This window comes from Neolamprologus brichardi, chromosome 10 (assembly GCF_056152115.1).
Source record: "Neolamprologus brichardi isolate AB-2024 chromosome 10, ASM5615211v1, whole genome shotgun sequence".
Classification (NCBI taxonomy): domain Eukaryota; kingdom Metazoa; phylum Chordata; class Actinopteri; order Cichliformes; family Cichlidae; genus Neolamprologus; species Neolamprologus brichardi.
The window spans coordinates 10555349-10677499 of NC_142113.1; the positions used below are offsets into that span (position 1 = coordinate 10555349).

Sequence of the window (122151 nt, forward strand, 5' to 3'; positions counted from 1 at the left end):
CACATCCCCTAGCAACTGGAATCCCCCTGGCAGGCACTAACTGTGGTGTCAACAAGCAGCTACTGATTGCCAGTTTGGTACAGATACTGATATAGTCAGCCCATAGCTAGGCTCTGCACAGGAGGAAAAATGTGGATGGAGACAGGCATTGAAATTGAGTCTCGCTGTAGGGGGGAGCCATTCTGAAATGAGCTCACCTATACAAAAAATATGCAAAATGAAAAGTGTGTCTCCTTTGTTCTTTGGATGTTACATGGCAATACATATTTTGCAAATGTAAAAAAAAAAAAAAGCCTATAATGCGCCCCTACATTACTTAAACATGTTTTAGTCATAAATGAAGACACATTCAAGGAGTTACATAAAAATAAGTGAACACAGAAATAACATTTTCACTTATTTATTTATGTGTTCCATGAACCTTTTATTAAAACTGTGGCTACATGTTATTTCAGTGGTTCCCAAACTTTTTTCGCTGGGCCCCCCTTTGTTTTACAAAGAAGTAGTTTAGTCAGAAAAATGTTTGCAATTGCGGTTTATTTCACACCTCAAACATTTAGTAAAGAATTAAGCAAAAACAACTAATCTGCAGGTAGTAAGAAAATAAACTGCTAACTAATTTACGCTACGTCCACACCTACACGGGTATTTTTGAAAACGCAGCTGTTTCGTCCACACGTAAACGGCGTTTAGAATCACTGAAAATGGAGATTTTTTAAAACTCATTTTTTGCGTTTACGTGTGGACGAGGAATACAGAGTTTATGTGCCTTTTTTCACGTCAGCTGTGCGCCACGTTATTGTTTACATGAGAGGAATTGCAGAATGGCAGATTGTCAGATTAACAGTATTTTGTCTCTATCTTCAGGTTTCACACTCTTACATATAAACACGCAGTTACTGTCCCTCTATTTAGAAAGGCAGAGGCATCACGGTGTGATTATTTTACATGTAGTTGTTTTTTTCCTGTGTAATAATATTCAACATTGCTATCAATACATTTTTCAAAAAAAAAAAATGCCTCTCTGTGCAAAATGGGTTTAAAAACATAAACAGCTGTGGGATACTGTTTGTCCGTGATTTGAACAGGGGGAACAAATCGTGGCAAGATCAGCCTGATGTTATTTGTATCCTGCTGTAACTTTACTGTAGAAAGAGCTAACATCTCCAAAATGTCAGGAGTAGTTAGTCATTACAAAAAGTGTTTGGGAACTAAAAATCAAGAATGTGGGATACTGTTTATCCGTGATTTGAACAGCCCAGCGCTGCTCCCGACGAAGGGAAAACCAATTCTGCAGGGGAGACCTACCTTGGCACTTGTGCAGGTGAAACCAAAGGGAAGATATGCTTCACTATATTTTCTAGTTTTTGGCTTAGAATGAAGTTGATTTGGAAATATATTCAGCTATGATTCATCTCCTGCTTTGCGTTTGTGTAGGCGCCCCATGCTAGCAGCATAGTTTTTTGGTTTTTTTCCCCCTTTTCATGCTGCGCCCCCCCTGCAATGGCTCTGTGCCCCCCCTAGGGGGCGGGCCCCGCACTTTGGGAAGGTCTGTCTTATTTGATGAGTACTAGTGGTACAATGATAGTTTTTTTTCATAAATAAAAAATACATCTTTGCTAAGCTCTGTCATGTGGCAGTGTGTATGTGCACTGTGTGATATAGCATTTGTTCACTTACAAGTCCTGGCAAGTCAACATCGCAAACCCTGTCTGTAAAAGATGTCTGTAAACCTGTTTGTTAACCAGTGTTGGGTACTGAGTTGTGTTGGGAACTCAGAAATTCTCCCTTCTCAATAGGAAGATGTAGGTAACACCAGACTGCAGATAAGCTGCATACAGAGCTGGACTGGGACAAAAAATCGGCCCGGGCCATTTTGACTAGAGACCGGTCCGCCATTATAGGAAAAATCCTTTGGATGAAAAGAAATACTGTTGTGACAGTGATGTACACTGTCTTGATGGTATATATGTATCAATCTATCAATCGTTTGTTGTAAGACTCAGATAATTATTTTTTAAAAGCTAGACATTTTAAATGAGAATAAGAAAGAAAAGTATATCTTTGTGCCCCCCTTTCGATGTTAATGCCCTACGTGGCCCCCTGGCAACACTTTGCTAGACCCGCCCCTGCACAGTTACCAGCTGTCAGCTACATAGAAAAGGATCCTGGTGTTATTTGTCTCTCAGAAACAGTTCATAACTTCCCTTCAATTCATTCATGTCACCTAAAAGGTAAACCTGTTTCTCCATCACCTGTTCAGCTCTGATGATTCAGTAAGGACATCTCCTGGTTTCATCTTCATGTTTCCCTCTCACCAGATAACCAAATCGATATCATGACCAGCAGCTTTACGGCTCCAGCAAACATCAGCTGATACTAGAAAGTAATATTAAATAAATTCTAACAACAGCTGATCAAACGTGCTGCTGTTGTTTAACGCGACATCCACTGGTTTCTTCTTTCTGGCACGAAGTGGGCGATAAACAAACAAGAGAGAAAAGCCAATCAGCTGATCATTGATCAGTTTCATGATTGAAGTAGAAACAGGAGAGGGAGGGAGAGAGAATGAGAGGAGAAGAGGCAGCTGTGCAGCAAAGACACAGAATAACTCCATCTTTGTGTCTTTTTCATTGTAGCTGAAGTCCGGGACAAACTGTGTTCCTTTTCACCTCAATAAGAAATGCCTAATATTTTTTCTGAATACGAGACGATTCCGTTGTTTAGGGGACAGTTGGCAACTCTAATAATTAACCTTATGAACAAAATAAAGTTCAACATCTGTAACATCATAGCACCCACCCAGGTGTATAGAAACCCCGTCATGCTAGCTAGCACGCAGTACGAAAAAGTCAGCATAACGAAAATAAACTCCAACTAAACTTGGTTTATATCTGACCCAGATAGACTGCAGGTCATAACTTCTTACCTGAAGTTCAGTTCACCTGACACTCGGACGGGCGGCCGCTTAGGGTCTCTCCTCTTGCCTCCACTTTCCCTCCTCCACCTGCTGGCCTCCACCACTTGCTAATGTTACTGAATCTGTGGAAGCTCCGCGATAGCCACCACACGAAGTAACGAATAACGAGCCTATCTAAATCCCAGTAACGAGTAACGCGTTCCTGATTTTGGCATAATAACTAGTTACGGTGCTCGTTACCACAATAATAACGTAGTTACTGTAACGCATTACTTAATAACACGTTAGTCCCAACACTGTTGTTAACCTACCCAGACATACGGTGTAGACACATACCTTTTTGCAAAGTTTGGGCCTTTTTTACTGACATTCCCATTTTTTAGTATTTAAGTCCTGAGTTCTATTATTTATTATTCTTTTACTCTTGCTTGTCTTAGGTTTCTTGCAGTGGTGTCTGGTGTCTGTGTGTGTCTATATGAAGAATAAACTATCTGGTACGCTTGCTCATCTAGATTTTTACGTACTTATGTATCAGTATCATCACTGGGATACAGTGACAATACTAGTAAAGGTCTTGAACAGTATATGTACACAGGATTTTGTTGTCTTTCGGTGAAAAAGGAGCCACTACCAGAACTAGACTAGATGAGACCATGCCATAAAAATGTTGAGTAAGCATCTGATATTATCCAAAAGTTCCAGGGATGCTTTATATTCAAAAGAAAATCTTTTCTTTTGTAGTATTTTTTATATATTTATCTTAGACCCAAAAATCAAAATTGGTCTAGTCAATCTAGAAAATTATAGAAAGAAATCTCAAAATTATTACAAAGATAAATACTGGTATTATTATATTATTATATAAAATTATGTTTGGCGATTAAAGTCAAACATAATTTTATAGGCTGTACTAACGTGTACGTTGATGTGGCTGGAAAACTATAAAGTGCTGCTGAGTACACTGGCAGTGATTGGGACGTAGGACATGGGTAAAATGCTCTAATGTGATTTAATGACCCAAAATTTGTCCAGCTGCCAAAGGAAAGGATGGTTGGCGGTGATTTGAAAGGAGCATGAGATTAGGCCACAGAAGTAATTTGGCTCAGAGGGACAAACGAAAGGGGAGATCTATGGATTCAGAAGAAGGATTGCATGTGCTCAGGTAAATGGTGTGACTTGCTAAAATAACGAGAAAAACAAAACGGTATGGGATTTATAGTGATTAAGAACAGAGAAGGAGGCAAGAAGGGATTTTGATTCAGCTTGGTTCTCTGATCTGAAAGGATGGAGTTGAGAAGCTAAATTAGTGGGAATGCAGCGTTACTGGGGACGGATAAAGACTTTGCAATTTTCTCAAGGTTGGGAACAAAGTAATGTTCTTATGGAAATAAATTGTTTGGAATATTATTTTAATTCAAGATGGTTAATAGAGAAAAACTGTATACGTAGCAACTGTAAAGCTTCTGTCAATGAGCCCAAGTTCCTATTTACACTACAAGACAGCAGTTTTTTTCTCTCTCAGCAGCTTGGGCAGAATACTTTCTCTGTGTTACTGCTGATCAACGAACAGGAAGGAATGATGCCAGAGTGAGAAAAGGGTCAGGAAGAGCTGTCACTGTTCCTGTCCGCCTGAGATACTGTGTCTACCACAGTCTTTCCTCTGGGACTGAGGTAACACGTCACCTCCACAGTTTGATCCCATGAGATGTCACACTTCCTCAAATTCACTGGTAAACCCCTGCAATCTCTTGCTTCCCTAAACACCGTACGCCTGTCTTATACTTAAAAACCCTTTGTTCGCTGTTCTATTTTGAGTTTTAAAGCTTTTACTGAATCTTGCAACACTTTAAATTCTTACCTTCATAATGCATGACCAGAATCACAATCTTTAGTATAGCTAAAAAAAATATAGACTCGGAAGTTAATGTCAAAATCCTGTTAAGTCAAATTTAATTTGCTTGCATTTTTCCCATATGCTTGTGTGGGTTAACTGTTAAACAAGCACATTATAAAGCTCGAGTTTCTGTGAAGAAGATACAGAGATCTGTATGTGTTATATAATCTTGAAAATATGTGCTGTAAACTTGTGAAGCATCTAAGAACTATATACAGTTGTTCTGAATAGACTTCTGTGTTCAAGATTTGTGGTTGTGATTTGCATTAAGTGTGAGAAATCTGAAAAAAAAAAAAATTAGAAAGGGGCAAATCATTTTATTTTTTTTTTTCATTTGATTGTGCAGCATAGCATTTGTACATTATTATGAGCTAGTGTCATATTTCCCATGACACTCAGGTATCATGAACCTTAGCCCCAGTTTATGAATAGGATGTGTTCTATGTTCTTACATGATTAAAAGGGGCAATTGATTTTCCCAGGGGCCACATGAAAAACTTGGACTGATGTGGAGGGTGGCAGCAATGAGCTTAAAAAGAGATAAATGAATACTGAGCAGAATTATGTTCAGCTTATTGGCATCATCCTCTAAACTAGTAGCAGTTTTTTAAGTAGCCCCTTTGGAAATTTAATTGCCCACCCATTATTTTGGGGGAATTTCCACTTAAGTAAAACCATTGGGTGTCATGATTTAAACATTAGGTTTCCATCTTTTTTACATTTTTTTTAAATAGTCCGTTACCCTATACCAGAATATGACATAATGATCCTAAATACATACATACTACTCTTTTCTTTTCTCTGGAGTTTTTTTTACTGTCTGACCTCATGCCAGTAAAGTTGCAAGGCCTTAGGCTTTTTGGGGGCTTACCTGGAAAGCGGGCAGCAAAAACCTGCAATCAAGTCAGACAGTTGCCAACAGCTTTCACTCTGTACATGACAAAAAAAAACCCACTGACATCCTGTTAGAGCTGGATGTTATCAGATCAATCTATCAGTTTGTGTGTGTTAATACATCCAGGCTTTAGGCAGACGGTGGCCTAGGAAAAATGATATTCTCTCTCTGCAGTATGCAAATTATATGCAGATTCTACGGAAATCATGCTCTTGTCAGCCCCTCAAGCCCTTTACCAATGCCAAAACAGTGACAGAGAGTTGAAACTGAAAAGCTCTGACACTGAAAAGAACCTGTCAGCACAGAAGAAAAAAGTCAGAGTGAAAAGACTGCCAAGAAGAAAAACTAAACCTGAAGTTGGGGCTTATAAAGTGCCCCATTTATTTATTTGTTTCGTCAGGTTAAATAAACTAATAATGATAACAATGATAACAAGTTCATGGTCAAAAAAATATAACTCATTTCCGATTTCTTCTTTGAACAATGATGATAATTATTATTTTCTTGTGTATTTATTCATTGTTTTGGGTGCCAGTTCCATGGGTGGCTGGTCAGACCAAATAGTTACATCTGAATTACAATTCTCCTGACAGATTTGGCAAAAATCATGTGAAACCGTGTGATCCCATAATTATGCACCCATATAGTTGCCTGGATACAAAGCTTGTCACTTTTACTCAAGGCAAAAGGTCCAACTCACAGATCTCTGCATCATATTTTCTCCCTAATTTTATTCGGATAGTTCTAACCAGAGGTGGTGATTCTTATCTCTACTGCTTTGACGCTCGCTGTCTGTCATGCTGTTCTCCCTTTTCAAAATAAACTACTCCTTAAAGATGTGTATTACATCTAGGGAGCAATGTCTTAAATGTCTTATCACATTTTTGTTTTTGTTTTTACCTAGCTCTTGTGAAATATATGAGCATTTGGACACCACTGTTACTTTTTCACTTAAGTATACAATCTGTAGGATTCCTGTAAAAAGCAGATTATACCCTAGATACAACCGCCCACCCCAACCTTTTTTTTGTTAGTACTGCATCTTATTTTCAGCTTCAGTATTTCTTCGCCAACAAGCCTTTTTTCAGTTCTGCTTTAACAAGCCAGATTTTATTTCTAGTGCACATTAGTAATTCTATAACGTGTAAATTAAGCCTACATAAACTCATTTTCTTCTCTCAGCCCTTTTTCTTTCACTGTTCATATAACTGTTCATATAACTATACTGTACTATACGAACACATGAATAGGTGAATTCTGTTGTAATACAGTGTAAAAGACCTCTGGTCCAGTGCCACGTCCTTCTTCTAACTAACAAAACGGACTTACTTATATCTAAAAAGTAAAGTTAGCTTGATGCACACCAGGGTCATACTTTGTGTTTTCACATTTGATAAGATACTGAAGCTTAATAATAATAATGTGTATGTGTTAGTCCCCGTAGGAAAATTACTCCTCTGCATTTAACCCTTTCAGCCAGTGAAGCAGTGGGCAGCCACCAATGCAGCGCCCGGGGAGCAGCGTGTAGGGACGGAACCTTGCTCAGGGGTGGAGTCGAACCCCCGACCTTCCGATCATGGGGCAACCACTATACCTACTGAGCTATCCCTGCCCTTGTGCAGTTCCTTGGTAATTCGTCAGGTCCTTCACACTTTTTTCAATGTAGCGTCAGTTTGTAAGACAACATGGGCTATAACTGATGTCATCCTTTGGCATTTGAGATGTCAGCATTAATCCTACTAGCATTAAATAGCCAATGCTAGTTTGTTATATCCTTCAATCTGACAGAACAGTTTGCTGGGCTTTCATTTGAGAAAATTGTTGTCTGTTACTATCTAAGACTGTCCATTTACCAAGATACCTGCCATGTACCTACTGATAAAATTAACCCTCTGGGGTCAACAGTATAATTGGCGTTTTTTGACTACCATTGATTTTGTCAGGTTTATATTGTTGGATTGTCATTTATGCTTAGAAATATATATTTATATATTCTTAGAAGTATGTAGTTGATTGCATATTGAAAGAATGTCTCATCCTAGGAGGTCTGTAACAACTCTGTGTAGCATGAAGAGGGGAGTGCGTTCACTCCTCTTCAGAGTGTTCTGGCATAGATCACACACCTCCTAGGAGAGGTTGTATCTTCTCTTGCTGATATATGGTATAGCAAACACACGTATATCTATTTGAGTGTAAGAGCCCTTTGTTTAGATGGACCGCTAGACTCCTGGCACCAGCTTTGGGGAGTCTTCACAGGTTCACATCTTGAACACACACACACACACACACATACCTACACAACACACAGACAAGGTACTCTTGGTTCATATGTATACCTATGTAAGACGTCATATGTTAATGAACCTATGCATATTCATGTAACCACAATAAAAGGAGCGCTACAGGGAACCTGGCTGAGAGTCTGACAGAGGTCAAGTGGGCAGAACGACACTTGGCTCCAGTTGGGTCTCCCTCATGCATGAGTAACACAGTACTTTGCCTACTTGTGTCTTGCTTTTGCTGTGTAGTAGAATTGTCTTGAACGTTCCAGCGAATAGGTTTATGCTACGAACCTATCAGATTTTACCTTTATATTTCACCTTTAAAAACTGTTTACCTTTGTTAAGTATCATTTTTGTCAGTACAACCTGGCTTTACAGTTATTTTTTTTCATTTTTATATACTTTATTAATTTGTCATTGATGTGTGTTATTCATTCTATTCCAGAATTGTTTTTGTTTAGTTGCTTGTTTGTTTTTTTATTTGTTTTTTGTTCTCTTCGACACTCGGCAGGGTAATAATTGGAAGCGAGTGATGTCTCATAAAAATATGCTTTTTCTACTGCCTTAATTCAATTCAATCCAATTTCAGTTCAGTTTTATTTGTATAGCACCAAATCATAGCAACATGTCATGAATGTCTATATCTGACATTGTTTAAAAAAAACAAACAAACATACTCTAGAAACATTTTACAGCAGCTCAGCCGTGGTGCATAATAAGCATTGCTAGTTATTCTTTAGCATAAATCATTCAGCCAAAACCGCCACTTGAGGACTCTCTATAATTCTTATAGAGTGTTTATCTTGTTAAAGCACTCTAAACTTACAAGTACAATCTCTTTAAACATCCATACACCAAATTTAAGTAATGTAAGTACTAGTGAGAAAGCAGTATCATAGCATAGAGAATTCAACAGCATCATGTTTTTGTACTGTAGGAAAACCATTGTGGTGTTGTAAAATTGCTACACAAGTATGCCTTTAGAGCACAGAAAACAGAAGCAAACAAACCAAACTGTAATCAACTTCAAATATTGTAGCTGGTGTAAGTGGGGTAATTTTCAGCACAGTAGAAGCAATCAGTATACCAATCAAGCAGCGTAAAAACACTTCAGAACATGCTTTTGAGAAAAATGCATATTCTTGACTGCCATTTCAAAAAATTGCTATACATGATGTAGTTGTGTTAAAGCTTAGTGGGCACAAATCCAGAAAAAGCATGCACCAAAAAAAATCTGTGCTGACTACTTTACCTGAGCTTTAAAGTCTGCCAGGCTAAATTGTCTCTTTAACCACATATTGCTGAATATGATTCTTTGTACACATTGATGCATTTTCTTCTTCTTGCTATGGCCTCTTTTTATAACTTAACCTTTTTCAAGATGAAAAATTACAGCAGTTTTTCCAAACTCCAATTCCAATTGTGGATAGTGAATACAAAAAACATTATGTGCTGTGGTGTTCAAAACATTTTGTGTCTCTTCAAATAATCACAGACTGACTTAATATTTTTGAAGTGGAAGTCAGTCATGGGGACTAAACCATGTATTGCAGCCTCCTTCTTCTTGTCACTGAAGACTGTTCTTTTATGGTTTTCTAAACATGTTTGGGGGTTATGATTGTGCATAAAGAATTTAACAGCAATCAACCAAATGCTATATTTTCAAGATGGCACTACCCAGTGGAGACAGGAATTTGCTCTGTATATCTGTCTGTTGCTTGACTATTTTTATGTAAACTACATTAATCACTTGAAGGCATTGAAGCTAGTGGTTTGTTTTGGCTAAGAACATGGAATCTTCATCCCCCCACCCCCCTTACAATGTATTTTATTCTTAAATGTTTGCTCCTTGGTTCACAAGCATCATCAGCTAGCCATCCTATCAGTATTAGACAGGGTATTACACACTGTTCCCTACTATGCTTCTGTGGCTTGGCTGATGTTCTGGACTCAGCAATGCACCAAGAGAATTCTCTCTATACTAAATCACCTGCACCAAGATTTCACACTAAACAAAATATGTCTGCATTATGATACTTACTTATAAATGTGTACCAATCTATCCACACGAGTACCGCACTTTTCTCTGACAGAATGCTACACGAACACCTCCCGATTCAGCAGTGTAAACAGTTGCACATGAAAAGCTTACAATGTATAAAAAATAAGTGGTGTACAATCCCATTATATGTCCACCAAGCTTCACTGTGGCATACGGATACTCATTATGGCTCCCTAAGACTTTGGCAGACAACCCGTCTTCTGTTAGAGTTAAATGTTTCAAGTTTTAATTCAGCACCTGCTCTCATTTATCTGCACACTGCTCTTCTGTTTTTGTGCATAGGTGAGCTGTTTGCCTTTCTTTCACACTGGATGAATGGCTTTTTGGCTGCAAGTGTTCCATAGAGGCACTTCTGACAAGGGTTCTCCTGGTTGTAGACTGTAGGGCGTACTGGCATCCCACTGATTTCTGCCAGTTCTAAGGTGACGGCACTGCTGGAAATCGTCCAAATTCAAAGGAAAGTCAGCTTGATGTGTCTGTCTTCCGATGCTCTCGGCTTCCGAGGCCGACCCCTGCATTTCCGGTTCTTAACCTTGCCCGTGTCTTTGTACTCATACAAGAGAGCCTAGGCAGTATATCTGGAAACAACTATCTCCTACACAATTTCTGTTTCTAAGACACCTTTGCTAAAGAAGGAGGAACAAGAGATGACCTCATTGCTCATAGTCCTGTAATATATGTAGATCAAAACTATTGCAAGTTAACTATTGTTTCCCCATTTTGAGCCTTTTTCTAGTTCTGCTAATGACTTAGTTTCAATAAACATATCACTGCACTGTTGAGTGGCTCCTGTTTAGTATATTTAAAAAAACAAAAAAAAACATTTGGGCATATTGCATGCCTTCAAATGCTTCAAGGCAGCAGAAGCAATTTGTGAACGACGCATTCATCACCTTTCAAGTTGCTATGGCAACTTGTTAGAAAACAGTTGCTTATTTTCACATCCTGCAGTTACAGAGCAAAAGGATAATTAATTTGAATCTTGTGTTTCTAGCCACATGGCAAATGTAAATTAAAAAAAAAACATTCTCTTTTAGCTCAGTTTTTAGTTTTCACTGTGGTCACTGAGGTAAATATAACTGCTGAACATGGAGTCAAATTGGTGGCCAGCTGTGCTAATTTGTTTTCATAATAATATATAAAGTAGTAGTAACTACTGCTTAAACATCATGTAGATATATCAAAAGGGGAGACTTTAGCGATAGATTGGGTTCTAAGAAGTATTTCCAGTGATCAAAAATGTAAAATGTACAGTTTCTTATTTACACACTAATGTGCACTATGCAGCACATATAAAAACATAGAAGATAAATGGAAGTGTGATACATCTAAAGTTCCTTAAACTGTATGAAAAGTTGCAATTTCATAAATGCAGGAAAATGTATCTCTATTATTATCAAATTCATATTATGTTATGAGTATTCACCTGAACAAGATAATTATCTTTCTCTAATAAATTCATTTTTAATGAAGTATATATAGTAGCATGCATACAATCACAGCTTATAGAAGCCCCCCCCCCAATATTCCTTAGACTTATTAGACACATGTAGCATTTTATCTACTATATCAGGTACTACTTAATAATTACTACGGCTTATTGTTGTTCTGAGATGAAGATTTAATCTGTCAAATACTGGAGTACTTAGTATCGATGTGACCAGGCAATACAATAATTATATAATTCTTACTATTTCTTGAAAGGATACCTTAAGTAGTACACAGCATAATGCATATAGTATAATAGACAACTATAATACAAGTCTTTTAATGATCTGATTAACCTGTCAGATACAGAAAAACACTATATTAACATAGCAATGTGTTTTTTTTAAGTGTAAGGTCAAAGAAGGCATTATGATCGCCAATGCTTCCCTCCAAAATTAAGGTATAAGCTTTGAGCATATTTGTAGACACACTTTTTTTTCTTTCTCTCCACTGCAGAGATTGTTTCTGAAAAACTCCAGTGTAAGACCTCATGCTTTCATATTCTCATGGGCTATAGTTAGCCCACATAGGAAACATACCATTTAGGGTAAACAGTTGTTCTACCAGCTGTATCCAATTCTTCTTCATAGCATAGCATACTCACAATTAAGCACACGTGGACAAAAATGTGATCTTCTCGGTTAAGAATTGCTCGTCTAATGAGGAAGTCATGAATAATACAGTACACAAGTAATAACGTAGTCATTATTAAGCACTAATGGCCTTTAGGAGCTGTTCCAGCACTGCAGCTAATGCTGACCATAAAGGCTCACTAACAGTCAGCCAAAGGCCTGACCTGCTTTCATTTCTCATTACAGTATGCCTTATTATATCCAAGTCTTTTTCCTTTTTTGTTATGATTGATGGGCATTTATATCACTGATATTCAGAGACAGTTTTTGACGCTTCATTGTCACCAGAAATACATGATAAATGATGTTCATTTGGTGACTGTTTTTCTAATCTTTCTTTTTAATCTTACATGATACAGACAAATCCACCCAACACACACAGAGCTGATAGATGCGTTCTGAATCACAGTGCTCTCTAAATAAAAAAAAGGGGTATTGTTTGACAAGCAGATCTTTTGATATTTAGCATCAATGAGATAGAATACAAGCTTTTAATATGTTTTGGGGTTTTTTTTAAATATGAAATTAAGACTTGGTCTTGGTATTTTTTTTCAAGCACTATGTAGAATTCTGAAGTGACTACTGATGACAAATGCAGTTTCTGACCTTTCAGATTGATATGCAACTTCACAGTATTCAGGTCTGCTGCCATGGATACTAGGTATGGCATCTAACCAGAGATCAATATAATTCAGCTTCCAGCGCCAGTCAGTCATTAATCTTAAAATCAAACACGACAAGTCATTTTAAAGCCTCAGAGTGACAGTATCCAATGAGGCATGGGCTAATGGTGCACAGATATGATGATAGTGAGAAAGCAGGCAGACATAATCATCCAACTTTCTTAAGCAAAAATTATTTACATTACAGGGGCTTTGGGTATAAATATCCAATGAAGACCATTTTCAATCCTAAAATTTACAATCTGTGGTCTGCAAGGGCATTTTTTTGTACTTTTTTGTCTTTTGCTCCTGTCAAATATAGCACCCAGGCACTACATTCCTCTTCAAACACTAGGATCCAGTTTCTTATTCCCTTCTTGGTGTGTTAGAGAAGTGGCAGATGCAAGTATTACTCCACTTTACACTCAGGTTAATTGGACTGTTCACAGACTATAGCATGGAAAAAGCAAAACAACAAGGCAAAACACATTTAATAAAATAATGCGCCTCGACAGCTTGTCTGCTTATCTCCAGAAATACATGCATGCATTTCAAAATATGGAGAAATTAGATAGGATATATTAGAATCTCACAAATGAGAATAATGAAGCTTTTAAAAATGTTTCTAGAGAAATGTTTGTCGATGCTGACAAATAAAAGCAGAGTCAAAAAGAAAACAAAAATAGATATAATCTGTATATTCTTTGGTTCTGCCGTGCGCATAACTATCCTCTGGGAGTTTAGAACTAGCTCTGAGCCTGGAGGCTTGCTATACAGCTCATCGCAGCTTATACTGAATACACACATCCACATCCTCACCAGAGCATGGCTCACAGTACAAGTGAGAAATGGAAACACAGTTAAACTTTATGATCACAGTTTATGACAATGGTGAAGCCAAACATTCTTTTTTAGAACAGGGTTTTGGTTGATTTGGTAATGTACTGCAGGATGGGACTATACTGACGCTGGGGAACATTAATTAGATAACTTTAAATGTGCTTTGTGTAATAGGGATCAATATTTCCTTGTTTGTATGGAGCTGTGTACCCAGTTTGGACGGCACAGTTGCTACATTTTCTTCCAGAAAAATATTTATGTAAAGCAAGGCTAAATTCTGATTTTGATCAAAAGAGACAGTTGGCGATCACCTCTACGGGAGACAGACTCTAAACACACAGGAAGAATGGTGAGAGCAATTTTTCCCTGTGCGTGTACTGTAAGAGCAGAATTGATATCTTGTTGATTGCTTGCTATCACAAGCAATCAACAAGACCGAACTTGCCTTCTTATTTCCCAATCTGGCTGTTCTTTTTTTTTTGTCTTACTTTTCCATTATTCTTTTCTTTTCTTTTTTTACACTTACTAATATTGCTCAGTTTAAGCCCTCTGAGGTTATAAGAGCATCTCACTCATGCTGTTCTATATTTGAGAGAGCTGTGTGAGCCCCTGTGCTCTTGGCATAGTTTTCTACACAAATGTAAACACCTGCATCACTGCTGTGTTCCCACTAATTAAAACTCTGTCTGTCTAATGAGAGCCATACCTGTCAGGCCCCTGCACACACTCAATAAATCACCCCCCTTCAGGCCTGGTTCATCCTACCATACGGAGAGGGAAGTGGGCATCTCAGATATATGCAACACGGATAGTCCCTTTTGCTATTCTTTGTTTGTTCTCAGCTTTGTCCATGAGAATGCACTGTCTTCTCGACTACATCACTGAGTCATAACATGGCCAGTGTAGAGTGGAAGCTCCAACTAAATCTTCTCTGTTGGTGGCTGTGGTTACTAAAAACATTTAGCTTAGACCGCAGACACAATGAGACAGCTCTTGTAAGCAACCTATAAAAGTCCACTTAAAGGGTAGAAGCTTAGACTTATGTAAACATATCTCCAGCAATTTCATTGATCAACGATAAATTAAAGAAAACAAAACAAAGAATGACCTTCACCTCTTTCTTCTTACAGCGCTACATGCAGTCCCTGTTAAGCTAAATTCAGGTCATCAATTCTCAAATGGTTTAACACTGAAAAGGAGAAAGTATTTTAGAGAGCACTGTGTGAACACAGCAGTGAAAATATGTTTAAATTAGAATAGAAACTCTTTCTATCTCAAAGTAAAATATCAAGAGATGTGGAATACAAAACACAATCGTAAATACACTAAATTCTGGACACTTTTATTTAAGGCAGAATTTTGTCATTAATCTTGACTTTACATTGCATTGTTTACCTTTCTGGAAGAATTTCCCTGGTTTATTTTCAGTAAACATTCATTGTATATTTTGTAGATTTGTGTAGATTTGTTTGTAATATGTATTATTTATATTTTATAGTCTCATTACCATTTCATTGTTGTGTAGCACAAACTAAGTTCCAGAGGTTGCCATCATTGCAAAGTACTTATTCATTCATTTTTTGTTACAAAATTTAGTATGGATGAATTCACTGGTGCAGCATAATGTCATCTGTGAAGGTGCTAAAGGGAACACAGTTAAATGTTAAGGTTTAGAATTATTAAAGTGTTTCATTTTTTATAAATTCTCAAGGTTTATAAATGAGTTTGCAACACAAGCTGCACCAAACAGAGGTTTTCTCACACTTCTTCCCAAATTAGCATTACAGTTGTCGCTAGTGGTGTGCGGATCGATCCTGAAATATTGATTCCTCCGATACCAATCATCTATGTTCTAGAATCGATTCTCACATTAAAATATCGATATTTTAGTAATTTAGAGTAAATTTGTAGTTTATCATTAACAGGAACACAGTGGAAAGAAACTATAACATTCGGATTGTCTACATTCAAAGGAACTACTTCCTCTTCTGCCTTTTATAGTCATGTGTGAAATACGGCTGTATAAATGTCTCGCAGCCCCTTGGTGTGCGCACTCACATCAATGGCATAATTGTCATGTGTGGACTTATTTTACCTCCACAAACAGCTGAGACGTGGTTTGCGATACATGTGGCAAAAAAGTGCTCCAAGAGTGAGGTGTTGTGGCCAGACTAGGGAGTAGGGATGGGTACCGGTATCCGGTGCCATGATGGCACCGGTTCTGACATAAACGGTAGTAACCAGACCGAAAAGCAGCCCACATTTCGGTGCTTTATTTCCCTGAGCTGTGATACACTTTAGATTCTAGCCAATCATTTTACGTTTCCGAGGATAGTAAGTGGGTCCAGGTACGTACGTTCTTTTAGAGCAGAGCTACAGATTAAAAATGCCCAAGGCGAAGCGGTCAAAAGTCTGGCTGTACTTCACAGCAAAATATGCAAACTCAGCAGCCTGCAACAAGTGCTTTAAGGTGATACTGTGATACTGTCAAAGGAGGTAACACCTCAAATCCGATGAAACACCTGGCGACGCATAGCGTTTTTTTTTAAAGCTGAGAAATGCGCCGTATTTGATAGCTTGCTGCGAGACCTCACACCGTGCACATCTACTGTGGGTGGGGTGCCTGTTATCGGACCCGGAGTTAGCAACATCCCCCAAAAACCCAAAGAGGAGAGTCCTGGCCCCTAGCCCTGCCAGTGTAGCAGAAATGATGACGGATGATGATGGCAGCAGCAGCCGTTCTTCTCTGCGTGAGTAGCTTAATGTTGTTCGTGTGTAATTCACGTTGAGTAGGCTAACCACGTTATTACATTAATGCATGTAAGGTGAACTAGCAAACATCATCATAGCTACATGCGGCTGTCTTCTTGTTTGATGGCAGATACTCCCTTCACCCTGGCCAAAAAGGCTAAAATGACCAAAGAAAAAGTGGAAAACAGCTAAACATGAGAGGTTTTTGGACAAAGTTTGTGTTTTTTCCATTGTTTAAGCACTGCTTCCAGCCAAGAGGGATACCATATATGCCTCAAAAGGCTAACATTGTTATCTTTTTACAAAAAAACAGCTGAACATGAGAGGTTTTTGGACCAATTTTGTGTCCTCCATTCTTTAAGCACCGGTTCAAGCACCGTTTAAACACCGGCACCGTTTCAAAAGTACCAGTTTGGCACCGGTATCGGATAAAACCTAAACGATACCCATCCCTACTAGGGAGACATTCAAAAGGGCTGTTGGGGGGAGGGGGGGAGAGATATATTTTACAGGGTTTATTTATCGGATAAAATACGTTAAATGTCACCGTTATTATTGGCCGGCCGGACACAGCGGGGGTGTCCAAATTCCGAGGCTGCTTCCACCTGAGGACCCGGCCTTCGCGGTCTAAAGAAAGCCGGGTAGTACGTCACTAGCTCCCTCGGTGGAGTAAAACTCTGCTGTCTGCTCCTTGCTATCTAAAATATAACCGGGCACTGACGTAAACTCTCGACCGTCTCACTCTTCTGTTTAATCATTTTCTGTTTGACGTTTATTCAGCTGTGTGAAAACCCCGGAGGAACCCTCCCGAGGGATTAATAAAGTTAAATTTAATTTAATCTAATTTAATAACTTTAATCTCAGCCAAACCAATTTACTCACGAACAAATAAAACACTGAAAAAGCCAAACAATAACATTTTTAAGTTATCAAAGTGACTTATATATCATGTTTAACCCGAGTAGCAAAAGACCGCGGGGATTTGAAGACGATGTGTCGGTCGGCTCAGATATTTGAAGTTTACACAGCTACATTCTCACCTGAAAATATGTTAAAAGTTTTTTTGCAACCCAGGAAGAGAAATAAGAGTAATATTAAAACTAAATCGCTGCCGCCATTGTTGTAAACTGGAATTGGCTGGGCCCCGCTATGAATTCTGCAATATGGTTTTTCAATTTTGTTGTCCTGGAAAATCGGGAGAAATTCGGGAGAATGGTGGCTCTGGGATATTTTCGGGAGGGGCACTGAAATTCGGTATTCTCCCGGAAAAATTGGGAGGGTTGGCATGTATGGTTGTGGCAACATCACTAACCTTGTCAAACACCTTAAAGTAAATCATATCACAGAATATGAGGAGCGTATGTTGAGGCGAACTGAAGAGAAGGACAGGGACAGGTGCTGCTAGGGCGAGACAGACGTCTCTCACGGAGTCATTTAGTGCTGCAGGCAGGCAAGGTGTTCAAATAGCGCACAACTTCAGTTTTTTTTTAATTTCTATATGATGAACTCTGCATTATTAAGTCATAAGAACAAGTAATCTGATGTCCTGTAATCATTATGATGCTATAATTTGAGATACAATAAATAAAATAAGTTTTTGTACAAAGTATCGGTATGGGATCAGTATCGTCGATACCACCCTGAATATTACTTGGTATCAGATCGGAAAGAAAATCAGTGGTATCGCACATCACTAGTTGTCACATACATGGCACATTTTTCACAACTGATAAATTAGTATTGACAGTGCTAATTTATATAAAAATGTCAACTGTTTGGCATAAGTGACATGAAATGTTTGCCATTTGGAAAAAATAGTTAATAGTGAGTATATTTTGGTTAGTTTTTTTATTATTATTATGGCTCTTCATGTATCAAAAATCTGTTCTCTAATAATCTTCTGTTTTTAATCTGTCAGTATTTAATCTATGTTATGTCATAGTGGATGGTGTTAAAGTGCGAGACACAGTCCTGGTAGATATCACAGAATCCGTTCTATAGGTATTTGTAACAACAGCTCAGAAATATTATGAAAACAAAGCAAACTTTAAAAAGTTTCATAATGAATTCTGGCAACAATTCTCCTCTAATTTTCTAATATTGAAGATATTTATTTTCTTATTCTTGTATAGGGGCTGTAACTATATTATGCAAAAGTCTTGAATCCATTCTAATTTCTTTGTGATTTGGTAAGAAAATGGGAGATAGGTGCAGTGATTATTGCATACAGTACAGGGGAAGAACAGAGTGTGTATAATTCTTTCATTCTTTTCATTTTCTTTCATTTCAACCTGTATATATTTCTAGCAATGTAGCACGTAGTCTAACACATTACTTTTCCTGATGAGTAATTAAGTAATGCAATAAATTATTTAGAAGAAAAATAACTAGTAATACTGATACTTTTTTGAGTAACAACCCATCAGTGGCCGTGAGTGTGGACAACATCATATCATAAAAGTAAAAGTTGTTTACCTGCTGAGAAGCAGTCTTTGCTAAATTTCTTCTAACAAGATGCTGCGTGTGTTTGTTGATAAATGCCAAAACTGCTCACTATTTTGCCTTTTAGATGTGTTTTGATGAATGATAGTGATAGATCTAAGATCCCAAGCAAACACATTGCATTTTCAGTAATTACTTCACAACAGAGGGGAATTCATGTTTGGGCAGTTAATACCTTGTACAGCCTTCACTAATATGATTTACACTAGAGCTGGGCCATATTATGCCGTTCACGGTAATACCGGTACAATGTTAGGCAACGATAAGAAAATTAAATATCGCGATAGAATATGGGTAAAACGCGCATGCGCAGTGCCTTTGTTTTCATACGCACGTGGCCGAAAATGGTGCAACTTCCGTGATGTGGAACTGGTTTGGTGTTTGTTCGTCAGATACCCACCAAAGCACTTTTTTTTTGTAGAACATGCAAGCGGCCGTTGTTATTGTCGTATTTGTCGGACTAAGGTGCTCGTAAATCTGGAAGTAATCTGGGTCCTAAACTCCGTCTCTTCAGGTCCCAAAGTCAAACGAACACTGCAGCATCACTGAGAGTTAAAAACTGTCTAAATTCTTTCACCTTTAATAAAACGATCAGCATTGCTGCTTTACCAGGTGTAACTATGAAGTTTAACATCCAGGCATCCATGAAAACAGAATTTATTACATTTAACGGAGTTAGAAGTTAGCAGGAAGTTAGCTCACTAGTTTTTGTTAGTTACCTAAGCATGATGTAGCATGTTCTGACTGAGAGATTTCTGAAAAAATTCAAACGTACAGCTCTGCTATCACTTCCAACATAAATGAAGAGAGAAAACTAAACAGCAGTGACGTTTGTAAGGTTATTGAAGTTGGGCTAGGTGGTATATAATGATGTGCTACGTGATCGCTAGCGACACAGCTATGTTAGCATAGCATAAACAGTGAAGCTGAAGGATGAACGTGAGGGTTCCTGGTGGTTAGAGATAAATGCAATTGTATGGCAGTATACTGTAAACGGACCAAACTTCAGTCAGGAGAACAACTGAGATAATCCATCCACAATATGAGGTTAGTCATTAATATACTGCAACAACATGGGAATAGAGCAGCTGTGATAGAATACAGCATTAATGAATCAATGGTATAGCAGTGGAGGAAGCAAGACGAATGAGTTGAATAAAGTTTGATTTATCTGACTGCTTTGTTTCGCTTAATGTGCCTTATAATCTCGTGCACCTTATGGTCCGAAAAATATGTATTGGACTTTTTTTTATTTGGCACACTGCAGTTTAATGTTGCAAAGCACCTCTTTTTAACTTCAGTGGATATTATACATGGTTATGCTCAGGATATGTCAGCCCATTTCTACTGGAAATGTTTTTTGGTTAAACTTTCAGCAAGAAATTTGCATTTGCACTGTTAACTTTTTATATAGCTTTAATGCACATAAAAACAGCTGCTTGTTTAAGTGAAAATAAATGGATTGGGGGGGAGGTTGCTCTAGTAAAGTTGTGGAGTTGTATTTTGTCTCGCATCAATTATATAGTCAGTTATATCGTTATCGCAAATTTTCAAATCTATATCGCTGACATGGTTGTGATCGTTGCTGATGAGAGGGTTCATTTATTTTTAAATGAGAGGAAGATGTTGTCACCAACCATGTGATCATTGCTGGTGGACATCCGACAGCTTTGAGAGCAGTGCCAGAGCTTTGGGTCCATCCTCTGGGTTGTTACTGAGTCCTGAATGTTGAACGTTAATTTAATACGACAGAATTAAACATAGAGCATTGGAGGTGAATGGAGTGAGTTGTAGCTTTTCAAAATATTAGTCTTGTTTTTGCATAGATGAGTCCTGCAGTCAAAAATGCAGAGTGCACCAAATCTTCAGTGTGTACGTGTTTTTCACAGAAAAACACACACAAAGCTTCCCAACATCACAAATCAACTTACATTATTTTTTTCTCACATATTGAACATAATATGTTGAAATACAGCTATTATTGTGCACGGATAGATCTGAAGAGTGTCAGATTAAAGTCCAAATCTGGCAATATTGCTATTCAGGTGTCGCTGGATGTAATTTCAGATTTTACAGAAACATAAGTAGTTTTACTGATGTCCTGTTTGTTGCCCGCAGCTGGCTGTTTATCAATTGTTTTCTTCCCTTTGACTTTAATAAATGTGTGGAGAATCACACCACATGCAGGAAAAATCATGTTAAGTGGGTATCTGCACATGTGGCACAGCACTACCAACTTTATTCATCATCAGACCTGGTGTTAATAATGTTCCGTGTTCATCTACATATCCAACAGGTCATCTGTTAGAAGCAAATTTCAGCCTTATACAGTTTGAAATGAAGCAGCTTTCCTCTGGATAAATTTTGTGCTTCATCTAAGCTCACAATTCATGCACAAATCAGCTCACCCCTCACTTTCTAGCACAGAATTTGAAGCATATACAGTAGATCCTTTTTCTGTTGTCTCTCCTTGGACTGCGTGTCATGTTGTTCCTCGAAGAAAAAAGGTGTAGACCTGTGATTACTCTGTATTATCTTTGTCACATTGCTAGTAACAAGCTGCGTCTGTGCGTAGCTCCCTATTCAGGTCTGTTTACTTGCAACCAGCTAATTTGCACTACTGTGGATCGCGGTGGTCATTGTAGAAATGAACTGATTGTGTTTGTGTTCATTATCCTTAGTATATTACCTTTGAACCCTCAACTTCCTTCAGTGCTTCATTCCGACTGTCCCCACACTGATTTTTCCCGCTTAGTAAATCTAGTTCTTAATGAGAAGCTGCAGCAGTAGGAATTTTCAGTTTATATTAGATGGAAAAGGCACCTTTTTTCACATAGTTGTGCGCATGCTGAAGAAGGAAACATGGATCAGTTTGCAATGTCGATGCGATGCAATGTTTTCTTTTAGTATAGGGTGTCTAGGCAGTGAGTCTTTTGAAATATGAGCAGCCTTTTTAAGGTCACAACAGGGCATCTCAATCTGATTTAAGTCTAGACTTTGAGTATGTATTTTGTTGTAGATGAGAGGTAGACTTAGTGCATTCAGATGATTGTCCTGCTGCATAACCTAAGTGTGCTTGAGCTTCAGGTCACAAATTGATGGCCAGACATTCTCTTTCAGGATTTACCAGGTCATGAAATAGCAAAGGAGCCCTAGACCGTAACACTAGCACCACTATGTTTGACTGTTGGCATATTGGCCTTTTTAAATTGGTGTGTTAATTTTATGACAGATGTTACTTGATGAAATGATGATCATTTTGGTGAGCAGTGTTTTTCACCTTGAAATTCCCATTGACGCCTTTTTTTAACCAGACCTTGACTGAGTCAAGTGAGGCCTGCAGTTCTTTAGATGTGTCACGGCTGGCGGGGTGAGCCGTGTGGTGTGGAGGAAACGGAGGACCCAAAATGCAGACAGCCGATATGATGACAAGAGTGAGGATTTAATTTACAGTGTACCAATAACAGAACTGAGGGCAGGACAGAACATAAACCTAAACTGAGTGAGCTAAATAACAAACCGGATCATACAAATGGGGTGGGAGGCAGAGAGACACAGACGAGGAACAGACACCATGAAACACAGACGAGCCGACAACGAACACAGACCGACACCCACTATAAATACACACACTAGGTAATCAGGAAATGGCACACAGGAGGGGACACAGCTGGAACTAATGGACATAACGAGACACAACCCTACAAAGTAAAACAGGAAACACACAGACTGTTTTACATAACAACACGGGGACATGAACAGAGCACCGAGGGAGACGCAGGTAGGGAAGATAAACACAACCAAACACCAACAACCAATACAAGATCAGAAATAAACTAGAAAGTGATAATCATCAACTGAAAGCGCTGGGTCACCGACCCAGGACCATGACAAGATGCTGTTCTGTATTTTGTTATGATGTCTTGCATGAGTCATTGATGTGCTCTTGGAATAATTTTGGTTGGCCAGCCACACAGGTAAAGGTTCATCACATTCTCTTTGTGGATAATGGCTCTCATTGTGGTTCGCTGGGGTCCTAGAAATGGCTTTGCAACCATTTCCAGACTAATAGATGTCAATAACATTTTTCTCACCTGTTCTTGAGTTTCTGTGGAAACTGACATTATATATTGCTTTTTGAGATATACATGTGTGTATATATATATATATATATATATATATATATATATATATATATATATATATATATATATTGCTTTTTTTTTTTTTAGATCTGAACGAAACATGTTCAAAGGTCAATACACAAACAGAAGTTAACGTCTAAAAAAAAGGCTTATTACAAATTGTGATCTTTTCATTTTCATATAAATTACGATGAATTCCTCATCCCCCTGCAGATTCTACATTTTCTGTTGCATGTCACTTGACCAGATACCAAAATACCTATGTTTTTTGGTGATTATCACCTGCTATATCAACATTACGGTATTACACGTAAACACAAAACCCAAGGTTTACAGAGTAGACTATGTAGCTTGTAAAGAAGAAGAATAAATATATATGCATCTATCATTGCTACATGTCTATATCATTCTGTTAAGTGTTTAGAAACAACCAAGGTTTTATTTTTGTTTTTCATCTGACTATATACAGTATTATACTGAATATATTAAGAATAAAAAGGAAAATTAACCAGAAATGTCTCATACATGAGCAAGTGAAAAAGTGCCAGAGGACACAACCTGAAGGAGCCTGAGTGACTTGGACACTAACACACAAATGCATGTGCTTTACACAAATGTATATATTTAGTATATTTATAGTTAGTTATTAAGCATATTGTGTTCTTATATATTGATCCATTTTTGTGTTATACTACCAACTATATGAGTTGTATTTGGATGCTTTAGGTGAGCTATTTTCAAGATGTTTCAGTTTTGAAGTATTATCCATTAATGACCTACGTCAAATCACCAAAGTCTAATCACAAGATTTTGTGCTGGTAAGATACTTCTAAAAACACAAGTATTTGCTTGGCTTGTTAGTAGTACTGAAAGAAAGTATTTAACATTCAATAAAACAACTTATTATTATTATTATTAGTAGTAGTAGTATTTAAATGGTATGCCAGTCTCAACTATCCAACAGCTGCCAACTTCAGTTTATTAAATGTAATGTGGCAAAATAAATTGTGAACCCATCTTGTACTTCTCATTGGATGAGGGGAAAATGCCCTCTGATGGGATGGGATGTATTTTTTTTCTTAATCCCTACTACCATCTACTTTACTGCTACACAACCACCATCTACACCTATCCCACCACAAGTCTTGTTAATGCAAACCACAACATAAAAAGGGGTATTTCTGTGTCTCTAGATAATAACAAAGACCAGATCATGATTACAGCAATATGCCTGTCAATCAGACAGTATGGTGTTTGGCCCAGATTGGGATTATAAAGCCTAAAGACCCCTGTAAGTAATGGGATACGACTCCACACAAGCATCTGTTAAGGATTATCGGGCTTTGGTCCAAGTGTATATTGAGTTAGGGACTTTGCTGGGACACATTTTTGGCAAAAAGATGCCTTATATGTCATGGGCCTGGGTCTGTGACCCAGGGATCATGTTTTATTTTTTTTAATTTAATGTATATTATGAGTTTTATTTGTCTTTCTTAATCATTTATGGTTGTGGTGTGATGTGCTCCTCGTTCCTCGTTTTCCTGTGTGTTGTTGTGTCAGTTTTGCTGCCCCACCAGGTCTGGAGAGTCCCTGCCTTGGAGCCAGCCACACCTGTGATAATAACTCACCTGTTGCTGATCTGCCTAATCAAGGGGCTCTACTTAAAAGAGCAGTGGAGCAGCAGTCGGCACGGGATTGTTAAACTAGAAATACAGTTAGTGGGGAGCTCGTGTTTTTAATACTTTCTTGTTGGAATGGTTAACGTGTTTAGTCGGCCAGTGGATGGGGCAGTACTCATTGTGGCATCTCTTGTTTCCAGGGTGATTACGGAAACGTGTGGAGGGAGCAGTACACAGTTGAACACAGGCACCGAGGAGGACGAAGCACAACCACGCATCACGGAGAGGAATCACGGCACGGGGAATTGGGAAAGCACACACTGTGGACTGTTGGCACTGTTTTCTGTGTAAATAAACTCACTTTCTCCATTCTAAAAGTCCAGCATTTGGGTTCTCCTTCAGCCAACCCTGACATTATAATTGCCAAAACATCCCTGGGTTGTTGATAAGAGCAATAGAAAAGTAGAGTAGAGAACTCTATCTAATCTAATTATTTATCAAGACAAGTATCCATTTGATCACTAGTGATTATAACTAGAGTAGCATGTATAAAAAGTAGGAATTGTTCTTTTTTGTTTTGTTTTTCAACAATAAGATCGTTATTACTTAAAATCATAAATCCTAAGCTTTTTGCTGATTGCTGCTAGCTCTTACTATCGCTATGCATTGTGGTTTGCAGTGGAATGATAAATGCTAGTGACAATTTTATAATGAGATTACAGCAGTCTCAATGCTTGTAAACATGCTGAGGTTCAGGTCCATGAGTCCTTCATGGCAGTTAATATTACAAAAATAGTCAGTAGATATACAGTATGGTGAACCACACCCATCTTTGAACTTGGCCTTGATTTTTAACTCAGCTACTACAGGTATTTTAACAACAATGAGTATTAAGAAGCCGTGTCAACACACATGTATATTCTATTTTTGAGGCTGGTGGAAATACTCTTTTTCATTTAATATTATTTTTGTTTAAGGTTTGGTTTAAGGCTTGCTTAGCTCTAAGCAACAAAATTATTTGAATACGTTTAAAAAAAAACAAATGAAAAAGGAAAGGGGTTGTGGAAAAAATATACCAGTTCTACATCAATAACTACAGCTTAAGAATACCAGCCTAGCAGAAAGTTTAGAGGCACATTTTACCATCTGCAACCTTGTCACATCTTATCAGCAGATCATTAAATTAAACCAATTTAAACTGGCATTTACATTTAATGGCACATTTGGTTAGTAAGTAAAAGTCTGAAACAAACATTCTACAGTCCAATAAGACATCCAGTAGTGTAGGGTTCAGGCATTTTGTTGGAATTATAGTCAGTGGTCTTTAATACTGACAATCAAGTTTTGTGTGCTTAATGTTTTTTCCTCAGAAAAAAGCTTACTCGGCACATATACATGCTCTATCTCTTTTAGAATTCCCAGGAGCACTACCATCTACAGCACTGCTACACTTCTGCTTCCAGGGAGCCTTCTCACAATGAATTGAACACATGTAAATTACATGTAAACACTAAAAAGGCAAAGAAGAGTGAGATAAAAGACATCTGTAGTGCAAATGCACCTCTTTTCTATAACCACATGTCTTTATTGATAAGAACTCTCTCTTTGCCTTCAGTCATGTAAAATAAATTTACATTTGAAAGCATACTTTCATATTCACCCTATTAATAAAGTGGCAAGACTCCCATCTGTAGATAAAGAGACAGTAGTTTGTTGGCCAACTAGTCATTAAATCACTAAAACCACCTACTTTGCTGTCAAAAGTCATGCAAGAGCTGCTTCCTTTAGCAACTATACAAGTAAATACGTTGTATAATGTAAAATACTGACAAACCTCAGGTCCAAGTAAAAATGAAAAAGTCTGCAAGAGGGATGCCAAAAAAATTATGGCGACTCTCTAAAGACATATCTCACTTGTTGTGCTAGCAATGTCATGAGTAAGAAACAATATATTGATAAATTCCACAGGGATTTATAGGCAGGTCTAGACCCTTCTCTCTACAGGACACTGCTATCATTTTTCAAAGCTGAAGTCATATATATATATATATATATATATATATATATATATATATATTAGTGTTGATCTACACATGTCTGTTGCTCCTACGGAGACACTCTCACAAATAAAATCAGGGTTTAGTAGCACAGTAAAGCAGCATGCTTATGAGAAATTAACAGTAATCTAATTACTACTTTTAATAACTTTTTTGCAATAGTAATCCCTTACTTTAATCGTTACTTGAAAAAGTAAGTGGATTACAATACAAAGTAACTGGATCACACGTTACTTTAACATTATTTGTATTTATATAAGTCACTAAGGATATTAAAACTCTGGAAAGGGATTATAAAATTGTTAGAATCCCTGCTACCTGTGTGCTGATTGTTTGTTTGTTTGTTTGTTGTTAGCAAAATTATAATAAAACAAAATAGAGACAAGCCAATATGGAAAACCAACATTTCACCCACTCTTATGATCCCTCACTAAGCGTCTTTGGGGACACACAGTTCCAAGTGTACTAGTGATTTCAAACTAAATAAGCATTACTACATCAATTACAACATATTTAAACTATACCAGAGTATTGACTGTGGTTGCAGCATCTTGGTCACACAAAAAACATGCTGTTCTGCACAGGATTTAAAAATGCAGTTTGATGTCAAAACTCCCAACTATCCCTTCTGAAAAACTTCAAATCTCCAGGTGATAAAAAGAAAAATTGACCTCAAGTTCAGTTTATTGAAAGAATTCCAAAACAAGTCAGGTGTAGATGAGTGGAGCGCTCTAACATCTCCACCTCAAGATCTATTGAATAGAAGCTCTCAGAAAAGCTTTTACTCCAGGTCAAAATGCAAGAATTAGTTGAGCTGGTTCTTGTGATTTTTTGTGATCTTTCAGGTGTCTGACCATTTAGGTATGTGGTTTGCTTTAAGCAACTGAAAAAAAGCCTCAATACCAAAAAATATAAAAGAAATTAAGTCTTTGGATAATGTTTAATTAGTGCCATCATTTTTTTTATTTTGTTGGTTGTGCAATTACACGAATACAGTGGAAGTAAATCTACAGTGGATGTTATAATCTACAGTAGAAAATCCACAAGTTCAGAGAGACTTTAAGACTTTAAGTAAAGGAGTGAAGACTGAGAAAATGAAAAAAAACTTTAGGAGTGGCTAAATCGACAATATGGTTCATTCTTAAAGAATAAGAAATGCAAAGGCCACCTCAGCAACAGCAGAAAACAACTTAAGTGGATGATGACAGAATTATTTTTTTTAAATACTTTTTTAAATAAAACCCATCACATCTAATCAAGGTGCAAATGACCGGTTAAACCAAGGGATAACAAAGATAAATTATAATCAAGAATTATGTAGAAAAAAAATACAAAATAGAAAGTAACGGCTGTAAAACATGGATGAGGCAAGGGCACGGTACAGGCATGATCGCAGCAAACACTTTCTGGCACACCTTCACCTACTTCCAAGGTGCATGGAGAGGATAAGAAACTAACAAACCAGGAACTCCAGCAACACTTAAAAGTAAAGAGGAACAACTTTATTAACTGACCAATGCGTTCAGGCTTCTGGCCCTCACCAGGGTCATGTGTTACTATTATACATCACTTCAAAGCAATTTGTGCTTAAATAAAGGACCAGAAATAGAGAAAAAAATTCAAATTAACCAATCACATCTTCATAGGCAAACCAGCTGACGTAAAACAGGTTGGTATGGGCATGTGCCAGTGAAACTGGGCCACCAATGTATATTTATGATATGACTGTTGACAAAGTATCAGGATGAATTCACAAGTGTACAGAGCTACGCACTCTGCTGAGAATCAGCCAAATGCTAAAAAAGTGTGATTCACAATATAAGTGGACAGTGTTAATAGTGTACACAGACAAAATATGTCCAAAGACAGATGTAACTTTGCAATAGTAGCTATTATACTATTATACTATATTGTACTTTGGTGGAAAAAAGGTGTCCTAGTCCAACTACCTTATTTTGTCATCAGTGTGTAATGGAGGCATTAAGATGCGACCCTAGTTTAGCCCATTTCAGAGGCTCCCAGCCTGTGAAGCTCCTAACAAAATAAATCCCACAGCACGTCTTTTAAGGAAGACATATAAACATATTCCAAATGGAGAAAGTGGATTGCTGATGATTGCCTGATGGGATGTTAACATCAGGTAGACAAGCAATTTATTGCGCCATGGAGATTTCATTGTGGACTTCACAAGACAGGAGATATACTGTTTGTTATTGCTTTAAGCTACAAAGCAAAGCTGCCAATGTCATTTTCTGCAACTGTACTTTGGAAAGACACAATGAATCAGTCATCGCTGTCCCTTAGCTCAATCCAAACTGTCACAGTCTATGAAAGAGTAAATGAGTTATGGGAACATAAGTAAGAGGAAGTATTGTGAAAGCAATCATTACTGGCCAAAGAATCATCTCTTGAAAAGAGCTTTAGAAGGCAGAACTGTGACGTGTTGCTTTGCTGTCTCAAATTTATAGAGATTAAAAATAAAGATTATATAACGCCCAAACACTTTCTAGTTCAATTCATCTGCAAAATCTAATGGGAGTGAACACGAAGGAGAGAGAGTTGTGGGTTTTTGCAGTGTTATTTAAATGGATAGAAAATGATTCCACAAAACAACTTAATCAGCCGTGAGCTCCTGCAACGTCATAAATGTCATATAAAATAAATAAATACATTTATGCAATCGTTTGTAAGCTTAGTGAGCTGATCATAATGAACATGTACAACATTTGGGAATTCGCAGATTTGCTGTGCACTGTATTCAACACTCTTGGTGGTTCTGTAAGTAAGGTGCTGATCCGAAACCTCAAGCACTTGTATCCTAACCTGCTAATCACAGGAATCGTGGTTAAAGAGAAGAATGGGCAATGAGCCGCAGGGAAAATTCCTCACCCCCTGGCAGTGCCCCATGGAAACGCCGCAAACGCTGTACGGATTCAAACGTATCAGGGATTATTAAGAGACCTGAGAACAAGGTCAAAGACTTGCAGAAGAACACAGAGCAAGTTAAACTTAACTTCCACTTCATCCCTGAGGCTCTGAAAATACTTAGGAGATAGTTGAGGCAGGCTCTGTTGAAAGCTCCCCCGCCGGCACGCAAAGCTTTACTTTTGATGTTAATTCCTTGAAAGCTGTTTCTTTAGCTGGGGATTAGTGCATGAAGAGCCAGGCTTACCATGCTCTGGCTAATAAAGATGAAACATCTAACACAGGTACTCGTACATACACTCGCTTGGGAACAGTGCCTATAAAGTTGCCTTAATTATAGAGAACTCACTTCGCTTCAGTAACTGTAAGAATAGGACGACATTTGTAGTTTGAAAATACTGTGGTATTAAATGCTGAAAAGCCGATGTATTCTTTGGACACAAGTCTTGAAGTAAAATAATGAGTATATAGGCACATCGCTTTCTCAGCTCATACGATCAAAGCTGCCTTCGTAGTATGCGCTCAGTCTCCCCAGATTAGGTCTCCTTACCAAAAGACTGACAATTATGAAGTGTGTCCATTACCGCTGCTGATTAGCCTCCGTGTCTGTTCGGGCTTGAGCGAATGTTGTAGCTAATGATTCTGTGGCAGCGTGCATAGAAAAGCGACACCACAATTCATCTGCCTGGCCAAAATCTCCATGATTAATAGATGTTTCACAAGAACATTCACCCCTTTGAATATTTGAAATGGTTCTCCCCATCACCGAGTCCTCTGCTTTGACAGTTTAAGAAGTAAATTAATCAGTCCCATCACCGCATCTATCCTGCTTTCAAGCACACTGAATGGGTTTTCTTTCATCGTTTACTTGGCTATTTTCCAATAATTAATATCAGGATGATTAATTCCAGTGGCCTTTATTTAGTAAATTGATAGGTATTATTTAACACCAGTGTCTACATATTAACAAAAGGACAATATAAGCTAATTACCTCAGTGAGTCACTAATACAAAACCAATGGTAACCTTAAATCAAATCCTATTATCACAGCTCAGTTTAGTGGAATTTCATTAGACCACATTGTTTTCCGACAGTCTAACTATATTTGCATTTTCTTCTTTTTTCTCATTCTCTGGTCATGGTCATCTCTGACATTTTTGTAATATTAAAAAAACCTTGTACAAGGTGTATTTTGATTATGGATGAATCTGTGACCCAGTTTGCTCAATGCATTAATATACTGTGGTCACGCTTGTCAGCTTGCATACAGTTATATCATACAGCAGGAAGGCACAATTATGTTAAAGTCAAAGAGGGCTGTAAGCGGGTGGTAAATCTTATCTATTTCATCTATAATGATATGACTGGAAAACATATTTGCCCCACTTATAATTTGCATAGCTAAAAAAATATGAAAACATCTGCATAAAATAATCCACGAAAAAAATGCTCTCTGAAATTCCTTCCAAGTTGTAAAGCCATTAATAAAATGATGCATTTTTGTGTTACATGATACCTAATTGCCCATCTGGCAAACATTTACTTAGAGTTTGATAGTTTGTGTTGTATTACTGGTTGTCACCGTCTTGCATATTGACCTGAACTTTGTCTCTAAGAAAAACAAATCCAACATAAGGCATCCTTTACAAGAATAATGAAGCACAGTAAGGAAAGGGGGATTCACGTAAATAAATACAGTCTATTTTCTGAGGACTCTAAAGAAAACATAAATCATTACCCTTCTATCACCATAAGTGGTTTCCGCAATGCAGTTCCACAGTGGAAGTCAGGTGCATTTTGCTGATTTCCATAATGCCCTGAATGAAATTTAATACTCAGCAACAGTCAATTTTGTGGCATCCTGTCTTTATGAGTAAAAACAAATAATTGTCTTAAAGCCTTACATTATATATGTGTTGCACACATATACTGTACAAGGAGTAGGTTTATTGGAGAGGGGGATAAAAAAAAGTCAAATAGTTAATGTGTGTGTGTATTTTTACCTATAGCACCTAAAGGGTGACATTTTGTCTGACATCTCAGAGCTTAGACCAAAATGTCATGCACTTGGGTATCAAGTACATATAAATACAAAAACTGAAACAGGAAAAGGGGCAAAAAGCTGTAGATTAAGTTCATAAGGAGGTTAAGGCAGTGTTTGGATACTGCATACTTTAAAATATTGCAAGTTATGTGGTGTGTGTGATTGGATAAATTAAAACGTCTGTCAAGGACCTCAATTTTTCCAGCTTCTCTCACATCCCAAGTAATATATTTGTGTGTTATTCTTACATTGAGACCCAGAATACAGTATTTTTAAATGCTTTGGTTCTTTTTCTTACAGAAGTAGTTTACAGCTGATATAATTTTGGGGATTTTGTAATCATTTTATTTTTCAATAGTTTAAAAGTCATTGCTATGAATTGCATCACATGAGAATTCAGTTGTTACACTCAAACAAAAAAAAGGAGAGAATTGCATTACCCGGTGATGTCATCAGATAGGTTGGGAGAGAGAGGCGCTATTCAAAGAGGAGGAATGAGCGTAGCTTGTGTTACTGAGACATGTCATCAGCACACAGGTAGTAGGGATTCTCCGTTTTTTTTTTTTATCTTAAGTCCAGTAAAATGTGCATCTATAAAAAGTCAAGCAAACTGTACCCCAGTACAGTGGTCTGTTTAATCTAAAATAAATAGGTAAAATAAATACAAACAAAGACAGGTTCTTGTAAGTGATTACTTGATTCAACTGACTGCTGAAATGTAAACAAACAATGTCCATGAAATAAAATATGAACATTTTAATATCAACAATTTTGTAGCTACAAGTTTATCCCACCTGCTTCCCAAGCAAGTGTAATAAACTAGATTAAAAGAAAATAGCTTCACAGATATTAATTGCCGAAAATCTTTAAGCGGTAAGATTGCTAAAGTGTTAGCAGTGTTATCAGCACGTTTACTGATGCTGTTTATGAACATAAACTATGTATAGTTTTGTTCTTTATTAAGTCGTTTTTAATAATGCTTACCAAAATGATTATGTGTGTGTTCAATATGTGGTTTAAAGAGACAGGAGAGTAAGTTAATTTAGCTGGCTTAATTAGAATGGAATTACTGTAAGAGACTTAAATAACATTATTGGACAAAATGAACTGCATCCGTTAACAGTGCTCGTTGATTGTACTGGAGCCCAGTGTCGTACCATGCATGCATTAGCTTTTATAAGGGCAGCTCCCACTCGCCAAAAGTATGGAGCTGTTTGAGGGCACACTTCAAAGCCTCAGGAGAAATCAAACATGTAAGGACCTGAGACGGATTTGTACCTGGCTATGAGAAACTACTATACAGTGGGGCAAAAAAGTATTTAGTCAGCCACCGATTGTGCAAGTTCCCCCACTTAAAATGATGACAGAGGTCAGTAATTTGCACCAGAGGTACACTTCAACTGTGAGAGACAGAATGTGAAAAAAAAATCCATGAATTCACATGGTAGGATTTGTAAAGAATTTATTCGTAAATCAGGGTGGAAAATAAGTATTTGGTCACCTCAAACAAGGAAAATCCCTGGCTCTCACAGACCTGTAACGTCTTCTGTAAGAAGCTTTTCTGTCCCCCACTCGTTACCTGTATGAATGGCACCTGTTTGACCTCATCATCTGTATAAAAGACACCTGTCCACAGCCTCAACCAGTCAGACTCCAAACTCCGCCATGGCCAAGACCAAAGAGCTTTCGAAGGACACCAGGAAAAGAATTGTAGACCTGCACCAGACTGGGAAGAGTGAATCTACAATAGGCAAGCAGCTTGGTGTGAAAAAATCAACTGTGGGAGCAATCATCAGAAAATGGAAGACATACAAGACCACTGATAATCTCCCTCGATCTGGGGCTCCACGCAAGATCTCATCCCGTGGGGTCAAAATGATCATGAGAACGGTGAGCAAAGATCCCAGAACCACACGGGGGGACCTGGTGAATGACCTGCAGAGAGCTGGGACCAAAGTAACAAAGGTCACCATCAGTAACACACTACAACGGCAGGGAATCAAATCCCGCAGTGCCAGACGTGTTCCGCTGCTGAAGCCAGTGCATGTCCAGGCCCGTCTGAAGTTTGCCAAAGAGCACATGGATGATACAGCAGAGGATTGGGAGAATGTCATGTGGTCAGATGAAACCAAAGTAGAACTTTTTGGTATAAACTCAACTCGTCGTGTTTGGAGGAAGAAGAATACTGAGTTGCATCCCAAGAACACCATACCTACTGTGAAGCATGGGGGTGGAAACATCATGCTATGGGGCTGTTTTTCTGCCAAGGGGACAGGACGACTGATCCGTGTTAAGGACAGAATGAATGGGGCCAAGTATCGTGAGATTTTGAGCCAAAACCTCCTTCCATCAGTGAGAACTTTGAAGATGAAACGAGGCTGGGTCTTCCAACATGTCTTCCAACATGACAATGATCCAACAAAGGAGTGGCTCCGTAAGAAGCATTTGAAAGTCCTGGAGTGGCCTAGCCAGTCTCCAGACCTCAACCCCATAGAAAATCTGTGGCGGGAGTTGAAAGTCCGTGTTGCTCGGCGACAGCCCCAAAACATCACTGCTCTTGAGAAGATCTGCATGGAGGAATGGGCCAAAATACCAGCTACTGTGTGTGCAAACCTGGTAAAGACCTATAGTAAACGTTTGACCTCTGTTATTGCCAACAAAGGTTATGTTACAAAGTATTGAGTTGTATTTTTGTTATTGACCAAATACTTATTTTCCACCCTGATTTACGAATAAATTCTTTACAAATCCTACCATGTGAATTCATGGATTTTTTTTTCACATTCTGTCTCTCACAGTTGAAGTGTACCTCTGGTGCAAATTACTGACCTCTGTCATCATTTTAAGTGGGGGAACTTGCACAATCGGTGGCTGACTAAATACTTTTTTGCCCCACTGTATCTATATGATTAATAATAAATATAACCTTTCAGTTTCCAAACCATGATAAGAGCCGTCCCTCACTCTTTCATGAACAACAATCCCACTTTTTAAATACACCTTACAAGCTGCATCACATAGATTATGAAGTTTAATGGTGGATACTTGATGATTTCCACCTCATGTAAAATTTGTAATGTGTTTTATTGTGTTATGGCTGCTGAAAAGTTATGATTGTACGATTGTGTTTTATAATGCTATACAAAGATTGCCTTCTTATTGCTGTGCATCTTGCTTTCTTGCAGTAAGCTGTTGTCCTATTGATGATAAGTTGCATTTAACAAATTGATATTTCATATGAGAAAGATCTGAGTGATAGTGTAAACTGTACTGTAACATTTCTTTATATGTGCTCTGCGTTGTATTACAAAATAACTATCCTGCAACATAACAATGATATGTGGTTGATGTATTAATAATAGATGTTTACATCAATGTGAGTTAACACTCTTTGTTTGAAAAGGAGACAACAGAAAGGCAGGGAGTAAAAGTGAGCTAACCCCCCTTACCGGCTTTAACACCGATGTCTCTGTCGTAGTGTCCAATCAGGGTAAGTGCTTTATATTGATTCAGCAGTCTGTTTCAGCCCTTGCTTTTGATTTCCCTTATTAGGTCAACAAAGACGGTGAGCCTATTATCAGCATGCTTCTTTTTGATAACTACCATTGGTTTCTTCTTTGGTTTTGATGCAGGTTGCTCTTAGAATGGACCATTGTGTGTGTTTGCAAGAAAAAGAAGCAGCGATTGCCTCTGCCTCTCCAAATGTGACATTTAGATCTGCACTTGATGTACGAAAGTATACTTTTTACTAATTCATCGTTGATATTTAGTTTAAAGTCCCCAAGTGCTGAAAACAGGATGAAATAAGAGTGAGTAATGTGGAATGAGAACTGCTACGGAGAAGTTGAATTATAATCTCATCAAGAGCCTGTAGATAATCCTCTATATGTCAGTTCATGAAAAATCGAACGCTCTGGGTTTCTAGTTTCTGTCACATCACAGAAACTTTTTTTTTTCTTTTTCACAACTTAAGATGTGTAATAGTTCCAGCATATAGCCATGACATATGAAGTGGTATTTTATAAACAACACATTCATTATGCACCAGTATGAATAACAGCAGATGCCACCATCAAACAAGTCTGTAAATGGGCGTACAGCCAGTAAATGCCATATAGTGCTTTCAGTAAACCTGGATAAGCTAATATTGCAAATATAAATCTACATATAAATACAATAATGGACATTATTGTTTCCAGAAAACATATTTATGACCAGTACATCTACTGGTCAAAAAAAAAAAATACTTGCTTGTGCTTGGGTGGTATTTGGGTTGTATATGCAAGCAGTATATTCAAAAACATGTATGTGTGCTTCTGTTTTTATTAACTACACAGAGATTTACTGTATTAATATAATGTGGAATCCAATGATACATCATTTCAGCTGGCCAAAACAAATAATTCTACATAGCTTTCGTCTGCTATAAGACGTTTACTGTTATTTAAATCAAATATGGCATGCAAAATACTGCGAACCTGCACTTAAACAACAGCATTTGAAATATTAATTTAACATTCATATAGCACATATAATTCTGCCTCTTATAGTCTAGTTTAGTATACATTTATACATTACAGCTATTGATCTTTTCAAGTACATTTCCTATTAGATTTAGCAAAGCATAGGCTGGTGTCTCTAGAATATAGTCTACTGCCAGGTGCACGTCCATGAAGTCTGTAGTGCACATGTTAGTGTTATGTACTTTTCTTTTCAACTGTGACAGAACAAAACCAAGCAGGCCTTGCTCAGCTCATTGTAAGATCTACATGGTGGCTGCTCAACTAACTCCTACAGTGTGCAGGGAAGTCACAGATTCTCACCTAGAACTTTTGCTCTAACAGCTCACAAATTCAGACTGTAATTGTTTGGCTCTCAGGTCATATCCAGCCAGCAAATTCTTATGCCAAGTCAAAGAATGCATTCAAAATAATTATGGGTGAATAAATGTGCTATTCTGTGAACAGTATTTATGATAACCTGCTAATAAGAAAATGACAGTAGCTACGCAAAACCTGAAAATCAAGGACTGCATATTTTAATATTTGTCACACTTCAATGTTTCAAACAAATTTCACTATTAAACCAAGATAACCCGAGTAAATAGAAAATGCAGTTCTTAAATGATGCACGATCATTTCATTTGTTATCCAAAAAGTAATTCACCCCTATTAACATGAAATAACAGTAATTAACCACGTGTTTTTGGAAAACTCGGTTCATTTTCATTAGACAAACCCAGACCTGATTACTCCCAGACTAATCAAGAAATCACTTAAACATAATATGTCTGGCAAAGTGAAGTAGGCGAAAGGATCTGAAAAGACATCATGCCACGATGTAAGTAACTGACAGCTATGAGTCTGTAAAAAGCTACAAACCCATTGCTAAGGCCTTGGTACTCCAGTGAACCACGGTGAGAGCTGTTATCCACAAATGGAGAAAACTTTAAAGAGTGGCGACCCTTCCCAGGAGTGGCTAGGCAACCCAGATTAATCTAATAACACATTAATGACTCATTCAGGTGGTCACAAACGAACCCAGAATAATGTCTAAAAAACTGCAGGCCTCACTTGTCACAGTTAAGGTCAGAGTCCATAATTTAACAATAAAAACAGGCTGGGCAAAAATGGCATCCATGGGAGAGTTCCAAGAAGAAAACCCTGCAAAAAGATTCTCACACATACTAACGAACATTTTGATGATCTCCAAGACTTTTGAAATTATTCTGAGGACTGACAAGAGAAAAGATGATCTGGTGCATTGCTGCTTCATACCCTGGACTATTTCCCATGTTTCATGGGACCATGAATTCTGCTCTCTACCAGAAAATCTAGAGACCGTCTGGCCATCATTTCATGGCCTGAAGCTTAAGTGTACATTTAAAACCTTTAATCAAAAAGTTTAACCTTTAATTAAACTTGAATATGTGGAATGGAATTCAAACTTCCTTTTCAGTAAGCCTAACCAAGCTGTTTTTAGTGTCAACAACTAACCAGTAAGTGAAAGTGAAAATAAAAAATGAAAAATTAAATGAAAATTAAATGAATCAATGAGAATTGTAAAATGCAAAACATACAGATCCAACTGGGATGCTGAAAAAGAAATAGTGTATTACTGTTTTTTTGTTGTTGTTGTTGTTGTTGTTTTTTGTTTTTTAAAGTGAAATCAAGCAATGCATTAGGAACTATGTAAAGCCTTTTCTATGACCAAAGCATTCAACGAGTTATGCTACAAGGCACACAGACCTCATGGGTCTTTAAAATGGGATCATTTCCCTCTGTAGCCAATATTTCATTTGCCTTTGTCACAGCTAAAGGTCAGCTAAAGGTTCAGTATCCCAAAAAGTTGATTCTGTTCATCTGGATGTTGCATTTTCAGTGGGAGCAATGTTTCATCACTCATCCAAGTGACTTCTTCAGTCTCAGCTGACAGCAGGTTCCCCCACTCTCATAAACAGTACATTTGCACAATGAGTGACACCACTGACTACCAATGGGCCGTGAGGTCAGTTTCATGATCATTAATATGCTAATTGTCATAACAGTGGCCATGAGTACTATTCACAGAGGTTTATTCAGTATATTCAGTTTTGAATATGATGAAACCGTGACTAAATTTCTTCATCAGTAGTACAACATTAAAATATGTGACTAGTAGTTAGTTTGGACAACATATGCATTACATAGTGCTCTGTATTTTCTACTTGGGAATGCTTCTTCCCTGCTGGCTTATTCATAATTCCACTTCACAAAGCTACATCATATGCTATATTATTACTAATCTAAGAAACAAGATGACACCAGAGCCTCTGCAACATCAGTTTTCATTCAATATATTCAGATGCACTCTGAAAAAAACAAAAAAAAAACAATGGCCATATAGCAGCCTTGCCTGCTTTGTAAGAAACCTCATAAAATACATTACTGTTAATATTAAAATAGTATACACAGTAGATAGTGATCTAATTTTCTACATTTGAAAGGTGCCTTACCTCAAGAATCACCACGTTACCTTTATTAATTTTGCTTGCTTATGCAATTATTATTGCCTTGGTAATTCCATGCTTTTACTTTAATATTACACCACTATTTCCAGATGTAATACAAAGTGTCATTGAAAACTTGTGAGGTTTGCAGGATTTAGACACTCACTGTCTTTCTGTACTCCCAGGCAAATCCCATGACAGTGCACGATTCTGCTTTTCATTTGAATAAACAATTTTTCATCACCAACATGGGACCAATCAGACACCTCCAGTATTGATGACAATACTGAGGAATGCTACAAATTACAGAAAAATGAACGAACAGGAATGTTACACATTAATGTATATTTGGGTCATTACTTTTGGGGGTATAATCAAGCATAGATTTTAATTGTGTAGTTCTGTTTTTCTATCTTTTTCTGCCAAGAGTCCCACAAGATTAACTCTAACTGAATATGATACACACCTGCCCAAAGAGGAATACCTATTACCATTTTTATTTCATCCATTCCGCTTAGAACAGACTATTTTTAAACAGAAAATGTTATAATCCCAGGCTAATTCCACGACAATGCAGGACTCAGCTCTTCGTGTGAATAAACAGTTTTTCATCACCAACATGGGACCAATCAGACACCTGTATGACATTACTGAGGAATGATGAGAATCGCAAAACAATGAAAGATCAGAACATCAGAAGATTGTGTATTTGCCAAACAAAAAGATTTCCACTACTTTTTGGATGTAATTAAGGTCATTTTTTAATTGTATAGTTCTATTTTTTCTCTCATAGTCTGCCATGAGTACCACAAGATGAACTAACTGACCACAGGAGAAGTACCAAATACCATACATTCCAAACAGATTATTTTGAAACAGAAAAAATGCTGGTCATTTCATGCTCTGAATTACTTTCATTGTTCATTTTATTTACAGTGCTTCAGTGTAGTAGCCAGCAAGCTCTATTCAAGCAGAAGCTTTTAGATGCTATAACAGGCAGCGCCACTGCTATACATGTCATAGCATCAAATTCTATTTCTAAAATTAATTTAATTCATGGTATAATGTTAGGATGGAATAGAAGTGTAAAAAGATCAACGAAGCCTTTGCCCGTCTTATTTGCCTGTAGCATTATTGCCTTAGAAATGTTCAATGAAAAACAATTCTGCTACTATCGTTTAAGCTTGCACCAAAATCTGAGCAGCTTTCCATTAAAAAAAGAAAGGCATATTTTTCTTTGTGACAAATAATGAGGATAAACATATCAGTACATATCCTGTCTTCGGATAAAGATCGGCAATCAAGACTATCCTGATATCCTCTGCAGTCTGCCATAGCTCCATTTCTTCTTGCTCTAGGGGAAAAGCTGCAGTGTGTCATCCAGCTGAGAGGGTCATTGCTTGCCAGTTGCTCTCCACTGAGCAGTCGCCTAATGCCAGAGCAAAGAGGAGGGCAGGGAGGATTGCCTCCGACACTGCCCACCCAGGCAATCAACTGTTGGAGGATTTGTGGGAGGTGGAATTAGTCCATCTCCACTGACTCTGCCTGCTGCTTCTACAGGCTCTTCCCAATACCTGTCCGCCTACTCAGCTAGCCTTCCAACCTGAACTACATCTCTCATCTGACTGCCTCCATGCAAACCCTACATTGTAAACGATCTTTCGCTGTTTATCCACCTAAAGCAGTCACCCTAGCACAATTGCCTCATATGAGTGTCACCTTTTGAGACGTTTTCTCTGCTGAATGTTTAGGGATCAAATTCAACATGCTCCGTTTCAAATGTCAGCTGTATTACATATTAAACTTTTTTTTTTTTGCATTTTTGTGGCCCTGTGGGTGTTTTTATCATCTTGTCTGATATACTCCCACCCACAGCTCTGTCAGATGAGCTCGAGTATCCCTTCAGTGACACCACCTGTCAAGTTCCAGTGTGTTCATTTGATTTGGTTTTAAATTGTGTGCTGGAGTATTTAGAGAGTGACATTACAAGAGTGACATTACAAGAGTGACATTACAAGAGTGACATTACAAGAGTGACGTCAGTGATATTATGCTGACTTTACACAGAATATGGTCCTTTATAATATAGTCCTTGAGATGATGCAGTAGTCAAAAGTGATATTACATTCCAGATGCAATCCTGATGACAGTTTTGCTCTGTGACATTTCCAATTAAGTGTACACATGAAATAGATTGTTAGGCTATGTATCTATGAGGGATGTTCTTATTAATGTGAGTAGAGCAGAAAATGTAATGTTCATCAAGGCTATAATGCAAAAAACATACTAGCCTGACATCCAGAAAGGCGTTGTGCCAAGTGTGCTGTGCAAATTAAATAGCAAAGTGGTGTAATTGAGTTATAGATTACAGGCTACACCTTAGGCAGTCACCATCTATAAATTTAGATATTAATCTATTCTACCATGTTTTGACACTGAGTAATTTCAGTTTATCAAATTTTCTTAGAAGAAACAGAAGAGGAAATAGAAATGTTTGAGTGAAGTTATATTTGAAATGTGATAAGAATTTATGACACTGTGTCTCTCAAAAGTAAAAACCACTGATTTAAGTTTGATCTCTATTAAGTTATAAGGTAATCTCTTAGGACATTTACCCCTACTTGTGATCCTATTACCCCGAGATGGCTCCCTGAACATCCTGTTTTCAACAACTCCCTTGTACTCTTGCCCAACATGGAATTCAAGTTTAAGGGTCAACATTTTGACAAAGTGGGTGAAATGTAGAATTTGTTACAAATACTGTATATTCCTGCAAGTGGTAAGAACAGGACTACCAAGGAATGATCCAAATGAGTGGTGAGTGAGTGGTGGAGACTAACTTGAAGTGTGCAATCTTTTGTTTTTTACAGGTGTGATCCCACTTGCGTTTTGATTACATCCCATAGATATACTTTGTACATACACTGTGTTTCACACTATGTTTTAAATAGGTAAATGGCACACATAATTATGGTTAATCGTTATTAAAGAATTGTATACTGACAAATGTCTGTTGCTAGAGGGCTTTTATTTATTTATTTTTGCCTTGTAACTTTCAGGCTTTTCACTCTGCTGAGAAATGACAAATAGAATGGCATGAGCACTAACAGGAACTGATACAATTAATTATTATTTGTCTCGAAATAAAAATGTGTTTGGCTTGTTTGAGAATTGTGATCGTCTGTTCAACAGTTGTCTAAATTGCCTATATTAAACAAGTCATCTTATGCCTATTAAAAAAAGAGAATTTAAATAGTTGCATGTCAACTATATTATTTTGCGCCGAATAAACAGTTCATTTTCATAAACAATTACTCAAAACAAGATTGCTGAATTCTAAGTCCATCTGTTTAACAAGATATATCAAATGATTATTTCCTGAAATGATTACTATGCATCAAATTCAGCTGGGAAAATAGTCTAGTGTTACAGCTTACTTATTTATTTTTACCAGATAGGTTTTAACGTATATTGCAAGCAGAAAAGTATACACTTGCTTTTGAATTTAAAGACACAAGGAGAAAGAAATTGTTTGTTTTAATTTTTTTTTCTCTAAAACTATTATTATGACTAGACCACATCCGACTGTTATTGTGGTCAAAAGTACTGGTTTAGAAATTTAAGGAAAAGGCTGTTAAAACTGAACACAATATCCATATTCCATGGGAAAAAGATTAGACAGATGCTGACCTCTACAGGTGTGTTGCTGCCTTGCATTGTTGATGAATATCGCTTCATATTGTGAGACTCCTAATGTTGCTTTCATCGAAACAAACTAGGATGCACTGACATTGCTTGCAACGCACAAAGCTCCTGTTACTAAGCAAAGTTTATAGGCATACATGACTGTATGCTCTGTATAGTTGTAGAAAGGGTAACAATAGCTCATTAAAGGGAACAAAATGATGAGCATGAGGTACTTTAAGAAATGCGGTCTTGCTGAGGCACTGATAGATAATGAAATGTCTCACTGGAGACAAAATGTAGTGGCAGAGCAACAGGGAGGCAGACAGCTAAACCAAATAACTGGGCAATCAGCCTCTACTGACAAACAGCCACAAGCCTGACTGAACTGGGAAAAATAGAGCAGTGGAGAAGACATGGCGGCAATGGAGCACAAAGTGGAGATGACAGCCTTTAGGACACAAGTGACAGCAATTGAGGGTAGACTGAGTACAACTGAGTGTCAGGCAGAAGGAAAAGCCATGCTGGTGCAACAAGCATTAATGGTGACTGGCACATGGTTTAAAAACAGACACAGGGGTCTCATTCAGAAGGTTCGCTTAGGCTGTAACTTGCTGCTTACCGGTCAGCTGGTCAGCTGTTTATAATGATGTTTTAAACCACTGACCTTTAAGTCTTATTTAGAATGGTAAAGTTAGCAGAGTTTCTTTGTACTGTTGCCAGTCCTCCACAGTGAGGAGAAGCCAAGTAAAGGAAATCATATGTGATTGCAAGAGTAGCACTCACCAGTTTTAATTTTAGAGACTAACATGTGACATTCTACAAGACCTAAATCAAATGGGGAATCTTCTGAGCAGAAAAGGCAATCAATCGAAGATTTATAATACAGGGTGGGCCATTTATATGGATACACCGTAATAAAATGGGAATGGTTGGTGATATTAAAGTCTTGTTTGTGGCACATTAGTATATGTGAGGGGGCAAACTCCTCAAGATGGGTGGTGACCATGGTGGCCATTTAAAAGTCGGCCATCTTGGATACAACTTTTGTTTTTTTCAACAGGAAGAGGGCCATGTGACACATCAAACTTATTGGTAATGTCACAAGCAAAACAATGGTGTGCTTGGTTTCAACGTAACTTTTTTTCTTTCATGAGTTATTTACAAGTTTCTCTTTGTTCACAGCCATTGACATGTTGAAGAGGTTAACACGTGAGGAGCGGATCGAAATTGTGTTGATATCTGGTGAACGCAGTAACCGGGTCATTGCAGCAGATTTCAATGCAAGACACCCCACGAGACCACCCATCTCCCGTGCTACAGTTAGCAAACTGCTTGCTAAGTTTCATGAAACTGGTTCAGTGCTGGATTTGTCAAAATGTGGACGCAAGAAAACTGTCACTAATGAAGAAACATCAGTGGCTGTCCTAGCTTCATTCAGCAAGAGCCCACAGCGTAGCACTCGCTGCATGTCACTGGAGAGTGGCATTAGTCGAACATCCCTTCGGCAGATATTAGCTACTCACAAATGGCACCCTTACAAACTCCAGCTACTGCAGCATCTCAACGAGGATGACCCAGATCGGCGCACAGAATTTGCAGAATGGGCGAAACAAAAATTGGAACAGGACCCTCAGTTCACGCAGAAGATTTTGTTCAGTGATGAGGCAAACTTTTATGTCAATGGTGAAGTTAACAAACAAAACCACCGCTATTGGTCTGACACTAACCCACATTGGATGGATCCCTCCAAGACTGTTGGAACAACAAAGTGATGGTTTGGTGTGGTATATGGGGTACAACGATAGTGGGTCCATTTTCATCAATGGAAACCTCAAGGCCACTGGATATTTGAAATTGCTACATGATGATGTGTTTCCCTCTGAGTCACTGAAGCTGGCACGTTTCCTGAGTTTTTCCAGCAAGATGGTGCACCACCACATTATGGGTGCCAGGTCCGAGCATTCCTAGATGAACAGTTTCCTGGAAAGTGGATTGGTCGTCGTGGGCCAGTTGAATGGCCCCCAAGGTCTCCTGATCTGACCCCCTTAGACTTTTATCTTTGGGGTCATCTGAAGGCAATTGTCTATGGTGTGAAGATGTGAGATGTGCAGCACCTGAAACTATGGATACTGGATGCCTGTGCTGGCATTTCTCCTGCGGTGTTGCTATCAGTGTGTGAAGAGTGGGAGAAGAGGGTTGCATTGACAATCGAACACAATGGGCAGCACATTGAACACATTTTATAAGTGGACAGAAACTTGTAAATAACTCATAAAAGAATAAAGTTACTTTGAAACCAAGCACACCACTGTTTTTCTTGTGACATTACCAATAAGTTTGATGTGTCACATGGCCCTCTTCCTATTGAAAAAACAAAAGTTGTATCCAAGATGGCCGACTTCTAAATGGCCACCATGGTCACCACCCATCTTGAAGAGTTTGCCCCCTCACATATACTAATGTGCCACAAACAGGACTTTAATATCACCAACCATTTCCATTTTATTACGTGGCCCACCCTGTAGTACTGCATAAACAATAATCAATTCAGAATTTTTTAATACATCTCATCAACTATCATCAAGCTTTTTATTTATTTTTTATTCTGTATGTTGGTGTTTTGATGGGACTTAACTGCTTTCCCAAACAACACCTTTTGTTTTTCACCCCACAAGTTTGTTAAAATTACTTTTGTTGTTTTATCCACATGCCTGTCTGCCTCCTGGGGCCTCCACTACAGTACAAAGCAAGTTCAAATTACCCAATATTGTTCCCTTATCTGGCTTCGCTTGCACCAACATTGGCAATCCTGCTAAGCAGTCACAGACATAGACAGGCCTACTAACAGCAGAGCTGAGCACTATATTTTAAAAATAAAGATCAAAATATTGGCTAAAGAAAAATAGAAGCTGAAAGCAACAGTACTGATAAAAGAAAAAGAGAAAGGCTTTGACAGGATTGTAGTATGATTATAGCTATACACTTAAATGTCCATAGAGAGATTTCACTTTTGTTACATTGTTCATAAATTGCTTTCATAGGTCTGAAAACCCAAGGTTAAGGTTACCTCGCTAAGCCCCTAATCCTGCATCATAGGACAAACCTCTGGTGTCTGCACTCTGGCTCGGTTTTGAAATAATAATGACAGCTCTTCCAGCATATCAGCAGCCTTTCTTACCAAATTCCCACACAACATCTCACTTTCTCAAATTGTAAAGTAAAAGCTACTATCTATTTGAACCAGTTCATTAGTTAATGGGGACCATTTGGTATTTGATCATACTGATTTTGCTTACTTGAGTGTTTTTACATTTTTTAATATATTTTATTTTGAAACCAAAGAAAGGAACAGAAGACGATATCAGGACAAAATAGTAACAAAATAATCATTTGGTATAAACATTAAAATGAGTGTGTGTTTTGTGTTTGTATGTGTGCATCATTCCTAAGCATGACTCTGTTCAGTCTAAAAGAGGATATTTGTGAAAGAGGAACAAAAAGTAAGAAAAAAACTAATGAAAAAATAGAAATAAAGCTAGATAAATAGTTAAGCGTGGTTGTGTACTTACAAAGATATAAGGAGATGTATTGGGAGTACTGGGGAAGGCACTGGCAAATTATCGATCAATCATGAGTTATGGACACGGGGGTGACTCAGGATGATGTCCTCATCGAGACCTGCTTTGGCGGTTCAATAGGACAGTGTCTGCCAGCTTTTTATGATGTTCAATACAGTGTACTTTTATCTGTTATTAAATTATGCAGTTTTAAATTGCCCCCAGACCCAACAGAAGGGAGCCTACTAAACGCTTTTCTCTTCTTCAAAGAAAAAAAAGAGTTAAAAAAAAACCATGTTTACTTTTGTTATGAATTGTATTTAAATTGTGCCACTTTGCAGCTGTGGTTCGCTACAAATGTGAACTTGAACTGTTCTTCTTGTAATGCTTTAAGATATGGTTTATCAGCTTGTTTTTTTCCTGTTGTATGAATATAGTATTTTTTATTTTTTTATCAGAGCTAGAGTGTCTCACAGAAAGCAATTTTCTTCAAAGCTTACAGATGTTTGCCCCTCTTATCATAAGTGCTAACTGGATCATTGATGAAATCAAGTGTCAAAACCACATTGTTTTGCTGATTGTCTGAGGTTGGCTTCCCAAGGCCTTGTTTAACATAAAAACACAAACAGAATACAAAAGATGATTTTTGACTCTTTCTTTATTTCATAGAGTTTAGCAGGTTAGAGGAGAGTGCTTACAGTGCAGGGTATAGAAGCAGCATTACACTTGCAAATGCTATGAACATGCTGTGTTAAGACATGATCAAAAATGATACTGAATGAACACGTGCAGCTTTAGCTATCTGGAAACAAAAGCATGCCATTAGTCTGAGATCTTTATTAAAAATACGTCCTCTGATCACTTCTGTAGCGATGATTCTAATCATATAAAGTTCATTTCAGTTATAGCAGTTATATTGCATAAGAATTAAGGCTTTATTGTAAATTTGTGTGTATTTTTGTTTGAGCACTCCAAGCTGCAACCCTGTATTGACTGTGAGCATGCTTATGTACTTTGAAGCACTATCATGAATGAGCATAAGTGGCAAATCATATTCAGAGACATGAAAGATTTATTGCCAGAGAAATGATAACACTCAGCAACACCAAAAGTAAGCTACGGAGAGAAAGAATTTAAAATAGGCATGCTCAGTAATTGTCAGATATATATAGATTATCTGCCATGAGAGGTGTGCATATTGCAGAGGGATAGCATAATAGGTTTGAGTTGATAAGAGGATGACAGAGAAGTGGTGTCAGTGAAACACAGACAGTTGAAAATCAGCTAAATCAATATTTATGTATGGTGTGCAAGCTATACTGGTACACCAAAATGGTGCATTTCCACTCAGGAATTAAATTAAATATATTAAAAAAAATTGTATTCATTTTTGACTAAAGAGCACTCTTCAATCAAGACTACTGTGATGAAACTAAACATAAAAAAAAATCATATTGTAATGTAGAATGAAAAGCATAATTTTCCATTTCCATTTTCATTTATTTTCCTAAAAATAAATAATGGGGGCAGCATGGACCATCTCTGCGTAATATCTTAATAACCTTCCACTCATTAGTGTGCTTGGATTACAGCTGCTCTGGAGGGTCAGCAGCACAAAATAGGTCATGCATGTGTGAAGCATTATGGCTTACATTTCATTATGTTTTCAGAAAAAAAAATATTCACATGTGGCAACTCGGGTACAGAATCTCAGTACACGTTTGAATAAAATTCACTGATATGCATGTGTAGGCCCATTACTGCGACTCGAGACGCAGACTGTGGAGAGGCAGGAGAGGAGTTAACCAGGGTGCCTGACCCGGTTTATCATAGATGAAATGTTAGCTTCTCTGGTTTTATCTCTAAAGTCGGATGCTTTTCCTCATTTTCTCTGTCCCCCTCGGGTCCTCAGGTGCTGCTGCATTTCAATGCCATAAATTTTGGTGTGAAGTTTGTGCTACAAAAAAAAAATAAAAAAATTTACAATCCAATTCTAAGTGAGTGTCTGGTTCTAATTCAGTGTATTTTCAACAAAACTCAATTTCAGCAACTTAGTCACCTGAGTGAACACCTTAACTGCAGTCCACTCAACATAAGGTCCAAAACATGACAAAATCCAGAGACTTTTAAACAGTGATTTCACACAGTGTGACATCACTCAATCTAGCAGCAATTACTACCCAGCTAAACTATTTTTCTGATAAAGGTTTTGAAATGCAGATCATACTGTGGGGCTAGAAGTAGTTAGCACTGTCAACTCACAGCAAGAAGGGCCTGAGTTTTAATCCTCCTCCAGTTTGGAATTGTTATGTTCTACCTGTTCTGCCCGGATACTCAAGCTGCCCAGCACAGTGCAAAGACATGCTTGTTAGGTTGACTGGTGATTCTATTCAATTCAATTCAATTTATTTATATAGCGCCAAATCACAACAAAAGTCGCCTCAAGGCGCTTCATAGATACAGAGAAAAACCCAACAATCATATGACCCCCTATGAGCAAGCACTTTGGCAACAGTGGGAAGGAAAAACTCCCTTTTAACAGGAAGAAACCTCCGGCAGAACCAGGCTCAGGGAGGGGCGGCCATCTGCTGCGACCGGTTGGGGTGAGAGAAGGAAGACAGGAAATCAGCTAAATCAATATTTATGTATGCATTCTAGATTCCAGTGAATGTGAGTGTACATATTTGTCTGACTCTATGTGTTGGCCCTGCAATAAACTGTGGGCCTGTCCTGGGTGAACCCCACTTCTTGCCCTATGACAACTGGTATAGCCTCCAGCCAATCCAAGATCCTGAATTGGATAACCAATTATGAAATATGGCTTGATGGGTGGATGGATCATGCTGCAGTCCTGACACCACCTCACAGATGTACATTAGAACTACAGATCAGAGGTTTGTCAGCATGCAGCTATTCTTCACTTGCTTTGAAATACGACTGTGTGTCAAGTCTACGGCTGAGCATTACTTACTAAACATTAGTATGAAAATAGGAAACATCAGGGCTAGGTTAAAGAGATTCAAACAGTAAAATTGTTTTTCTAAGCCAAGAGGGACTTTCTGAACATCAAAACATGGCTAAAGGTCTCTTTGTTTTTTCCTCGTCATTTCACTGGTAAATAATTCAGAAGCATTATATTTAAATTGATCTGACTAATTTGTTTACAGCAAGTTCCTGTTCTGTGGCACATGAAAGGCAGACCACAGGACAAAATAAAACAAAACAGAGAGAGGAGGAATGGAGAAGTATGCTGCAGCAGGATAATGAGCCCCAAAACACCTCAAAGTTTTGCAAGAACTACTAGAAGACCAAAGAGTACTGACAGATATGGATATTTCTCTACAGTCATCTAACCTCCACCCCTCTCAATATTCATGAATTGAGAGAGCAAAGCATTCTTGAAGTCACAAGAAATTTTTTTTGAAACTCTCGGATCGTGCTGACAGGAGGTTTCGCACAAACTTGTTCATGCGGCTCAAGTGCGTGCTGCTTGGCCCAATGCCACAATTGCCACAATTCCAGTGAGTAAATAACTAGTGAGAAAAGTTTTGTATACCATGACAGTGAAACAGTGAGCCAACAGGCATAGTTCCTGAAAGCAGCTTAATGGTATTCATTCATTTAATAATGAATAAAAATGAAAAAAATAAATAAAAATAAAAATTCCAGGAAAATTAAAAAGTATCTTTTCATCAAGCTTGAACACAACCATGTGGCAGCCTCTGGGACTTAAAAAAGGAAGTCAGTGCCAATGACCAGTTGAAGCTGACTTCAAAAGTCAGTCACTCCCCACAGACTCCTGTGCTAAAATTCCCAACTTGCCACATAATTTAGATGTTTACTTTGTGTTAATTTTTGGCCAAATCTCTTACAAAATCATTGATGCCTAAATCCAATGTTTACAGGTTACTGCAATAACACCATGTGACTCAAGCTCTGGGTTTTAAGAACAAAATACATGTGTGTTTTGCTAAAAAAAAAAAAAGAAAAAAAAAGTTAAAACTGAAAATGAAAATGAAATTTACTAAACCCCAAGCAGAAATACATAGACATACTGATTACTGGATAGACATGTCCAGTGTGAGGAAATGCCACTTTAGCTGGTTAGTATGATTGCAAATATGCTCGGTCCAGATTGTTGGCTGAACAAAACAAACAGGGAACAAAGATCTTGCGGCTTTTGCAACACATCCAAAGACACAATTAATATTTCACACAGTGTCTTTGAAGACAGTGTCATATGCCTATTATATATCATCAGTAATACAAAAATTTTCAGTCATAAGCTATGAGATCCTCATTTTCACCAGTGTCTTTTTTCACACATCCTGTTTCAAATTATTATAGTGACAAAATAAGAATGTCATTGACAACATTTTCAACAACCTACAGATACCAAGCTATCATGATAAATTAACAATGCAGGTCAAAGACGTTGAAGAAAAGTCCCAACTCCCGTCTCCAGTCTGATTATTCATCCCTGCTAGTTATGAATACAGCAAGAAAGGAGAAACTTCTCAAAATACTCTCTAACAGACTGTCCTATGAGTGAAGAATACTATTCTACACAGAGTGAGCAGTCTATGAGTTGAAGCATGCTTGTGAGCTGTAGCACAGAAACATCTGCTTGTTGGCGGGGGCAATTGTTTAGGCTGTCTGTATCCGGCAGTGACCTGAATTATTCCATAATCTCTGAGCCTGAATGGTTAAGACGAACGTTCTTCTTTAGAGGCAAAGGCATTTCCTGCTGTTGGTGTGTGTATGTTGATGTGTGATATATGTGATATGTGATGACTACAACTATTATTATTTACTGCAAAGTCAGAAAATGTTGTGACTTTGCAGTGGCAATAATAGACCTGTGTAGTCATTAGTAAAAGTTAGTAAGAAATATTAATAAACGGTCTAGTCATGGGTCACGTGTTTCATAGTTTTAGTCATCTGCAAATAAAATCTTAATGAAAAAATTAAGTTAGGAGGAGTCAGAATGGTGCGTGAACTATTTGAATCTAGCTGGAATTGCAGATCTGCATCCATTTTTTGCACCTTGCCATGTTTTTACTCTTGTTTGGTTTTAAGAGATATAGAAATAAGATGCTGAAAGAATACTAATTACTATAATATTATACTCAATCCATATATCGCCAAACAGTCCAATTCAGAGGTCCTTCTAGTATAGCTGGCTTTATATCCACTAATTGGATCATATGTTGACTTCTGATTTCTCATTTTTTCCAATGGAGGGTGTCCTATTAGTACAAGATTTCTTTTTGACTTGTTTTGTTTTGTTTTGTGTTTTTTTAGTTAGGGGAAATGCAAAATAAAGATAAAGCAAGACATAATGTTATCACGTAAAAAAAAACAACTGCTTTATTGGTCCAGGGAGGAAAGGGGTTTTATGTAAAACCTTGAGGAGACTTTAGACAGCACAGGCACAATGTGATTTTACTGCTGTGTTATGTTAAAAAAGTACCTGTCATTGTGCTAGTTTTATGATGAATAGTATGCTGATTCTTGCTGCACAGCAATTTCTGTAAAAATCGAATGAAGACAAAGGCCTTAACATCTAATTTCCTCTCCATTCTTTCATTAACTGATTTTTTTGTTACTCTGTGGGGTAAAGAACAACAGTTTTGCAGTGCAACAAAGACTTTAATAAAAAACACAATCAAACGCACGCATGAGGTAATATCCAAATGGATTTTTTCAAGACTGTTCAATTACTTTTAATGAAAATCTGTGTTTACAGATGGATTACACAAATTGAAGTAAACCCTCTTTTTTCTCCAGTAGTGCTTTTTCTTTTACTGGGTGCATTTGATGAACTCAAATCATCACTTACTTTCTTATCTACCCTATATGAATGTATGCACACTAGACTGGCATATTATTAGCAACCTTTTCCTGTGGAAATTTATGCTGTTCATAGCAATTTACAAACCATGCAATGTTTGTGTTTAGCACCCCTTCCCCATTCGGTGACTGTCCATGAAATAACAGGAACACAAGAGGGGGATCTAAACACTTTGTGGCAAGAAAAACAGGATAGGTAGCTATGAATGTTCCTTGGAACCATGACAGTCGATCATGTGAAAAGACATATTTGTCAGTTGGCTGTCGGCGTTTCATGCCAGGTGATGCGTAACATCTGCAATAGTTCTGTAAGGGGTTAAATGGAATTCAAAATGATTAGTTGAACTCAGAGCATGTTACATGATGAGCAGACCATTTAAGCAGAATGCAAAACACTGTTTCCAACGTTTTTCTGTTTTTTTAAAGGCAAAAGTAGGCTAACCTTTTCTAATCCTGCAGTTTTAAAGCTGAAAAGTGGTTAAAGACAAAGGGATTGATAGTCTACTTTAGCCCTTTAGTGAGGTGTGTGTGTGTGTGTGTGTGTGTGTGTGTGTGTGTGTGTGTGTGAGAGAGAGAGAGAGAGAGAGAGAGAGAGGAAGAGTCGGGGGTGACAGTAAGATAATCTCTTTTGTGTTTTTGATCCCTAAATGTGGTGGTTGTGTCCCCTTATCCCAGCTACTTAGTTTCTGCTATGCGTAAGTGATGCCATGTACTTAGGCTATGAAAAGCAGGTCAGTATGACCACTGAGAGAAAACCACATGTGCATCGCATGGATAGCCGTGGGATTATTCCTCACAAAATGTCTTAATTCCACTGTTCACTAATGATCCAGGGAAAATGCCCTCTAATCTCCATTCCATTAATTAAAAAGAGCATGAGCCAGTAGAAAACCTCACCATCTGCTGCAGTTTCATTCCTGCGGACAGATTGTGTTTTCAGTTTTAAACAGGGGAATGGGGATTTTTTTTTTCTTTTTTTCTGAGCAAATGGGTGAAGTAAGCATTGAGGTGGGTAGTAAACATAATGCAACTGCTCTATTTAAGTACTAATACACTGAAATATGCTCGGAAAAAGATGTTTTAAACAGTAACAGTGCCTGCCAGGGTACTTTGATGGGGTTTGCGCTTATTCATAACATTTTTACAGCTTACAGACTTTGCAAGGATATCGCAGTCAGAATGACATTAACCTTTCAAAACTTCATTGATGTTTTGCCATAAATGAATATATACTGATTGTTTTCCCTTTTATTTTCCTCTAACCTGACAAAGATTAAAACGAGATTCTTACACCGATGTTATTCTAATAAATCGTTATCACAGGCCCATTTTTTTATAAGATAACAAGTTTATGAGTTTCTACACGTGTTATTAATTTCTCAGTCATTTGTAGCAGGATCATTTTTGTTCCCTTTTTATTTCCTTATTCTGATATAGTAAAGGCATTTTTTTGAAAATCTGAAAGTAGTTTGATTACATTGCACAATTATAACTTTTTACCAGTTTTGTGAGTTAGCGTGACTACACTGCAGTAAGGTGTGCTTATGTCCGATTTCATTTCACTGTTATACTCTGTTATAAGAAATTGCATCTTGTACTTTTGACCTGCAGTCAAAGTCTAGAGACTGTGACATAAATTTGATCAGGCTAGTAGGCGAAAGATTATCCCACCAGATGTCGTTTCTCCTCTATTGGAACAGTGGGGCCAATAATAAACACAGACACAGTAATCTGAGGCAGGCGAGTAGCCCTTGCGCGTCCCTTTCTCTCTTCTCTTCTCTTTTCTCTCGGGCATGCAGTGGCTGTTCCAGTCCAGCCAGTGTCAAGTTTTATCCCGGCTGTATGTTGGACAGTTCAGATTCAATCATCTTTTATGAGTACACTACAGACATAGTCCTTGTGAGTTGCCGAATTGCTTCTGCCTACAGATGGACATACAGGGCGCGATGAAAAGACTGAGTGGGAAATGGCATGTAGTCTACTATTTGGCATTGTTCATGTATTTCTTGGATGCAGTCTCGGGACAGATACGTTACTCGATCCCAGAGGAACTAGAGCACGGAGCTTTTGTTGGCAATATTGCTGAAGACCTGGGTTTGGATTTGGATAAGCTCTCCGCGCGCAGATTCCGGATAGTCTCTGGCACTAAGAAGCAGTATGTGGAGGTAAATCTGGAAAATGGAGTTTTGTTCGTCAATGAAAGAATTGATCGCGAAGAACTGTGCGAGCAGAGTTTGTCCTGCTCTTTTCACTTGCAAGTGGTTATAGAAAACCCACTGGAACTCTACAGGGTAGAGATGGACATTTTGGACGTGAATGACAACTCCCCTAATTTCCCGTGGACCGAATTTAATCTGGACATATCAGAGTCATCTGCGCCAGGTTCCCGTTTCCCACTTGAGAGCGCACAAGACTTAGACGTGGGATCCAACTCCCTCCGCACCTACTTGTTAAGTGTAAACGAACACTTCTTCTTGGATATACAGACGCGCAGTGACGGCAGTAAATTTGCAGAGCTAGTTCTGCAAAACCCGCTGGACAGAGAGCAGCAGAGTGCGCATCAGATGGTGCTCACGGCCGTGGATGGAGGCGCACCGGAGAGATCAGGCACTGTGCAAATTGACATCACCGTTCTGGACGCAAACGATAACGCGCCTGTGTTTGATCAGTCGTTTTACAGAGTGAGGCTGGCCGAAAACGCGCCCAAAGGTACAGTTGTTATAAAACTTAACGCTTCCGATCTTGACGAGGGTTCCAACGCTGATATCACCTATTCATTCAGTGGCCACGCTCCCATCAAGGTGCGCCAGCTTTTCAGCGTGGATTCAGAAACGGGGGAGATCAAAGTCAAAGGAGTGATAGATTACGAAAAGACCAGGATGCATGAAATTTATGTCCAGGCTAAAGATAAAGGCCCATCTGCCGTAGCAGTTCACTGTAAAGTGCTGGTCAGCGTTTTGGATAAAAATGACAACCTCCCAGAGGTGATCTTAACATCTGTATCCACACCTGTGCAGGAGGACGCTCCTCCCGGGACGGTAATAGCCGTCATAAGCGTGATGGACAAAGACTCAGGTGAAAACGGGAATGTGGACTGCGAGATCCCCCATCACGTCCCATTTCAGCTCCACTCGTCATTTAAGAATTACTACACTTTGGTTACCTGCGATTTTTTGGATAGGGAGGCAGTCGCGGAGTACAACATCACTCTCACTGCCCGAGATATGGGTTCCCCTCCTTTATTCACCAGGAAAACAATTTTAGTGCAAGTGTCTGATGTGAACGACAACACGCCGAACTTTAAACAGCCTTCGTACACTGTGTATCTGACAGAGAATAACGCGCCGGGGGCGTCTATTTGTGCGGTGACTGCACTGGATCCCGATTCTGGTCAAAATGCGTACTTGTCATATTCAGTCCTAGAAGGTGACATACACGGAATGCCCGTGTCCACGTATGTGTCCGTAAACTCAGACAACGGTAACATTTACGCGCTGCGATCCTTTGATCACGAGCAACTCAAAAACTTTCCGATCACGGTTCAAGCTCAAGACGCGGGATTCCCGCCTCTGAGCAGCAACGTTACAGTGAACATCTTCATTTTGGACCAAAACGACAATGCACCTGTTATAGTTTCACATGTTCCGCAAAACGGCACTGCGCCCAGCGAAACTGTGCCCAGATCAGTTGACGCAGGCTATCTTGTTACCAAAATCAGCGCGGAGGACGCAGATGCGGGTCAGAACTCGAGGCTTTTCTATGAGATGCTCCAAGCAACAGACCCGAGTTTGTTCAGCATTGCTCTTTACACGGGTGAAATCAGGACGATACGCCAGTTAGTGGAGAAAGACCCCACGAGGCATAGACTGGTCATTCTGGTGAAGGACAATGGTCAGCCACCCCTCTCGGCCACAGTTTCCATCATTCTGTCAGTGGTTGACAGCCTGCCAGATTCCCCGCCCGATCTGGGTGACCTGTCACTAAGCCCACATCACAGCACCAACTTTACACTGTACTTAATCGTGTCTCTGGGCGCAGTGTCCTTCACATTTCTAGTGGCTATTATCGTCCTCGTTGCGGTGAGGGGACTGAAAGGCAGACCTTCCAACAAAGAGTCCAAGTTCCCCCCCATCAGCTGCTGCTGCTGCTGCTCTCGTTCAGAAATATCCACTACCACAGAAGTGTTCAAAAAGTCCAACTTAAATGTCCGCATGTCCACGGGCGCGTCAGAAGTAAACAGCAATGGCGCACTCCCCCAGGTCTATTGCTACAAAATGTGCCTGACACCGGAATCATCCAAAAGCGACTTCATGTTCCTAAAACCGTGCAGCCCGGTAATGTCAGTTCAGCAGAATAATGCCAAGAGCACAGACTACCTGACTTCTGGATGGAGCGCGCTGGACCACAATGAGCTGTCCAACAAAAGAGCAGCAACCCCAAACGAGGTAATGTGCTGAAATGAAGTGACTGAATAGACGAAGACAGTGCTTTTCCTTCTCTGTCTTACTATCCACTTTAAGGCATCACAAACTATATCCACTCTGTCATGTCTCATCCCAGCCCTCTTCCTGCCATGCTGCATTTTATAGGCCTTCTACAGGCATAACTTCCATAAAACATCTAATATGCTGGGAGAAGATGGAGCACAATCATTTACTTTACTTTACTGATGGTTTCCGAACACATGTATGCTAATCTGTAAAATCCTAAAGTCAGATTAGATGCTATTATGTATGCTGTGTACACGCATACACACACATATAGATACATTTACATATAAAGATACATACATACATATATTTTATACTTTACTACTTTATTTTATTCATCCTTTTTTTGTAATAAAACAAATGAGGTTGACTCTACACCTAGTAACTAATGAAATAGAAAATACAGCCTCAACCCTGTACCTTGTAGCATAAGCTACCCTGCTGTTTGGAAGATCACAGTGTGACAAGGTGTGTAACACTGGCATAAAAGGTGCTGCAGGGATAAAAGAGATACACGTTTTTATCAGCAACTTGAAGCTATCTTTTGATGTTAACACAACTCCTGGCGCATTTGTGCTCTAGTCAGCAGCATTAGTGTCTGCACCTCACATTAGCCACATATTCTCAGATTAAGCAGTAACTCCTTTATCAATTTTCAAAGCCTTACTTTTATGTTTGACAGTCGCAAAAGATATGTAAGACAGAAAAAAATGTGTCACAAGTTTAAAGCTTTAAACTGACTTTCTGTTGGCTTTCTCTTAACTTCAAACCTATCCACCGCTGACAGCCAACAAGACTACACCTACACAGCAGTGTTCTCCCTGAAGTTCTCACTGATATTCAAAGTTTCTTTATGTTTTAAACTGGCAGCTCAAGTATTCAAACAAGGACTGGACGTGGACCAACAACCAGCGCAACTCGGCATACAAGAGGTGAGTACATAGCTGACTCAGTTGGGCAAACACTCACACACACATTTGAATTTACACTTCTGTTATTTCTCTTATCTTTCCAGGTATAGCTCAGCAAATATGGAGGGCACGCTTTCACGCCAACCAAAATTTGACTCTGATGGGTTTTCCTGCTCTGTGGCACCACAGTACTGGACTTGGGGGAACCACATGAATGGTGGGTGGTAGATGTGCAATTTTGGCACATTATTGTTCTTGTAAACGAGGGTGGCGGTGTGGCTGGGATTTCTGTGCCTGAGGATTTAGTGCGACATTAAAAATGGGGAAACCAAAAGGGAGATAATACCAGGCCCCTAAACCGGGGGAATTTTAATGCATCAACATGAGGATTATAAGTCCCTGAAAGAAGTGTTATTTGCACAAAAAAAAATTAAGAAAATGCCTTTAAAACCGCCTTATTCAAATCAAAAAGACTGTATTTAAATATGAAGAAATAATCTCCAAAAGCAAATTTTAATGTATGCATATTTTTTCAGACTGCAAGATGCCTCTTCAAGAGCGAGCAGCTCCAAACTATTCATGGACTAACAAGTCCACACAGCCTCATCCTGAAACACCGGACTACCAGCACAACGTGTACATTCCGGGCACCACAACTGGATACAGCACTCTGAAGCTGGCACCAAGAGGAGAACTGGACGTATACAACACTTTCTCCACTTTTGGAAAGAAAAAGAAATTCATCTCAAACTATGAACACTCTTTTGACAAAGATGGCAGTCATATAAGTAATTCTATATTTAAGTAATCCAAAACGTCAGCGAGGACATGCCAAACACTTGTTGTCAATGTACTGGTCATGTGTCCGTAGCTTCTCTGTGTGTCAAAGTTGTGAATAAACTACTGTAACTGTGCTAGCAGTACTTTTCATAGGTTTCTATTAATAGCCAGCATTTAACAAATGTACTTTTAAGGTGGGATTTTTTTTCTAAAATATAAAACTACAACTGTTTTACTACGACAATAAAAGGTTTGTGCGACTAGTATCCTGCATGTCTTTATCCATTTACTGTCCATAATGCACAGGCAATGCAAAACAGTATGGAAATGTACCGAAAGAGAAGTCGAGAAAAGCAATGTAACATTTTTTTTTTAATTAAAGCAATTAATCTGTCAAATATAAATAAAAAAGAGGATTAAGTTGAAGAGTGTAAGCACTGAAGCTGTACATCTTACACTGAGGGATTTTGTTACAGGGAATAACATCACAGCTATAATATATTTCCTCTGTCTCGTGCGGTCGACCATCACACTAACACGTCACAGTGAATTGTTGGTGACATTTTGAAGGGCAATAACGCCAGTGAAGTGATGCGGATCCTGTAAAGTTATGGCAAAAGACTTACAGCTCCTGGACAGTAAATGGAAAGCATAAGAGCACATAATTCACTTATGGGTTGCATGTATTCATGATGTATTCATTATTAGTGGTTGGGCTTGTATATTAATGAGTGTTTACATAATTATTCTTAGTAGGAATTATTACTCTGTATATATGCTGTACAGAATAAATGAATAAACTTGAGACCAGCTCTAAAACTTCATTTGTTTTCGTTATGTTTTTTTTTTTTTTTTTTTTGGCGGGGGGGGGGGTCTCTTTCGACAAAGCTGCTACATTTTTATGGCTATGTGATGAACCGAAGTTAATTTTGGAAGTTAATGTGACTCAAAAGTGATGGTCACTTTCACCATGAATAACTACGCACATGGGGTAGCTCAGGTACAGCAGGTACCTACTAATCTGAAGGTTGGTGGTTTGAACCACGTCTGGTCCAGTGTGCATCCTGAATGTCTTTGGGGAAGATACTAACCCCAAGTTGCTCTCCAGTGCCTCAGTGGGGGTACGAATGTGTGTAAATGTTAGTGCACTATGGTGTAAGAGTGAAACAAATAGATGGGTTTTTTTGCTACCTATTAAAAGAGACCACTTCAATGTGGTCTTCCATTAAAACGCTTTTAGAAAATGGTGAGTAAAAATCTAATCTTCACATTAAATCAGTTGTTCTTTGCCAGCTCCTGACACTAATGCTGGGCTCCACTGGTTCCAGAGGTGAAGCATCCAGTCATATTTTAAAGATAAAACTATGATGTGTTTGGGCATATGGCTTTGAATGCCTTTTAACCTTTTTCATGAAGCTTTCCTCAGTAAAGACACGGCTTTTAAACTGCACTGTGGGAATTATCCACAGGATCCATTGTCTTTAACTGAGCTATTACAGGCTAGTGGGTTAATCATGGGCTAGGGCCTGACTGCCTCAGTGAACTGCTTCAAGCTGAGTGCCAAGGGCCATTTTGGACTCTGAAAATCAAGTCATGAGGATAAAAACCTGGAAAAAAAGAACATTTTACTCTGTTATACAGAGACTATTAGGAATTTAGAAAACAAGTCCAATTATGCCCGTAACAACATCCTGCCAGAAATTACAGATAACGAAGCCAAGATTTATCTTTGACTGTATCATAACCAAAAACAGCCGAGCTTAGCAGTCCCATGTGCTCTAAGCAGGGACAGACAGCATATGTCCAGCTTCTGCTCTGTGTAAAATCTATTGACAGCCAAATCTGTGCTGCTTTATTTTCCTTTATCTCCAGTGACTATTCCCCCCACCAATCCATAGCTCCCACATCTCTGGCCAAGTGCAGGAATTTCATCTAATCTCCACCAGAGGGCGCGTTTACTTCATACATCTCTGGTGTGTTTTGGTGTGTCTTAAATACGTTAATAATAATAAATATTAAATAGGTTCCTGTTTCTTTTAATTGGTAAGTTAGTTGTTATGTTTAATTTGTGGTTTGATATATATATGTCTGTTTTTTTTTTTTTTTTTTTGTTTTTTTGTTTTTTTTTCTGCCTGTCCCATTTGGTTCTTTAGCCGTCAGAATTGTTGTCTGAAGACCAACAAGGATACCCAATGGATTTATTTTGCCAAATGGATCATCATGGCATTGCCGTATTGGTCCATTTGATCGACCTTTGTTTTTATTATTTATTTTATTTTATTTTCAGTTGTTACAGACGGGACAGACATGAGTGAGGGATAGGAAAGGGAGAAAGAAAGAGGAAGGAAAAGAAAAACAGAAGGGGAGAGGGACAGTGAGAAAGGGGGGGGGGGGGGGGAATATCTCCGGGATCACCTGTTGAGAGAAAAAGAATAGAAAACAAGCAAAAAAAAACCAAAACAAAGCAACATACTATACACAACACCATCCCATTAATCTAGCTAAGTGTAAACAGCAGTAAATACTAAATATTGAATGTTGTTGTGCAGCACGCAGGACAGACAGCGCACAATGTGCTTTGAAGTAGCAGCCAAGAAAGGTGTGATTTAAGTCTACGAACAGTGAACACCTGTGTGCACACCTGTGTGGATCGGCGCGCTTGTATTCAAATGGTTTCCCCATGTAATGGTCTGCAAGAGGATGTAGAGAGCCATAGCCCTGTCCCCCAGGGTATGAAGCAGGCATGGAGGAGATCCAGGCCCCAGACATCCAGAGGCCCCAGACTGCAAGAGCCCAAGGAGGACCACCAGAGGGGCATCCGTGCCACCTTCATGGTAAGGGCTGAGGATCCCCAGACGAGGGGTCACCCAGTAGCCACCGGGCAGAAACTAGAGGGGGCTGCACCGGCGTGCCCGCCGGCTCTGCCGGCAGCCAGCTGTGCCAGAGTGAACCGAGCCGCAGGCACAGAGGCCGGAGGCCCGAGGGCCCTCCGCGCCCCGGAAGAGGCCTGACTGAGCAGCAGGCGCCAGGCCCCGCCAAGTAGCCACCGGGAGTGAGCTGGCACATGACCTGAGCGCCCAGCCCCGGACACCAAGAACCAACAATGCACCGACCCCTGAGGGCATCAGTCACCGGCAGGGAGTGTGGTGAGGGGAGATAGGCCTCCACACTTGGAGGGCCTGGGAGTTCCCAGAGAGGTGGAGTCTAAGACCCGACCTGACATATAGACACAGACAAACAGGCACACACAGACACAGACATGCATTCCCACCCTCATGCACGCATATACAAACACTCAGCACTCACCCAACGTAGGAATAAACGTAAATGGACATGTACACACAATCACACTCCCCAAACATACTCTATACCCCGGGTCCAGGTATCCTCGCCCCCAGAGGGGGAAACGGCACCCAGACCCAAGAGATGTTACCCTTCCCTCCGGGGTGGAGGCCAGCAGACCGCCCCAGGCTCCGCAGCAGCAGGGAGGCCAATCGGACAGCCAGCATCTCTTCCCAGCCCCCCCGCCCCGATGGCTAGCAGAGAACGGGGGTGTGTTAAGACCCCATACCCTCCTCCTCCCGCTCAAGTGTAGTGTTGCTGCGTGTTGCTCTAAAGTGTGTTTAAAACAAGGGAGAGCATGGTGCTGCTGCCAGAGAGCAGCAGGTGTTAGCACGGCCCCTCCCGAGAACCCTCAATGTCTACATGGATTTAAAATTGAGAGGTGGGCACCAGCGCCAGAGGTAGGTTTGAATACACAGACCGTCTACTGGACGCCGTTAACGTGCCCACCCTCAAGGCCCTATATATATATATATATATATATATATATATGTGTGTGTGTGTTATGAGAGTGTAAGTAATGTGGATGTCTAAGTTGTGAGATAAAATTGAGGCACAGGTGGCCAGAAGAGGACAGGGGGGGGGGGGGGGGGGGGGGGGGGGGAATGTCTCCCCTGCACCCTGGTGACACACCCACACCCCAAAGCCCTACCTGTGTGGGTGGGTGTGGTGGAGCGTCTATGTCTGTTCTAAGAGCACTGATTGAGTTGTCAGAAGACATCCTGCTAACCTGCATTTAGTGAATAAACTTGGTAGAAAACCTTGCAAGGTTTAGGAGTGGAATAAATTCATGTTAAGGCTGTTATTTCCTGTTACATACAAAATAACAAAAAAAAGAAGAAATTTCCTTAAAATTTCCTTAATATTTGAAATACATTTTTATGAAAGCCTAATAATATATTGATATAATATATTATATAATTATTGATCAGTGTAGTGTTCAATCTGTGTTAGATGTACATCTTTGGAAGTCAGCACTGATTCATTGATAGTGCAGCTTTTTAATTCAATTATGTAAAACAGACTCAAATGACATTTTTAATTTATGTTCCCTGAAGCACATCTCCTTTCATTTAAAAGTTTTACTACTATTTCCACTGTTTTTAAAAATGAAAACCTGAATTGTGTTATATTCTGAGAGGTTTATGCCTCATTGCTTTTGTTTTTAGGCAAGATCCTGAAAACAGAGTGAAACATCTGAAAACAGAAATCCAGTATATAAGGCAAAAACAGAGGTTGTACCACTCTGAGTTGGAAAGTTAATATTTGTTATGACTACCTTTATTCTTCAACATAGCCAGAAATTTCTTAAACAAGCTCTATTGTAATTTTTTAGGTAGTCTTCAGGACTGGTTGTCCAGTCTTCTTGAAAGCTCTTTTTTGGACGTGGGTAGTCTCTTGTTCTGTCCTCTGTCAAGGTGATTTCACACTGTTTGAAATTACTGAAAATTAACCTGTTGCCAATCACATGTTTCAGATAGTCAGATAGTATTTGCAGCAGGTCATTATTTGATGGTTCCTTTCTCCCTTCATATTTTGTCAGTTTTCACAAGTTCTCCAAGACCACTAATTGAAACACATCATCAAAGCATGACAGAATCTCTGTCATGGTTTACAGATGGCTACTGTTGTACATCTCCTTCTTACATATTGATGAGTATATAAACAATATAAATATAATTATACACACACACACACACACACACACACACACACACGTATATATATATATATATATATATATATATATATATATATATATATATATATATATTACAGTTTTTTCTGAATGCTTAAACCCTAACTGTGATTCTTATAGCACAATTTCTAAAATTATTAATACTTATAGCAAAAGCACAAACACTGCTTTGCACTCAGTTTGCCATTTTGTAACACACACTTTGCAAACCTGTAGCTACAATCCACTGCACAGCACTCTTTTTGCAGAACTGTAAACACAACTCACTGCTTTACACTCAATTTCCAAATGATCAATGCACTCCTAGCAAAACTATACACGTTTAAGGCCATTATTTACACTATTTTGCCAACTGTCTGGCACACTGTCACATGTGAAAACTTTTTTAGATAATTAATTCACTTTGCAATCAGCCTAAGCTCTATAATACAGGTAAGCTCTGTGTGTGGAGTACAATGGAGGGAGCAGGAAGAGTGAGAAGTAGAGGAGGCCGAGGAAGAGGACGTGGAGGTGAAGAAGTAGGAAGAAGAGGACGACAAGGACAAGGAGGAGCAAGAGGAGGATGAGGAGGGGGGAGAGGAAGGGTAAGAAGAGTAAGACATAGAATTGCTGATGACATCAGAGCTACAATAGTGGACCATGTAATCAACCGTGGAATGACCCTGAGGGAAGCTGGTCGACGGGTCCAGCCTAACTCAAGCCGTTACACTGTAGCAAGTATCATAAGGACATTTTGAAATGAGAATCAGTTAGTACAGTCACTTTGCACTAAGATTTGTAGCACTGCCATATGCCAATGAGAAACACAACAATACCATAGATGTAAAAATACTGAAATTGTTACTTTACAGAATTGCTAGATGACCAGATGCTGGGGGCAGAGGAAGCATGTTCACTGCAGACCAAGAAACCCATATAGTCAATATGGCAATTGCAAATAATCCTATACTTGGAAATAAACACTTGTGTTTGCTTTGATGTGTGTGAATAATAGTACTTGAAGTTTGGATCCCTCTATGCTTACAGATCTATGACAAAAGTATGAGCTCAAACTGACATAGCCTACCTTGTGCACAGAGAAAGCAAAAGCCAGATGTGTATTTTATTCATACCATCAGTGTGTAGTTGGTGCATTGTGTGCTTATTAATGTGATGGCTTGTGTTAACTGTTGGATACAAAAATACCATTTTTACAAAGGTGTGGAGAGTTAAGCAAGGATTATTCGCTTTTACAAGAAAACTACAATGTTTTGCTGATTGGGTGAAGAGTTTTCTTATTTGTGTGTAGAGTTTTGCAAAAATAGCCAATAGTTACAAAAAATGTGCTCAAGCCATCAGAAAAAACTGTAATTGAGGAGGATGCTTTTGTTATGTTTGAATGATTCATAGGTAGTGTTTAACAAACAAACAAAAAATGCTTAGGTACAAGGACTGCACTGAAAACGCAAAATGAAATGAAAAAAGTATCCAGTTACCATGGATATATACATAATTAAATAATACATTTAATGTGGATGGGAGGATGGGTAGGGATGGGTATCGAAAACCGGTTCTTGTTGAGAACCGGTTCCCAGTGTTTCAATTCCTTGGAATTGTTTGCCATTTTTGCAAACGATTCCCTTATCAATTCCAGTCGCCCCGAATGACGTCACCACGTTGCGGAGCGTCATTTACCTGGCAGGAAACACGGCGCCTAAGCGGCTCAAACGCTCAAAAGTTTGGTTTTGCTTTACGAGAATGGATGACAACAGGGCAACTTGCAATACTTGCAAAGTAGATATTTCATTTAAGGGAGGAAACACTACGAATATACAAAAGCATTTGCTCACAAAACACACGATGACCTTAAATGAATGTCGTGTTTTTAATTCCGCTCCGGACTCGTGAATCTCAACCCAGCAGCAGCGGTAACGTTTGCACGTCCTCTCCCGTTAATGCGGCAGGTAAATAATCAACTAACAGTGCATATTATGTTAGCGCGATCTGCCTTATTACAAAACCTGCCATTACTGTGCATTTAGGTGACCATGATGAGAGAGACAGACCGAGTCTGGCTCAGATGCTGGCAGTTCTCACTGCAGTCTACCTTTAGCGTCTCCTTTCAGGCCAGGATAGACGAATGTCACCGAGCAGTGACTAAGTTTGTGGTCAAAGGTTTGCACCCATTTGCCACAGCAGATGATTTTCGGTAAGTGAATGTGTTTAATTGTAGGCAGGGACATTACTGGATATTCTTGTGTAATTGCTACAGAATAATTGATGTTATACTTTGTTATTGCTACAGAAGAATATTTATTTTATTATTTTACATTTACAATTTTTTTTCCTGGGGACCCTGTGACACCCCATTGAAGAGCCGTAGGCTGTGGATCTCTTAAGATCTCACTGTTGGGTTTGTAAGGCCATGTTACTCCTAAATTTCTATCTTGTTCAAAGAGAAGATATAAAACAAAGTTCTAAGCTATTAGACCTTAGTGTTCTCCTTTTTTAAAAAGAGTCGATAAGAGAATCGATAAAGAATCGAATCGTTAAACAGAATCGAAAATGGAATCGGAATCGTGAAAATCTTATCAATACCCATCCCTAAGGATGGGGGTGGCACTTTTCAAAAAGAAATTAGGGTTGGTTCAAGATTTTTGCACAGTCCTGTAGTTGTAATCGTTCTAGTAAACGATTATACAAGCTGAAACAAACTGAATCAGTAAATCTCTGTTCCTAATTAAGGCTCAGATGGCGTATGTGGTGCTTCTTGTTACGCTTGGTGAGGAGCTTAATCTCTTCCTCCTCTTGAGTAAAAGGTTAAAATGAGTTAACGTGTGTCATAATTAATTAAAATGAATTAAAACGCAAAAACAGTGGGCTATGTGAAGCTGCTGCCCTGGCAATCGCGGTTATAAGTTGAGGAAAACAGCCAACAACAGAATGTATGTAATTAACTATATTTTACTTTCTGCACAGACTCAAAGTCAACTCATGGAAAGATTGAAAGAATTCATGATAGTAATAAAAACTTATAACAGTGTTTACATATATGGCACAGGAGCAAAGTGTTTGAGCAATTCTTTCAAATGCATTAAAGACAACATAGTGTGTGCTTTGCATGTACAGTGTTTTCTGTAATTTTCTGTGTTGTCACTGGATGGAGCCAAAGGAAAAGAGAGAGATTAAGCATCACCCTCATCTTGTCATCTGCCATGTCAACACAAAATGGTTTAAGCTTGCAGAAAAAGCTGACAAGTAAAAATATGACAGCTAGGAGAAATAATGAGAAGCACTGTATGCTGCATAGGCTGTATTAAAGGGAGAGACTGAAGCTTCTTTGCAGTAGCTTAGCTCAAAAGGAAAAGGAAATTTTTCATCACAGGATTAGTAGAAGACTCAGGCTGCATGAAGACATGGAGGTAAAAAAAAAAAAAGCTAAACTAAAGGGTGACGGGTTGCCTTCACTGACGCCTCATCAGTAAAGTTAGTAAAAAAAAAGAAGAAGAAGAAGAAGAAGAAGAAAGACTGCATCTCCAGTTTAAAATAACACTTTTAGATGGTTTTAAAATATACATGAAACAAAATGTGACCATTTAAAATGATTAAAGTTTTTATGACATTTTTTATATCCCTGGATTTTCAAGTTGGACTCTTTGTCCTTATTGCAAAGAATCTTCTGTTTTTTCCCTTCCTTTTGGAACTTTAACCTTTGACTGAAGCATTACCTCCATTTAGCATATTTTTTAAGAGCTTGACTCTTTTTGGCCATTAATAACAGAATAAACCTTTAAAAATCTTTATTGTTGCAAATGCAAGTTAGCTCAAGCAAACTGAAAAAGTTTGCATGGTCCTCTAGGGAGCAGTTTCACTGGAAATGCATGCATTAAGTGGTCAGAAGGATACTCTGTCATGTTTGAATGTTTCGTGGATCCAAATGATTGATTAAGTGATTAGCTTTTTTCACTCCAAGTGGCAGCAAAAAACAAAGTCCACAAAACCTTGGGGTGACAGCAGAGGGCTGTCTTCAGAGAACAGCCTGGAAAAGAATGCAAAGGGACAATGAACTAAAGCAAACTGAAAACAGACACAGGAGGAGAGGATATGCGAAACACCAGGGTAATGAGATACTGCTGAAACTAATCCAAGAAGACAAGAAACCAAACTGGGAACAAACACAAGCGACTGAAGCTGCCCAAATAAAACAGGATGTAACAAAATGAAGGCACACCTAACACAGAAACTGAGATTAAACCACAGACACATAGAACACAATAGGGCAGGAAAAGAGAAACAGTAACTATATTTAATGATTAAAAAAGTAATCATATCTAAAACTAAGAAAACCTGAAAATAGAATCAAAAGCAGAACACGAACAATGCACATGATGCACACTGATCCAAAGATCGTTTGTCCCTTACACATACATTGGAAAAAGAACTCTTGTAAGATGATGGATACTTTTTTTTTCAGAGCATCTGAAATTATTGTTTTGTGTTTTTTTTTCAAACTGTTTAATTCATTTAATTTGGCTCTGGAGAGTCTGTAACAGCTGCATGATTATCTTATCAGAGGCCATTCATGTGTGCTGGGAGCCAACAGAAAGTCAATTAGTTCAGCAAATGAGGTTCTTGGTTGCACATGTCCTAAATGAGAACTAATGTGCATGCTCACGGGCCCAAAAATGTGGAAGCAGATGTAAGTACCTCATGGAGGACCTTTGGTATGTGCACTGATAAGCAACTTTCATTCAAATGAATGAGGCGCTGTCCTGAACTGCAGTATCCACTTTTCCTCAGCTCACCCCAATTGAAGCCCCATTCTTCATTCAAAGTCACTTTATTGTGTTTTCTTGTTGTTATTTAGGTACTTACAAAAAAATGTTACATTTCATACATACTCTATCCATTTGGGCACTTTGGTACATTTTTCTTCTTCGTGTGGGTGCCTTAGGTTGCACTATATCATGTTTACCGCTGAGCACCTTTGAGGGTCATAAAAAGCATCTCCTTCATTTCTTTGTCAAGTAACAGTGAGAGCTACAGCAGATAAATTTGGCAACACCTCCATGACGTCCGTTTTTGACATCCATTCCTTTTCTTCTGCTTATCCACTTCAGAGGGGGCCTGGAGTCTATTCCAGCTGTCATAAGGTGAAAGATGGAGTACACCGGGGTACACCGATATACTGGACAGGTCACCAGTCTGACACGGGGCAAACACAGAGAAAGAGAGCAACAACATTCACACTCACATTGACGCTAAATTTTAGAATCACCAGTTAACCTAACCCCAGTAACTGCCAGTCCCTGACAGAACTCACGCAAACATAGGGACAACATGCTAACTCCACACAGAAAGGCATCACAGAGCGACGACGGTGATGAAATGAACATAATTTCAAAAATGAGACATAAAGGGATATGATTCTGTTAACTCTTCTGACTCAATTGATTATATTGTTTGACTTTCACAACAGGCAGCACGGTGGCATGGTGGTTAGCACTGTTGCTGCACAGCAAGAAGGTCCTGAGTTCAATTCCACCATCAGGCCGGGGTTTTTCTGTGTGGAGTTTGCATGTTCTCCCCATGTTTGCGTGGGTTCCCCCTGGGTACTCCAGCTTCCTCCCACTGTCCAAAGACATGCAGTTTGTGGGAATAGGTTAGTTGATTAATCATTATAAACCGCGAGTGTGAATGGTTATCTGTCTCTGTGTGTTAGCCCTGCGACAGACTGGTGTACCCCGACTCTTGCCCTATGACAGCTGGGATAGGCTCCTGCGACCCTGAAAAGGATAAGTGGAAGTGAATGAATGGATGGACTTTCATAACATCAGAGGACCAGAGATGAGCAAACACATGCTCACCAAATTTACGATTTTTCTAAAGCCTATGATATGCTCTTAATCAAATCCATAGCTCCCACATCTCTGGCCAAGTGCAGGGATTTCATCTATTTGCTATTATGCAAAGAATGAGTTAATTATCAAATATAAATTTTAAAAAATACATTAACCAGAACTAGTTATTATTGCTGTTGTTGTTTTTCTTCGTTTTTTTGTTTCTTAATTCAGTCAGCCATCTGTCAGCCTGCCATCCATTTCTTTTCTTTTTTTAAATTTTTTATCAATCATTCTTTTTTTTTTTTACTCTATTAGACAACACATGATGCAAGCTGTTGCATAAAATGCCAAAAATATTCTTTAAAAAACACAAAGAAAGAAAGAAGGGTTCCATATGGGCACCCTTTAATTTCACTGAGGAGACCTCGCCAGTCTGCTCAGGCCCTGCTCAGACGTTGCATACGCCCCTGCAGAGCAGAGCTGTGAGAGCCCCCCCTCTCCTCCTCCAGCGGCACTGTGCTGTAAATGGCCTGCTGCAGCTACAGCTACAAGTCGTGGAGGCAAGAATGACACCGGCGCTCCCCTACATCAAGACAACTTGAGCGTAAGAACGGATTTGTTTCATTAATTCCTTTAAAATAATAATAAGATATATACCAAAACACGATGGCGCTTATCCCTGCATCTTTACGGACACGGTTAGTGGTGGGTGTTTTTTCGTTCTTTGCAATGTGGGGATTTGCGCTCTCCATCACTCGGTACTCTATTCCGGAGGAAATGGAAGAGGGTTCCTTTGTTGCTAATCTGGCCACAGATTTGGGTCTGGATGTTCGCAGTTTGGAGGAGCGCAAAGCAAAACTCGATGTCATTCACAGTAAAAATTACCTCGACATCAACAAAGATACGGGGGAGCTGGTTATCCGCGAGAAGATAGACCGGGAAAGCATATGCATGACTAAAACAACCTCGTGTTTTCTGAAAATGGATGTCATACTTTCGAGCCCGGTTCGCATTTTTAACATCGAGCTGGAAATCATGGACATAAATGACAACGCGCCGGTGTTTCGCAGAAAGACAATGCACTTAGACATTTCGGAGGCAACCCTTCCCGGTGAGAGATTCTCACTGACAAACGCCGTGGATGCGGATGTGGGGGCGAATTCAATCAAGACCTACTATCTCAGTGAAAGCAAATACTTCAGCATCGACATCCAGACCGGCAGCGATGGCTCCAAATATGTCGATTTAGTGCTTAGTGGTAATTTGGACCGTGAGGAGCATGCTGTTCACGATTTAATTCTAACCGCTGTGGATGGAGGTGTGCCTCCTCGCTCCGGCACAGCCAGTATCATTATTAACGTCCTGGATATCAACGACAATGCCCCCATATTCAGTCAGCCGGTATATGCAGTCAATGTCTCGGAGAACTCGGCAGCAGGAACGGTGGTCATGACCTTAAATGCAACAGACTTAGACGAAGGCACAAACGCCCAGTTGGTATACTCACACACACTGTACACATCGGAGAAGACACAAGAGCTATTCTCACTTGATCCAAATTCAGGTGAGATCAAGGTGAAGGGGGTGATCGATTATGAAGAGAGTCAGAGTTTTGAGATGCACATACAGGCACAGGACAGAGGGACGAACCCTCTGTCCGGACACTGTAAAGTCACAGTGTTTGTGACAGATCTCAATGATAATTACCCTGAAGTGACCATCAAGTCTCTGAAAAGTTCGCTGACTGAGGATGTCTCTGTAGGGACGCTGATTGCAGTGGTCAGTGTGAGCGACAGGGACTCTGGAGCCAACGGAGAAGTGGAGCTCTCTCTAAATAGGCAAGAAACGTTACCGTTTCTCTTAAACAAGTCCTCTGAGGGTTACTTTGAAATGCTAGTGTCAAAACCACTGGACAGAGAGGTAATAAGCAAATATGACATCATACTGAGAGTGACAGACAAAGGTGTGCCACCCTTATCTGAAAATGAAACCATCACTTTGGAGATACTGGATATCAACGACAATGCACCTACATTCTCCCAGTCGTTCTACACAATCCATGTCATGGAGAATAATCCACCGGGGGCATTATTGACATCTCTGAGTGCATTTGACCCAGATCTGAATGAGAACCAGTACTTGGTTTATTTCATAATGGAGAAAGAAATCGTTAACACTTCTATGTCGATGTTGTTTTCCATCAATCCTGAGAATGGTGATCTTTATGCCCTGAAGACCTTTGATTATGAGAGAGAAAGGGACTTTCTTTTCCACATTGAGGCAAGAGACTCTGGTGTTCCCCCGCTGAGCACCAATTGTACCGTGCATATTATTATTCTGGACCAAAATGACAACACCCCTCTCATAGTGTCACCTTGGCGCGCACAGGGCTCTGTTGTAGAGGAGGTGATACCGAGGTCGACTGAGAAGGGACATTTGGTGGCCAAAGTGATTGCCATTGATGCAGACTCTGAGCAGAACGCCAGAGTCACATATCAGCTACTTCAGATCAGCGATTCAACCCTCTTTAGCCTGGATCAGTACAACGGTGAGATCCGGACAACAAGGATGTTTAGTTACAGAGATCCAAGACAACAGAGGCTGGTAATTGTTGCCAAAGACAATGGTCAACCTTCTCTTTCTGCTACTGTCACCGTCAAGATATCAACAGTGGAACATGCAATGGCCTTTTCAGAGACTACAGAGCTTCCACTAGACTATGACATGTTCACTGACCTAAACCTCTATTTAGTGATCGGTTTAGGAGCCGTGTCCTTTCTGCTACTGATAACCATCTTAGTTATTATTGTGCTCAAGTGTCAAAAACCAAAGCCAAAGGCCATCAAGATCCCTCCAGCCAATAGAAATAGCGTGATCAGCAGGAACAGCGTGATCAGCCAGAGAAGCTCCACTATCGCAGATTCCACGCTGATCTCCAGCGATGCCTACTGGTACAGCTTGTTCCTCGCAGAGACCAGGAAGGGCAAAGTGGTCGTGAGACAGCCCATAATTCCCAAAGGAGCTGGGTATTTTGTTTCCAGCATACCCAGAAGCATAGGGCCAAGTGAGACCACAGATTCCAGAGCATCAACACTGGAGGTATGTAGAAATATCGGATGGGTTTGGTAAAAAGCTTAAAAACGTTGAAATTGCCCATATGGAAAAGATATATATAAATCTTATAAAGTTTGTATCTGTCTTGTGTGAAACTTGTATGAAAAGCATGCAAGCGTGAAAACAGATATAAGATCCCTTGAAAAATTATATAAATGAAACTTGTATGTTTTGGATACTTCCTTAAACAATATATGAAAGTAATGAGAATGTGGCCACTTTCATGAGTAAATCATATATGATTTACTATATGAAGCAAGCTAAAGCTGATGCAAGTCTTTTATAAGTTTTTCCTATTTCTTTTCCATATGGGTGAGCTTTTGATAGAGCTGACCTCCTGTAGTATAAAAAGTGCACATATACTTTTTTCTCCTGGAGAGCAGAGGAATATTTTCTTTGTAATACCCCTCTAACATTATCAGGTACAAACACAACATAATGCATTGCATGTTCAATAGGCCACTAACAATTTTCTCAGTATCAGCATTTCACATTTCTGGTAAATATTTTGTTAAAAATTAAGCTTTAGATTAATTTTGAGTTGAAGTTTCCTTCAACCTGCATTCAAGTATAAATCAGAAATACTATACTTATACTCGACAACATTTCAGAAGTAAATATTGCAGGTTTGAGGTTATTCCTGAAGTGAAGATTTTACCAAGTCTTGGGATCCCCTGAAGGAGGCCAATCCCTGGCTTAGTTTAAACTATTGAACTGTATATAAATCAAATGATGTACTGTAATATGTAATAATGTGTAATTTTTCAGTGTGTTTAATAATAATATTTATGGAGGATTTTGAATGTTAATTCGGGCTGTTTAAAAGTGTAAGACTGGTACTTTTACTTGGGCAAAGGATCTTAGTACTTCTTCCACTGCAGTGACTCCTCGCTTGTACTTTGAAATGCATTCAGGATGACACGACTGACTGAAAAATCAAAGCGCTTTCTATTATTTACCTTGGGTCTGTGTCATGGGTCTGATGGGCTAGTTTTCTCTGCAGTCTGAAATCTGATACGAGTTGAAAATAAAAGTGGGGCTAAAGTTTTTAGAAGGGATGAATTTGATAATAACTATAAGTAATTTCATTGACATTAATCAAGTGAAATGTATATTGTAATGAATAATAATGCACCTATTTTCAAAATTATTGGAAATAAGTTACAAGTAAGAGGACAGCTCAATTTATTTAGTTTTGTTTTGTTTTTTCATCAAGCATGTGTTTCTAGAGCAAATCATCAGCGCTGCTATTGCATAATTAGGCCAAACAAGCCCACCCCACAAAAAATTGTCACTTTTTGATGTCTTATGTAGTATGTAGGTCATGTACTGCAGATGCATAGCACAAAATAATAGCATAACTGGTAGGTGCAAGAGGGGGAGTACTACAAAGAAGATCAAACGTGGGAGGGTTGTCTTCAAGGACAAGCGAGATGCCTCATGAATCTCTAGCAGTGTTCTGGCACACTGTAGACTATCAACAATGCATGGATGCTAAAAAAAATGATCCAGATGTTGTTTATGTTTGTACAGCTGGACCTGCAGAGTAAACTGAATCGAGTGATCCGCTGAATGATCAGCATAAATATGCATGTTGTACGGGGGCATACGGAGGGAAAGAGACAAACACCCATGTATGATGTGGATGTATTGTGAGCGTGAGTTCGAGTGTCTGCATTACCACTGAATTTGTCTCTTTTTTTCTATTCTTAAGTACTCAAAATGAAAGGAAGTCCATTCTACAACTGGAGGTATGCTGGTTGCTAACTACATCTGTAGAGCCACTATAATTGTGTAGACATTTTCTATCTCTTTCTATTTGGTGTTCGTTCTTCGTTTGGCTCTAAAATTTGGATTTTATACATTTTTTTTTTCTGATTCTTCCTTTTTTTTTTGCTGAAATCCTTTCCCAAGATATTTTCCTGATTAAATAGAACAGGTTACACTAGCCCACAAAAAACAACACTCCCCTCTAATTCACTGCTACTGTGAGCACTAAAATCTAAATTGGCTGGTCTCTGAAGTGAGAAAACCATGTATCAGCTTATAACAAGAGCTGAGATTAGAATAAAATTGGCTGCTTGTCAGATCTGTGTTGCGCACATCTGGCTAGCTTGGTAGAGATTCAGAGCAAAAATGATGGCACAGACATAAAAAAGGATTAAAGAATGAATTGCCCTGAGTGGATTCTCAGCATACCTGAGAGCAGTGACTATATAAACTCAGATCTCCACATATAAACTCTATTAGGTGACGTTTTAAATGTCGCAAATGTATTATGCCCTATTCTTTTTTTCCCCCACGTCAAAAAAACATTAGACAGTTTAATATTGGCATACCAAAATACCAAATAGCACATTGTGATGCTTGCTTGTGCATGCTTTAGTCACACCTTCTGCTTCCCTTATTTCAGTTAATGACTTTGATATTTTATTTTTAGTCATGTATGTTAGTCAAACAATTTTTTTTGTATTTTTAAATTTGTAGATAGATTTTTTTTAAAAACAAATTTAAAAAACAATCCTAATTATGATTGATTTAGTGACTTATCTTTCAATTTAAATGTCCCTAACGTCTATTGACATGTCAATGATGGCAGTAACCAGTCACGATCCACTGTTGCATGAGTGAGGACTTTCTGTAAGTTTATATTAAGACTTACTTCCTGTGTTGGCTAATTCTATGTTCTTTCTCTCAGCAGGGGCCCAGAAGAGAACTGCCATGATATAATCATCTCTTCATGGGAGTCTTTGGCTAAAAAGTCTTCCCTGTGACTCACAAAGAAGATGTAAAAAAAAAAACAGAAACAAAAAAAACATCTGCTAGTCCCTCTGCTCCAGCTGTTCTTTCTCTCTGCTTCCTCCATTGACCACTAACCACCTCAGCCTTCCAGCTTTGCTAATCTTTTAAGCATGAATCTGCATGATTCTACAACTAAATATTCAGACAACAATTTGAAATAGTTTCTGGCAGGATATGTGGACATTACTGAGCAGACCTCATGTCATAAATCATTCCCTTCATGATGTTCTGAAACTTTTAAATAGACAATTTTGCCTTTTTTTCTCCAGAGTTTAAGCTGAGTGTTGTAGTTGTAGAAACCTTCAGTACTTTGCAATATTCTTAAGTTCAAGTCAGGCAGCATTTCATATAAGCAAGAGTTCAAAATATACCTAAACCTAAATATACAAGTGAATCAGGGTGAATATGCTTCTTCCATAATACTGATATAACATAACTGCAGCTGGTTATGTCACTGATTCAGCCTTTTTGTCTTGTTTCTTTTTCGGTTTTTAATAAAATGTTTCTACTCTATTATGGGTCTTGCTGGTTAGTAAGATTCATATACTTTTAGTTGAGCTGTTTTCACACATGTGCTCCAGAAAATATTGAGAGAATTACTGAAGGACAGTGTCTACAATTGCCCTTTTCACATGTAGCACGCAAAAGGGGAATAGTCGGTGTCAGATGCGTTCTCATTACCGGATAGACGAGACTGCTGGCTTGGCGGAGTGTGCAGAAAGCACACTTGCTGTGAATTCACTGGGCAATTACCTGCTCTAGTCTCAAATGGGTGCATTCAGATGTTACATGGTGTTTTTACTAAAGAGCTGTCAGGGTAAAGACTGTTAAATGTCCAAAATGACATTTGCTTTCTTACGTAGAGCTCTGCTGGTTAATGCTGAGGAAAGTTTAGGCCCACAGCCCAAGTGTGAAAACAGCTGTAGTAAGTTTCTAAGAAAAAGAGCAAAAAAAAGGATTTTATTCAATTTTACATTTTTTAAACCGTATTTGTTGTACTAGAGAAGTTATGAATGTGTCAAAGTGATGAAAAAGAATGAAAGACAAGAAAACAAAAAAAAAACACATTATAGGTGATACATTGTTTCTCTTTTCATTTGATTGTAGATAAATTAGTCGTATAAGGACGATAACAAGATTACAAAAGTTAACTAACAACAGATTTACGTTTTCTATCTGACGTGTATGAGCTACACAAAAATATTGAACAATTTTCATTTTCACACTGTAGTTTGAGCCTGTCTCATTACGTTGTACTAAGCAAGGGGGTCTGGAGGAGGGGTGTGCTTACACCTCTTTTTTTTTTTTTTAACTGAGGTAATCACAGAGTGGGGTGAGGCCAGAGTGGGGGACATGTACAACTCTCAGACACAATGAACCGTATTTTGAAAAACACAATCGAATATCAAATGTCAGTTTAACTGTCTGTAAGAAGATTTGCTTATTACAAGCTATCGTCTCTTCGGGCTCATTTCCTTAAAGGTTCACAGTTCAAATAATAACTGTGTTCACTCATTGCACAAAGTGCAAATTGATTAATTTAATATGAAAACAAAGGAATAATATAGAGCAAGTATATCCAAATGTATTTATCTTTGCCAGGGTACAAAGGGATATCAGGTACAGGCAAAACAATTTAGGAATATTATTGTTTTTATATATTTTTTGGTAGTAACTTTTAATGCTGCTTTTGTGAGCTTCTTTGAGGGCATTTTTTGTTGCATATTTGTAGTTTAGTGTACGTAATGTTGTTTTGATGGTGTACATATGAATATATAAATAATAAAACTAGAATACTTCTCTTGACCTCAAAAGTAGCGCTGTTGCACTACGAATAAGCCCAGGACTTTCATGACTCAGAAACAAGGAGCTTATTAACACCACTTATTAGGGTGCTAATTGATCAAATGTAACTGTATGTGGTAAAAGTATTGGATTATGAGAAGAAGAGTGCAGTGTTAATTATGCTCACAGCATTAAAGTGCAGACTCTGCATGTTCAGAAATCTGCTGAACCCATACGTGGAGCGTGAAAAGCATTAAGCAGATGCCAGCACTTTGAATCTGAATCTAAATGTGATCGGAGCACTCCCTTCAGTAATGCAGTGAAGGTAGAAGATTTCAGGAAGTATCAGTCTTCACATTTAGAGTCAGTGAAATTGAACCTCTCTTCCTCTCTTTTACTGTTGCACCAGGCTTCCCAGACATAAACACATCTTTCTGGCTGTCTGTCAGGCTAACGATGTCACGTAATAAGCGATTTCTCGCTGTGAAGAACGTTTTATATATTTAAATCATGCCTGAACCAATTCGAACAGTGTTTAAAATGATTTTTTTTTAGAATTGCACATACGATGAGCTCTTTGTGTGCCTTCTGCATTGTAAAAGATAAACATGACTGTTGATGAATGAAATAATGGCATTCCACTAGTATTACAAATTACACTGACACCCATGATACAATACCTTGAATTTGTTGGGTGGGGCTCAGCCTTTTGGTTTCAGAGCAGGTTTTCAGTTAAAAACAAAGAAACAAACAAAAAAAAGCAACAAAAAAACATGCATTTACTGTAAAATGAACTGCTTTGTACTTTGTTTTTTCTACAGTAGACCTTTTTGATATTTTCTGTATTCACTGTGACTGAATGGCACAGGAGGTGCTTGTGCTCAGTATTGTAAACGTGAGTAATTCTCATGCGTACACAGCTCAGTTTTTTTTTTTTTACTTTTCTCTTTCTCGCTTATTTGCCAGTCAGATTGTACAGTATGCTTTGAGAGTCGCATCAAATGTTAGCCAGTTCCATCCCATTTAATGGATCAAAGACAGTATGGGTGAGAATGGTCTTGCTTTGTTTTCAAGTCTAGTCAATTGTCAGATTTTGATGTTGCTTATTTGGCTTAAATGTTCTGCCTGATCATGCTAGTTTGAATAAAGCTTTTTAATCTGTCTTTCTATTGTTTCTCTAATGAAGAATGAAGCTGAAGTGACTTCTTGAATACGATGTTCTCTCTTCCCCCTCTTCCTTGCTCTCTCAAATTCCCTCACATACACAGATTTTGACCCAGTTTCTCTTTATAACGCTCTGTACTAATTCTTGGAAATTGAAAACTAAATAAAGGAGATGCGCCTGCAGTTCAAATCACAGAAGCAGACAAATAATAGCTTTGTCAGGATTAGTAAAAGCCATGAGCCAAATTGCAGTAGTCTGCTCTTCGCTGTGGCCACACAGGGCTTTTAGTTTATAGTCCTATGGCAGACTCGTGTATGAGAGTCCTGTGAATTTGTATCACTAGCTATTGCCACTGTTTTCAATAACAGCAAATTTCTATCTGTTATCTGGCTAAATAATAACAACTTCCATACCTGGATTGATGTGATTTACAGTGTCTTTCACAGTAATGATCTGGCTTGCTTTTCAAACAAAATCAATACCTGTATATAATAAAACTATTGAGAATAGTATTGACTGAAATCTAGTATATTTGGATAATAAAATTGAGAAGCAGTCCTGTGTCTCAGCTGTATGCCGGTCAGTTCAGAAATACAGCACCTTGTAAAATTACACAATACTATAGAGAAGGCCCAAAAGTTCTTAAGTAACTTGTGCTTTAAAAGACCCTGAAGTAGGTCAGTGCAAATGAGCAGTGCAACTGTGGCTATATCCCATGTGCTGAGTGCTGTTTCCGCCAACTCTTCCCTCAGGAGAGCGACGTTTTTTAAACCAATGCAGTCCATGTTATTGAAATTGTTGTGCAACCCACCAGTGATAAACACGAGCAGAGTGCAACTACGGTTCAAAAGGGTACTTTTAATCACACTGGTTCCTAGAATGTTTAGCTGTTTTACAATGTTTATAAGTACTGTACTGCACAAGGTCATCATACTGTAATTAAAAGGTAAACCAAAATCTAAAATGTAAATACAAATTAAAAAGTAGATTTCAGGAGGAAAGAAATGAATTATTTTGTATCCTTAGAACATAAATGTAAATTGTCAGAAAGACTAAACTGAAACAGTTCCCACTAATAAAAAATAAACTGTCATGATTCACTCTGGAAGCCAAAACCTCTAATAACTGTGCTGCAGTATTTAGGGCAGCACTGTCTAGCCACCCAGCTCTGATCTGTTTAGGGATCCACACAGTTTCAATGCAATAAAACTGGTGACCTGCCCAGGGTGCTCTGTTCAGTGATTCTTGTCCCACCGTGAACCCAAACAGAGCAGGCAAATGTGGAAAATCAAACCGATGTTAGGTTAGGTTAAGTGTTTTCAGAGTGCACTTATAGTGAAGCAGCAGCACTTAAAAAAACAAACTCCTCTCTGCTGTAATCTGTAATGTAGTAGAAGTTGTTTTGGTTTTTTTTCAGACAACTTTGTGGTCTGAAGAGGTATGCAATTAAGCACCCCATTACACATCATCACCACTTTTTTCTGCAATGCTGCAGTGCTTCCATATCTAATGTGTGGGCTTCATTATAAATCATTTTAAAATCTATCTGCCTCACAGTAAAAAGAAATGTTTTTGTTTGCAGCTAGCTCATCACACAGCACTATATCGATCCGTTAAGTGTGGCAGTGTATTTTAATCTTTAGTACTGAGATACAATATTCAAAACAGAGCTTTGGGGAAGCTGCTTAAGCATATTTTTACCAGATTATCTGGACTGACTCAAGTCTATATTTTGGCCACTGTAAAAGCTTCTTTTAGATCAGCTTTAGATCAGCTTCAGTGTGTGGATTTGCATTAACTATAATCAACTTAAAACAATTCTCCTTTTTATGAATTAATGTGATTTTGATTTAGTTGCTTTAAACACATGTTTAAGCAGGGTTTTTTCTCCAATAAATGAAGTTCAGAAAAGGAGTCAATGACCAAATATTATACCTAAAATATAAAGTAGACATCTGGTGCCTACATTGTGGATGGTCCACTCTAGATAACTCTATATAAGCCCATATTATATCTCTCCCATCTAAACGATTGAATTTAGATGTTCCAATCACTTCCACAGCCACAGTTGTATAAAATCAAGCATGTAGGCATGCAGACGGCTTCTACAAACAAGAATTGGTCTCTCTCAGGAGTTCAGTAAATTCCAGTGTGAAACTGCAATAGGATGCTACCTATGCAACAAGTCCACTTGTGAATGTTCCTCACAGCTAAATATTTCACCGTCAGATGTTAGTGGTTGTGTAACAAAGTGATTGGGAGGGCACATAAAATTACAGATCGGGGTTAGTGCACAAGGTCGACAACTTTCTGCAGTCAATCACTACAGACCTCCAAACTTCATGAATGTGGTTCCATAGCCGAGCAGCTGCATGCAAGACTTACATCAGCAGCTGCAATGCAAAGTGTTCGATGCAGTGATATAAAGCACACCTCCACTGGACTCTAGAGACGTGTTCTCTGGACTGACAAATCACGCTTCTCTGTCTGGTAATCCAATGGACAGATCTAGGTTTGGCAGTTGCCACGAGAGCAGAACTTGTCTGAAGTTTGGTGGAGAGGGGGATTATGGTGTGGAGGTGTGTGGAGGCCCCATTAAGAACTCTTAATGCTTCAGCATATCAAGATATTTTGGACAAGTTCATGTTCCCAACTTTGTGGGAACAATTTGGGGATGGCCTCTTTTCTTCCAACATGACTGCACACCAGTGCACAAAGCAAGGTCCATAAAGACATGAATGGTGTGGAAGAACTTGCCTGGGCTGCACAAAGTTCTGACCTCAACCTGATAGAGCATATTTGGGATGAATTAGAGCGGAGACTGCAAGCCAGGCTTCCCATTCAACATCAGTGTTTGACCTCACAAATTTGCTTCTGGAAAAATGGTCAAAGATCCCCATAAACATACTCCCAATCCTTGTGGAAAGCCTATCTCAGAAGAGTTGACGCTGTTATAGCTGCAAAGGGTGGACCCACATCATATTGAACCCTAAAGAATGGGATGTCACACAAGTTTATATGTGTGTGAAGGCAGACAATCAAATACTTTTGGCAATATTGTGTATAGAAAATCTGTGAGGTCGACGCTTACACTACCAGAACACTCAGGCAAAGTCAGATAACCTTGGCAAAAATATTATTTAGAAACTCTTAATCAATGTGAACAATGGTAAAATGTGCGTACTCTTAAGACTTATTGTATTTGCAATATTAAGATTATCCTTTAGCAGGGAATCTCTACTCTAACTTAGCATTGCAGTTTATTCTAAACTAGGTTTCTACTACTACTGCCCGTCACCACTCCCAGGGTATGGGCCACCAAAGTTAGAGTGGTTCTCCTGGTCGAAAGGAGAATCGGTTCGGTGGCTTCCTTTCGGCTTTCACCACCTAGCGTCATTCGTCCCTGAGCTGTCGGGGGTCCTCCATCTTCCAGAAAGTTAGTCTCTGTTTTTCTTATTGGCATTTCCTGTAGTGGTTGAGATTTTCTCTGGGGTGGGGTTGCTAACCCCAGGCCCAAACCTCCTCCTTTAACTCCTCCAACGGCAGAGTTAAACAAGGTTTACCTGACCCATATTTGTTAAAATCGGATAATAAAGACATCACTCAGATTTGGCAAGAAGCTACTGGGTCAGTCTGACTTCTGAGGATGGAAGAGGAGCAATGCTGGATCGTCCAGTATAAAATAGTTATCACACTTGTCATCTGGATGTGATGTTCAGAAAAAAACAATTTTAAACGTTTGATTTAATCAGGTCAGATCAGAGCAGCTTTACCTGCTACACAAGCTTACCCTTTTGGTTTCATTTAGGAACCCATGTTGCTATTAGATTGGCAGCATTATCGGTCAAAGTGTCAGACAGCATGTGAGAACTTGACCCATTTATGCATGAGTCAGATGAGCAGCCAAGATACCCTGGCTGGAGCCCATGCACAATGGGGTCATGAGTCTTATCACCTAGAGCTTTGGTCTGGACTACAGCTAAAAGAAAACTAAAGAGGTTTCCTGCAAAGTATCCCTGTCATTTGTTTGATTTTGTGAGGAGGCCGTGTGACAAAGATAAAACAGTTATTACATTATTGCAGAAAAGGACATGACCAGGCTGTCACTCTGATTTAGAGAGACACACTGGACAAGACACTGATACAAATCTGTTGCAGAATCTACAAAATTTACCATTTATTTCACTAGATCTCCACAGACAACATCTGTCTTTTTTTGTATGTTTGTTGTAATTTGTTGTATGTATTGAATATCAAAGATGTGGATATGCAAACATGAATAACCAGGATACCAATAAGCAATCTTCCCACTCGCAGGGAGACCAGTGATGGAAATAGTGAATGTCGAACTGGAGGGTAATCTTCTGAATGTACTATGATGGAGTGAAGTGCAGTGTGACTTATGCTCCATCTTGAGTGATGCCTGTGGCCGGTTATCTATGTGCATGGTTGCCCTTGCCATGGGGTTACTGCTGCACTCATTTATGATGCGTCTGCTGGTTGTTTTAGATGCAAGCAGGAGTCCATTAAATACTGTGCAGTTTGGCAAAATGGCCATGTCTGTCGCAGAAGTCACAAAAGGCTTGTGTTAAATCGAACATTAACATGAACAGGCACAGGCTTTCCCCAGCAGGCAAAGTTAAGATCAGTTCAAAAATTTCTGTGGTGAAAGGTGTACTCCCACACTTCTTTCTTTGTTGGTAAGTGTAACACAGACCTTTCTTTATGTTGGAATATAAATAAGCATAGATCTGTGTGAGGACAGCACATCCAATTTAGCACACATATTCATCAAATTGCTGTTGCTATGGAAACAGAAGTCTTATGCAACAAATGCAAAATGGTTCCTATAACCAGATGAACAGGTGAACAGCAAGGAGAATAACTGAATGAAAAATGTGTATCTATAACATGCACATATATACATATATATATATATATATATATATATATATATATATATATATATATATATATATATATATATATATATAAATTCCCTACTTGCCCCTGTGGGCAGTCAATCCTTCAAGCTCGGGTCCTCTACCAGAGGCCTGGGAGCTTGAGGGTCCTGCGCAGTATCTTAGCTCTTCCTAGGACTGCGGTCTTCTGGACAGAGATCTCCGCTGTTGTTCCCGGGATCTGCTGGAGCCACTCGCCTGGCTTGGGAGTCACCGCACCTAGTGCTCCGATTACCACTGGGACCACCGTCACCTTCACCCTCCACATCTTCTCGAGCTCTTCTCTGAGCCCTTGGTATTTCTCGAGCTTCTCGTGTTCCTTCTTCCTGATGTTGCTGTCATTCGGAACCGCTACATCGATCACTGCTGCCGTCTTCTCATGTTTGTCTACTACCACTATGTCCGGTTGGTTAGCCACCACCATTTTGTCCGTCTGTATCTGGAAGTCCCACAGGATCTTAGCTCGGTCATTCTCCACCACCCTTGGGGGCGTCTCCCATTTTGACCTCGGCACTTCCAGGCCATATTCGGCACAGATGTTTCTGTATACTATGCCGGCCACTTGGTTATGGCGTTCCATGTATGCCCTGCCTGCTAGCTTCTTGCACCCTGCTGTTATGTGCTGGATTGTCTCTGGGGCATCTTTACACAGCCTGCACCTGGGGTCTTGCCTGGTGTGATAGACCCCAGCCTCTATGGATCTTGTACTCAGAGCTTGTTCTTGTGCTACCATGATTAGTGCCTCTGTGCTGTCTTTCAGTCCAGCTTTGTCCAGCCACTGGTAGGATTTCTGGATATCAGCCACCTCCTCTATCTCCTCTCTATATATGGCGATATTCAATAATTACTTAATTATATTTTTTATTACATTATTATTATTTTATTATAATGTTTCATAACTGTGTGGAGTTCACACATTCACACAGTCTGAGACTTAATATTGTAAACCTTTAATTCTTTTGTGCCTGTTGTTTTTCACTATCACAACCCTGGATTAGCACCAAGATGAAATTTAATAGCTAGTAAAAATCTAAATTAGGGACTAAAGGCATGCTAATTCTAGGGCAGGATGGGAAACAGCTTCGTGCAAGTAGCAAAATATCTCCTGTGTACTAAATAAAAACACATCGATGGCTGTTTTAACCTATTTTCTCCTCATTTTTCTTTACTTCAGCTATGTGGTGATTCATGATATCTCAGTAGCATATGGCATTGACATTAAAGTGATGTTTTGTTGCAGAAATACTGATAAAACTTTGATTATTATTGCAACACATTCTAGTGGTCCAGCTAACTGTGCATAAATAGCCAAAGGAGCCATTATGGCTTTCCTCCATTGGATGCATTCATCCAGTGATCTATTCTGCTTAAGGCTATCAGGACAGCCTTGCCAGCTGTTGTGACCGACTTTGCTTGTCTGATTTGGAACGATTTCCCAGACGTTAGCTTAATCAGAAACAAAATGCTGCCCTTTTACATTGAAATGATACAAGTCACTCTTTTTTTTCCAGTGGTTTGCTAGCTTTCACCTCAAATTGCTATTACTCTTCCTTGTTATTCACCATAAAGCTCTGAGCTTCATAATGTGTAATGAGTAGAGCTTCCTTTGTATTCATAGTGTGATAGGTGTTATGTTCTGGCTCTACCCCAAGCCATGGTTACTGACCTAGCAAACCTCTGTCATGGTTTTCTATGATTTGTGATCATTTCCTATGATTCCGTTGCTCCTTTAGTACCCCCAATCTCCTTTCACACACACACACACACACACACACACACACACACATTAGATATCTCTAATCAAACAGCATCTTGGTTCTCTTGGCTCATCTGTTCACCTGAGCCTCAGGTACCTTGGTGTGATCTTTGATTCTGCCATGTCCCTACAACAACACTCTCGCCAGTTGATTAGGAATTGCCTTTTTCAGCTAAGAAACATCTCCAAACTGCGAACTTTGCTGTCTAAATCCGAGTTAGAAATGGTTATTTGTGCTTTTATTTCATCTCGCTTAGATTATTGTAACAGTCTTTTTCTTTGTTTGGGCAAAAGGAATCTTGACCGTCTCCAGTTAGTCCAGAATGCTGCTGCAAGGCTTTTAACTAAAACACGAAAAAGAGAGCACATTACACCAGTGTTACGTTCATTACGCTGGCTTCCAGTACATTTTAGAATTCATTTTAAAATCTTGGTACTGACTTTTAAAGCTTTGAATTGTGATGCCCCTGCCTACATTTCTGATCTTTTAGAACTCGACGCTCCCTCTCACAGCCTGAGATCATCTAATCAAAGGCTGTTGGTAGTCCCACGAACTCGTTTTAAGACTAGAAGTGGTTGTGGAATGCTCTCCCTCCATCATTACGTTGCCTTGATTGTATTTATTCTTTTAAAAAGCAGCTTAAGTCTAATTTATTTAGATGGGCTTTTAATTAGATTTGTGCTGTATGTTTGATTATTAATGTATTCTGTTTTATATTACTGTGAAGCACTTTGTGGTTTTTATCCTGTGAAAAGTGCTATATAAATAAATTGATTTTATTTTGATTTGATATATATATATATATATATATATATATATATATATATAGATATAGATATAGATATATATATATATATATATATATGTATTGTCATCATTTTGTCATCATTCACCCGTATATCGTATATCATGTTTCATACAAGGAATGAGACTTCTGCTTTATGGGGTCCTTTATGGGGCTTCTTTAATACGATTATGTGACCTGACAGTCTGAGGTCTGCCTCTGACAGTGATCCATGTGGAGAAGAGCTTGTGATTGTCAGTACAATGCTTTCTTGCTGCTGTGCCTTGCCTAAATGATCGCCATGCGGTAGGCTGCGCTGCAGAATCGCCACTGGCAAATTAACCATCCTTGCGACTTCGGAGCAGACAAAGGACGACAAACATGAGCCAGTTCCCGGACATGTGTCTGTGTTTGTGAACACGTTTCCCCACATTTGTATTTTATTACACTGAGAGTTTCGGCGGATCCATTCATTACCACCGCCCCTGACTTCTTGCGCAATAGTGAATCCAAGAGAATCTGCCAAATAAAACATTTTAACTAAATATTCACGTTATATCATCAATTCCCTGTAAGTCTACGATTAATATTTTGCCACATGCTGCACAGCTAATTTTAATTACTGGATGAAAGTCTGGTGAGACTGGATGCATACGCCAAATATTTATGTGGTCTTTTTGTGTGGTCGCCATTCTTTTTTTTTCTGGAGGTGCTTTAATATGTGGTTAGCTCACAGACCTTACACCGACATCGCAATGGGGGGATGAGAGGAGAGAAATGGGTGGAGGGGGAAGCGGGGAGCTGCGCCACAGCGGAGAGGAGAGAGCTGAAATCTGAGTGCGCGCTAGGGCGGATAGTGTCCTTCCAAGGTCAAGTCACCTACATTGAATTTTATGAGTTCCGGTTATCCATTCAAAATAAACCTAATATGAACAGACTGGTACTGCTTTATTTTTTTTTTTTGCACAGAACATACTGTGTAAATATTTGATCCGTAGTGCTTGGTTCATAATTCCATTTATTAAACTAAATTAAATACATAAACATAATACTTTTTAATCATGTCATACAACATGAGGCACAAAAAAATGTAATACAGTTCAAGCATCACGTCTCACATAAAAGTCTTTAATCAATACTAAAATAACTATTTAAAATGGTGATGGTTAAGTGACGTATCACAAATTTTTATGTGATTATGAACAAATTATTATTGATAATGGTTCAAAATTTTACAAAATTGTTTTGTAAGCAAGGAATTACAGAACTCCTTGACAAGCTGTGACCTTTTTTCTTTTATTTCAGCGCCTAACAGAATCCCACACATTGGATTGGTTAAGTAATTTTTTCTCCTCTTGTAGTGCAAGCAAACTTAGGCACAGACCGCTTATAATTTTATTTTGAAAGGGACAGCGGTCTTTTCCGATTCCATAAGGTAAAACTTCGCCTGCCTTGATTATCTAACGGCTCCAGCGACAGGGAAACACACCCGTCAGCAGCGCGCATTGGAGACAAAAAAAGCGCCTCACGGACAAAGGTAATATGGATGCGCTGGAGAGGATTCGCTTCAGCCGGGTATCACAGTGGATGAGCCGCTTCTGTTTCATTTACCGGGAGACCAATTAGCCCACCTTAATGAGGTGCTGGGATGCGAGATACTGCAAGCTAAAAAGGCGGAAGGCTGCATTTAATCCGTCTGCGGATCCTGTGAGCTTGCAATGGCTGTGGCTGGGCTGTGCGACCGGATAGGGAATAATGTGCCTTTTTATTTTGTGATATTTTCATTATTTTGTGGCCTTTCATTTGGACAGTTACGATATTCGATTACAGAAGAACTAGAAAATGGGGCACTGGTTGGTGATCTGGCGCATGACTTGGGGCTGGATATTCGAAAGCTCGCCACCCGAAAAATCAAGGTAACCTCCAACAGCGGCAAACGCAATGTGATTGTCAACCCCAAAAATGGGAAATTGCTTGTCAATGAAAGGATTGACAGGGAGGCACTGTGCGATTTATCCAGCACCTGCCTCATTAATCTAGAGGTGCTGATTGAAAACCCCACTGAAGTGCACCACGTCGAGGTGGAGATTGTAGATGCCAACGACAATGCGCCGCAGTTCCCCAGAGACGAGTATCAATTGGAAATAATAGAGTCTGCTTTGCCGGGGTCTCGTTACCCAATTGAAAACGCTCAAGATCCAGATACTGGGTCAAATTCTGTTCGCATGTATCAGCTTAGCACAAACGACCATTTCGCGCTGGTTTCTAACAAACCCTCTCTAAATACAAAGCACATCGAGCTTGTGCTCAAAAAGCCCCTTGATCGCGAGCAGACGCCTTACCATCAATTAATTCTAAGTGCTGTGGACGGTGGGACGCCGGAAAAAACAGGGACGACTAAAATCAGTGTCCGGGTACTGGACTCAAATGACAATATTCCCTCATTTGACAGCTCAGTGTACAAAGTGAAAGTGTTAGAAAACTCCCCCAAAGACACCCTGGTGATCAAACTGAATGCAACTGACCTGGATGAGGGCACAAATGGGGAGATTTATTACTCCTTCAGCAGCTACACCCCGGAGAGAGTGAGGCAGATGTTCAGCATGGACACTAATACAGGAGAGATAAGAGTGAGAAACAATGTTGATTATGAAGAGACTAACTCCTATGAGATGTACATTCAAGCAATGGACAGGGGCCCCGGTGCTGTGGCAGCACACTGTAAGGTGGTAGTAGAGGTTGTGGATGTGAATGACAACGTCCCTCAGATAGTGTTGTCATCTCTGTCGAGCCCCGTGAGGGAGGATGCCCGTGCAGACACAGTTGTGGCCCTTATTAGTGTTACTGATCGAGACTCTGGAGCTAACAAGCAGGTGAACTTGGAGATCCCAGCAGGCCTTCCATTCAAGATCAAGTCATTCAGAAACTATTACACTCTGGTTACCTCAGCCTTTCTGGACCGTGAGACCACTGATGCCTACAATGTCACTCTGAGTGCCACAGATGGAGGAAATCCTCCCCTATCCTCCCAGAAGACTATACAGGTGGATGTGGCAGATGTTAATGACAACCCTCCACGATTTGAACAGACCTCATATACAGTCTATGTGGCTGAGAACAATGCCCCCGGGGCCTCTTTGTGTACTGTGAAAGCTCGAGATGCCGACATCAAAGAGAACGCACGCATCACCTACACAGTGCTCAATGACAACAACCACGGCATTCCTGTCACCTCATATGTGTCTGTGAAGGCCGATACAGGGGAGGCTTATGCCCTGCGAGCCTTTGACTATGAGTCACTGAGAGAGTTTCACTTCCAGGTCAAAGCCCAAGATGGGGGCATTCCTCCGCTTAGCCGCGTCGCCACAGTCTACATCTATATAATGGATCAGAATGACCATGCACCACTGATAGTCAACCCCCCTGGCAATGGCACGCGCTCCTTGGAGACGGTACAAAAGAATGCCGAACCTGGTGTCCTGGTGACCAAAGTGGTGGCATACGATGCAGACGCTGGTCCAAATGCTTGGCTGGGGTATGTGCTGGAGACAGCCACTGACCCGGACTTGTTCAAGGTGCACGAACACAACGGAGAGATCAGAACCACTCGGAGGATCTTGGAAGACAACTCCACCTCCTTCACTCTAACTGTTCTTGTAAAGGATCATGGCCAGCCTGCTCTTTCCTCCACCGCTACTATTAACGTGGCAGTCATGGAGGTGCCACCAAAAGTGGTGTCTGATCCCAAGAGGATAATGCGACCTCAAGGCCCAATCCCTTTGTCAAAAGTGACCGTCTACTTGACCGTGGCTTTGAGTGCCACGACCTTTGTTTTCCTGGTCACTGTGGTGGTGCTGGCTATCGTCCGCTGCCACGCCTACTGCACCCAGCCTGGGTCCTGTTCCCCATGCTGTGTGTCACAGAAACCCCCTCCAGATGGTGGGAACAGCAGCGTGAGTGCTGGCGGAGGTGGCAGCAGTGGAGCTCCAGGCCAGCCTAATAACAATGTGGTGCTTCGGAGAGACCTAAAAGTGGAGCCTCACTACATCGAAGTACGTGGGAATGGCTCCCTAACGAAGACTTACTGCTACAAGACCTGCCTGACTGCCACGTCTGGCAGTGACACTTTCATGTTCTACAACACAGGACGACCCATCAGCGGCACCTGGGGCAGCGGTGCCGACCGCTTTTTCACCAGTGGAAGTGGATTTGTACGCAGACTGAGCATGCCCGATGCGTCCCTCCAAATCTGCCCAGAGGTGGGTCATGAATTTTTTATTTTTACCTTTTGTCCGCATAGCCGGAAGGTCAGGAACCTTCAAGTTTTAAAAAGTGTCTTGAATTTGACCAAGGTGTAAGCAGTATTAGGCACTTTTAAACATGCCAAACAAGACTTTTCATTCCAATATTGTGCCAGTGTGCAGTGTTACCATATTCTCTTTCACTGTCACTTTGTTGCTGCAGGGAGATGACATGTTGCACGTCAGGTTTTTACCCTCTCCTGAACTGAACTGAATCCCTGCAAGCTTCAGTCTCTTTGTTTAGTTCCCACTTGCACTGCAAACTTACTCAGTGTAGCCTAGCTCAGCACTCACACCGAATTAGTGTCAGTTGTAATGCTTTTCAAGGGTCCTATGTTATTTCTGATGATTCAGAGATTTGTGTTTCACCTTGAGATTGTCATCACGTCTACACCAGGAACAGGTCATGTATCATTCCTACTACTTGCTCACCCTCTTTGCATGCAGTTTTGATTTGTCTGTGTTTTTGTTGTGTGTGACTGAGTAAGACAGTGAAATAGGAGCATTTGGGGTTTCCTGACTTGATTTCTGCTTATGGTTAGTTTTGAGGTTTATTTTTATGGCTGTATTGCATTTATGACTTCTGGGTGATTTTTATTTTTTTTTAAAAAGAGAGAATCATTAATGAGTTAACCTCATTTAATAATAGAGCTTTTTAACTGGCAATATTAAAATCAAGTGCTTGGCTTATGTGATTTCCTGAGCACATTATTTCCATTTGTGTTTATGTTAAAGTTATTCTAAAGTCATTTAGATTATGTCTTAAATGAGTCTTGCAAAAAAGTTTGGGGTGACATATTCTGCTTTTATCACTAATGCTTGCTGATGATGCAAATATTAATTTTTTGGTTATTTTTAGTTTTTTGTGTTGTTGTTGTTGTTGTTTTTTTAATTTATATGATGATGAAGGTTTGGATTTTCCACGAGTTCCCTGTCTTTATTAGCAGGTGGCAGTCTCTGGTAAATTAGTTATTTTAAAAAGAAATCTGATCAAGACAAGTGTAGCAGTGTAAATGAAATTAACCTCCACACTGTGTTCATCAGCCTTACAAATTAAATTTACTCAAATGGGCTGGGTCTACCAGCAAAAATACTCCCCCCGATATGAACTAAGGAACATGATGTGCTTTCTTTATCTGGGACACTTGCTGCTGCTGCCAGCGCAGGTTTGTTTCTTAAACACAGCTTTTTTTTAAATTCAGCGTTGTGCATGTGCCTACTCATGAAGAACATGATTATGAAAGAGTCCGGCATAATTAATGGCTGTGAAGCATTAGCTCATTAAAACAATGACTTGCCCCTTCTATGCCATTTATATTTCAAAGAGGGGGACGTTCTTTGAACTTAAATGTAGAATCATCAGTGAAATCTACAATGACCAAAGTCCTATTGGGACTTCCACTTATTTCTGGGAGTCCTAGCAGGCTTTCAATGGTGAATAGCCTCAAGATCTGAACTTCACCAATACTTTTTAAATTTCTGTGCTCATGTGGAATGTTGTTTATCAGGTTTTCAGTGCAAGTATAGAATGTGCTATGTACTATTAAAATGTGCCCATACAGTTACCATTGATTAATGATAATTTAATGTTTTAGATGAGATATTCAGAAAAGGAGCACAAGTAAAGAGGAAATACTTTTATAAATACTATGTGTTGATAGCTGAGATAGCCGTATCTTAATATAGCAAGGACCAATGCAGGCCAGAGATATTGGATGTGGCTGGTCTCTCTTTTTTATTGGAGTTTAAAGGCAATTATTTACCAGAGGGCTGCTGGGAATTTGAAGCACTCAGCTAGGTTCATCAGGAGCAGACAGATTTACTCCAGTGACACACAAACACATACGCATCAGTCTGTACTGTCATCATAGTATTCCTTTAAAGGGCATTACTCTCCCAGCTCACACATTTACAGAGCAGTGGAATGAGAGACTGTCCAGAAGCTGTCAATATGGCTTGCAGCCATTGTCCTTTTTAAAGTCCTTTCGTCTGTTTGTGTGTTTGTGTGTGTGCGCGCGTGCGTGCATAAGCGTGTGTGTTTGTTTGTGCTTGCAATCAGTGACACAACTGCAGTGTTCCGATCACGTCCAGAGCTGGGATGCGTATCATGATTAATTGATGAGGCCATGGCTCTGCACAGTATGAGATCAAGCTAAACTTACTCTCTTCATCCTCCCTCTCTGTCTCTACCTCTCTCTCCTTCATTTTCTTTTACCTCTCTCTCCCTCTTGCTCGCTCAGCCCAAAGCCCCGAATGCTGACTGGAGATATTCTGCATCTTTGAGGGCAGGGGTGCAGAGGTAAGCATTTTCCACGTTAAAGTCTTGTGCAACTTTTTATCATCTCAGAAAAGGTTCCACCTTTCCACTCTGCTCATCCTGCCGCCATCTAGTCTGCACCATTAGAGAGACCCCTCATTTTGCTCTCGCAGCTATAACATATACGATTCCCCAAGCAAATGATTTATTCACATGTTACAGTTACATTTATCCCTACACCTCTATGGAAACGATTCAAAAAGCTACTGCAACACTAATGCTGTAGCTTTTCAGAAATGACTGTGAGTGGCGCCTAAGCATTTGTTTGAACCTTTAACCTCAACCACTCCCTTTGGGAAAAGGCCTTTGCGGTTCGGTCACTGGATTCATAGCCGTGGTCCTCTGCAGTGAAATACTATATAGGTCATCTACATTCTGGGCATCACTCCCTCACTTGCAGTCTTTAAGCTGGAAGCATGAAGGACAAACAGGCAGATGATGACATTTCCTAGATTATCACATGCACATGTGCTTCAGTGTTTGCATGTACAACTGCCCCTCACCACCACCCCATGCATGCATTTGCATTTCTCTGTGTATCACATATTATTGTGCAAAGATGATGTTTTTTTTACATCTCTAAGTTTTTCTACTTCTTATTGCTAGACCAAATCCACACAAAACAACACCTCCAAAGACATATTAAACTAAAAAAAAGTTAATTGTTTTAAGTCTACAAACACTGTAGTACTCTAGCTATGATTATCCTCTCCTAAAATCATGATTTCTAAGATTTGGGCTTGAAACCTCTATAAGGTATTGTGTCAACAATAGATTGCTGTGATTTTAGTGTGCTTGCTCTTTCATGAATATTCGAGTATTCCCACCTACATATATCTAATTAATGAAGCACTACACTTTAAGCAGTGTCATTAGCTGCAAATCAGAGAATACTGAAATGAAGAGCATCGTAGAAAAAAGCACCAACGATTACAAAAAATTCTACCCAAAACAAAACTTAACAGTTTCCCCATGATTATGTCAGAAAATGTCATTTATTTCCCCATAAGTTGATCTAAAAACAGCAGGGACATCAGGAATTAATGTGTTTACTATTCACACGCCTATGCTTTCTGCAAAATTCTCCCAATTTTCATGGTACCAGTGCTTAGAGCTCATTTGTGAAGTCATCTTCTCAGTCTAAGTTGATTTAATTGGATATTAGTGTTAATTTGTATGGATCATGTGCACTCTGTCATCAAGTCACCGTTACATGACATGGATTCAGATAAATCATCACTGCAATTTGCCGCTGCCACTTCTTAAATGACAGTGACTGTAAAACACACAGAGACACAGAGATGGCTCACATCAACACTTAGCCGCAACACAGGCGTGCTGTAATGTATCACACACCATGTAACACCAGCACTGTTGACCCATATTCTGAGTGTAGACAGAAGTGCAATACATCAGTACTTTCTGTGTCATATTCGTATACATCAAACTGCTTCGAATACACCTGGTCATTTTTTCTTCATGGGAAAATCAAGATAATGCAGGTTGCAGATGATAGTATTAATGTGCTGCAGAAAACCTAGTCGACAACAATTAACTATATATTTATAACAAATGGATGAGGGAAAAGATTTTTTGCTAGGGTGGGTGTGGCGGTTTTATATAAGCTCATACACTCATATTTAGTCAAATATTTTGACTTTCTGCCAAATGCATTTCCTCAAATGTGATTGTTTTCACACCACAGTGTCAGCATGGTAAAGATAAAGCTATACAGCAAGCTGTCAGTTGGCTTCCCTTAGCATAAAAACTGGAGACCAGGATGGAAAAGGGCAGGTTTGCTCACTCACTCAGAAAATTGGACAAACTAAAATAATTGTTTTTCTTTCTCAGAACTGAGTTAAATTCCTATTTTTGCACCTAATTGTACCCTTGTTAGTCTTTCTCTCTAGCAGCCAGTGTAGGTGAAAGCCAGATCTCTTCCTCTTGTTTGGGGGTTGCTAGGGCACTGGCCAGAATTAGCTTTCCTACCATCAGAAGGAGAACTTCTAGCAACCTTGTTACTGCTGGCAGATTCAGGTTGGCTGATTTAGAAATGCTGATATTCTGGCCTGATTTTCAGACATCTGGGATTGACATCTGCTCATCCTTGGATGCAAACAGATTAACATTTGTTGGTAGGCTTATTGCACTCGTAGAAAAGTAGCAAGTGCTCTTTAACTTAAATAGTTTTGCTGTCTTCACTTCACCTACTGTGCTTTTTATAGCTCAGCCCCTGCTAACACACACAAGGTGAAACAAAGATCAGAAGATGAAAAGTTAGCACACCCAAAAATGATGGCAAAACAAAGTAGAAAGTCTCAAACTGTACTATTAATTAGTAAAAAATTTGATTGATAGACTGTTATATGACTTTTTCACTGGTTTAACTGATCTTTTTAAAAAGCTCTATATTTGAAAAGCTCTCTATATACTATTGCCATCAGTAGTATTCTTATGTATTTGTATAAACATGTAACAACTACATTAACCTACATTATGCTATTATTTCAAAGTGAATATGAAAGTATTTGTCACTTAAAGTGTTGAATTACTTTTTTTAAAGGCACACAATGAAACATATGCATTTTATGCATCATTCTATTGTGATATCAAAGTCATTTAGACATATTCAATTACTATTCAAAACACCGAGCATGGATCATGATAGTTCATTATGCTTATAAATTTCAAAAGCTATGGAACGATTACATGTGCAGAAATCCGTCAAGTCATATTTTACATAGAAGCTCCAAAATTAATGAAAATGAAGACTTCCAGTGCACCTTTGTTATTATTTGCAAGTGGCACTGTTTTTATGTAGCAAGGTGTTTGGGCATAGTTATAGTATTTTAGTGTAGTTATAGTGTATACTGGTGCGCACTGTTTTAGCGGTTCTTAATCCTGGTCAACTTCAACCACAAACACAACCACATAAAACAGCTGGTTATCTGGGACAGAACAGCTATTTTCAGTTTCCATTATAAGCAGCAAAGTTTAAAGAGCACTTCATGTAGTCCTACAGTAGTCGTCAGTATGCATATTTCTATTCTGTGAAAAGTCGCTCATTCTTTTATGTGCTCCGTCTTTCTTCATAGCTATTCCTAGACCAATTTAAATGTATTACAAAAGCCCTGAGCCTTTAGATATTCTGTCATAGGAGGCAAAGCACAGGTATTCAGCCTGAAGGGTGGGATGGTTTGGGTTTGTTTTTGTTTTTTTAAAGTGGGGGTGGGGTGGGGGGCTGTACCCACTTGCAACAAGACCACATGAATGTATCCACAACCTCTCTTTCTGGAGAGCCAGAAAGCCACTGTCAAGGTCTAAAATAATCAGTATTGCTGTTTGAAAGTTTTTAAGCTATTTGAATACCACTTAATTTGCCTTATATTAAACAGAAATGTCATCTTATTAGACTATTATTTTAAATTGCTCAGTTCTGGATGGATTCCAGGGTCTGCACCAACAATCATTTGAATTTCATAACAAAATCTCCGAATGTTAAGAAAAACGTGTCCTATTTTTAAATATCTGAATGTTTGCAAATTTTTCACTGACTTTGCTAAATGTGATTGCCTTTCAGTTCCGTCCACATGGAGGAGTCCTCTGTGATGCAGGGAGCCCAGGGCATGCTGGTTCAGAACTGGCCCACTGTATCTAGTGCTGCAGGTGAGTGGAAATGTAGGAATCAGGATACAGGATGAAGATTTTTTAAAACTGATTTTGTGTTAGCTAGATGTGTTCAGAATATTTAGCTAGAAATAGTTCAGATACCCAAAATATAATTTGGGTTAAACCATCTAGGTCAAGGTCAAGTTGATTTATATAACACATTTAAAACAACAGTGTTGACCAAAGTACTGTACATTAGAAAAAAGAGTCCCAAGAAAAAGTAGACTAAAAATCCAAAACACAATAAAACAAAATAAAATAAAATACAAAACAATAAAATAAAGCAAAGGAAAAAGTTCTACTTTTTGATGGATGAGAAGCTGTTTTTGTCCTTACATCATGATATAACTTGAAGGGCAGCTGAACAGTGAAGCCCACTGCCAAGGTTAACACCTTATGCCAAAATTTTAAAGATTTTTTTCCTAAATTTGACAGGTTCTTCTTTTGCCCGTGTTCGATCTCTACCTGCAACTTTTTTTGTAAGATCATTTTTTTGGCCTTTTAACCTTTATTGGATAGAGACAGTGTAGATAGACAGGAAAGCGGGGAGAGAGAGAGAGGGGAAGACATGCAGCAAAAGGCCGCGGGTCAGACTTGAACCCGGCCAGTCACCTGCTCACCCACTCAGCTAAACCAGCACCCTATAACTACTATAACTTTTTATCCATCATTAATATTTACCATAAATAAGTAATTGACATTTGTCTCATCATGTAACTGTCAGCAAACAAACAAATTAGCATGTATGCAGAGTTCCATAGGCCAAGCAACATGCATAGTCAGATAGCCACCAAAGCCGTTGGACCCTTATGTAGAGCACTTTCATACCTAGAATATTGTCACTTTCCACAACAGCAGCAAGCAAGAGCTAGAAATCAGAAAAAGCAGCTGTCTCTTATAAGAATGAGTTAGTGAGTGGGTGACAGTGCTGAAAAATGTTGCAACACAACTGATGTGTGAAGAAAGCTGGACTCATAGACCTGTGCTTTACAGAAAGTGTGCCTTAGAGCTCATGCTTAAAAGTTTGTGTGTGGAACTTTACAAGGGCACAGAGGCTGGAAGACTTTGGTAAGCAAGATTTCAAAACCATGTTTCAGCACTGTGAACCGTCCCCCTATTCTTCCACCCCCGCTTCCATTCATTGATTTTCTGTCTGGCTTCAGGAATTAGGACATACGTAGACACTTGAGAGTGAAGAGTAGCATCACAGTAAATCACTTGGCAAACCAGGGAAAGAATGTGATTTTACTGCCTGTCAGTAAACATGTATAAATAAAGATTTTTTTTCTCTCTGTATAAAAGGAAATTGGGAAATTGTTTGAGATACCAGCTGCATTATTTCCCAGTTCTAGTGTATTCCCCTCTGCCAGAGTGCAGCAAAAAATGTGCAATTTTTTTACTTACAGCAGATGGAAACCATCTGGCCAACTCTGCCCCTATAAAGACTCAAATATTGTCTCAAATATTATCTTTAAGCGGAGTGCTCAGCATACTGTGGTCCTTCCAGTTGTTGCTGATGCATTAGGAAATACATTTTTAGAAGTGGCTTAGTGCAATAGCACAGACAGGTTTATCCTCTCTGTTACATGTCATCCTTTATTGTGACACATTTTCACATCCGTAGCAAACTGTTATCACAATGGAGCCTTTAATAATTGACCAATTATTAATAATTGACCAATTATTAAAGTTGTTCATCTTCCATCAAGTGTTGCTAGAGCTCCTGCATTGTTAATTCTTTCATCCTCTCCATGCACCTTGGAAGTAGGTGAGGTTGTGCCAGAAATCTTTGCTGCGATTTATCACAATGAAGTCTTCCGACATGCTGTGATGCATCTAAATGTGGCACCTTCAAAACTGTGTTTATGTAAGTGACCCTTGGTGCAGATGAGGAGACATTTGTCTGATGCCAGAGGGGGAGATGTGCTGTTATCACAAACAAGAAAGTGCCATAAAAAAAGAAAGATGTGGCAACATTTAAAGAAACTGTGATTAGAAGATGAACAGAGGAGACGTACAGGGGGATGGAGGGAAAAAGAGCGAGGTGTGGGGGGATGGAGAAACAGAGAGAGAAAGGTTAAGAGGATTGGCAGGTTCCTGCAGTAGTGGTGTTGCTAGGGAACACCATGTGACCTGTTGCCTGGCAACACTGTCTAACTGAGAGATTGCTGCAGCAGCCGCACCCTCCATCAGCAGGGAGTGGGCGAAGGCAGTTTCCATAGCAACCGGTCATATCTCTGAATGGAATATTTAGAGACAAAAAAACAGAGGAGTAAAGGGGAAGGGGACTTGGAAAAACCATGGTTTTAAGAAAGAAAGAAAAGGCATTTTAGAGGATATCAGGTGGAAAAGCAAGGTTTATGCATCCTATGCAGAATACATGTGGTACATGTCACATATATGTACGAGCACTGTGATTGTCGCATTTCAGTGTGCCACAAACCATCAGAGGGATTCATTTCAGATGGAACCGTGTCTCGGAGTAGCCTATTTTAAATGTAGGTTACACCAAATGAGGCTTCCGACACCCTTCTATTTTCACATCAGGTGCCACAACATGCTCCTCGCTATACTGCCCTGCTCACTAGCAGTTACAGTGTAATCCATTTGCTGTGAAGTATAGGCTGTTAAAAAGAAACACTGGCTGCGGCATGTTAGATAAACAGCAGCACAAAGGCAGCAAAGCTCTTTAAAATATTGCACTCTGTGACATGAAGAGCTTATATACACCTAAACAGGAAATGTCTGAATTAAAACGTGGGTTGTTTTTTAAATGAACAATGCCAGAGGTCTGGATTTTGTCAAACAGTGCATGAAGCCCTAGAATGTTCCAAGACAGTAAGGCGATACCCATTTGTTTCGGTGTGCTGTGTCAGTGGATATTGTACTTCTCTGTACATCATGCAGAGAAATACAAACTTTTTGACCTCTGCTCTGTGTATACTGTATCCACACACATTTGCTACTCTAAGCAGGTAATGGTAACATGGTTACAAATCAAAATTAAAATTGTAGAAAATCTAAAGATCTTCCAAACATTTATTTACTACAGATTATAGACCCACATGTTTCCACCAACCCAAGTAGCAACATTTCAGGATGAAAAATTAAGCAGCCCTGGCTCAAAGGTTAAGCCAATCCCTCCCTCCCAATGGTAAATTGCCAGACAGCAGAAATAAATGTTTTTACAGCCTCTATGGAGACCAGAAATCTTTTGGCCTTTATGGGAACTCTAGAGTGAGTTTTAATATATTGAGATCACCTGTTTAAATTGCTTAAAGGCTTAACACTATGTATTATTAGGCCCATGGCCCCTTTGACTGATAGGTAGACGCTAAGCTTTACCTCAGCTAATTTGAGTCACTGAACTGGAAGTCTCTCTGGTACCTTCTGAAGTATTTTTAGTGTAGTTATCTAACAAATAATATGATTTGCTGTGAGGTATAGACCTTCTAAGAGTTTCTGCTTGAGTTTTGATATTTGACAACTGATATCCTTATATCCATTGATCCAAATATGCTCACTGCTTGTTCAAAAACCCCAGGTTGAAATTTTAATGACCTTTTAATGGCTTGTTCTCAACTACTGTGTCACCACTACTGTCCAAACTACTGTGTCACGTGTAATTTTATGGTGAAAAGTAAACTGCAGGTTATAACGCTTGCCCCAAATTAATTTTAATACTGTGTTTTCACATTGCATGTTTACATACATTAACCTGTAAAAATGAAATGTAAAATGTGGAAAGACCCTTTGTGAACATTTAACTATTAGATAAGACAATATTACTTAGAACTCCCAAAATATAAGCAAAAAAAATCCCCTTCCTTTAAGAGGACTTATCAGGTAACAGGAAATGGTGTGTCTGTTACATAAAAATGAACTGTATACTATGTATAGAACAGTAAAGTGCACTATATTTTCTCCCGCAGTTTTTCGTGCATTTGAGCAGCTATCTTTTCATATTTTATTACTTAAAGTATGTTCTTTCTTCTCCACATGAGAAGTGGACTTTCTCACTTTAGCAATGGAATCAGTTAAATCGGACTTTGTTGAGCACAGATTAAACATATGCTAACAGACCGTCAAATGGTATAATCCTAATCCTAAAATGACTGGCATTAGAGTTTATTAGTAGTAAGCCCACTAATGTTAATGTGAGATAATAACATCTGACACTAAATAATTACTAGCTGGTTATTTAAGCAAAGAAACAAAAAAAATGCAGAAAGTTGGGTGAATTTTAAGGAAAAAGGTCAACCAGATTACTCTGCATACCCAGGTGTTAATGTGGCCTGGAAGGATCTAGAACAGCAGTCCAGCTCCCACAGTTGGCGACTTATAAAATCTGATAGGCAGGTTAATGCTTATTACTATTGAATGAGTTCATTTTCATGCGCTGCAGACTAGCATTGCTTTCAGTGACAGCCTGGAGGTATTTGCTCAGTGGTAAGAAAATAATGACATCCCACAGCACGCTTACACTTTCAACACATCCCTTTTTCCTTTCTCTTCCCTGTGATGCGTTCACGGCGCAGACGTAAAGTTGGTAGAGGTGCTTAACTAGCTGCCGAACAGGAGGGAGCATAAACTCGAATGTATCTTATCAAACAGCTCAACAAATATCAGCAAACAAACAAACTCTTTCTGAACAGTTTGTCACAAAATGCATCCATCAGATAATTGCGGTATTTCCCACGGAGAGAAAATAAAACGTTAATGTGTGACACTATCAGAGATGGAGAAAGATGTAAGAAAGAGAGGAAAGGAGATAATTTTCAAAGGACTGCTCAGCAAGTTACATTTTATAGACTAGAAACTTGAATCTTACATGTTATACCCTCATTCATTTTATACATCGGTAAAACATATAGTTGATATAGTGATGCACTATGCTGGGCTGGTTACGTCTAGGGTACTATTACTAGCTTATACTACAATAAGGGTAGCACACAGAAATGTATATTTAAGATGATGATGCCGATTAGATTCACTCACTGAATCTACCTTTTATAATTCCTCATTACCCCATTAAATATCACCTTAAATCTTGCTGAATTCATTTGGCTAAAGCAGTGAATATTGGGCTAGCAGCACAGGTCAGCTGATCGCAGTCTACATGCAAAGAAAATTCTACTGAGCTTGCTAAACAAATTATTATGTGACTTATTTCTAAGTAATTCTTTCCCCCACGTTGCATTGCGACACCCAAGCTTCCAGTTCCCCCATCTGCCAAATCCCAATTTGATCCCTGGCTATACCCCATTGTTTCTGTTTTATTTTGGCTTTTTTTCCCATCACCTTGTCTTCTATGTGCTAATTATAAAATGTTAAACACGTGTAATAATTAAATGATCACTTCTGCAAGCAGAAACTAATTCGAACTAATAATTTATTTGTCTGTTATCTGACTACTCCTTCTATATTAAAAACAATGACCCTTTCTGGCATTGTAGTTTCTTTATTTAATATCTAATGTACTTGCAATGAGTCGATGATAAATAATATATGAAGCATGCCTATACACTTTATATGCTCACTGAGGTTAAACAGTACAATAATGCAGAGCGACTGACTGACCAGTTCAGTAGAGACCATTACATCTGCTGTCATTGTAGCCTGTACGTGTTATATATTTTTATACTCAATGGACTCGTTGTGGGGACTTTGTGGGACACTGTGCGTCTGAAGAGCACACATTTTCAAAATAGTGTACTTCCCAGTGGGGCAGTGGTTGAAATCATTTCAGCACTCCAGCAATGTCATAAATAGCCTACAAAGAAAAATCAAACAGAATCTTTTTGTAGGGGCCCGTTTTTGATCTAAATATTATCCAGGCTGAAAGTAGGTCAGCGCAGAGGGAACTGGTGTGAGCCTGAGAGCGCCGTGTCTGCAAAACCCGCCCACCCCCATCTTTCTTACTGCCTCTCTCTCATTCACGCTCTCTCTCCCTTCTCTCTCCGTCTTCATCTCATCTAGCATCCGCTTTCTTTTTGCATTACGAAATGTATGACCCTTTGACCTCAATAGATGGGTCCTTTTCTCACGTTTTAAAATAATTATTCAATATAGGCTATAGATCCCTTCTTCATTTTTTTTGTCAATTTGCAATCTGGGTTTCTTAATCTTTCACATCCATGCACTGTTGAATCCTTGTCTCTGGCTTCCAATGAGAGTAGGATTATGCTGCAGCCATCATCCAAATACAAATCGCACTGCCAAGTTAAACATCCCTGTGGTTTAAAGGTTAGTCCCCTCCTGTCCCTTCAGTGAACTGGGTTGCATTGCTCTCCTTAAAGTATATGAATCTTGGCTATTGTCAGGCCAACATTTAACCCTGTAATGCCAAATGTATCATATCATGCTTCTACCACTTACAAGCAAAATGATCAAAATATTGCTGCGTGTTAAGGCCGCAGTGAACGAGTATACAACGTGTATGTGTAAATGTACCAACAAAATATCATTGATAAAAGATTAATGGAAAATTGATATCAGTCAATATCAGTCAAGTTACACATCTTTACCACTTCTTTCGACAATTGATGCTTTCATTTGAGATTTTACTTCCTTAATATATCCTATATAGCTTTGATTTCAGCTCTTTTCTCCTTTTTTGTCATTTCAATTTAACTTTGCTCTTTCTTTAACATTTCCAAATTATTTTGGTCTGTGATATTGCATTTATTTTATTTAGCTGAGTTTTTCATTAGTTGGCTTTTGGGATAGTTTAGCTTGGAAGCTTTAGAAACAAATGGATAGCTTTAGCCTAGCTCTGATTAAAGGTATTTAAGTCTGCTTACCAGCATCTCTATGGTGCAACTGGGTACCAGACAATGTGATGTTTTTAAAAAGTTTATATTTTTTTCCTTTTTTTAATCAGAATCTCTCAGCTAGAATGCTAAGTATATCGATTCCCTAAAATTTTAAACAGTTCCTTTAACAAATAAATAAAATGTAATGAATTATTCTCTTTTCTTTGTTTTTCTTTTCCCTTTTTATTTTTTTCCATTTTTTAATCACGCTTGTGTAGATGGAGAAGGTGGTGGAGAGCTATCACCTCCAGTGGGCGCTGGAGTTAACAGCAACAGCTGGCACTTCAGATACGGTGCTCAACAAGGCTATGGCCTTCCTCAGCCCCTGAAACCAGGAGAGATTCCACCTGAAGCCTTCATCATTCCTGGATCTCCAGCCATCATCTCTATCCGCCACGACCCAGGTCCTGTGGATGACAAGGGTGAATTCATAAGCTTTGGCAAGAAGGAGGACGCCAAGAAGAAGAAAAAGAAGAAGAAGGACAAGAAAGATAAGAAGGAGAAAGGAAAAGATGAAAGCGGTGATGACTAGAGAAGTGGTGATATGAAAGCAAAGCTATTAACAAACTACCCAATTTCAGAGCCAGAAAAATAAGCCAAATGCATATTGTAGAACCAAGGGAGCCTCCTTGCGCCATATTTGCATAGACATTGTATAGTGGCCAAATCCTCATTAGACCAGGCCTGGCTCCAAACGTCATGCGAACTTGTTAAACAAATGCTCTTTATCGAAAGAATGGACCAAATTACAACAGAAAATGATTTATTGTCTTAGATTAGCCTTTGTGATTTGCTGCCCACCCCCACTTCCCCAACCCCTTCCCCCATCCCCAGTTTGTATAACAACAACAAAAATAGCACCCAAAAAAGGTGTACTATTTGTAACGACCATTGTCAACTGAGGCTGCCTGTGATGACATCTCTGGCCCTCCTCCTTTTTGACTAGTTCAAGGGTAAGTAAAAAGTAAAAGAAATAACTTTAAAATAAAAAAAATAATAAACGGGGCTATTGTCTTCAGTATTATGGAGGCGTTGTAGAAAATCTAAAAATGTGGGCTTTTATAAAAAATAAATATGTAAAAAATATAATAAAATGAGCAAAGACAACAGCATATAGTATGCGTAGCATAGGATTAGCACCTTTGAGACTACAAGGTGCCTGAAAGAAGTTAGACCACGCTCAAATAAAGAGCTCTGTTTCAGTGTAACATAGCACATTGTGGAGGCTGAGGACCTGGACTGGGTTGCACCAACTATGCGCAAGTTTGTTCCCAGGTTAGGGTATAAAGTGGTGGCCTCATAACTGCTAATTCCTTTGCAATTAGCATGTCGCTAAATTCAATGATAGAGTAGGTATTAAGACGCGAGTTCAAAGGTGAGATCTTTTGATATTATTAAAAGTTAGAATGAGTAGCAAATAAGTAATAGCAATATACTGGATGGTTTTGGGACTAGATTGGCATAAAACATGGCCGATTCTCATTTGAATTTTAAAGGAAAATGCTAGTATTTGAATGTTTTAGTCCACTTTCTACCAATCATTTTTTAAGGCTAATCATTTTCTAAAGCACATCATTTTGTTTTTGGAAATTCTATTGGGTTTTTTTACCTGTTTTTTTAATGGACTATAGCACAAAAATGCATTAGCTGAGACTCTGAACTGTTTCGCACAGTTCATCAAAGTGAACACATCGAATTTTGTCCTTGCTTTAAGCCGTATTTTCATCACACTATAGTGTAGCTACTGCACTGACACAATTAACGAGATTAGGTACAGTACCTAAGGCGAGTCTCAGCGTATTATTTTTCACATTCCATGGAATCTAATGCCAACAGAAAAGGAATGACACACTAAATAGTTGAAAATAGCCCACAGTGTTTGTGCAATGTGTAGACAATGGACAGAAACATTCAAAATCATGGCTGTGGCTCTTCAAGTTGCAAAACAGCAGGGAACTGCTAAAGAAAAAAAAAATGCTGCGTGCAGAAAACTAGATTCTTTACTGTTAGTGAGTGCATTTGTGTGACTTGTATCATTTGCACCTGCTTTATTGCTTGCTTAATATTTTTAGCGTTTACTTAAGGTTACGTTTGGACAGATTTCTGTAGTGGTACCGCTTGTAATTTTAGCAATGCTTGAAATGGGATTAGTGGTGACTTCAGCCATAACTAGGGAACCTACGTGCAGCTGATGCAACCAGCCCCTGACATGGCTTCTTCTCTTGGGATATGACACAGGTTAATGGGGTCTGAATTAGCACACCCAGTCTGAAACACACATTACTGTACACAAACACTGATTTTCTCTCCGCCGCTTACACACAATCCAACAAATCAAACATACGCACACATGAACACATAAATTCAAAATACACGAAAAGAATACGCAGCCCTTTGTGGAAACTCCAAAAACTGAAGGCCAATGCCACCCTTAACATGGGAGTGTATTATATGGCTAGGAAGCAGGAACTCTGCTTGTCGCTTCATTTCTGTTCCGATCCGTCCTCTTCTGTCTTTGAATGTTAAATAGTTGTTCTTTAAGCCTTGCGCCACTGCCTCGCCTGCTTCAGTGCTTGTAGGATGTGCTTGCCCGCCGCCTGTTTCCTCGCTCTACTCCTGTTTCCTCAAATCAACATGGTTGGACATCTTTCCACTTTGCTTCAATGAACTGTACAACAGTAACATGTGTATATGCATATTTACACAGATACAGACACATAGACATACAGACACATGTCACACTCTCATAGACATTTTTTTTTTGTCTCAACTTCAGCTGAGTTTAGGCGCTTCTGCCAGAATGTCTCCTCTGGTTGCTCATTGTTGACAGCTCTGTCATCTCTCGCATGACTTGTATGCACTGAATTGCGAAGACGCCTGAGAGCTTAGCAGAAACTGAGATTATGCTGTGCTAGATATGAGGCAAGATGGAGTGCGAGTCAGAATATAGTAGTCATAGTAGTCCATTGTGTAGATACAGTGTAGGAGACAAAGAAACTATTGGGCAAGTCATTTCTCCTTTGCACAAGCACATGTATTGCAGTTAAGGCTGACTGGGAAGTACAGTTCAGCTGCAGTACAAAGAGGCTGGAGGCTGAATTCAAATTATGATAATTACTATTATAATAAAAATTGTGACTGAAAGGTAACAAAATGCAAGGTTCATTGGCTTCACCTGGCATCACCTTAAAATTTCCCTTCTTTTGCTTTATGGCTCCACGTGAATATGGGGGGAAAAAGTTTGCTGGGAAGTTTTGGCACTGATATTGTGTATAAACATAGTGTGGTAGAAATGGGAACAGCGTCAACATGATTGAAAGTGTCATAAAATCTCACCTCACTGTTCCTTTTATTAGACCACCATATTACCGATCACTATAGGGGTATATAGGTGCTGCTCAGTCCTTCCCATGCACACTATTCCCTCCTCACCTGCCCTGTTCTTCAGGTGTACTTCTGTGCTGTCAGATCACCAAGTGGCTGTTTGCATGTTATAAGCAAAGGAAACAGATCCTATATAGATACTATATATATACATAGATATGTTTTTCCACTGGGAAATGCGTATTGGAATATATACATATACCTCTGATACACATTTTCAAAGACAATACACACACCTCTCCATACAGACACAAACATACAGTAAATACAGACATGGCAACAGCAATTTGTGGAAAAACCTAAAAGAAACACATTTTTTTATCATGTTGAAAATAAATTTAATCTTCTAGATATACATAATGCTATTGTGTTATGCTATGAAATGCCTTTTTTTCTTTCTGTTTTTACCCATATGATTTTCATGGATAAGAAAATCAGTCCTTAAACTAACTTGTGTTCAACTTTGAAATGATGATCAAACAGACACTATTGTGAAATTATATAATTTGCTCACCCTCCGTACCTTTCCCTTGCCCAGTAGAGAAAAAGGCAGAAAAATAAGAAAAAAAATATCAAAATACAAAAAAATGAAAAAAAAAATAAATAAAGTTGATGTATTCTCTGCTTGTGTATAGTGAATGTTCCTCAGTCGTTGGGTGTGGCAGTGAGTGGCACATACCAGTCGACTGTGACAGTGCAGATCTGTTAATAACTTTTTTGTACACCTGCTCATCATTGTAAAGGTGATCATAGTGATTCTTATGATTTAATCAATCTGGTAATGTGTTTTGTTAATACGTCACAAATAAAGTTTTTTTTTTCTTAAGTATCTCAAACAGTGTTTTGAATTCAGTTGAACTAACAGCTTATTTTCTCCTTCAGTAGACTGTGACGCCCTTTTTTTCCTCTCCACTTTCGCAACAGTGGAATTTTGAAATGTGGGAATGCAGGAAATGAGAAAATACAGCATTAGTATCCAATGTCAACAAGATCTCAACATTTTAAAGTTGGCAAAGCCATGAAAAGGGGACTGGATGATAATTAACGTGGGACTTTAACATCCCTTCTATTTGAACAAAGACTTGTCTTTCTTTAGGAAAATAGGAAAAGCCTTTATCTATTCATTGCACTGGCTCCATCTGTCTGGAGAAGTAATTAATGCACACCACCCTTTCTCCACTTTCTTGCTGCAGCCGACCCATACTGTTCATATTTAATAAGCATTTTGTTTGCAGTATATGTAATAATTAAAAAGGCTTTCTTTTTGTGGAATTAATATCTAAAGACATCAAATTCTACTTTAAAGATGACTTCAATCTAACACAATTCATTCTGAAGACACTGGTACATAGGACTGTGACTTTCCTCCATTCCTGGGTAGCACAGGGGGGGCAGTGGTTAACAAAAAAGTCCCTGCTTCAAACCTCATGGTCAACTTTTTCTGTATTAGCATTCTAACCAGGCCTGCTGGCTTTCTTCTGGGTACTTCCTGGCACAGCCTAAAAGCACGTATGTTAGTCTAACTGGCGATTTAACTCATTAGTGTGAGGTAGATAATGTGGTTAAACTGCATAGAACAATGTAGTGCATGAATCTATGGTTAAATGTGATTTAGGTATGTCTTAATTGCTTTGAGCGGTCAGTATGATGGGAAAAATGTTATATAAATGTCAGTCCTTTTCCAACAGAATGATGATAATTAGCAGTCATACTGACATATTGTCAGTGATGTAAAAAAATAGAAGAGGAAGAAACAGTGAAGGGGCATAATTAATGTTTACCTGCCCTCTTGTGGCAGTTTTTTTAAATGCAGCTTTAAAATGAAAAACAAAATTGCTAATTTAAGTGTTTGCATTTCATATTACAGCTGTATGGAATGCTATTGAACCTCACTAAAATATGTTTTCTCCATTGTGACTCAACAAGAATATAGCACTCTGGAAGCTGCTGAATTGCATACAGCTTTTCAGTAAATTCTCAAATATTTGATGGCAAGGGCAACAACTTTAGACTTACAAAAAACAGCCAAACGGGTCTGCAAAAGACTTATATGATCCAGACAGAGTCACATGCCATGTCACTTCATCACCTTTGTATAACTTCATTAGTAACTACAACCAAACTCTCAGTAGTCATATTGCATTGTGACAAATGACAACACGAGTCCAGTGATTAATAATGTTGCTGTCTCAGATTCACATGTACAGACTATGATCAGGAGTTCTCATGGTTTAAAAAGATGGGCTATAATTATTCCAATATGTCATTATATTTGCCTAAAGGAAACATGTTTGAAAAAAAAAGAGCCTTAGTAAAATGTAAATGTATGTGCATCTCTTAGACCCACATCTAATATTCTAAGCCCACTTGTCAAATTATCAGTCTATTGTCACCACACTAACAAGGCAAAATACAAATATACACCCTCGCAAGATTTTTTTTTTTTTTTTTAAAGGAAAACGATTTCCTTTTTCAAATGTCTTCACTAAAGCATAACCAACTGTTATGATGAATAAATGCAAACCACACAAAACTCTTACAGTGACAGTTAAACCGTTTTCACTGTAGGCATTTTCCCTGATACAATACTGTGTAATTGCCCCGAGGCTATGAGATAATATTTTATTCACAAAGTCAGCCTCATGTTCCCTACAGCTGCAGTGATGGAATTTGAGTGCAATCTCTTGAAATCAGAAGTCAACACACAGCCTGGTTTCCATAGTCAAATTTGCTAATATCTGATGATAACAATAGTCGGATAAATAATTATATTACACATCATATTTCTCATCTTTCCAGTCTAAACGGAACTGGCTACCAACCAAATTATTAGTCAGCAGCCAGTCTATGCTATATATTACCTATATAGAGTCACAGAATGGATACATTTTCCTTGCACAGCAGGACTTTCATTATTTTAATAGATTAGTGTATGAAAATAAATCATTAAAGTATTAGAATATTCTTAGTTTGATTTCATTTGTTTTTGTATTTTTGGAGGTTTTAACATCCATGACATAATCCTCTTCATCCTGTCTAATTTATCCTTTCTTTTCTCCTTTAATTTGCAGTGCTGTCTAATGCTGGCTGAAGATTTAATCTTGTGAAAGTAATAACACTGTGGGAGATGATGCAATGCAAAAAAAATCATTTCAGGTGCAAAAGAATCGTGAACATCAAAACATACAGTAATAAAACAACTCATTCTTATCTTTTTATTTTAGGAATATATCATTTAGAGATTGTACAAAGATCACTTGACTATAATCGATATTATGATGTCCATAATAGTGCATAACCTGATTGCAGCAAATATAAAACATTACCATACTTGATTGTTCATAATTTCAATATATCCTATGAATATCATGTTGATGCAGGCATGGGAATAAATTATGTTAGAGACTGTGGGTTGTAGTGTCCATGAACTTAAATGACATACATCAAAGGGCTTATATACGACACATTAAAATCCATAAATGAGAAACATTTTGATGTTTTATCAATTATTTGTCAGATGTAAAAATACATGGTTTTAAAAATACACATTAAATACACATTAATTGATATTAAATTAAACTTTTATTCACTTAAAACATGTACTTGAATGTTGCATGTTTGCTATGGAAAATAATAATTTTTTCCATTATCCCAAGACAATATTCAAATTGTTGTTATAATTAAAGAAATTTGCCAAAAGCAAAGAATTCCACAGGGCTTAACTGCAGTACTTGATAAAGGTAGAAACCATGCTTTAATGTCAGCAGCAGGAAAAAACCTTCAAAGCTCATTTTTTTTAAATGTATCTATCTATTTATTTATTTATTTATTTTTATTTATTTGTGAAGACATCAAAAATTTTGCACAACAACATAATAAAGTTGCAAAAACAAGAAAAAATCATAATCTGAAAAGTAATTGATATTCAAAAAAGTAAGATAGAATACACACGTGGTGAAGTGCTTTAAATGCCAATGTGGAGAAAAGTACACTGTACAATAGAAATACTATATGTTAATTACAAGTACTTTTTTATGGGTGTCCTGTCCAAGCAGAATCATGGTCTACATCCACTGTTGTGCCAAAGGACCGGGGTGTGATGGTGAAATGCAAACTGTGTACAGGACAGAAACATCTGTATTATTCTGCTAACATAACTTTGGCTCCTTTTTGCGAACATTTGCACAGACAGCATGCTAATATAAAGCTGGCAAAAAAAAAAAAAAAACCCAGAGTGATGTTCAAGCTGAGTGATTCCAAGACCCAGACCTGCAACTGGACCCTGAACTTCAACAGAGGCAGTGGCATAACAGAGGAAGTGATAAGGAGTCAGGCTTGAAACACTGTGGCCTCCATTTCTGTCCTTACATGCTAAAGTAGAATCACTGTGACGATCACTTTGAATTCTCTTTGGGTTGGTTTTCAACTTTGCTTTGTGCTGTTGATTTTGTGTTTATATCTAAGCACTAAAAGAGAGATCCTCATCCTCAAAGATGTGTCCTCATTAGAATATGGATTTGTGTTGGTATGTAGAACATTAGCTTAAGGTATATATTGTTTACTGGAATAAAGTGAAAGTTATGTTTAGTGTATTGAATTGCTTTTTCCAGTGAGTAATTAAGAAAGTACTTAATTGCTTTTGAGAAAAGTAATGTGAAATGAAATGTACATAATAAGCAGTGAGAAGCTGAAACAATGGCCTCTGGGAACTAGATGCAGACAGAGAAAAGCCCAGGAGACCCAGGGCATCCGAAGACCCCCCAGAGCACTGAAGACTTGGGGCCACACATCCTGATAATAAAAGGATGTGTGCCCAAAATGTGAAAAATCAAACATTAGCTATACATGAATGCTTATTTTCTACTTGGACTAAGCCCAATCTAGAATAAAAGTGCCTTCTCTGTAAAAGAAACCACATACATTAAAGAAATTAGAGACTCAAATTAGTAATAGCGTTAAAGAGACTTAATTTGTAATTACTGCCTCTTCAGACTGCTACAACTTTGTTTACATACATTTGTTGCCATTTACATTTCCTGTTTTTTAACTTGTATGGTAATTTACACACAGTCCCTACCCCACTGATGCAAGTCACTTCCTCTCTCTCCCTCTCTTTCTCTCTCTTTCTCTCTCCTGCTCTCTATCTCCACCCAGCTATAGACCAGGATACATGAATGCTGGGAAGGAGGACAGTAGCAGAAAGAGCAGAGAGGGAGCACCGCAGAAAGAGTAAGTGAGAAGAGGAGGTAAAAAGATAAGGCATAGTAGGGCATAGTGTGTTAGAGGACAGCATACTGTGGCATACTATGGAGCAGTGTGGAGCAGCAGGACCAAAACAAGAAGCGGGCGCAGTGAGGACACAGCTTGGCTTCATGCCTGATCAATAAAAGGTAGATTAGTTCAGAATCTGAGCAGTTACGAAGAGGACTCATTAAGCAGCATTGCTTTACCGAGATGACTGCCTGTGGACTGCACTGAGTTTGAATTGTGCAGCCAAGGGATAAAAACATATGAAAACAAAGTCACTCAGAACCTTGAGAATCCATGAGGACATAAAAGAGAGTGTGTAAAACTAACTCATTTGGAGCCAAGACTTACAGCAGGATCATACAAAGACTGAGGTATGTCTGCTTTTTATTCTTAAGTTGAGGGCATGTAAACATTTTGCGGCTTTTCAATAGCTTGTTTTTTCTCTGCTTGTTTTTTTATGGTGTATTAACAGGGCAAGACAGTTGTCACTTATTATTAGACAGCAACTACAGACGTGGGTCACTTGACCTAGCTCAACTAACATCAGTTGACATGAGAACCAAAATAATACTCCCTGTGGATGAGTAATGTTCGTCTAGCAATTTAGACATATCTGGATAAAGGATTTTGAGGGGTATGAAGGCCAGGAGAAAGTGAAGAAAGCGCTACCAAAATGTATTTACATGTTCTTTTTTTGTTATGAATGAATACATGCAAGCGCTAATATAGACACACACTCTGTGTTTAACTGTATAATAAAGAATTGCTGAAAAATCCACACATGATCACCCTGGTGTTGACAACTGAACTGTTGTTGCATAAATCATTAAAATGACCTCCTCTACACATGAGAAAACTTGTGTGCACGCATAGACACACACACACACACACTTACACAGGCTGTCCCCTTCGTGAAATGGTGTTGCGGTTAAATGCACACAGACCTTAATTAAGGCTATAGTATTAGTGTATGGTACTCTTTTTCAAGGTGAGCTGAACGTGAAGGGTAATAGGGTGAAAGCTGCCTTCTATGGCAAATACTGTAATGAAAGAAGACATTAGAGTTTACTCCAGGCGCTATGTTGAAACATTAATGTGGGTGGGATCTTTGCATTATGTTCAAAGTGCTGATATAATATACACTTCTCTTGTTATCAGCATTTGCACATTGTCATTGCTTTTTCCAGTCTTATTCCAAGAAAGTAAGAGCACAATCCTCACAATTCTTGACAACTCTAGTTACCCTCCTTTTGTTTTGCACTATTAAAGCGCTTCCTTGTCTCAGCCCAAGCTCTGTGCATTGTTTCCTGCTTACTCATGGATATCCTTCACAGTGCCATCTAAAATGTCTCTTGCTTTAAACGTGTTCCTCTTTTACTTTTAGATGGATGTAATGATGTGGAAACGCTGACCCCCTTTTTGAATTATCAGACTTTTGAGTCGACCAGTCGAGGAATGGGGAGACGAGCAGCTGACCTGACGACTTCGGTTCCGGTTTTAGGAGTCCCTGCCTTGGTTGGCGTGCGTGGTTGGAAGGCAACAGGAGGAGACAGATCCGGAGGAGCCCTGTGGGGACTTCAGTGCAGTGTTGGTGTTCAGACATCCCCTGCGATAAATAGACCTCCTACCCAGCTAACTGATACACTCTCAGATAACATTAGTCAAACATCCAACAGCTATATTACCAAGGAAACGGAAGACAGGGAGATACTGCTAACAAAGAGTGACAAGGAGAAAAAGGCTATTCTAAAACAGAAAAGTGGCGAATCCAAGACCAAAAAGGAAGTGACTTTCAAAGCACTTGGAGGTGAGGCCTCAAAGGATGTGGCCTGCTGTCAGAGGAACAGTAGAGGGACTTATTGCTATACCAGGGCAATCAAGACAAATCCACACATTGCAGGGAATGCCAGGTCTAATTGTAAATCTGGTAACCGTTACACTAATGGCAGTGTGGTTGACTCAGAGGCAATCGGTGGGATTACCGTACACAGTGATGAGGCCGAGCCTGTAAAGGGAGCAACCTGTCGTGGAGGAGACCGGACCAGATTGCAAGGTCATTATACAGATTTGTGTAGGAAGACGCTGCCATTATCTGCTGCCCGACCTTTTGGTATGCCTCAAAAAATATGCAACCACTGTGGAGGGAGACAGTCTGCAACCAACAGAGCTGTTATTATAGGGGAGAAAATTCCTACTCCCAATGCTTTCCTTAGAGGGAACTCTTTAAACTCATCCTTCACCTCACTCTCGACCTCTACGCCTTTCCAAATATCCCACGCTGAAAAAAACCCTACGGCAAACCATCAACTCTCCGACAGCATTAATAATACTGACAACAGGACCCAAATTACAGTCAATCCGCAATTATTATACGTTAATGAGGAACTAAGGTATCGAAAAACACCACACCCTGCATGCCCGGTCCACTCTATAGGCAATCAAGTCACTTTGTCAAATATAAATCCTGCCAGAGGTGAAACATCAATCCAACCTACAACCGTCTTACATGCTAAAACCATCACTATCACAAAAGCAACAATAGAAACCAGACAGGATGATTCCAGTGAAAACTTTGGTGCCAAACCTCCACAGGACTATAAGCTCTCTCGTCCAACAACTCTCCCTTTGACCCCCAAGTTGGCCATAGCTACCAAGGCCAACAACCCACATTCGCACACTTACCCCAAGCGCATTAAGACAACACAACACATTTCTACACAATACAATGAATCTCAAAATGTATGTGTGTCTATACATGCTGCACCTGAGATTACACTGTCACCACCTTCGCATTTATATACTGTATCCACAGGAACTGGAAATACATCCAGTACCAACACACTCATATCAACCACAGTTTTTAATTCATCACCAACGTCCACTGAAAGCATAGCTGCTAAAGTCAATACTCAGCATAAACCTCTACACTCCAAGCATGCAGGTCAAATAAATACAACTAATAACCAACAAATTAGCCCTAAATGCCCCACATTATCACTGGCCAGCAATGCATTCAACCAAATGCATAAATCAAAGTCACCTGCACACGTTTTACCCTCAGGTCCACCGCATGCTCTGCTTGAACATCATAAACTGCAAGAAAAGGCATCCACAGTAGCTGCTAGCACATCTTTAGCTAAAATACCTTTTACTGACAGAGGAATAAGCTCAACTGGAATTCAAGCTTTTGCTAATCCACAGCATCCAGCTATACCACATTTATATTTGAGCATTTTAAATTATAAAACTAATTCAGATCAAATTGCATGTGATGATAAGTCTGTGCCTGCACAAATAATTCACCCTAACTCTTCAAATTCTGAACCTCTGCTTCACGCTTGTACATCTTCCCTAGACACAACATCTAGTGCATCCAATCTCCTAGACTCGGAAGTTAAGGTGCCTGTGAGTACTACTTCCAGCTCCAGACTTGGATTTAACAGCACCCTGAACAAAAATATAGCTCTCAGGAACACCGCATTCAATTCGAAAAAATCTGCAACCCCAGCTGGCACGCATTTGTTTGCCTTGACAGAGAAACAAAATAATGTCTCTGTATCAAGTGCAAATTTGCTTCAATCAATAGGCACAGCACAGGTAGTTAGCTGTAATGAAGCCCCCGACAAAAGCAAACCTCAATGCACACTGGGACCAGACATCAGAACTCAAAGCAGTAACAAACCTGGTAAATGCGGTGTTGTTCGTCATCAGGAAAGCAACTTAGCACCTCCGCATGCATTATCTAAGCCTCAAATTGTGCCAAAAGATCATAACAGGGGCAGTGATGCTAGCACTAATCACCCTAAATCAACCAATAAACCCAGCGAGGAGTTGCATTCTGATAAAAGTAAGTTCAGTGCTAATCTAACCAATGAATTAATTGTGCATGAGTCAAAAGACCATGAAAATTCAAATCCATCGCAGGTCGCAAACCTCCAGAATTACATTTCCCTAATTAAGTCAAACAGCTCTTGTCTGCAGGGTTTCATAAAAACAGAACAACAAAAGCCTGCACATAATCAAGGATGTGCAGAAACAGAACATGAGGGACACTGTGCAACATGCCCACCGGTAACAACAGCCCAGCAAAAGAATTCAAATGCAGGACGGTTTGCCTTGGGTGTATCAGCCAGTCATGCAAATGTTAAGCTTAAAACTGACGTAGTTAAAGAGACACATCCCATCAACTCAACACCCTCTGTAACAGTGCAAACAAACTGTGGACCCATCACCTCAACTAGAAATGTCAAACCCATCATCAAATCCTCAGTCCAGCAAAACTCTGACATATTATTACCGCCACAAACACTCACACGTCCCGAGCGTTCTTTCACTGCGCCAGCCCCATGCAGCAGTGAGAGAGAACCCCGTATGCACACAGGCCTTGATTGCAATTCCATATTGCTATCATCAACAAAGCCCTTGGCATCCTATCTCCGCCTCCAGTCTAAGAAAGTGGAGGCAATTGACAACCCCGCTCCTCCTCAGCCGTGCCCAGAGGACACCAGCCTGGCTCACTCCCACCCAGCTGATGCAGCCCTGCTGCTGCCATCTTCCCCACAGTGCTGCAAATCAGCAGCCTTACAGCAGAGACTCGAGACTGTGGAGGCCAGCCTGGCAGCCAACAAGGACAGGATCACAACTCTGCTTAACATTATCCATGACCTAGAGACATGCCACGCTCCCACCAGTGGGTAAGTAAATGTGCGTGTGTGTCTGGGCTCTGAGTGTGTGTGGAAGTGTAATAAGGGATGTGTTGAGTTTTCTTTTTCACTTCAGGATCATCAGTTTTTTTACTTGAATGTCTAATATTTAGTACAATAGAGCTTTACACATTTGTGAACGGCATATACTTAACATGCTTTGTTAGAGATGAGTTGTAAATACTTTGCTGTAATACTTTATATTCAGTCCAGTACAGGTACAGCTGCCAGAATCCTGTCTAGGAATTATTTTAAAAGCATTCCTGCTTCTGCTGATCTCTGGCTTTACATTGAGTCATCACTTAGATTGGAAACACTTAGCAGCATTAAATATCAATGCAAACACCATTGTTTTTAGACTGAAAACAGTTGTGCATTTGTTAAATTTTATAAACACATGTTTTACTCACCCACTGTTCAGTTAATTAGCTAGTAATTACTGTATTGCCAAGGACAAAAATGATACAGAAAAGCAGGATGTAGGATCTTTCTATCTATTACTGTACAAAAGCAAGGGTACAGTAACCAAAACAGGGTCAGTTTTTTTCTTAACATTATTTGTTTTTTTGTTTTTTTTTCAAAAGCACAGAGCTTCACGTGTTTCTCACATATTTCCCCATTCCGTCCCATAACTAAAGTAAATAATAGGAAGAAAGATATTCCAGCATCTGCACTGGAAGACCTCAATGACATTTGAACCAAACGAGTTTCAGTCGTGTAAATAATTTCGCACACTGCGATTTAAGTTGCACAAATCAATTTGAAGGCAGTACTACTAACATGTTATCAAGTCTGTTTCACAAACGTGCAAAAAATCTGATTCGAATTGTAGTTATGTGGCATTGCAACATTGTTGCAGGTTTGAAAAACAGGTCCGTGATTATGCTCCCGAGTATGATAGAAACCTACTTGGGCATTTCAGGGGGGCAGAGATTTATATAGCCACGCAATTCTTCTGGGACAAATAACAGGAATTAAAACAGGCCTCTGGCAACGTGTCTCTGTCAATCATTCTCATTCAGTGTGCTGTGTTAATAAGCTGTGACTGTCTCTAAGGTCATGTTTTAGAAAAACCAACTCCTAATAACCTACTGATGTCTTACACGCTATGTTATATAGACTGAAAGTGTCTCAGATGGATACAGTGATAGGAAAGATGATTACACTGTAAATCTAAAAGGATGATTTGGTTAACAGATTTGGGTTTATGGTTTATCATGAGTTAAAAATACATCATATACCTTAGTTGTTACATCAGCTGCATCGTTTATTTTTCTTTCATAAGACACAATGATTCATGTAAGCTGCTGATAGTTGATAGGGTCATACATTTATTCATCCTTCCTTTTCCATTCAAGTTATGTTAGAATTCTTAATAGCTCATACTCTCTTGCACTAAAGGGTTACAGAGTTAAGCAGTTATTCACAATATTTGTTATATAAAATATGCTTTATCTGTATTCCAGTCGGCGATCCCACAAAACAGGACAGGACTTCAAAGACTGCTCAACGTGCCAGAAAACTGCTTGTGTTGTATACAGGTGAGATGACAGTTGTGCCTACATGCAAAGTCTGAACACATAACTGATCAAATCTGCTGCAATGTACCATAACAATTCTACAGTATAATTAATACACCTTAATGTTGCTACTTGTTTCCCTTTTGGTGTTCTTTCGATAAAAGACATGAAGAAACCAATTAAACCAAATCAACATGCATGGCATGCACAGTAACAGGAACACATATCAGTTTATTCAAGAACAACAGATTTACAGTTTCAGGCACACAGTTCAGTTCATGGGTCAGCACCTTTGCCATTGCAGCTGGCAGTTCTTTGCCAGTCTGTTCACTTCATTTCTCTAAAAATTAATGACCTACTGTCATTAGCAAGCAGTTTCTTGCTCAGAAGTAACGGAAGGATTATATTTTCCTGTCAGAGAACACGATAAATCTTATGGAAAAACTGCCAAATTTAAGCACTTGCTTTATGTAGCACAGTCTATTTGGAAATGTAAGCAGGCAGACAGAACTGAGTCAGGTCCAAGCAGCCTACAAAACTGATTTATAATGATTTAATGATTTATGAAGTCAAAATCTGCATTGTCAGTTGGATTGTAGACTAATTGATGTTATGCTGTGTTAAAATGAAATGTTTTAGAAGATTCGATGACTCGTAGGAAGCAGGAGAATATATCAAAAGTAGTTATAGCTAACTGAGCTATTACTGTCTTAGTTTTCATGACAGCAATTCAGCAGTTGCGGTTGCATTTCAGTGCCTTGCAAACTGAACCTAATTCCCCTTTATTAAAGAAAGCAGTGAAAGGAATTGTTTGTCTGCTGTCTGAGAAGAGCTTTCACATCCCTTGCCTGTAAGACTTATCATGGAATATTGGTTAGTTCTCATATTCCAACACTGGTATAGTTTGCACCTAATAACTAAAATGTTGCATCAGGTGGAAGCAATGGAGAATAAAAAATATTACTAAGTGGGGCGAGGAAAATCTAAAATTCTTCTCATCATCTTTTCTGAAAACAAAAACGCCTCAAGCTCGAGAAAGCAAAACCTTAAATTGTCTTCATCGTGAAATATTCAAAACATTCCTGTTGATCTCATTATTTTCCAAAACCCCTTTTGTATGACAAAAAGAGTGTTACATAAGTTGATTTGCTGACTAGTGTGTGCGCGCGTGTGTGTGTGGGCATCTGGTCCTTAAAAGGCCAAGTGGGAAGATAAGAATATTTAAACCAGACTTGTGTACCCTCCAAAAAAAAGGGGATATCCTGCTGGGAAATGTCTACCTGCCCAAACCAATCAGCCACTTTGAAACCTGACAAGTGCAGCGCTTCCCACATGAGGAGACCACACAAAGCAAAGTGAAATGTAGCAACACAGTTTATAGTAATTTTGAGGCATGAAAAGCTTTTGCATTATGTAAAAATGAGCTGGAAATGCAGATACGACACACTAAAACATTCATTTGCATCTTCGGAGAAAGCTTTCAGGTTTGACACACTTTTTGTTTTTGTAATGTGTGTTTTCTTCAGGTGGGAGAATGACTAATTTGGGGCTGTGTGTGTGTCTCTCCAGTGTAGAGTATGACTTCAGGCAGCAGGAAAGACGCTTCTTGGAGGTTCTGAATCGTTCAACTGCGCACCTGTCCCAGCCTTTAACCTTCAGCCTGCTCCAAAATGTCGTCATTAAGAACTTAACAAAGACAAAGCTGAAAAGCAAAAAGCTGTGCAAGACTCTGTTCAAATGGCTTCCAAGAAAAACTCACAAAGTCTAGACCTCTTTTCAGTACCTGTGTGCAGTTTAATAGCCATTATCCTGTGTTACAAGTGACCAGCAGAAGCCTTTTGCAGAGAACTCTTACTATTCCCTTTCTGCCCGTAGAATGAGATTGCTTTGAATTATGTTCTTCCCAAGTAAAGTTCCACTCTTCTGCACACTGTCAAAGCCTATATGAAGGATTTTCTCAAATTTGAACCTGATCTTTGTGACCTTCAACTAGTACCATCCATAAGAAATGTATTTTCACTTTTTCTCAAGTTAAATATGTTTTCTTGTCAATATGCTTGCATTAAAATGTAGATTTCTATATCTAATTTTGTACATGAGTTTCTGTTCTGTTTGCACTGTTATAATTAAAGCATTTGATTCTATATTCCCTGTTTTAAATGTCACTTTACCTTTTAATTACCGTTAAGTAGTTTGATATAACCTCTGTTTATTTGTCTATAAATTAGTTAATTTGATTCATTCTAATTGCTAAACTGTTTTTGGTCATTTATGAATGAAATAAAGATTTTTTTTCCACTTAGGACATGTACGTTCAATGCATCTAAACCGTTTCACAACTGCAAACTGGCCACAAGGGTGCACAAAATACAGAAGCATTCATTATGCCTTTGCCAATTGTGCTGATGGTCTCCAAATCCCCGAACAATCTGAACTTCATAAAAGGTCTCTGAGTAAAACAATGAAATGACGAAAGGCTGCAATGAAGCATGCACACACCCATGAGCACACTCATGGACACACACTTATGGACATAAAAGCAAACTGGCAACGTGAAACAGACCCTTGTAGTTTCATAGAACAGTTCATAAAGTGTGAGGGGAATTTTGGATGAAAGCTTGTGTATAAGAGTGCGTGCAAACTTTATTTGAGCAGTATGTCAAACAAAGATTGTGATATTACCTTCTTAGCAGGCGATACTCGGGATTTAATTAAAAACCCCTCTAAGAAGAAATAGGGCACACTGAAAATGAAAGTCGTGTAACACTGTTACAAGGAATGTGGGCTCAAAGCACCTCTGAAAGCCTTGAAGCCTCGTATGAGTTTCCCTGTTCAGTGGATTTAAATGTAAGTAATGCGACATGCAAAGGTGCAATTTTCACTTAAAGTCCCAAAAATTCTGCATTGACTTTTAGGTGCAGACTTAAAAATGCATAAAGGTATAAAATACTAAATATATAAATAAAATATATGATTGTCCAAAGCACCCTGAGGCAACTGTTGTTGTGATTTGATGCTATATGAATAATATATACACTGGTCAAGATCACAGTTCCACGTAATCACATTTTATGTGGCTAGAGACCAGCCTAAGACGTTAAATAGCTCTTTCAAACTATATATTTGTGCATGTATACTTCATCATTTATTTCTCATTATGTCTGGCTCCTCCACCACTGCTGTCTTGCTTCCCTCAGTTCTACCTCCTCAGCTCAAGTTTCATCTTTAGGGCTTTAACACAGCAATTAGACATGTGGCTCTCTCTCATCTCGGGACATCTGACAATAAGCCAGCTAAACAACAACAACGGCTGGTTATAAGCTAACATTATTGGAGCTAGTGGTAGGCTTGAGTGTCCTAAAAACACACTTTCCCTCTAAACATCTTGATTACATTGTCATCTGGTATGAGAACGTGTTCGGTAAGTGACGGAACTGATTTTTTTTGTAGCCTTTTCTTTAGCCTTTTTCCCCCTGCATGTTGATAGCGTAATATGCTAAAATCCTCACATAGCTGCTGGCTGTCAGGTTGGATTGTAGGTACAAGCTGTGCAGGAGGAGAACTTTTCAGAATTCATTTTTTAATTGCTTCAATTACGCCATGTCAGTTATGAAGAAAGCTCCTGTGTGAGTCTGTGCTATGTCAGTGCTTTACTGTAATGAGACACTTTGGAGAGTTTGTATTTCTGAATGTTTGTATTTCTGCATGAGGCAGTTCAGCAAAACATTAAGTTAAACTTAAGTCAAATGTAATACGTGATTTGATTCATTTCAAAGAGAGATTTGCACTTAAATTTACTATACACAAAAGAACACGGACAAAACGTTTTCTAAACTTTGGCTAATAGAAATTGTGCAGGAGCCTTCTGCTGAGTTTGTGTACTATCTGGGGCCTGCTAATTTTGAAAAGTGGTACTGCTGAATAATATTGCAGCCACAGCAAGTCCACGCCCTAGAAGACAAGAGGAATGGGTCCATAAAATTAATTTAAACAGGGCAGACCACATATTAAATTTTTTATTGATATCCACATCAGAGATTATCTTTCACTGTGAATTAAACCAGTGTCATCTATGTGCAAATTCAAGTGCTACATTTTAAAGCGGTTCGACAAGTAGTTCTACAGTGTCATTTCCAACCTTTACTGTGCTTGTAAATCAACTAGTGTAACTCACAAAGAGGCAAAGAAAAACAATTTAACGTGTCTCATAGACAATCACTGCAAAAAATATGACTGTTGCTTCTTTTGAAGTGAGGTAATTGGTTAGAGCTGGAGGCAGATATTTGGAGGGGAAAAATCATCAATGCTAAAATGTCTGCTGTACTTAAAGCATACATATCTGAGGAACTGCGCAAATAAAGTCTTTAAGTAATTTTTTAAGAAGCCATTTTCTATTTAAGTGGAGATTGTTTATCTAAACCCCCGTGCTTTTATGCATTTAAAACAGCATTTATCTTCATTTGCTTTCCCACAGTCAGGAGTTTAGTTTCCAAACATTTCTGTGAGCCATTTTCACCAGATTCTCCAATCATATTATACTTTGTCAGTGTCATTTCAGTTTTTAATATATGCTTCCTTCTTTTGAATTTTAATAGAAGTTTTTGGTGGGTTTTTTTGTAACTCGCCTTGATATGCTGATTTTCAACAATATTCCCACATTTGTAAGAGGATAGTCAGAGCTACAAAACGCAGCTTGTAAACCACAGAAATATATAATAACACACAGCTTACATTCGTTGCAGTATATGCATATGTATACATATTTTTTTGCATATGTATACATGCATATGTATACATATGCATATAAAAATCATTTTGCTGCACATAATCACATAATAGAAACCGGGTTTACATATAAAGTGCTAATTGACCTTTTACAGTTGTTGCAATACTAAAAAAGTCCACCACCTTCAGTCTGCATCATATAATAGATGATATTACCTCCAAATCAGATTACTGCCTTCTAGGTGAAGTAT

At 38.9% G+C, this 122151-nt stretch overlaps 4 protein-coding genes across 7 annotated transcripts; all 4 read left to right on the top strand.

Annotated features, from left to right (window-relative positions):
- Positions 1-53608: 53608 nt before the first annotated feature.
- Positions 53609-58807, top strand: LOC102790593 (protocadherin gamma-C3-like). The gene is made up of 4 exons (XM_006799488.3): positions 53609-56249; positions 57165-57226; positions 57310-57422; positions 57742-58807. The coding sequence occupies exons 1-4, from the start codon at positions 53733-53735 to the stop codon at positions 58011-58013; spliced, it is 2964 nt and encodes a 987-aa protein (XP_006799551.2). The 5' UTR covers positions 53609-53732; the 3' UTR covers positions 58014-58807.
- A 10561-nt stretch (positions 58808-69368) lies between these two features.
- On the top strand, positions 69369-77699 carry LOC102789909 (protocadherin alpha-C2-like). Of its 3 annotated transcripts, none has more exons than XM_006799486.3 (3): positions 69369-71947; positions 73677-73713; positions 74661-77699. In XM_006799486.3, the coding sequence occupies exons 1-2, from the start codon at positions 69515-69517 to the stop codon at positions 73686-73688; spliced, it is 2445 nt and encodes an 814-aa protein (XP_006799549.1). In that variant the 5' UTR covers positions 69369-69514; the 3' UTR covers positions 73689-73713; positions 74661-77699. The 3 variants fall into 3 exon arrangements, with proteins under 3 accessions (XP_006799549.1, XP_006799550.1, XP_006799548.1); XM_006799487.3 differs by having other exon boundaries at positions 74664-77699; XM_006799485.2 differs by lacking the exon at positions 73677-73713.
- An 8985-nt stretch (positions 77700-86684) lies between these two features.
- LOC102789424 (protocadherin alpha-C2-like) lies at positions 86685-106531 on the top strand. Of its 2 annotated transcripts, XM_006799483.3 has the most exons (4): positions 86685-89475; positions 91758-91816; positions 95415-95500; positions 102537-106531. In XM_006799483.3, exons 1-4 carry the CDS (start codon positions 86935-86937, stop codon positions 102848-102850), a joined length of 3000 nt encoding a protein of 999 aa, XP_006799546.1. In that variant the 5' UTR covers positions 86685-86934; the 3' UTR covers positions 102851-106531. The 2 variants fall into 2 exon arrangements, with proteins under 2 accessions (XP_006799546.1, XP_006799547.1); XM_006799484.3 differs by lacking the exon at positions 91758-91816 and having other exon boundaries at positions 102537-102670.
- A 5820-nt stretch (positions 106532-112351) lies between these two features.
- Positions 112352-119109, top strand: LOC102792011 (uncharacterized). Its single transcript, XM_087846805.1, has 3 exons — positions 112352-115646; positions 117122-117196; positions 118745-119109. Exons 1-3 carry the CDS (start codon positions 112408-112410, stop codon positions 118941-118943), a joined length of 3513 nt encoding a protein of 1170 aa, XP_087702931.1. The 5' UTR covers positions 112352-112407; the 3' UTR covers positions 118944-119109.
- Positions 119110-122151: the final 3042 nt, after the last annotated feature.

Coding starts and splice junctions, on each gene's coding strand:
- LOC102790593 (XM_006799488.3), top strand. CDS start 53,733: ATGGACATACAGGGCGCGATGAAAAGACTGAGTGGGAAATGGCATGTA. Junction 56,250..57,164: donor GAGCAGCAACCCCAAACGAG/GTAATGTGCTGA, acceptor TTAAACTGGCAG/CTCAAGTATTCAAACAAGGA. Junction 57,423..57,741: donor TTGGGGGAACCACATGAATG/GTGGGTGGTAGA, acceptor ATATTTTTTCAG/ACTGCAAGATGCCTCTTCAA.
- LOC102789909 (XM_006799485.2), top strand. CDS start 69,515: ATGGCGCTTATCCCTGCATCTTTACGGACACGGTTAGTGGTGGGTGTT. Junction 71,948..74,660: donor CCAGAGCATCAACACTGGAG/GTATGTAGAAAT, acceptor TCTTTCTCTCAG/CAGGGGCCCAGAAGAGAACT.
- LOC102789424 (XM_006799483.3), top strand. CDS start 86,935: ATGGCTGTGGCTGGGCTGTGCGACCGGATAGGGAATAATGTGCCTTTT. Junction 91,817..95,414: donor TTGAGGGCAGGGGTGCAGAG/GTAAGCATTTTC, acceptor ATTGCCTTTCAG/TTCCGTCCACATGGAGGAGT. Junction 95,501..102,536: donor CACTGTATCTAGTGCTGCAG/GTGAGTGGAAAT, acceptor ACGCTTGTGTAG/ATGGAGAAGGTGGTGGAGAG.
- LOC102792011 (XM_087846805.1), top strand. CDS start 112,408: ATGGGGAGACGAGCAGCTGACCTGACGACTTCGGTTCCGGTTTTAGGA. Junction 115,647..117,121: donor TGCCACGCTCCCACCAGTGG/GTAAGTAAATGT, acceptor TCTGTATTCCAG/TCGGCGATCCCACAAAACAG. Junction 117,197..118,744: donor ACTGCTTGTGTTGTATACAG/GTGAGATGACAG, acceptor GTGTCTCTCCAG/TGTAGAGTATGACTTCAGGC.